We start from the raw sequence: 144179 nt of genomic DNA, 5'->3' as shown, positions 1-144179 counted from the left end.
CCACTGGTACCATTGATACATGCACAAATCCTGCCCACCGGGTCCAAACTCAGAAGCATCTAGCCCTTTGTCGGGACAGGGCTTATTAAAAAAATTCTGTCCCATGCCCCAACAGTGATTAATGCAGTCGGTAATTTACATTACCGCATTGCGAGTTGGGGCATATTTATGACCTAATTAAATGAAAAATGTAGTTGGTGATAAATATGCCCTATGCTCCTTATGGTTTTCTTTATCAAACAAACAAAAATTCTCCCACACCTAATGAATGCCAACCTTCCAGTGCAAGGTAAACACATAACACCAGTCAGCTTTATTGTTTAATTATTGATTCATTATTTATTTATTTGTTTATTATTAATTTTTAATATTTAAACTATTAAAAGCATCCAACTAGAATGTCTAGCTATATATATATATATATATATATATATATATATATATATACATATATATATATAAAACACCAATTGGAAAAACCGCACACATTTCACTTTAATCCATTTCAACCGGGTGCTGCAATTTCATATAGATAAAATATCAGGGTATTCCTTAAGCCAAACAGAAACTTTCCCAGCCAAAAGAAGGAAACCAGCACACCACCAGTTGCAATTTCATAGAAAACTGTATTATAGCATGGCAACATGTCCGGAAGGACATGTAAAGTATCATGCTAATCCTGGCTGGAATATAAAGTTTGCATTTTTGTGACTGTTGCCATGCTATAATACAGTTTTCTATGAAATTGCTACTGGTGGTGTGCTGGTTTCCTTCTTTTGGCTGGGAAAGTTTCTTTTTGGCTTAAGGAATACCCTGATACCCTGATATATATATATATATATATATATATATATATATATATATATCCAGTATATAACAATAATAACTAAAAGAGGAAGCAAGGAAGACAAAGTATGGTAGCACCGAAAGAGCAGCCCCACAATGCAAGATCACCAACTGTATACCCACACCGATCATCTGAGAGTCGAACAGCCATCCCAATATCCACACTCAAGGTGTCCACCTCCCACCCCAATGACACAACAACATGGGGCCCACCTGAACCGGTGGTGCCGATGACCCCAGTAGGGTAGAATCAGTCTAAGACATGTATTGGGGGGGGGGGGGGGGGGAGTACCTCAAGTTCAAAAGACAGATGCTGACTGCAACCGTTCTTTCCTACCACAATAAGCGACACCAAACCACCAACAAAATTTAGAACAAGGGAGAGAGGATAACAACTGACAGAAAATCTCTAAGATGGCTGCCAACAATCATCCTTGAAATGTCCCTGAAACCCCACCCCATAGTCCCTACCTCATAGGCTAACCTCACCCCACTACAAGCCATCCTCATTCAAAATGTTAACCCTTTTCTGCCTGGAGGTATGCGGTCCCAGGCTTGTGTGTTTCATTTACTCTGTGCATATGAAATACACTCCGTCTCCCAAATGTCATTCTAATCAGAGGTGTAAAAAGCAAATATGATTGTCATTATTAATGTCAAATTCAGCCTAAAGGTCAATAAGTAATGCAATGAAAACAGATTTCTGTGCCATAAATGCTAAGAGTAGCAACTTTAGTGAGGACTATTACTATTGGAAAACATTATCTGCAGACTTGCCAACTCTTGGATTGGTTCTAAATGATCATTGGGTTTTGATTAGAGATATACACCAACCACCATGTTTTGGTTTTGAATCTGGATCTCCTTCATGATTTGAATTTGGTTTTGCCCTTGTATGTTTTGGTTTTGGTATTGGATCTGAATTTTTATTTAAAAAAAAAAAAACAGCTAAAATCACATAATTTGGGCCTGTTTTTATTCATACGGTATTATTACCCTCAATGACATTCATTTCCAGTCATTTTCAGTCAACTTTGACCACCTGACAGGTCACAATATTGTTTTCATCCAGTTTAGGCCAAAAGGTTGCACAGAGCTAGCTGGCTGAGTAAGCAGTGAGCAGTACAAACATGTGGTAGTACAACTTCCAACATGGCACATCTAGGAAACAGAGTAGCACTGCAGTGTCAGACAGGATAGCTTTATATAGATAGTTTAATAAACTCTAAAAATGTTTGTAGTCTACACAAGAACACAGTCAGCAATGCTCCAAACAGCGCATAATGCACAGTTTAACAGCCCAATCACTTCAGCGACATGGACTACCGCTTGTGGCTGAAATGATTGATTTGTTTGTCCCCCAATGGGCAGCGGATATTCCTGACAATGATCTCTACATACACAAATTGTCTACACAGGCAAGATGTCATCGCCACCATCATCCAATTCCTCACCCTCATCAGTGTGTACATCATCTTCTTCACACAATATTAATTAGTCCCCTCTGGAATCCACCATTTCAGGTGCCTCTGTATTTTTTTACATAATTGCCAGTAATGGTCCTCCTCATGGAATTTGTAATTAATTTTGATGAACATCGTTTTTCCCCCATTTTGGGGAAGTAACCTCCTACAGTGATCATTGACAAGGTTCCTTGCTGTGTTGAAAACTCTTTCTGAGTATACACTGGAGGGTGGGCAGCATAAGTAAGGCAAAGGCAGTTTGTGCAAGGGCCTCCAAATTTCCTTTTTCTCATGTCAGTATTAAAACAGAATGTCTGATATGCCTATTTGGATGCTATCACTAAAATAATCATCAACCATTCTTTGAAAGGGGACCACATAAGATGGAGTCATAGTAGAGGTGTCACTAATTGTAGGCAATTCATTTAGACCTGACCAGATCTTAAAAGATTGTGTTAACTCATTTGAATCACCACCAGCGGGTCTCTTAGGAAAACTGAGTTATTTTCTGGCAGCCACACTTTCTGGAGAAACTGAAGGAGGAGACGTCGCAGTATCACCTGTTGCTAGAGCTGACAATTGGCTCACAAACAGCTCTTTGCAACTCTTCAGGTTTGTGTCAGTTGGAAAGACACAATGTATGACTTAAACCTAGGATCATGTACAGTCTCCAAAATATAGTGATCCAATTTCAAGATATTGATGACCCTTGGATCCTGGTGAAGTGAAGAAAGGACTTGATCTACAAGTCCGACATAATAGAATCGCTTACTTTCATCTCCTTCTTCAGTTTCTCTAGCTGTTTTTCCAAAAGTCTATTTAGGAGAATTACCTGACTCAAGCTGGCAGTGTCTGAACTCACTTCACAGGTTACATCTTTAAAGGGTCTGAGCACCTTGCTGAAAACAGAGTGTATTCTCCACTGCGCTTGTGTAAGGTACATTTCCCCTCTTCTCCCTATGTCATAGGTTATTGTGTAGCCTTGGATAGCCTTTTGCTGTTACTCCATCCGTGGAAGCATATAAAAGGTGGAATTCCACCTTGTTACTACCTCTTGCTTCAGCTGGTGGCAGGGCAAATTCAACAGTACTTGCATGTGCTTTAATCGTCTACGTGCACTTGCTGAATGGTAAGATTTTTCGGGCCATAGAGGGCATCCTCTACATAGCCCTGTCATTTTAAAAATAAAATTTGTACAGCCAAGTTGATTCTGTGAGCAAAACATGTGACGTGTCGAAATTCACCCAGCTATAATGCTCGAGCAACATTAGTGGCATCGTCAAAAATCACAAATCCCGAGGAGAGTCGAAGCGGGGTAAGCCATTTTGTAAAGATTTCCTTGAGTTTTTCTAAGAGGTTTTCAGCTGTATTAATATTAGTGAAACTGGTGATACAGTTCACAGAGTAGCCTGCCTCTGAATGAGCTGGCATTTAATAGATACTGCTGCTGCTGTTAGTGCTGCGGAAGGCAATACACCCACCCAGTGGACTGTAAAAGTCATGTAATCTTTAGTGTGCCCCTTTCCTTTTGTCCACATTTCCGTGGTTAAGTGGACAGTGGGTACAATGGTATTTCAGAGAACACAAATTCAGGCTGGGAATTGCTTTTCTAGTGAAGTGGAATCGAGAAGGAATTTGGTAGCGGGGACACAGGACCTCCATTAACTCTCTAAAATGCACTGCATGAGTGGCGTATACTGGATGCACATCTAATACCAGCATACTATAGCTGTTAGGCGTCAGTGATCTGCTGTGCAACTGGGTGACTACTGTCATACTTGCGGACTACAGCAACCGCTGCCAGAATCACTGCAGCAAGGATCGAAAAAGAAATCCAAAACCTGCGAGAATCCAATGCCAGCTGAGAACCGAGCATTGGGTCTGGATCCCCTCAGATCTGGGAAGTTTGGGTGAGCTCGGATCTCAGAGATCCGAGTCTGTTCATCTCTAGTTTTGATTTTGATTTTACAAAAACACCAGGTGTTTTGGATTTGGTTTTTGAACTGGGTTAATATAAAAATCAACAAAAATCGATAAAAACAGCTAAAGTCATGCAACTTGAAGTATTTTTTTTTTTTTAAAGGGACAGATAAAATGAATAATGGAAGGCAAAACATATTGTAGTTTCACATTGAAGATCACTGTCATAATTTCTTTGTAGGGCGCTACAATACTCTGGGGGGGAATACAATGCAAGGTATGATAAAAAGTATAAAAGTAAGAACAGAGATTAATGTGGGTCATGCTTTTGTAAGATTACAATCTAGGGATTGAGCGTACAGTGTCAGTTGCAGCAATCATGGTAAATGTACCAGTAATATCATATGCAGCATTTCTGAGAATGGCTGTTGCGGGGATAGAGGAGATTTTAATGAGATAATAAAGAATATGGTTAATTCCACTGATAAAATGATTGGCAAGTATTTGGGCATCAATTTTATTACATCAAAATATAGAGCAGTTGGGAGTAATGTAGATAAGTGATTATGAATAAGTAGCCTGTTTTGTTCCAGAAACATAATTCATAAAGTTCTTAAGAAGTTTGTAAAAATGAGTTCTGCTCTGATTAGATTAAAACATAAAAATGTATGTACAATAACTATATTTAAACCAGAGATTTTTTTTAAAAGAAATTATTTTAGTATCATTGAGACAAATCTTCATATACAGTAAGTATTTGAGGCTTTTTTTATGCCAAATTAATCATATCCTCATGGTCTGATCTATCAGTGCACAAAGTGGAGATACTGTGAAAACAGAAGCTAATGGGATCATTAATTCCTGTAAAGAAATGCATTGTCAGCCATGCATACTCTACTAAACAGGTTCGGTATGAAATACTGCTCGTCGGGATGCTGGCGGTCACATGACCGATACCACTGGCATCCTGACATTGAAGATCCCGACTTCGGAGGTATTTTTACCCTCCTCCCCTTCTCTAACCCTCTGAGGGGCGGCTAGGGCAATCCCTCGGGGGGTGGCGGCTAGGGCTAACCCCCCCTAGAGCCTAACCCTAACCTCCTCCGATACCTTTGCGATGTTGGCTGTCGTTGTTCCAGCACCGGTCTCCCGAGTGGTGTCGGGATTCTTTTGTCGGTCACATGACCGCTGGCAGCTAAGGTAGCGCAATAGCGATTTCGTATGCTGTGCAGTGTCGGCACTGCTGGTTTCCCAATAGCTGTGATGCGGTTGTTCTGCACAATGGGTACTGCAATGTTGTAGACAGCAGTGGCAGGTTTTCCGGATACTATGGTGCGCTACCTTGCGCAACGGTGAACTGGAAGTTGACAAGAACCAGCAAAGTCTTTAATGCCGCTAGGGATAATGGATAGTCCCTCTGGATCACAGGAGGACCTCCAGTGAGTCTGGAGATGCCAGGATGTAGTGGCAGTGATGGTCTTTTAAATCATCCAGGGATTCAGGCAGTGCAGGGGATGGGGGATGGTAACTTGCACTGAGTCTATTACCAGCAGGAGATTCTGGAGTTCACTCCAGGCTGAGAGACACCAAAGCACTGACAGCTTGTTAGTGCTGAGAGCTGGAACTTATACCCAGGGCTTACAGCTGAGTGGATGAGCGGCTCACATGATGCAGAAGTGAATCCGGGTTGGCTCCTGGGGAATCAGCTGACTGGAGACTGTCATGGCGCTGCCCATGGAGGGGAACAGTGGGAACTCTGGCGTGCTGTGGCCTGGACCAACGGCTGCCAGCAGAGAGACGCTGGCGCACAATCATGGATGCCGCAGCGTGCGGTAGGACACAATGGGAACGTGCTTTAACAAGGAATCGTTCCCAGGCTTGCGGTGGAGGTAGACCAAAGCGCAGTTGATTACAGAATACAGCTGCCCAAAGTGTTCATGGTGAGGCAGTGGGTGTAATCTGGAGAAGATGTGTGTGTTACAGGGAGTGATTGCCCTGATTAACCCCCCCTTCCCCCCCGGATATGCCACTGCCATTAAAGATACCCACATGTTAGCACCTGCAGTTTAAACATACATGTCCATTTTTATAGCATTTGTTTTGTTTGAAAAGTATACTTTCACTATTAGGCATCAATAAAACTTTAAAAACTTCACAAGAACAATTAATTGTCTCACTTAAAAAAAAAAAGCATTTACTTAAATAAGCAGACAGAAACATAATACACGGACAGATGGAGATGGGAGCACCAATCAATGTCAGTGACGCATTTTCAAATATCAAAACACAATATTATGATTCTGTTGCTGTTGGTGCATGTCAGCTGATGCATTTACTCTATTCAGAATGCACCTTGAGTCAGCTGACATTAGCAACCTATCAGAGTCTGTATTAATTATGAATTTCCTCTTTGCCTTGGGTCCTGTGTATGTATACAGCATGCCAGCTGCAATGTATTCTGTAATCAAGGGGCTGGGTTGCCATTGGTTACTGCTCCTGATAAAAGACAACCAGCACTCCACAGACCTGCTGGTGATATAACCTGTATGACCTAAATTCCTTGTTTGCAATTCCTATGACCAATGTCCTGTGATCAAGCTGCTGTATTCTTGGACTCTTTCCAAGTGCCCGTTTCATGTTCTTGGGAGCCAATCTGGAAGCCTGGTCAGCAGGTCTTAATGCAAACCTTGCCTTGCCTAGCCATGCCTAGTATCCTGGAACTCTCTCAGTTAAGTGTTTTTGTACTAATGCCTTGTCTCACCAAACCAAGGGGCAGATGTATTAAGCCAGGTGAAGTGATAAATTGGACGGTGATAAAACACCAGCCAGTCATCTCCTAACTGTCATTTTTCAAACCCATTCTGTAACATGTAAGTTAGGAGCTGATTGGCTGGTGCGTTACCACCTTCCACTTTATCACTTCACCAGGCTTAATACATCTGCCCCCAAGTTCCAAAAGGACTTTATTCTAAATTACTCTGGACCAGTACATATGCATTTACTGTAGATTTCACCTGTGCCTGCTGGTATTCCTGACTAATTATGGGTCTGCTGTACTAACTCTGCATTCCTTATTCAGTGGATTCCTGTGCAAATACTTTATTATCCTGCTAATATAAGCTACAAAGGATACTTTCATCACTGTGGACGCTAATTACTATTTACCATATTCATTGTGTCGTGTCGTATCGAAATGCTGCATTCAAGTTCTGGTTGTAGCATCCATTCCATTCTTCACCTGTTTCCTACCTGTGCTTAAGTATTGTGCTGCATTCCAGATCACACATTACTCACTTATGGTCAAGCCTACATCCACAGTCTGCTATCATTACGCTTTGAGAGCTTTGCCACACCTAACAGCAGAATCTTCAAAACTTATAGTATTCCACAGTCAAGTCTCCAGTTGACTGTTACCGTGCCATTCAGCATTTGCCAGCACTTACCACTCCAGACAACTATGGTGCACTCTCCAGCCAATTGAGCTAGAGTTCCCTAACACGCAAGTTGTTTGCAAATGCTGTCATCATCTGCTATTTGTATCTGTCCTTAATCACCCACAACACACAGAATGCAGCTCTCTAAGGTGTATGGGGTATTTTCAATTGACGTCGAAAGCTACCGTCTGTCGAAAAGACGGCAGTTTTCGACTTTTTTTAGGTCAGAAGGGGTTCCAACCTATTCAATTTTTCAACAAGTCGAGGAATTCGACTTGTTGAAAAGCACGTGGATTGGCGGAATAGCTGCTGATCCACGTGCTTGTGTCGAAAATGGGGCCAAAACCGACCATCTCAGTCCGACATAAAAAATGTCAGACTGAGATGTGGGACCCAGAGGAGGAGAGGGGGGGGGAAGCCGCGGGGAGAAGGGGGACAGCCGCGGGCAGACAGGGGAGAGCAGCACTACAGCACAGCGCTGCAGCAGGATGTCTCTCAGCCGCGCCGCTCACGGCAGCGTCCACCCGGCTCCAGCAAGTGAAGTCACGCTTGCTGGAGCCGGGTGGACACTGCCGTGAGGTTGGGTGGCTGTGTGACATCCTCCTCCAGCGCTACTGTAGCGCTGCTCTCCTCCGTCTGCCCGCGGCTGTCCCCGCTGATTTTCCCGCAGCTCCCCCCTCTCCTCCTCTGGGTCCCTCATCTCAATTCGACTTTTTAAAAGTCAAATTGAGATGAGATTGAATAGGGGTTGTCGGAACCATTCCAACAAATGCATGTCAGAATGGATCCGACCCTAACTGAATGTGAATATACCCCTATATGTGTTTCTGTCCTATTTGCAAGTGTTCCCAATTGCATGCGTCCAACCATACTCTACTCAGCCTTCATTAGAACAACCATGAGCCATGATTTATATTGATAATTCATCTAGTTGCAAAGGACAATATAATGGGGACATGGATTAAGATTGAAATGAAGGCAGGTGTGGGTAATAGTTTCATGGGATCTCTTGTGGGTGAAGATAGGTACACACTATACAATCATCTGGCAGATAATCTGCCAGATCTAGCTGGTTGGAATGAAAATCTGGTAATGGATGAGAGCAAATTACAATCTATCATATGTTCCCAAACACTGCAAAACTGTCAAAAACAGTCGTTCATCCAAGTTGTTTAAAGTTGTGTTTAACCAATTTGTATGAACAACAGGTTTTGTTCGTTTTCCAGTTTTTGGGAGCAAATAATAGATTGTAATTTGCTCTCATCCATTACCAGATTTTCATTACAAGCAGCCAGATCTGGCAGATAATTGTATAGTGTGTACCTAGCTTGATTGTCTTAGAGCACAGGTTCTCAAACTCGGTCCTCAGGACCCCACACAGTGCATGTTTTGCAGGTTTCCTCACAGAATCGCAAGTGAAATAATTAGATCCACCTGCGGACCTTTTAAAATGTGTCAGTGAGTAACTAATACACCTGTGCACTTGCTGGGTTACCTGCAAAACATGCACTGTGTGGGGTCCTGAGGACCGAGTTTGAGAACCACTGTCTTAGAGGAAAGGAGACTGCTGAAGGGTGGTGGTAGAAGGAGTGGGAGGAAAGAGAGTTGCTGCTCTAATCTGTCTTAGACATGATTTCATTTCTGTGGAAACATTTTGAATTTATTAGATGAAGAAGGGTACACTAGAAGTATTTATGGGGTTAATCTAATTAGGTACGAGTTGCCGAATGTGAGTTGCCATTTTCTCCACAAATTCACATTGCAATCCACTTAGAAAATCACCCTGAACCAGGCAGAGTAAACTTGCATTTTTCAATTTGCACCTCACTGAGGGTGAGAGCTAGTAGGAAAAAATCATTTTTTTAAAGTCACCTTAAAGTGCCCCAGAAGCATCTTTTTTCCTACTATTTTTAATTTTTTGCATTTTTCTTTTTTTTTTGGGGGGGGGGGAGAAAGTAAACAAAAATGTTTGCTTTTTAGAATTTTTATATAAGTATATTTTTTAAATGCACAAATTAGCCATTTAACACTGTTTAAAAATATCCAGCGCTTTCCTTATGACCACTAACAGCCTTCTGTATGATTGTGCAAACGAAATTGTCACTTACAGTATGGGTCTAGGAAGGTCACCCCAACTTTTTCATGCACTTCTCTCCTATCGCATATGGCAGACATTTCACAACCCCCCCGCGAATTTGGGTGGTCATTCTGAGTTGTTCGCTCGCTAGCTGCTTTTAGCAGCATTGCAAACGCTAGGCCGTCGCCCTCTGAGAGTGTATCTTATCTTAGCAGAATAGCGAACGAAAGATTAGCAGAATTGCTAATAAATAATTCCTTGCAGTTTCTGAGTAGCTCCAGACCTACTCACAGATTGCGATCAGCTCAGTCCGTTTAGTTCCTGGTTTGACGTCACAAACACGCCCTGCGTTCGGCCAGCCACTCCCCCGTTTCTCCAGACACTCCTGCATTTTTACCTGACACGCCTGCGTTTTTTAGCACACTCCCGGAAAACGCTCAGTTACCTCCCAGAAACGCCCCTTTCCTGTCAATCACTCACCGATCAGCAGTGCGACTGAAAAGCGCCGCACGAACACCAGCAAATCTACTAAGTTTTTAGTGAAATAACAGCGCATGCACGCTGCGTACCATGCGCATGCGCATTTAGCTGCAAATCGCGGCATAGCGAAAATCGGCAACGAGTGAACAACTCGGAATGACTACCTTGGTAAACAGGCATTTTTCATTTGATTGGAGAACTCTCGGTTGCGTGCAGTATGAGGTAACAGTGAACTGGAATCAGGTGTGGGAGTGTACAGTTGGAACTGTATGCCAGCAAGGCAGGAAATCCATACTGCCTTATTCCGCAGGACCAACCAGGTGCACTCTGCAAGTAAAGAGAAACAAAGATCAGTTACTACATACTTATGGGCCCTACACACTTGTCAAGCCGCCGCCAAGCTGCCCGACGGCCAATACGGCAGGCAGGCGACCCGGCGGCGGGGGGGGGGGGTAACGGGGGGAGTGAAGTTTCTTCACTACCCCGTCGCCCGGCTCCATAGCCCTGCATGCTAATATGGACGAGATTGTCCATATTGGCCTGCATGCATAAGCGACTGGGCACCAACGATGAACGAGCGTGGGGCCGCACATCATTCATCGTTGCGCATACACACTGAATGATATGAACGAGTTCTCGGTCATTAACAAACAAGAACGTTCATATCGTTCAGTGTTATCTTCCAGTGTGTAGGGCCCAATACGCTAAACAGTCCCACAATAAATTAGCCAAGTCATACCTGATTATTATTATTATTATTATTATTAATAACAACAGTTTCTTATATAGCGCAGTATATTCCATTGTGCTTGACAATTGGAAACAACAGTGATAAACAAATCTGGGTAATAATAACAGACAGATTGCCATCTTACAATCTGTAGGGACATAGGCATTGTTCCCGTACACACAAATATAGATACTATAATGATATGATTACACAGCAATGTTGATCACGGATCAAGAGAAAGTGAAAGTGAAGAAAGAGAAGATATGTGAGGATATGTGTGGACTGTACAGAGGGGATGTAATTGGGTAGCAAAGTTTATGAAGGTCATGTGGGTGGTTCCACCTAATGATGGGTGGGATGAAAAAGTGTTTTCACTTTAGCTTTACCAGATGAATAAAGTACCTTGAAAAGTTGTGAGATACAAGGTCTAGAGAAGTTAAATGAAGATGTAAATACATAAATGTATATCATTAAGTTTTCCAATTTAGCACACATTTTTTCATCAATTTTGCATATGTATCACTACACCTGTGATCAGACTATACACTGAGCTACAGCCGGATGAATGCTTAGAGGGTAGGAATGATAAGGGACACATTACCACAACACACTGACGTTACCAGGGATTATATTACTATGAAGGTGTTGAGTAATTTGACAAGATTAAATTTTAATTTATGGATTATGGGGGTCATTCCGAGTTGATCGTAGCTGTGCTAAATTTAGCACAGCTACGATCATGTTTCCAGACATGCGGGGTGACGACCAGCACAGGGCTAGTCCGCCCCGCATGTCACTGCCGGCTTCCCCCGCACAAATACAAAAGCATTGCACAGAGGCGATGCCTTTGTATCTGTGGAGTAACTCCCGCCCAGCGCAGCTTCTGCAGCTGGCCTGGGAGTTGTGTGTCGCTGCCGCTGGCAGCAGCGGCTGCATGAGACGTCACGCAGCCGCCGTGCCACGCCCCCCCAATGGTCCAGCCACGCCTGCGTTGGCCGGACCGCGCCTACTAAACGGCGGCTTAACTCTGCCATTCAGCCCCCTCCCGCCCAGCGACCGCCCTTGTCTCAGAGGCGATCACTCTGCACAGACTGCCATACGCCGGCGCACTGCGGCGCCGGCGCATGTGCAATTCTGACCCGATCGCTGAGTTGCGACAAACTGCAGCGAGCGATCGGGTCGGAATGACCCCCTATGTTGCTTCGTATTGCCACTGATGACCATCTCATTTTTCATTTCCTATTTTTATGACATAATATTCTTGTACGCATTATATTTTGGATTGGGTTGTTGTGTAAATAGTCCAAAATAATCCTCAAGACATTATTTCCCATTTTTATAAAACGTTATGATATTAAACCAATATAGCATTGAATCATATAAGCAAACTACAATCAGAATATATTAGTACACAAAGGTTTCTAGATATGGCTTGGTATAAAAACGGACAGGTTTAATTAAATGCAGATAGTTTTCTTAGGTTCAGTATAAACAATATTTAAAAGATAAATAAAACAAAATGTACCTTTTTATAGGATGCATTAGGACTTGTAAGAGATAAAGTCTATGGCAGTCCACAAGTTAGTTTGTGACACAGTATATACCCAGGAGTGATATGTGATATTGCTAGCCTGAGAAGATACTTTAAATGGCCGTCTTTAGGCAGAGAGGCCTTTGCAGTGAATATACAATGGACGGTAAGAGTTGCTGAAGCTGGAACCGTTCAAAGCGCTGGTCCGCCTGGAAGGTACTGTACAAAAGTATCCATATGATATTTAGAGGGTTCAAAAGGGGTAATGGCTTAACGCGTTTCGTTTCTTTAATAAATAGTACAATCTTATACCAAGACATATCTAGAATATATTAGAGATGAGCGGGTTCGGTTTTACCCGGATTTACTCGGATTTACCCGAATCTCCTTATTGGCTCACGGACGTCACGTGTTTTGGTTAGCCAATAAGAAAAATCCAGAAAAAAGAACTTGCGATAATTCTGGCGTTAAGAACCGAGTAAATCCAAACCCACTCATCTCTAGAATATATATACAATATTAAAGGTTGCCCTGCGGGGTTTTTTTCACCTACATCGTTTGCCAAGTCTTTGAGTGCCGCCCTCTCCAAGGAAATACATGTTAACAGAGGGGGCAAGCCCTGAAGGGAAGGCACCGGAGCAGTAGTTACGTCAGACCGGAGTGCCGGGGTCCAGTTTGTGATTGTATATATATATATATATATATATATATAAACTCCCAGCTCCGGCACTCATAGGGAACTGCAATTTGCTGTACCTGGTGCCCTCCTCAACGTCAGCCCTCAGGATGCGTGTAATACAATCTCCAATGGCGGCACTCATGTTTTATGAATGAAGACTCAGACCAACAGCTTGGTAGGTAACGTTTCAGTGCTTGGCTGTGCTTTTAAATTGGCTTGATAAAAGCGCAGCCAAGCACTGAAACATTGCCTACCAAGCTGTTATATATAATCATTGGAGATTATATGTATATATATATATATACATACCAAAGAACCCGGCACTCACTGTGGGGAATTCCAATTAAGGGCTCCGGTGCCTTCCATAAGTCCTCAGTAGACCCAAATACAAGTAGCGGTAATGGCGGCACTCCACAGACTTCAAGTAAGTTTAAAACAGCTTGTACTTTATTGCGTCCAATAAAGTACAAGCTGTTTTAAACTTACTTGAAGTCTGTGGAGTGCCGCCATTACCGCTACTTATATATATATATACATATCTTTTGTGTTCTAATATATTCGGATTAAATTTTTCTTATATGATTTGACACTATAATGGGCTAATATTATTATGTTATAAATATATTTTTATTTAGCACTGTTCAATAGAACGGCTGATATATCGACCAGTGTGTACATTAAATTATGTTATGTTTTACAGAGAGTTTAAAATGTGGGGGTGTTTTTGGAAGTTTCATTGCACTGCAATGTCATTAAACATAATTTTTTTTTCTATTATTCCATAATTCTGTTATCTTGTAATGATAAATCAGATGTATCATTCCTGAGAGAGCTTAAAATATGTGGGAGAATTTTCATTTGCTCTATGGAATAATTCCAGTCAAGAACATACTATTTCTTGCTATATTTTTTCAGTTTCTAACAAGTGTTAAAAAAAAGATATTCTCATTCTTTAAGCTGACATTTAGAATGTGTTGGCAGAACACTTTAAAAAGTTATATAAATCATCTTGCATTATCTAGGGCTTCTGCCATCTAGACATCATACCATGCTACAGAATTTTTCAAATTTCACAGGTGACTTGTTGGTATTTTAATCCCTTGTGAGCAGCACATTAACTCTCTAACCCCCTGAATACACTTTCTCGGAAGTTGCAAGTCAAAAATTGTGAATTGCACAGAGAATCAATAGGAGTCAAAAGCTCTTGAAACTTTATTTAGGTTCATTCAGAATAGCAGTTAATGTTTAATAAAATGTGTTCATGTGGCGGGCCAGACAAAACACAACATGAGCAAACAGCTCTATCATGCAGGCATTGGAATTATTGATCCCTGTCCCTGCAGGACTCTGCTATTCAAACAAATTCCAAAATATTGAGCAATTACGATATTTTGATGTCTTGGGCTGACATGCATCTTCTCCCACTCTCGCTAGATGCCCAGTACTATTTTTCTTACAGCGCCCTTATGCATAAATATTCTTTAGTTGCTCACATTTCAGGTGTACACTATGTATGTATGTATGTATGTATGTATGTATGAGTATGTACAGGCTTGGACTGGCCCACAGGGGCACAGGGGAAACCACCGGTGGGCCCTACTGCCCGGGGGCCCACCTTCTGCTCTAAGGATCAGGTTCCAGACTGTGCACTTGAATTATACATTATACATATGTTACCTTATACTGGACTATGGTGTATTTTCTACAGTGCTGTTATTAATCTGTTATTAATCTGGTACATTATCATGCATGCAGCAGCTGAATTTACTGTATATATTTATGAAGGGGCCCAGACGATGCACTCTCTAATGGTTAATCAAACCAATGAGGTAGCAGGCCACACACCCTCTGCAAACTGGCCACACCCCTAACATGGGCCCCTACCACTGCATTCCCCCGGTGGGCCCTACATGCCCCAGTCCGACACTGAGTATGTATATGTGTTTGTTGTCTATGTGGGTATGTATGCAGTATAAATATAGAAAAATGAAGAAAAAGAAATCGCTAGGAAAGGATTCCAGTAGTTATTTAGAAAATGATCAATATGCTGTTTAGTTTTACTCAATAAAGAAGAATATCCACCATAAGTGAGCAGAGGAGTGTTAAACAACATCAATAAATAATTTGAAAGATCCACAATCCATCTGCACATCCAGTGATCCAGTATGTACACCAATAGCGTGACCCATTGGAACAAGGATGGTGGAACTTTCCATTAGCACATCCTCTGAAAACATCAATATTGAGCAATCTGCTATCACAGTTGTCCAGTGTTTATTCTAAGGTGTGTACACACGATGAGATTTTTTCTTTCGATTTTGACTACATAGTCAAAATCGCAGGAAAAGTTAGTGCAGATCGCAAGGTGAAAGTCACCTTGCGATCCCGATTCGATCCCGATGCCCGGCCCCGCCAGGTCGGCATCGCAAGAAAAGATAGACTGTGCAGGCAAGTCAATCCTTGCTAGATGCTAGAGGTGTACTATCTAGTTCATCTCACATGTCAATGACATCTCATATAAGCCAAAATCTCACATAAGCCAAAATCATAAGCACACATAGTCCATATCTCAAGAAAAGTTTTTTGTTAGCAAGTGGGCAAAACCATGTGCACTGCAGGGGAGGCAGATATAACATGTGCAGAGAGAGTTAGATTTGGGTGGGGTGTGTTCAATCTGCAATCTAATTTGAGGTGTAAAAATAAAGCAGCCAGTATTTACCCTGCACAGAAACAAAATAACCCACCCAAATCTAACTCTTTCTGCACATGTTATATCTGCCTCCCCTGCAGTGCACATGGTTTTGTCCAATTGCTAAAAAAATCCTGCTGCGATCAACTTGGAATTACCCCCTATATCATAACACTTCATCACTGCACTACATTCCCCTATCCACTGCACTATACTACAACCCCTACACGCTGAACTACATCACTATGCCCCTATACACTGCACTACATACCCTATATGCTACACTACATCCCTACACTACATCCACTTATATGCTACACCACATCACTGCACTACATGCCCCTATATACTGCAATACATTACTACACTACATACCTTATATCAGGCATGTCCAAACTGCGGCCCTCCAGCTGTTGTGAAACTACATATCCCAGCATGCCCTGACAGTTTTGCTGTCAGAGAATGCTAAAGCTGTGTCAGGGCATGCTGGGATATGTAGTTTCTCAACAGCTAGAGGGACGCAGTTTGGACATGTCTGCCTTATATGATACACTACATCCCTTTATATGCTACACCACATCAGTGTACTACATGCCCCTATATGCTGCAAAATATTACTAAATGACATACCCTATATGGTACACTACATCAATACACTATATCCCCCTATAAGCTACACCAAATCCCCCATATGGGAGGCAAAGTGGAGGTTGTTACTCCTAACTGGGAGCACAGTGCCGATAATAAAGTCTGTCTTTAAACTCACCACAAAGCTGCTGTAGTGATACTCAGTGAGAGTTGGAGGTTGTCCAGGCTCTTAGTTTCCGCTGTCAAGTGGATAGCTAGCAAAGTGTGACTCTGATTTCTGTAACATAGGTGACTGCACCTGTTAACAAGCAAAATCCTGTGTCCTCTCAATGGTGTGTAGCCAGCAGCTTGCTATCGGTTGGTGCTGGGCAGGCATCCGGGATCATAGCCTGCTGAAAAACACAGCCCTGACAGCTCGCTTCTATAGCTTGCACAGTGCACCGCACACTAGTCACAGCACTGCATGGCAAAGAAGAGAGTTTAAGACAGTAGCCGGCATAGGAGAGATCCCAGGTACTGGAGCCCACCTGCACAGCATTGGAGCTAGCTGTGGGTAGGCTGGTGGGTCAGAGACATTGCCCAGGTAGCCAGCTGCTGTCTCACTGGAGCAGCACTGCACTGCCGGTAAAAAAAATTACAAAAAACCCTGCTTCTTTGTAACTCCTCGGTGCCCCCTTAAATCCTGCACCCGGGGCACATGCCCCTTAGTCCCCCCCCCCCTAGTTGCGGCCCTGGCAAAGGACAACTCTTCCGATAAGAGCTGTATTTTGCGATGTCAGGACTTCCAGGTTTTGGCCCTGGGAGTCCCTCTGCTCATGTGAAGGTGCATGTGGAAGCTGGGTGGGGGCTGGAAGGGATCCAATTGTTCTCTTTTTTATTCTAATTTCCTGCAAGCCCAGAGCAGGTAGATCACTGTTTCCCCTCACATACATTAGACTGCACCTGATATCAGTCATACTGCCCCAACATCAGCTGTAAGGTGGTAGGGCTGGTGGAAACATGGTCACACATTGAGGTGCGCAGTGTGATCAGATTTGTGTCTAAAGGGCACATCAGCAGTTGACATTCATTTCCAGTTAATTGTGGTGTACGATGATAACATCATATCGTGGAAACAGGACAGGCGTTCAGTGATCCAACCGGCCAAGCGCATCCACCACCTGCAATGACCCAAACCTGTTTCTGTGTCATGATGCTATCACCGCACACCTCGAAAAGTTGGCAGTTAATTTCAGCTGCTGAGGTTCCCTTTAGTCGCAAAGACCTGATCTAAGCACCTCAATCAAAGATCTGATTTACGCAGACTACTGGCCATAAGAGGAAGCAGTGGTCTACCTGCTCTGGCCTGGTGGGATATTAGAATGAAATAGAGAACATTACACACATAAGAGGTCTTGTTACACGATTCATTGAACCACCCTCGTATATGCCAGTTAGTAAGTTGGGTAGAATTCGCGAATTTTGTGATGTTCAACACCTCTCCAGCCCTCAGGGGTGTTTTAAGAGAGGAGGGGACCCGCGTGCAGCCTCCATCGCAGGTCCCTTCCTCTGAGGCAGCAGTAGACTCTGACCAGAGTCTACTGTGCATGTGCAGGTCTCCGGGAACATGGCGCCCGTGCCTTGTTCCCAGGGACATCTGCAGTGCGCATGCACAAATCACTCGGGAAATGGCTTCGGCGGCCATTTTCCAAGTGATCTGTGCCCAGACAGCAGGGCCTCCGTGCAGGACTCCGGAGAGGAAAGTATATTCTATGGGAGCATTGTGTGCGGTGTGGGCCCCCCCTGGACTCAGGGGCCCATGTGCACCACACACACTGCACCCTTTATAGAAACGTCTATGCCTGCCCTATACAGTATGCTATTCTAGCATTGTACTGAAGAAAGTCTGGACACACTTCCAGCAGCCAGGTATAAACTAGCATTATACAACACTGTTAGATACCATATTGGTTATGCCAAAACTGAAAAGGGGAATAGTTACATTCCCATGTGGTCTTCTCCTGGACCACGGCTAATTTTGACTGAGGTGAGCTGCTCAGACATTGCAAAATATGTTGCTGTAAAAAAATAAAACCAAAAAAACAGCTTTTGTGGATTTACAGTAAGGTGAAGTCAAGGTCGAGACTGATGACGAGAGTTGAGACGGATTCTTCTGATTGCTCACTGAGTCCCGAATGGTGTGGCTAAAAGAACAAAGTTTAGATATAAAAATATTTTTGAGAAAATTGCTGAATTTAAAAGAAACATATTGTCATTAGAGAAATATTGGAATCTATTACAGATGAGGCAAATGAGTATGAAAATAAATGTTGTGCTTTTACTGTGCACATGGTGAATATTATTACTGTACAAATTAATTAAGCCTGTACTATCTGTGCAGTTATGAGCAAGAGTGAAAGGATCCAGTATTATTGTAACACAGCGGGGGTCATTCCGAGTTGATCGCTCGCTGCTGATTTTCGCAGCGCAGCGATCAGGTGAAAAATTGGCATTTCTGTGCATGCGTATGGGCCGCAATGCGCACGCTTGTCGTACCGGTACAAAGCCAGTTGTGGTTGTGCAAAGGTTGTAGTGAAGTTTTCAGTCGCACTGACGGCCGCAAGAAGATTGACAGGAAGGGGGCGTTTCTGGGTGTCAACTGACCGTTTTCAGGGAGTGTTTGCAAAAACACAGGCATGTCTGAAAAAACGCAGGTGTGGCTGGGCGTTCGCTGGGTGGGTGTATGACGTCAAATCCAGACCCGAGTAGGCTGAAGTGATCGCAAGCGCTGAGTAGGTTCAGAGCTACTCTGAAACTGCACAGACTGTTTTTGCAGAGCTCGGCTGCACATGCGTTCGCACTTCTGCTAAGCTAAAATACACTCCACCGTGGGCGGTGGCATAGCGTTGGCACGGCTGCTAAAACTAGCTAGCGAGCGATCAACTCGGAATGACCCCTAGCAACTTATGAGAGTGATGTAATTGGCAGCAAGGGCATAACTACCACAGGTGCAGGGAGTGCAGCTGCTATGGGGCCCAGAGCAGAGAGGGGCCACCTTCCTTGTCAGTTACATGTGTTATTTACATCTTTCACCATTTGGTCATACAAGGGGGACCTTGCAAACTTTTGCCTTGAGGCCTAAAATATAGGGGGTGATTCATACCTGATTGCAGATGTGCTAAATTTAGCACATCTACGATAAGCTCCCCTGACATGTGGGGGGACGCCCAGCACAGGGCTAGTCCACCCCGCATGTCAAGCCCTAACCCGCCGCACAGGTACAAAAGCATCACACAGCGGCCATGCTTTTGTACTTGAAGAGTAGCTCCCAGCTAGCGCAGCTCTTGCACGCTAGCGGGGAGCTACTCGTTTCTGCCCGGGTCGCATCGGCTGCGTATGATGTCACGCAGCCACCGCGGCCCACCCCCCCCTAACAGTCCGGCACGTCTGCGTTGCTCAGACCACGCCCCCTAAATGGCGGCAAAACGCCGCCGGCCCACACCCTCCCGCCCAGCAACCGCCTCTGCCTGTCAATCAGGCAGAGGCAATCGCAGGACTACCACTGCGGCGCCGGTGCATGCGCCATTCAGACCTAATCGCTGCTGTATGAAAAACGCACAGCAGCGGTCAGGTCTGAATTAGCCCCATATTTAGTTATGCCTCTGGAGCTGCTCATTGTAATGTGGAATAGAATGAACTGGAGGGCATTATGTTACATAATATGAACGGGGGACACTGGGAAACCCCCGTTGGGCCCTACTGACTGTGGGCCCTCCTTGTCATCTATGGATCAGGTTCCAGACTGTGCACTTGAATTATACTTTATAAATACGTTACCTTATACTGCACAGGACTATGGTGTATTTTCTACAGTGCCTTTCTGGTACGGTATCATGCATGCATTAACAATATGTAATGTATATATTTATCAAGGGGCCCAGCCGATTCACTCTCTACTGGTTAGGCAAACCAATATGGTAGCTTGACACACCCCCTCTGGTGATCAGCCACACCCCTAAACATGGGCCACTTCGCTGGAGATCAGGGCCGGTTCAAGGGCGCAGAGCGCCCCGGGCAGGAAAGGGGGCGTGGCCTAATACAGGGGGCGTGTTCAGTTACGCCAGCTGTACATTGCTAGCGCCGCTTGAATGCTGAGCGGTGCGCGATGACGTCATCACGCACCGCACAGCAAAAGGTCCTCTCCACGAAGGGAAACTAGACGCTATGCGTCTAGTTCCCTTCGTGGAGAGGACCTTTGCTGTGCGGTGCGCGATGATGTCATCGCGCACCGCTCAGCAAAGTTACTCTCCACGAAGGGAAACTAGACGCATAGCGTCTAGTTCCCTTCACAGGGGACGGCAGCGGGCAGCGGAGGCGGACGGGGGACACAGCGGGCAGCAGTGGCGGATCTTGCCACGGTGCGGCGCCCTCCGGATGGCGCCAGCGCCCTCCGGAAGGCGGCGCCCCGGGCAAAAGTCCTGCTTGCCCGTGGCAATATCCGCTACTGCTGGAGATCTCTGGAATTGCAACAGCAGTCCGTGCGACTTAGAATCAGGCCCAAAATCTAAAGTTACAGGAGAATTTATCAAAGCTCGGAGAGAGATAAGACTGGCAGAGATTAAATAGCCACCAATCAGCTCCTTCCTTACATTTTACAGGCTGTGTTTTAAAGATTACAATTAGGAGCTGATTGGCTGGTACTTTATTTCTCACAATGTTATCCCTCTTCAAGCTTTGGTAAATCTCCCCTTGGCATGAAAGTAATGATTGGACAAATAATAATACATAATTGCAGTTACGCAATTAACTGCAATTATGTAGTTCTTAAAATTATCAAACTGCCTATTAATACAAAGGAACAAGCTAACGTTGTAACAAGTTTTCAACATTTCAAGCCCTACTTTGTATCACATTTTACTTTTGCAATAAACACATTTTTTCTTAAATTTTTATGTCTGAGAATTCAGGCAACATAGATGTTATCACTCATTAATCCAATTACATAATGTGACCTTTCTTGATTCCTTTCCAACATGTTAGAATACATAGTCATCACCTGTTTCTGTCAAACTAAATTAAGAGGAACAGAATAATCTGTCAAGGTTTAACTTCTAAGCAATGCATTCAACAAAGACAATAAACAAATAATTACATGCAAGAACACAAAAGCACGCAACAATACTTTAGACCACAGGTTCTCAAACTCGGTCCTCAGGACCCCACACAGTGCATGTTTTGCAGATCACCTCACAGAATCGCAAGGGAAATAATTAGCTCCACCTGTGGACCTTTTAAAATGGGTCAGTGAGTAATTAATACACCTGTGCACTTGCTGGGTTACCTGCAAAACATGCACTGTGTGGGATCCTGAGGACCGAGTTTGAGAACCCCTGCTTTAGACTATTTGGGTACATACCCAACCAATTCAATAAACTACAAGAATTGCTTTGATATAGCTTCTCAGATTCCCTTGCTATGCTTGCAGCATTTTCCAGAATATAAAAACAACATTCTTGGCCTATAAGACTGCACATATCACTCTAACCAGGACAAAATCTAAAGCTTTTCTGTTATTTATTTATTTATTTATTAACAGTTTCTTATAGCGCAGCAAATTCTGTTGCGCTTTACAATTGGAAATAACAATGATATAACAAAACTGGGAAATAACAAAAAGTCACACAGAGGTGGGAAGGCCCTGCTCGCAAGCTTACAATCTATAGGGAAATAGGCATGGATACACAAGGATAGGTGCTATCTATTGCATAGTTGTCCACCAGATTGCAAAGGTTCTTGGTGGGCTGTATGGTATGGTCACACAGCAATGATGAACCGGGGTCAGGAAGAAGGTAAAGTAAAGAATGAGAAGACATGTGAGGATATGTGTGGACTGTGCAGAGTGGATGCAGTTTGATAGGAAAGTTTATGAAAGTTATGTGGGCGGTTCTGGAATTTGATACGCTTACCTGAAGAGGTGAGTTTTCAGGGAACACTTGAAGGTTTGGAGACTAGGGGAGAGTCTTATTGTGAGGAATTCCACAGAGTGGGAGCAGCCTGCTGAAAGTCCTGCAATCATGAGTGGGAGCGAGTAATGAGTGTGGATGAGAGACACAGAACTTGTGAAGAGCGAAGTGGTCTGGTTGGGAGATATTTTGAGATAAGCGAAGTGATGTACGTTGGTGTAGTTTTGTTAATGGCCTTGTGTGTGAGTAAAAGTATTTTATACTGAATACGGTAGAATACAGGTAACCAATGGAGGGACTGACAGAGTGGATCTGCAGATGATGATCGTCTAGCGAGGAAGATTAGCCTCGCAGCTGCATTCAGAATGGATTGTAGTGGTGAGAGTCTCGTTTTGGAAAGACCAGTTAGGAGACAATTGCAATAATCAATGCGGGAGATAATGAGAGCATGGATTAGAGTTTTAGCAGTGTCATGTGTAAGTAATGGTCGTATTTTGGATATGGTTTTTAGATGCATGTTACATGATTTTGAAACAGACTGAATGAGGGGAACAAAGGACAAATCAGAGTCAAGGATGACACCTAGGCAGATACCTTTTGGTGTATGGTTCATTATCGAGTTTTCAACAGTGATAGAGACATCAGGTTGGTAACTACTATTGGCAGGTAGAAATATAATTAACTCTGTTTTTGAAATTTTAAGTTTGAGGTGGCGAGATCTCATCTAAGATGAAATGGCAGAAAGGCATTCAGTGACACGGCCTAGTACAGATAGAGACACATCAGGGGAGGATAGGTGGATTTGAGTATCATCTGCATACAGATGATACTGAAATCCAAAAGAGCTGATTAGTTTACCAAGAGATGAGGTATAAATTGAGAAAGGCAGAGGACCCAAGACTGAGCCTTGCGGTACTCCAACTGAAAGAGGTAGCGAAGAGGAGGTAGATTCAGAGAAGCGAACACTGAAGGAGCGATTAGATAGGTAGGATAGGAACCAAGAAAGGACTGTGTCTTTAAGACCTAGGAGTTGTAGTGCTTGTATGAGAAGAGAATGGTCAACAGTGTCAAAAGCAGCAGATAGATCTAGAAGAATAAGAAGTGAGTAATGGCCTTTAGACTTCACAGTGACCAAATCATTAACCACTTTTGTCAGTGCTGTCTCTGTGGAGTGTTGGGAATGGAAGCCTAACTGAAGTGGGTCCAATAAGTTGTGTGAGTTAAGAAAGTATGTGAGTCAGGTCTAGGCAAGTCTCTCAAGTATCTTATGCAAAGGAGCTGAGAGATGGGGCGGTAGTTTGAAAGAGAGTTAGGGTCAGAATTTTGTTTTTTCAAAATGGGAGTAATCACTGCACACTTGAACAGTGAAGGAAAAATACCAGTAGAGAGAGAGAGATTACAGATGTTTGTTAGGGTAGGGATGAGCACCGGAGACAGAGCTTTACTTTTATGGTAAAGGATCAAGAGGAGTGGTAGTAGAGAAGCAGGATGAGAAGAGTGATGATACTTCTTTTTCATTTGTGGGATCAAATGAAGAGAGAGTGCCAGAGGGTTCAGGTAAAGAACTGAACCGGTCACTGGCTGACGAAGATCATACCATTTCATCTTGGATCTTATCAATCTTCTCCTTGAAGCAGGAAGCAAGATCTTGTGCCATGATAGTGGCTAGTGGGGTAGGTGAGGGAGGAAGTGATTTAAATGTATTAAAGAGTTGATTGGGGTTAGAAGCTTGATCAGAGATGAGATTTTGGAAATATGTTTGTTTGGCAGTGTCCAGGGCATTTCGATAAGAGTGGTAGACAGTCTTATATGTGTCGCTTGAAATACGAGATTAACGCCACTGATGTTCAAGTTTATGTGTGAGTTTTTGTAATTTTCTTGTTAATTTAGAGTGCTATGGTTGACATCTAGCCCTACGTGGAGTGCGATGGGTAGCTGGAGCCACTTCATCAAGGGCTATTTCTAGAGTCTGGTTCAGGTGTGATACAGCCATCTCAGGAGAGGTGAATGCAGAAATAGGTGAAAGCAGTTGTTGGAGTGAGGTGGAAAGTTCTTGAAGATTAATTGTGTTAATATTTCTGTGGGTTTGAGTAGGATTGAAGGACTTCAGCAACACAGAGTTTGAATTAATGGAGGAGAGCATGCATGTGATAAGGTTGTGATCTGAGAGAAGGAAAGGAGTGTTAGTGAGTTCAGAAACGGAGCATAGTCTGGTGAATACTAGATCAAGGCAGTGGCCTTCCTGATGAGTAGAGGAGTCAGTCCATTGGGAGAGGCCGAGAGAGAAGGTTAGAGAGAGTAGTTTGGAGGCATGAGCAACAGATTTTGGACAATCAATAGCAATATTGAAATCACCAATGATGATGGTGGAGATGTCAGAGGATAGTGAGGGAGCCAGGCAGAAAAATCTTCCATAAATTGTTTTGGATGCCCAGGTGAGCGATAGATAGCTTCAACACGCAGAGAGAAAGGAGAGTAAACCCTGATGGAATGTACTTCAAATTATGTAAATGTGAGTGATGGAACCTGTGGTAGAACAGTTTGGGAAAGTAATAATCCAACTCCACCTTTTTATGGTTATCAGGCCTGGAGGTGTGTATGAAGTGGAGACAACCATGTGACAGTGCTGCAGGGGAGGCTGTGTCTGATTTTGTGAGCCATGTTTCTGTTATAGCCCGCAGATTGAAGTTGTTAGATATGAAGAGGTCATGGATGAGTGTTAATTTGTTACAGAGCATGCATTCCATAAGGCACATTTTAGGGATTTGGAGGGTGATGGAAGACATGTGATGTTTATGAGGTTACCTGGATTTCTATGTTGCTGTGAATCAGGTGAATGTGAGCAATGCAAGTGGTTGGGTCCTGGATTTGGCGAAATGTCACCAGCTATCAGAAGCAGAAGGGATTGTTGGAAGTTTGTGAAAGTTTATTATGGTGAGAGGTTGTAGATGTTATTGTCAATGAATACAGGGAAGTAAAACACTCATGAATGTTAATAATAGGGGAGTGAATAATTGAGGGGGCAACATGTACAGAGGGGTTAGTTGCTGGGAGATTGAATTATGTAATTTTTATGAAAATCCCATGAAGTGCAATGCAGATAATCAATTTGTGGTACATGGTTCGTTTGAGATTAAAGCAAAGTTATCTAGGCTTAGAGTGTAAGTTTTCACTTGTTAAAGTTTAAAGTTCAGATGCCTGTTTACTGGTGTTGTTCCATTCTCCTGTTTTGCAAAGCTGGAATTCTGATTGCAGTTATCCATTTATTTTCATTTTTATTCCAAAAGCATCTGCGGCTGTACTGTATTACTTATCAATTATAACACTCTGGCCACTAGTTGAATTTCAGCAAAAGCAGTAATCGTGCCATACTACTGATCATTGGGCAGACTTCATTAAACCTGGACTGTTAGGGTGCTTTGAGGACGGAGTTTTGGAACAACTGTCTTAAGCAGCGGAGGCTCCTACCTCAGTGGATAAGGGGGCTGCCTCTGTACATACTGCTGGGTACTTCCTCCGTTGTCCCCGTTGCTGGTTGGGTTCAAGCATCTGTACAATGTAGATATGTATGGGTTCTGATTTACTCGGTTCTTAATGCCAAAATGAACGTGAGTTCGGATTTATCCAGATTTTTCTTATTGGCTAACCAAAACACATTTCATTCAATAGCCAATAAGATGACGTTTTGAGATCCTGGTAAATCTGGATGTATCTAGGTAAATCTGGGTAAACCCAGGTAAATCCGAACCCACACATCTCTAGTACAATGTAGTTCACAGATGCCGGGACTGGGCTGTATCAGCTGCAGTCCACAGAAGCCAGTTAAGACTGCCCGAAAGGCAGAGAATGGCTTCCTACAAGAACTCAGCTCTCTGCTAATTGCAGACCGATCTAGCAGTCCCAGAGGGAGGAAACAATGTGACTGCTTGTAGTGTCTATGACTGGCAGGTAGAACTTCCAATTGGAAGTCACTGCCAGTTACAGTGAAGCCAGTGCAGTCTCATGGACTGCATCTGGCTTCACAGACTTTGTGCTGAGTTGGTAGATTTTACCTGGGATCCGGCAATCCTGCAGCCCATAGGCAAAATCCACCAATGGTCTTAAGGTAAAATGTGGCATACACTGGAATCCAACAACCTAACACAGTGTTTCCCTAAATCCAGTCCTAAGGGACCCCTAACCAGAGCCGGCCCTAACCAATATGATGCCCTAGGCAAGATTTTGGCTGGTGCCCCCTAGCACCACCGCTGGTTCTGCCTCTGACCCTGCACCTCTTTCCCAGCACCATTATTATTATTACAGTTTATTTATAGGGCTCCACAAGTGTTTCGCAGCGCCGTACAACGGACAGTACAGGGAGACAAAACTTAACATTACAGTAAATAAATAACAAAAATAGAGTACAGGTAACACAGAGCACCACAATTCTCAAACCATAATACAGCTTAGATGTAAGTAGCAAGGGAGTAATCATCGTACTACTAGGGGCTGGTGGCCATTACTAGCAGGAGAAAAAGCAGGAGAAAGATGGTCGCTGAGTAGGAGAGAGCTACGAGTGAAATGTGTCAAGAAGAGGGCTTTGACAACAAGAGAAAAGAGGGCCCTGCTCTGAAGAGCTAACAATCTAGTGGGAAGGGGCGACAGACAGATGACATGAGGTGCAAGCGGGAGGTAGCCTGATGGCAGGATGTACGCAAAGCAGAGATGTTCACCCCTCACCCATAGCAGTCCTTATTTTGGTTTTCCTACCCCCTGTAATTTAAATAAGAACTGTGCACATTCGGCGCACAGCCCAAAAAGGGGTGTGTTTTTGCTGGCAAGGGCCATGGCCACACAATAGTACCCCCAATTCAAATTACGCCACACAGTACTGCAACTTTATTCACATTATATCATGCAATAGTGTCCCTTATTCACATTACATCACACAGTAGTACCACTTTACCTTATATACATTATTCCTCACAGTAGTGCCCCTCATTCACATTACATCACACTGAATTGCTCCTTATTCACATTACACCATACCATATTGCTCTTTATTCACATTAGACCACACAGTAGCGCCCTCTCTGTACACTACGCCACACAGTAGAGCACCTTATACACATAATGCCACACATTAGTAATGCATTTATACACATAATACCACTCAGTAATGCCCCTTACACATATGACACACATCATTAATGTCCTTATAAACATAATGCGCCTTACACATATGCCAACCCTTATTAATGCCCTTATACACATAATGTCCCTTACACATATGCCGCACATTATTAATGCCCTTATACACATAATGACACACATAATGTCCCTTACACATGTCGCACATTATTAGTGCCCTTATAGACATAATGACACACATAATGTCCCTTACACATATGCCGCACATTATTAATGCCCTTATACACATAATGACACACATAATGTCCCTTACACATGTTGCACATTATTAGTGCCCTTATACACATAATGACACACATAGTGCCCCTTAGACATATGTCACACATTATTAATGCCCTTATGCACATATAGTGCCATTTACACATTTGCTGCACATTATTAATGCATTATACACATGAAACGCATAATGCCCCTTACACATAAGCCGAACACTATTGCACAACCAACCAACCCACTCACACACACACACACACACACACACACACACACACACACACACACACACACCACTCACACTGCCACTAACACTGTGACCTCTGCCTCTGCTTGGATACCGATGCGTCCTCATAAATCTTGCCTCCATGCGCCATGCAGCAGGAGATGCCTGGCGTGAGTCAACTGGCAGCTCTGCTAACATCGTGTGCCTATTTTTGATGAAAATGCATCTTATTTGCACTATTATGTGGCTAGGATGCACAAGCAGTGACTGTGGCTGTATCTGCATACGAAATGCTACACACAGAATATAGGCATGCTGCATATCATTTTAATCAGCAGAAGCTGCTTATGCCCCTAGGCATACCAGATGCCCTAGGCAATTGCCTAGTTTGCCTATACCTATGGCCGGCTCTGCCCCTAACAGTGCATGTTTTACAGATCTCCTAGTTGCTGCACACCAGGTACGTGCGGTGATGTTAATGGCTAGGGAGGCACTGTCTAGTATCACAGCCAGATATACACACACAAAAATGATTACAATAATACAAGTACTGTATGACTATAAAAATTATTAAAATAATACAAAGATGATTGTATTTTATAGAATAAAGCAAAGAGATTATTATAAATTATAAATATCTTCTTTGTATAATTCTAATCATTTTTAGAGTCAAGACTGGTGCAAAGGCATATTTATTGATGGCTGACATATTTGTAATAATCCACAGGTGGAGCTAATTATTTCGAAGGTGATTCTGAGGAGATCAGTAAAACATGCATTGTTAGGGGCTTTGAGAACTGTAGTGGGAGAATTATGACCTAACCATTCAAATGGTGACTATGGATACCGTCCCAGCAGTTAAAAAAAACATTGAAAGTTTAATGATATTAATATGTGTAACACTCAAATAAGTAATTAGACCAATATCAGTAAGCAGGCAAAGGCTTAGGAGGACATGTATAATCAATAGCCTCATTACTAATGTAGTTACAATATTTCTTCCAATTGTTTTTTTTTTTGACTGGAGTTTCCTAGGACTTTCCAACTGGTGAAGATAATGAGAGTGACCACTATTGTGGACCAAAGTATGCTCAAGTGACTGGAAAAATACCATCTATTAGGTGTATAATTATCTTGCAATATGATACAGGTTTAACTGCAGACTGATAGGTGAGTAGTAACTGGTATGGTAAACTGCTTCCACCAAGGAGCAACCAATCTCCAGAAAGAAGAGTGTCACTACTAATCAAGTTTCTTAGGCAATCCTACTTGTAAGTTGTGAAAGAAAGGTCTTGCGTTACATTAGTGTCTTGCAAGTCAACAATTTGTAAAGCAGAAGCAGCATGTAGTAAACATGGTTTCATAATTTGCCTGTTAAGGTATAATGGAGCAGATGTATTAACCTGGAGAAGGCATAAGGAAGTGATAAACCAGTGATATGTGCAAGATGATAAAGGCACCAGCCAATCAGATCCTAACTGTTAATTTACATAAGGGAGCTGATTGGCTGGGGCGTTTATCACCTTGCACATATCACTGGTTTATCACTTCCTTATGGCTTCTTCAAGTTAATACATCTGCCCCATGGTTTCATAATTTGCCTGTTAAGGTATAATGGGGCAGATGTATTAAGCCTGGAGAAGGGATGAAGAAGTGATAAAGCAGTGGTAAGTGCAAGGTGATAACGCACCAGCCAGTCTACTCCTAACTGTCAATTTTCAAATCTGTAACGATTGGCTGATGCGTTATCACTTTGCACTTATCACTGCTTTATCACTTCTGTATCCCTTCTCCAGGTTAATACATCTGCCCCATAGTATCCTTAGCCCAGTGGCATCTCAAAAAGTGCTATCTACCAGATCTCTTATGAAATGGTGTCTTATGGCAATGTGCTTAGACTGACCATTGTTCTGGGTGCTGGGAGACAGGGCAATTGAACCTTTACTGTCACATGCAATGCTGATGGTGTCATCTAAACTAAGGAAACTCAGTGCACACAAAAGTCTCCTTCACCCACAGTGCCTCTTTGGCTGTTTCTGTGAGCACCATGTGCGCATATCATCCTCATTTGATTCCCAATAAGCATCACTTAGGGCTTGTAAGTTCAGACTTTCAGCTTTAAAAACTTATGGTGTGTACACTAGAGATGAGCGGGTTCGGTTTTACTCGGTTTTACTCGGTTCTCAAAACGGCATCTAATTGGCTCACGGATGTCACGTGTTTTGGATAGCCAATAAGATTCGGTTTTGAGAACCGAGTAAAACCGAGTAAAACCGAATCCGCTCATCTCTAGTGTACACACAGTGAGATTCGGGCTAAGCCCGATTCTCACTATGCGACAGGGGCTAGGTCGGCATTGCAAGCACATAATGACTGTGCTTGCGATACTGACTATGTGCGATTTTGGCTAAGTGTCAATTTTGACAATCTCTTCTATAGAGATAGTCAAAATTGACTTGCCTGCACAGTCTATCTAGGCTTGCAATGCCAACCGCACGGGACCGCGCATTGGCATCGAATCGGGATCGCAAGGTGACTTTCACCTTGCGAGCTGCACTAACTTTTCTTACGATTTTGACTATATAGTCAAATTCGTAAGAAAATATCTCACCGTGTGTACACACCATTAGTGTTAAGGAGCTAGTAGCCTTCAAGCATCTAAGAATGTTTCACAGCAGATTATGCTCCTACATACTGTAGGTTGTTTAGAAATTGGCTTATACTGTATGACTAGCATGTGCAATGTCTGGACGTATGCCAACACTTGCATATATTAAAGTTCCAATGACACTTTGATAAGGAACTCTGCTTAGTTCCTCTATCTCTGCCTTTGACATTGGACACAGGTGTGGATTAACAGATCAACAGTCAGAAGATCAAGAGTCAATTGTTTGATACCATTTGGTTGACAGATAAGAGGTCAACAGGGCTTCATAGTAGAACTAAAAAAAGGTAAATAGTACAAAAGGTCCAAAAGGTCAACAAGGTAAAAAAGTTGACATGAACACGGTCAACACAAGATTTTTTGGATTTGTGGGTGTCATTTTGTATGTTTAAATGTATATCACCACCCAAATTAGTAGAAACGTGTAACCTTGTGGGCTCACTTTGCTCACCACGCTTCGGGCAAGGTGGCTCACTTTGCTCACCACGCTTCGGGCAAGGTGGCTCACTTTGCTCACCACGCTTCGGGCAAGGTGGCTCACTTCGCTCTCCACATAGTTACTAAAGGTAATAGATGGTGACATGGATAGTAAATTAAGCAAAAGTTGAAAAAAATTAAAAATCCCAAAACCATATGTGTTGACCATTTTCATGTCGACCTTTCAAACCTGTCGACCTTTTGCACTGTCTACCTTTTACATGTGGACATTTTTACCTGTCAACCTTTTGTCTGTAAAACATATAGTGTCAACCTATTGATTGTTGACCTCTTGACTGTTGATCTGTCATCCACCACCCATTGGACACATAGCGTTGGTTATTTTTGTCCTTTTGTTCATTTGTGTGCTGACAGCATTGCTTCAATGTGTCTTTGTTGGTCAATAATAACAGGCCACACATTCTAATATTGTACAACCATTCTAGTAGTTGGTGTACAGGCCAAAGGTCTTTTAGTTTGAACTTGTCACTTAGCAACAATTTCACTTTGGCTATCTGGCTCTCATTTCCTGCAAACAATAAATCATCCACATACACCGCTTTAATAAGCTTTTTGCCTTCTTCCTGTAGCACAAACAGTGATCAGTTTTAGATAAGACAAAGTAAATTTCTAGCAAATCACTGTCAAGATGTACCAGCGGCGGCCACTTTGCTTTAGACCATACAATGCTTTAACATTGTATTGTTTCGATGGCTACATGTAAAATACTTCTATAGCTCACCATTTAAGGAGGCTGAATCAAAATCCAGTTGGTATATCAGTAAATCATATGCAGTAGAAATAGTAATGGACATATGTAATTTACTGTACCTTACAACAGGCAAGTAGATCTTCCCGTAGTCAATGCCAGATTTCTGGGAGAAACCCTTGGCAACAAGTCAGGCTTTTTAGCAAACAAGACTTCAATCTGTGTTAATTTTTCTTACAGAATACATCTTGTTTTGACTGTTTTGCCGTGACTCGGCCTGTCGACAATGGTCCACGTGCCATTGTTGCCAGAGCTGTTAGCTCTGTATCCACCCTACAGTGTTTTTGTTTTGTATTTGTTTTTTTAAGCAAAAAAAGCTAAAATCATGTAATTTGGGTCTGTTTTTGTCCTTATACTATTATTAACCTCAATCACATTAATTACCAGTCATTTTCAGTCAAGTTTGACCACCTCACAGCTCACAATATAATTCACCAATATTGGTCAAAGGCTGGCTGGCTCAACTAAGCAACAAAGCAGTTGCACAAACACACAACAGTTTAAAAGAATATAGCACATCAATGGATGTGTTCACTTACACCTAGTCTCCCTGCATGTTAAACAGCCTTTCTAGTCATGCCATGCCATGGAGTGCCTTGGTAGTGCCGAGCATCTTTTAATGCAACTTTTTCCATTAAAATGTCCCTTTTTGCAAAAAGAATGCAAATAGGATGTATTAGCATGATTTGCTAATTAAAATATATGGCATGCCTATTTTCTGTTTGCAACTGTGGCTGTATCTACAGTACATATACGAAGTGGTACACTACAGTGTAACATAGCATTTTGTATGCTGATCCAGGTGCGGTTGCACACAGAATATAGGCATGCCGCATATTATTTTAATCAGTAGAGTCTCATTGTGCATATTATTAACTTATCAATGTGAATAAGACACTTTTGCCAACAACAAAAAAAACACTCTGTGCTAATGGAGTTGCACAGGACCTGTCAGCTCACTCACGCCAGGCATCTAACACTGCATGGCTTATTGAGACACATCTGTCTGAAACATTGAAGCACAGTAATGGCAGACAGGATGGCAGTTTAACAAACTATACAACACCATAGAAAGAATGTTTTCATTAATCAAGAAGAGGCCCAAGGGCAGCACATGAAAGGGAGGTGGAGTGGAAGGCAGTCAAAGGATTGATTGATTGATTGATTGATTGAAATTTTGAATGATTATTTATTGACTGATTTAGAAAATTAAATTTAAGATGCGTCCTTGTGAGAGTCAGTAGACTGTTTTGCAGCAACAGAGAAGAGAAAAGGCCGTAAAAGAATACAACGTTAATAGTCAGGGATTCCTGATAATGGTTGAAAGAGAAGCCAAGAAAATTAATGGTTGCACTATAGAGCTGCAAACTCCAAATCAGCCTAACTTACACTAACAAATATTAGAAAGCTCACCTGATAGCCATACTACCCCCTCCTTCCTAATTGGGTACACCTTTAGTACATTTATGAGGTGCACCAGAAGGTCTGAGTATGAGGGATAATACCATGTTTTTTGTCCTAAATCTAGTCCACAGAGAGCTTTTCGACTTATATCTGATCTACAAACTTGCAAGCATTTCTATTGGCTGCAATAAAAGGTGGAAAGACTCCATATTAGGGGGCTCAACAACATACAATAGCGTAAAAAATATACAATACATCCCTTTTGTGGGAATTGTTGCTGATCGCATTTCTTTTTTTTCTTTTCACTAGCTTCTCTTAACCACTCCAGATCATAGGTGAGATGAACATGTGAACAAAAATTAAAAAATGGAAATGTGTAGGAGAGTCTAAACTCTCCTACACATGAAGCTTCACCCCACACTGTGTGTGGGGAAAAAGAAGGGTGCTTATGACATTATCTTGGTCTGACCTTTGTCTTGATAAAGGTCGAACCACGATGAAACACATTGACAAGGAGTGTGAACAGACAATTTTCTTCCCTTTTCCTTTAGAGGTAAGCTATACCTAACTTTTATTGGATGATTTTTTTGTTTTATTATTTTTTTGTATTTTTTATTCATTTTTTGGATTGTATTTTCTTCATGCATTTGTGACTGGTATGTCCCTACTGTTTGGGAATATACATTCTGGACATTGTTTGGAATACATTTTTGCCTTTTACCTACTTCATTGGTGTCTCTTGGACCTTATAATGGGGAGTTGAGGAAGAAGTGTCCCATCTAAAAGGTTTTTACAGATTCACAGACAAAAGATACCTTTATGTGCATTAAATCATCTTTTATACCATGAGTGGTATATGCTCATCTGTTCATGTGACCATTCTGTATGTTAAAGAAACCTTTATATGCCTATCTTGTCCTACACTTAGAGTGAGTGGGGTACACCCTTTGGATACTTACATAAATGAGGCAGTGAGGCTTTATGTGAAATTTTTGCCGCCTGGAGACAAGCGGCTAATAGAAGCTAGTAAAAAGAAGAAAAGGAATGGGGATCAGCAACAATTCCCACAAAAGGAACATATTGTATATTTTTTACACTCTTGTATGTTGTTGAGCTGCCATTTTTGTGGCTGAAGTGCTTGGTTTGTTTGGTCTCCCAGAAAACAAGCTATCAATGGGTTTAAGGAAGCTAACAGTGTTGTTAATAATCTCTACAGTTGGAAGATGTCATTCTCATCCTCATCCTTACCCTCATCAGTGTTAATACCATTATCACATAAATATTAGTTCAACACCACTAAAATCCACCATTACAGAAGTCTCTGTACTTTGATGTAATTGGCGGTAAAGGTCTGTCACGTGGACATTGTAGTTAATTTTTATGAACATCATCTTTTCAACATTCTGGAGGGTGAGCAGCTTAAGTAAAGCTAGTTTGTACAATGGGCTCCAAATTGACTTTTTTTTCTCCCAGAATTCAAAGGAATTGGATGACGTGCTAATTTGTACATGGTCATTAAAATAATCTTCATCCATTCTATTGATGGTTTCTGTATCAGAATAAGTAATGGTAGAGGTGTCAATCAATTGTGGCAATTCTCATAGGCCTGACGACATGTCATAATAATAGTGTTTCACTCTGATGCACTGGGTCTTTTGGAAAAGGTCAGTTTTTCCTGGCAGCAGCTGCAGCAGCACTAATACTGATATGTTGCTCCTGCTCTTCTATCAACTGATCCATGATTGGTTTTGTTTTTGACACCAGCAAAGAAAAGAGTTTTTGCACTTGAGAATTGTTTTGGCATGTATCTGATGGGGGACACCACTGCACACAGAACAGTAATATACAATGCATCACTTGTCTGAACACACACTAAATAAATAAATACATAAATAAATAAATAAACAATACAATTTTTCAATTCAGTTAAAAAAACTGCAGGTACTTTTGTTTTAGACAACAGAACAACAGAAACATTTTTATATAACAAAAAAAAGTCTTTTTGGGGTGCAGCGGCTTCTAACACAGTAGTGAGTATACTATTTTTTGACAAATAATAAACATAAAGTATACCTCAGTGATAGATTTCCTAGGAAAAAAAGGTGCAGGTTCACTTTAATCGCACCCTAAAAGGATGTTATATTTTTTTAAAACCCAGTGCCTAAACACACAAGCAACAGTGCTCCTAGTAATAATGGCACCCTAAAATGACATTACTGTATATGTTTTAAAACGCAGTGCCTGAAAACACGAACAGTGGTCCTAGTAAAAATGGCACCCCAAAATGGCGTTACATTTTATTAAAGTACAGTGCCCGAAGACACAAACCACACAGTGCTCCTAGTAATAGTGGCACCCTTAAATGACGCTATATTTTTTAAAGCACAGTGCCTTACAGTGCAGCACACCCTCTCCCTCTGACCTCCAGTCACAGTGTGTGTGAAATGAATGCCCCAATGCTCCTTTTGACTTTTACACAGTGCAATGCCTCACAGTTCAGCAGCCCTCTCCCTCTGTTCTCGTGTGTGTGTGTGTGCGTGCGTGCATGCATGCGTGCGTGCGTGCGTGCGTGCGTGTGTGTGTGTGTGTGTGTGTGTGTGTGTGTGTGTGTGTAATGATTCAATGGATGTCCGAGTACTTCTATTGGATTTTTTCTTTTATTTTTTTAGCACTCAAGACAGTGTCTGACAGTTATTATGTCTGTGTGTTTGTTTCACCACCAGGGGTCACCAGACATTTTTGGATTGCAGTTCCACTCCCTACCAGAGGAGCTGCTCTTTGGACATTCTTGCATGTGCCTGGTGAGTCATCACTTAATCAGCAAAGTCTGGACACCTGTCATTTGGCTTTTAAAGTCTGCTTGAGGCCAATACACTTTGCTGGTCATTATGTTTCCTGTTCTGATGTAAGGAGGTTGCTGATCTTGAAGCCATCTTTGTTTTACCTGTTTGCCAAACACACTGCAAAGGCCCAGCTGCAGTTATTCTTGGATTCCTGGCCTGTTGGTCTACTTCCTGCAAGGTCTGTCATAGCTTTTCCTTTGATACCTGCATCATTCCTGTCTGTCAGTATCATTATTTGCAAATACTCTGTTTACGGGTTTCCACTAAATTATGCATATATCTGGACAAATCCATTTATCAGCATCACCCTAGTCTGCAAGTATCCTGTGCCTTAGTTTTTGTCATTTCTGCATTTATCTGGACAATCCATTTACCTACATCATCTCAGTCTGCATACATCTTGCAATTTGTTCTCTGCCATACCTGCATATACCTTGACTGTTTACTTACCTGCTTTGCCTCAATTTTGTAAATACTCTGTGTTTTTTGTTTTTATTTCAATAAACACCCTGATTTACCAGCAACCCTTTGTTCTTTTGGATTCCTGATTAACTCTAAGTAAGCATAACAACAGTGCAGCACACCCTCGCCCTCCGATCTCCAGTGTGAAATGCGTCCAATCACGAGTAAAGATGTGAGGTGGACACTTTTTGGGTTTTGATTTGGATCTGGATTCCCAATTGTGTTTTGGATCTGGATTGTTTTGGCCAAAACCACCCTTTCGGGTTTTGGTTTTGGATCTGGATGATTTTTTGGGGGAAAAACACATAAAAACAGCTAAAATCAGAGTTTGGGGGTAATTTTGATCCTACGGTACAGATGGGTCCATCTTGACTAGTTTTCTGCGCCTAATCACAATCACAACATGACTTATTAGCATAAACCCTTCATCTATTGTTCTCAACTGCAATACAATACAGAGTACAATACAGCAGGGGATTAAGTCCGACTGGCCAGTCTCAGTTAATCCTATTACAGGTCAAGATAAATGTGGACCCATCTGTATTATTAACCTCAATATCATTAATTTCCCCTCATGTCCAGTCTATTCTAAACACCTCACAATATTGTTTTTAGGTCAACAGGTTGCACCAAAGTCGCTGGATGACTAAGCTAAGCGACACAAGTGGGCGGCACAAACACGTAGCCCCTCTAAGAGTGGCACTGCAGTGGCAGACAGGATGGCAGTTTTAAAAACTAGGCCCCAAAGAGCACATAATGCAAAGAAAAAAAGAGGTGCACCGAGGTCGCTGAATGACTAAGCTAAGCAACACAAGTGGGCGGCACAAACACCTGGCCCATCTATGAATGGCACTGCAGTGGTAGACAGGATGGCAGTTTTAAAAACTAGGCCCCAAAGAGCATATAATGCAAGAAAAAAAGAGGTGCAAGATGGAATTATCTTGGGCCCTCCCACCCACCCATATGTTGTTTAAACAGGGCATGCACAGTTTAATAAACCCATCATTTCAGCGACAGGTGGTCCCCCTGGAAAAAGTTTGCCAAGTTCTCAGAATCAGAGTTAGCTACAAACATACCACCTCCTTCTTTGATGACTTTTCACATGAGAAGAGGTCAGAGGAAGAGGACAGTGTCAAGAAGGTGATTAAAAGTTAGAGAGGCACACGCAATCAGGAACAACACACAGGTTTTCACCTCCCCTCCTATATTGGTATGGAATAGAAAGGACTTTAACCAAGCAAATATGTAATTATTAATTACCACATTACAGGACAAACTGAAAAACTAGGGGCCAAAGCCTCCAAAATTGTACACCCTTCTTCATGTTCAGGGATTAAGATAATCTCAGATTTAATGCTGGGATGCAAACAAACTAGTGTATACCACAAGATCTAGATTGGATATTTTCCCCTCCACGGAGTCTGGAGACTTATTTTTGAAAATATTGTGGGTTTCTTTTTTTTCCATTTTTTTTTAATGGATTTTATTTACATATTAGTAGCAGATGCCTTATATTTGTTTTTCACAGCTCCCAGTTACACACATGTGAGCATACCTGTGTGTCTTGCTTATTTTATTAATCTTTTATTTTTAAATAAAGCAGCCCCTTAGATGTTTTAGCAGCCTCTCCTGAGACCCCCACAACAGCCCCGGATGGGGCAAGTTGAGTTTGAGTGGGTTCGGTAAAGTACTAAGCATGACTGTCCAGTGAAGTTTTTTGTTATTGAGTCCCTGCCCATGTGGAGCTTACCACTCTACAGTCTAAACTAATTTCATACTATAAATAGGACTGTGGAAGGAAGCAATGCTAACCTGTGTGCCCACAAGCCAGACATGTTCCTGGCTGGAAGCCACCATGAGACTCCATACTGGGCCTTATTCAGTAACTGTTTGTGCCTCACAGGAGCTCCTGGCCCATCTAGTGCTGCAGTGCAATGGAAAGCTGATGCAATGCAAGATCACTGAAACTCTGTTCTTCTAACACCGCAAGGTCTTCCAATAACACTACGCAGCCCTTAGGAAAAGAAGATCTCTGTACAACAAATGCGCATCTTCTTAATAAATAATCCCAAAATGTGGAACATCAATAATAAATCAAAAGTAAGGTTGACTAAATGGAGCCATTCATTTAAGTGGGTCCCTAACATTAAATAATTGAGAAGAACCTCTCTCTAATGCTCTGGAAGAAAATATCACTTTTACCTCTCATTTGCGCTGGATTATGATTCAGTCTCTTCTGAGTCACACTGACTTTGGCCACAAATGTGGTCTCTCCCCAGATTATTTACAGTAAAAACACTTTGTCAAAATAGCCATTTTCTTTTACACCTTTGCGGCTATGTTTTCACAAATCTGTTTGTGATGTTGAAGCTTGTTTCAAATCTGCTCTAGGCTTTCAATTAAACCTAGGATCAAGTACAGCAGCACCCGTGGACTTATACATCATAGGCAGCACCCCTGGAGAATTACACAGCACAGCAGACAGGCAACAGCACCCCTGGACTGGGCAGCACCCCTGGACTCATAGGGCAGAAAAGCAGCACGCCATATAGGGCAGCACCCCTGGAATGATGTGGCTAAGAAAAGATGTGCAGGATGGAATTGTCCTTGGGCCCTCCCACGCACCCTTATGTTGTATAAACAAGACATGCACACTTTAACTAACCAATCATTTCAGCGACAGGGTCTGCCACCCGACTGTGGCTGAAATGATTGGTTGTTTGGGCCCCCACCAAAAAAAAGCAATTAATCTCTTCTTGCACAAACTGGCTTTACGGTGGCAAGATGTTGTCCTCATCCTCAGATCCCGCCCTTCAGTGTTTACATCCTCATCCTCACAGAGAAATAATATTCAAACAAAACCACATCATTTAGGTATCATTGGACTGCTTACGCTATTACCCAAAGTTTCTGAACTTGACAATGACTTATGATGAATGCGCTGCAGGTGACGTATAAGGGAGGATGTTCCTAGGTGGTTAACGTCCTTACCCCTACTTATTATGGATTGACAAAGGCAACAGATGGCTTGACACCTGTTGTCTGGATTTGTGGAGAAATAATTCCACACCGAAGAGGTGGCTTTTTTTGGTATTTTGCCTCGGCATGATAATGGGCTTTTTCATCCCATGGCCAACAACTGTCTCCACTGGTGCCTTATTCAAACAACCCACATCACCATCAGAATCCACATCGTCAACTTCCTCCACAGTGCCAGCTACACCCATACCCTCCTCTTCTTGGTGTACTTCTACAGTGACATCCTCAATCTCAGCAACTGGACTGGCGGTGCTCCTCCCTGCACTTGCAGAAGACGTGCAAATGGTGGTAGGAGCCTTCTCTTCCCATACAGTGTTGTGAAGCTCAGGCCTAGACATCGCAACTGTGGACACTGCCAGCACCCCTGTTTTTTCACAACATCCCTGTAATTTTACAGCATACAAGAAAAGGCCAGTGTACTTTTATTTTCACTGCACCCCTGTATTTTTACAGCATACAGGACCAGTGTACTTTTATTTTAACAGCAGCACCCCTGTATTTTTACAGCATACAGTACCAATGTACTTTTATTTTAACAGCAGCACCCCTGTATTTTTACAGCATTTAAGACCAGTGCACATTGATTTTCACTGCACCCCAGAATTATTACAGCATACAAGACAGGGCCAGTGTGCATTTATTTTAACAACAGCACCCCTGAATTTTTAGAGAATACAAGACAGGGCCAGCACCCCTGTATTTCTCACTGCATACAGGAGGACAGTGCGCCTAACCCCTGTACAACACAGTGGCAGCCAGGACAGCAACACCCATGTACAGCTGCAGCACCCCTAACAGCACATGAAACACCAGTGACAGTCAGGACAGCACACCTAACATCACAGTGATAGGACCGCACCCCTAACAGCACCCCTAGAGAGTACACACTGACCCCACCCAATGCCACCACCCACAGAGAAGACAGAGGTCTATCTCCCTCACTCTCCAAGTCCAGAGTGAAAATGGCAGCAACGTGCGGCTTTTTATATGGAATCCAAAACCCGCGAGAATCCAACAGCGGGATGATGATGTTTTGCCTCGTTCTGGTGTCAGGGTCTGGTGGGAAGTCCCAAACCGGACTCAGAAACTGGCTCGGAATGGGATGTTCGGGGGAAGGGGGGGGGGGGGGGTTGGGTTTGGTTCTCTGAGAAATTAACCCACTCCTCTCTAATCACGAGGGAGGGATTTGTATGCAATCCAAAACAAATGAGATCTGATGCCAGGAAGATGACTTCCGCCTCGTCTTGGGATGCGTACATGGTGGGAAGACCCGAGCCGGGGCTTGGATCGACTCATAACAACTACAGTAAGTTCAGGTGTTTTCCATTTCCATGGAAACCAAGCCTCACATCTCTATTGTGTTTAGACTTTGGTCCCATCACCAAGATATCCTGAACTCACACTAATTATTATACTAATTTTGTTGTTTTCCAAGGAAGTGATGCTCCTATTTACTGTATGTTCCATCTCACAGGCTGTCCTAACACTTATATTTTCACATTTGCATGTTTTCTTCCATCATAATATGCAATAATCATTTTCAATACTTCCACATGGATTACAAGAACATAATAAATGCAACATTTACAACAGTATGTGGATAACTTTCTTGAAGATATGTGTAATTGGTATTAAAACATGATGCTTAATCTGCATGCTATTACTTTACTATCCTTGCTTCTCCAAGCCCAGGAGGCTACACTATAAATATATGAAAGCACAGTTTACCAGTTTTGAACCAAAACACCTCGTCAGGCCCTATACCTCCAAAATAAGGGGGTAATTCAGATCTGATCACTACAGTGCGTTTTAGCACAGCGGGCGATCAGGTCCTAACTGCGCATGCGTATGCACCGCAATAGGCACGCGCATCAAACAACAACAACGGGCATCGCCGGTCAGCGACGGGATGATGGGAAAAATCCGATCGCACAGGCATTCGCAAAGAGATTGACAGGAAAAGGCCATTTGTGGGTGGCAACTGAGCGTTTACAGGGAGTGTCCGGAAAAACTCAGGCGTGCCCAAGCGTTTTCAGGGAGGGTGTCTGACATCAGCTACGGCCCTGTTTTCATCGCACTGGAGGAGTAAGTCCTCGGCTGCGCACAGACTGCACAAAGTGGATTTTCGCAGCTCGGCGTACACATGGGATCGCCCACTTTGCACGGCGAATTTACACTCCCCCTGGGGTCGTGACTATCTGATAGCAGGACAGCAAAATTAGCAGCCCAGCGATCAGATCTGTATTACCCACTAAGACAATGCAACAGCGGTCTAAGCAGCTGTTTCCTTATTAGTTTATCTGCAAGTTGTTTTCAGTTTAGGAGAATTTATTTAGAGAGTTATTGCAGGAAAATTATTACCTCCTTTGGTATTTTTAGAAAAGCCACAGCATAAAAGGATTGACAGTTATTCCAATTACAGTAAAGATTGTACAAACACAGAGTCTGAATTCTTGTAATCTATTCTGATACTTCATACAAGGTTATACATCTACTGTATATTCAACTGCTTCGCTTCCTATATGCCTTTAACAAGTGAGAGCTAAGGCATATATAGTGCACATACATAACGGCTAGCTGAATGTAGATCGGACTGGTTACCTAGTAACAGTTTTGATATTAGAATGCCTTGGTACACTGTTATATTTTTTACTATGAACAATATTGTAGAATAGATTTTACAACAAATATTAGAGTTAAATGGCAAATTTTCACATCAATCAAGTTTTACAACAGAACAGGTAATTTCTTAAGTGATGTGTAAGAGGGGGTGTTCTACGCGGAACACTCAGGTCGCGTTCTGCAGAATTATACACCCAGATGCATATTTATCAACAAATACATAAAAACATAGAATTTGTAGGCAGATAAGAACCACTTGGCACATCTAGCCTGCCCCTTTTTTGACCTTGTTGTTACCTCAAGCCCTATTAGATCCTTAGTTGTTTGTAAGGATATCTTTGTCTTTCCAAAGCATGTTTAAATTGCTCTACCGTTTTAGCCTCTACCACTTCTGCTAGGAGGCTATTCCACTTGATCACTACCCTTTCTGTGAAGTAATTTTTCCTCAAGTTTCCCGTAAACCTATCTCCCTTCAGTGTTAGTGCATGTCCTCATGTTCTAATTAGAGATGAGCGCCTGAAATTTTTCGGGTTTTGTGTTTTGGTTTTGGGTTCGGTTCCGCGGCCGTGTTTTGGGTTCGAACGCGTTTTGGCAAAACCTCACCGAATTTTTTTTGTCGGATTCGGGTGTGTTTTGGATTCGGGTGTTTTTTTCAAAAAACACTAAAAAACAGCTTAAATCATAGAATTTGGGGGTCATTTTGATCCCAAAGTATTATTAACCTCAAAAACCATAATTTACACTCATTTTCAGTCTATTCTGAATACCTCACACCTCACAATATTATTTTTAGTCCTAAAATTTGCACCGAGGTCGCTGTGTGAGTAAGATAAGCGACCCTAGTGGCCGACACAAACACCGGGCCCATCTAGGAGTGGCACTGCAGTGTCACGCAGGATGTCCCTTCCAAAAAACCCTCCCCAAACAGCACATGACGCAAAGAAAAAAAGAGGCGCAATGAGGTAGCTGTGTGAGTAAGATTAGCGACCCTAGTGGCCGACACAAACACCGGGCCCATCTAGGAGTGGCACTGCAGTGTCACGCAGGATGTCCCTTCCAAAAAACCCTCCCCAAACAGCACATGACGCAAAGAAAAAAAGAGGCGCAATGAGGTAGCTGTGTGAGTAAGATTAGCGACCCTAGTGGCCGACACAAACACCGGGCCCATCTAGGAGTGGCACTGCAGTGTCACGCAGGATGTCCCTTCCAAAAAACCCTCCCCAAACAGCACATGACGCAAAGAAAAAAAGAGGCGCAATGAGGTAGCTGTGTGAGTAAGATTAGCGACCCTAGTGGCCGACACAAACACCGGGCCCATCTAGGAGTGGCACTGCAGTGTCACGCAGGATGTCCCTTCCAAAAAACCCTCCCCAAACAGCACATGACGCAAAGAAAAAAAGAGGCGCAATGAGGTAGCTGTGTGAGTAAGATTAGCGACCCTAGTGGCCGACACAAACACCGGGCCCATCTAGGAGTGGCACTGCAGTGTCACGCAGGATGTCCCTTCCAAAAAACCCTCCCCAAACAGCACATGACGCAAAGAAAAAAAGAGGCGCAATGAGGTAGCTGACTGTGTGAGTAAGATTAGCGACCCTAGTGGCCGACACAAACACCGGGCCCATCTAGGAGTGGCACTGCAGTGTCACGCAGGATGTCCCTTCCAAAAAACCCTCCCCAATCAGCACATGATGCAAAGAAAAAGAAAAGAAAAAAGAGGTGCAAGATGGAATTGTCCTTGGGCCCTCCCACCCACCCTTATGTTGTATAAACAAAACAGGACATGCACACTTTAACCAACCCATCATTTCAGTGACAGGGTCTGCCACACGACTGTGACTGATATGACGGGTTGGTTTGGACCCCCCCCCAAAAAGAAGCAATTAATCTCTCCTTGCACAAACTGGCTCTACAGAGGCAAGATGTCCACCTCATCTTCACCCTCCGATATATCACCGTGTACATCCCCCTCCTCACAGATTATCAATTCGTCCCCACTGGAATCCACCATCTCAGCTCCCTGTGTACTTTGTGGAGGCAATTGCTGCTGGTCAATGTCTCCGCGGAGGAATTGATTATAATTCATTTTAATGAACATCATCTTCTCCACATTTTCTGGATGTAACCTCGTACGCCGATTGCTGACAAGGTGAGCGGCGGCACTAAACACTCTTTCGGAGTACACACTTGTGGGAGGGCAACTTAGGTAGAATAAAGCCAGTTTGTGCAAGGGCCTCCAAATTGCCTCTTTTTCCTGCCAGTATAAGTACGGACTGTGTGACGTGCCTACTTGGATGCGGTCACTCATATAATCCTCCACCATTCTATCAATGTTGAGAGAATCATATGCAGTGACAGTAGACGACATGTCCGTAATCGTTGTCAGGTCCTTCAGTCCGGACCAGATGTCAGCATCAGCAGTCGCTCCAGACTGCCCTGCATCACCGCCAGCGGGTGGGCTCGGAATTCTGAGCCTTTTCCTCGCACCCCCAGTTGCGGGAGAATGTGAAGGAGGAGATGTTGACAGGTCGCGTTCCGCTTGACTTGACAATTTTGTCACCAGCAGGTCTTTCAACTAGAGATGAGCGCCTGAAATTTTTCGGGTTTTGTGTTTTGGTTTTGGGTTCGGTTCCGCGGCCGTGTTTTGGGTTCGAACGCGTTTTGGCAAAACCTCACCGAATTTTTTTTGTCGGATTCGGGTGTGTTTTGGATTCGGGTGTTTTTTTCAAAAAACACTAAAAAACAGCTTAAATCATAGAATTTGGGGGTCATTTTGATCCCAAAGTATTATTAACCTCAAAAACCATAATTTACACTCATTTTCAGTCTATTCTGAATACCTCACACCTCACAATATTATTTTTAGTCCTAAAATTTGCACCGAGGTCGCTGTGTGAGTAAGATAAGCGACCCTAGTGGCCGACACAAACACCGGGCCCATCTAGGAGTGGCACTGCAGTGTCACGCAGGATGTCCCTTCCAAAAAACCCTCCCCAAACAGCACATGACGCAAAGAAAAAAAGAGGCGCAATGAGGTAGCTGTGTGAGTAAGATTAGCGACCCTAGTGGCCGACACAAACACCGGGCCCATCTAGGAGTGGCACTGCAGTGTCACGCAGGATGGCCCTTCCAAAAAACCCTCCCCAAACAGCACATGACGCAAAGAAAAAAAGAGGCGCAATGAGGTAGCTGACTGTGTGAGTAAGATTAGCGACCCTAGTGGCCGACACAAACACCGGGCACATCTAGGAGTGGCACTGCAGTGTCACGCAGGATGTCCCTTCCAAAAAACCCTCCCCAAACAGCACATGACGCAAAGAAAAAAAGAGGCGCAATGAGGTAGCTGTGTGAGTAAGATTAGCGACCCTAGTGGCCGACACAAACACCGGGCCCATCTAGGAGTGGCACTGCAGTGTCACGCAGGGTGTCCCTTCCAAAAAACCCACCCCAATCAGCACATGATGCAAAGAAAAAGAAAAGAAAAAAGAGGTGCAAGATGGAATTATCCTTGGGCCCTCCCACCCACCCTTATGTTGTATAAACAAAACAGGACATGCACACTTTAACCAACCCATCATTTCAGTGACAGGGTCTGCCACACGACTGTGACTGATATGACGGGTTGGTTTGGACCCCCCCCAAAAAAGAAGCAATTAATCTCTCCTTGCACAAACTGGCTCTACAGAGGCAAGATGTCCACCTCATCTTCACCCTCCGATATATCACCGTGTACATCCCCCTCCTCACAGATTATCAATTCGTCCCCACTGGAATCCACCATCTCAGCTCCCTGTGTACTTTGTGGAGGCAATTGCTGCTGGTCAATGTCTCCGCGGAGGAATTGATTATAATTCATTTTAATGAACATCATCTTCTCCACATTTTCTGGATGTAACCTCGTACGCCGATTGCTGACAAGGTGAGCGGCGGCACTAAACACTCTTTCGGAGTACACACTTGTGGGAGGGCAACTTAGGTAGAATAAAGCCAGTTTGTGCAAGGGCCTCCAAATTGCCTCTTTTTCCTGCCAGTATAAGTACGGACTGTGTGACGTGCCTACTTGGATGCGGTCACTCATATAATCCTCCACCATTCTATCAATGTTGAGAGAATCATATGCAGTGACAGTAGACGACATGTCCGTAATCGTTGTCAGGTCCTTCAGTCCGGACCAGATGTCAGCATCAGCAGTCGCTCCAGACTGCCCTGCATCACCGCCAGCGGGTGGGCTCGGAATTCTGAGCCTTTTCCTCGCACCCCCAGTTGCGGGAGAATGTGAAGGAGGAGATGTTGACAGGTCGCGTTCCACTTGACTTGACAATTTTGTCACCAGCAGGTCTTTCAACCCCAGCAGACCTGTGTCTGCCGGAAAGAGAGATCCAAGGTAGGCTTTAAATCTAGGATCGAGCACGGTGGCCAAAATGTAGTGCTCTGATTTCAACAGATTGACCACCCGTGAATCCTTGTTAAGCGAATTAAGGGCTGCATCCACAAGTCCCACATGCCTAGCGGAATCGCTCCGTGTTAGCTCCTCCTTCAATGCCTCCAGCTTCTTCTGCAAAAGCCTGATGAGGGGAATGACCTGACTCAGGCTGGCAGTGTCTGAACTGACTTCACGTGTGGCAAGTTCAAAGGGCATCAGAACCTTGCACAACGTTGAAATCATTCTCCACTGCACTTGAGACAGGTGCATTCCACCTACTATATCGTGCTCAATTGTATAGGCTTGAATGGCCTTTTGCTGCTCCTCCAACCTCTGAAGCATATAGAGGGTTGAATTCCACCTCGTTACCACTTCTTGCTTCAGATGATGGCAGGGCAGGTTCAGTAGTTTTTGGTGGTGCTCCAGTTTTCTGTACGTGGTGCCTGTACGCCGAAAGTGTCCCGCAATTCTTCTGGCCACCGACAGCATCTCTTGCACGGCCCTGTCGTTTTTTAAAAAATTCTGCACCACCAAATTCAAGGTATGTGCAAAACATGGGACGTGCTGGAATTGGCCCAGATTTAATGCACACACAATATTGCTGGCGTTGTCCGATGCCACAAATCCACAGGAGAGTCCAATTGGGGTAAGCCATTCCGCGATGATCTTCCTCAGTTGCCGTAAGAGGTTTTCAGCTGTGTGCGTATTCTGGAAAGCGGTGATACAAAGCGTAGCCTGCCTAGGAAAGAGTTGGCGTTTGCGAGATGCTGCTACTGGTGCCGCCGCTGCTGTTCTTGCGGCGGGAGTCCATACATCTACCCAGTGGGCTGTCACAGTCATATAGTCCTGACCCTGCCCTGCTCCACTTGTCCACATGTCCGTGGTTAAGTGGACATTGGGTACAGCTGCATTTTTTAGGACACTGGTGACTCTTTTTCTGAGGTCTGTGTACATTTTCGGTATCGCCTGCCTAGAGAAATGGAACCTAGATGGTATTTGGTACCGGGGACACAGTACCTCCAACAAGTCTCTAGTTGGCTCTGCAGTAATGATGGATACCGGAACCACGTTTCTCACCACCCAGGATGCCAAGGCCTCAGTTATCCGCTTTGCAGTAGGATGACTGCTGTGATATTTCATCTTCCTCGCAAAGGACTGTTGAACAGTCAATTGCTTACTGGAAGTAGTACAAGTGGGCTTACGACTTCCCCTCTGGGATGACCATCGACTCCCAGCGGCAACAACAGCAGCGCCAGCAGCAGTAGGCGTTACACGCAAGGATGCATCGGAGGAATCCCAGGCAGGAGAGGACTCGTCAGAATTGCCAGTGACATGGCCTGCAGGACTATTGGCATTCCTGGGGAAGGAGGAAATTGACACTGAGGGAGTTGGTGGGGTGGTTTGCGTGAGCTTGGTTACAAGAGGAAGGGATTTACTGGTCAGTGGACTGCTTCCGCTGTCACCCAAAGTTTTTGAACTTGTCACTGACTTATTATGAATGCGCTGCAGGTGACGTATAAGGGAGGATGTTCCGAGGTGGTTAACGTCCTTACCCCTACTTATTACAGCTTGACAAAGGGAACACACGGCTTGACACCTGTTGTCCGCATTTGTGGTGAAATACCTCCACACCGAAGAGCTGATTTTTTTGGTATTTTCACCTGGCATGTCAACGGCCATATTCCTCCCACGGACAACAGGTGTCTCCCCGGGTGCCTGACTTAAACAAACCACCTCACCATCAGAATCCTCCTGGTCAATTTCCTCCCCAGCGCCAGCAACACCCATATCCTCCTCATCCTGGTGTACTTCAACACTGACATCTTCAATCTGACTATCAGGAACTGGACTGCGGGTGCTCCTTCCAGCACTTGCAGGGGGCATGCAAATAGTGGAAGGCGCATGCTCTTCACGTCCAGTGTTGGGAAGGTCAGGCATCGCAAACGACACAATTGGACTCTCCTTGTGGATTTGGGATTTCAAAGAACGCACAGTTCTTTGCGGTGCTTTTGCCAGCTTGAGTCTTTTCAGTTTTCTAGCGAGAGGCTGAGTGCTTCCATCCTCATGTGAAGCTGAACCACTAGCCATGAACATAGGCCAGGGCCTCAGCCGTTCCTTGCCACTCCGTGTGGTAAATGGCATATTGGCAAGTTTACGCTTCTCCTCCGACAATTTTATTTTAGGTTTTGGAGTCCTTTTTTTTCTGATATTTGGTGTTTTGGATTTGACATGCTCTGTACTATGACATTGGGCATCGGCCTTGGCAGACGACGTTGCTGGCATTTCATCGTCTCGGCCATGACTAGTGGCAGCAGGTTCAGCACAAGGTGGAAGTGGATCTTGATCTTTCCCTAATTTTGGAACCTCAACTTTTTTGTTCTCCATATTTTATAGGCAGAACTAAAAGGCACCTCAGGTAAACAATGGAGATGGATGGATTGGATACTAGTATACAATTATGGACGGACTGCCACGGTTAGGTGGTATAAAAAAACCACGGTTAGGTGGTATATATTATAATAATAATACAATTATGGATGGACGGACTGCCTGCCGACTGCCGACACAGAGGTAGCCACAGCCGTGAACTACCGCACTGTACACTGGTTGATAAAGAGATAGTAGTATACTCGTAACAATTAGGATGACACTATGACGGTATAAAGAATGAAAAAAAACCCACGGTTAGGTGGTAGGTATATAATAATAAATAATACAATTCTGGTCGGACGGACTGCCTGCCGTGTGCCGACACAGAGGTAGCCACAGCCGTGAACTACCGCACTGTACACTGGTTGATAAAGAGATAGTAGTATACTCGTAACAATTAGGATGACACTATGACGGTATAAAGAATGAAAAAAAAAACCACGGTTAGGTGGTAGGTATATAATAATAAATAATACAATTCTGGTCGGACGGACTGCCTGCCGTGTGCCGACACAGAGGTAGCCACAGCCGTGAACTACCGCACTGTACACTGGTTGATAAAGAGATAGTAGTATACTCGTAACAATTAGGATGACACTATGACGGTATAAAGAATGAAAAAAAAACCACGGTTAGGTGGTAGGTATATAATAATAAATAATACAATTCTGGTCGGACGGACTGCCTGCCGTGTGCCAACACAGAGGTAGCCACAGCCGTGAACTACCGCACTGTACACTGGTTGATAAAGAGATAGTAGTATACTCGTAACAATTAGGATGACACTATGACGGTATAAAGAATGAAAAAAAAACCACGGTTAGGTGGTAGGTATATAATAATAAATAATACAATTCTGGTCGGACGGACTGCCTGCCGTGTGCCGACACAGAGGTAGCCACAGCCGTGAACTACCGCACTGTACACTGGTTGATAAAGAGATAGTAGTATACTCGTAACAATTAGGATGACACTATGACGGTATAAAGAATGAAAAAAAAACCACGGTTAGGTGGTAGGTATATAATAATAAATAATACAATTCTGGTCGGACGGACTGCCTGCCGTGTGCCGACACAGAGGTAGCCACAGCCGTGAACTACCGCACTGTACACTGGTTGATAAAGAGATAGTAGTATACTCGTAACAATTAGGATGACACTATGACGGTATAAAGAATGAAAAAAAAAACCACGGTTAGGTGGTAGGTATATAATAATAAATAATACAATTCTGGTCGGACGGACTGCCTGCCGTGTGCCGACACAGAGGTAGCCACAGCCGTGAACTACCGCACTGTACACTGGTTGATAAAGAGATAGTAGTATACTCGTAACAATTAGGATGACACTATGACGGTATAAAGAATGAAAAAAAAAACCACGGTTAGGTGGTAGGTATATAATAATAAATAATACAATTCTGGTCGGACGGACTGCCTGCCGTGTGCCGACACAGAGGTAGCCACAGCCGTGAACTACCGCACTGTACACTGGTTGATAAAGAGATAGTAGTATACTCGTAACAATTAGGATGACACTATGACGGTATAAAGAATGAAAAAAAAACCACGGTTAGGTGGTAGGTATATAATAATAAATAATACAATTCTGGTCGGACGGACTGCCTGCCGTGTGCCGACACAGAGGTAGCCACAGCCGTGAACTACCGCACTGTACTGTGTCTGCTGCTAATATAGACTGGTTGATATTTAAAGAGATATTAGTAGTATACAACAATACTATACTGGTGGTCAGGCACTGGTCACCACTCCTGCAGCAAAAGTGTGCACTGTTAATTAATATAATTGTACTCCTGGCTCCTGCTAACAACCTGCAGTGCTCCCCAGTCTCCCCCACAATTAATTATAAGCTTTTAATTTATACATTGATGACTGTGCAGCACACTGGGCTGAGCTGAGTGCACACAGACTGAGTCACACTGTGTGACTGACTGTGCTGTGTATCGTTTTTTTTTTCAGGCAGAGAACGGATATAGCAGAGAGAAGTGAACGGATATATTATATTAAATAAAAGTTAACTAGCAACTGCACTGGTCACTGACTGTGGTAAACTAACTCTGTCTGCGACTCTGCACAATCTCTCTCTCTCTATCTAATCTATCTCTATTCTAATGGAGAGGACGCCAGACACGTCCTCTCCCTATCAATCTCAATGCACGAGTGAAAATGGCGGCGACGCGCGGCTCCTTATATAGAATCCGAGTCTCGCGATAGAATCCGAGCCTCGCGAGAATCCGACAGCGTCATGATGACGTTCGGGCGCGCTCGGGTTAACCGAGCAAGGCGGGAAGATCCGAGTCGCTCGGACCCGTGAAAAAAAACATGAAGTTCGGGCGGGTTCGGATTCCGAGGAACCGAACCCGCTCATCTCTACTTTCAACCCCAGCAGACTTGTGTCTGCCGGAAAGAGAGATCCAAGGTAGGCTTTAAATCTAGGATCGAGCACGGTGGCCAAAATGTAGTGCTCTGATTTCAACAGATTGACCACCCGTGAATCCTTGTTAAGCGAATTAAGGGCTGCATCCACAAGTCCCACATGCCTAGCGGAATCGCTCCCTTTTAGCTCCTTCTTCAATGCCTCCAGCTTCTTCTGCAAAAGCCTGATGAGGTGAATGACCTGACTCAGGCTGGCAGTGTCTGAACTGACTTCACGTGTGGCAAGTTCAAAGGGCATCAGAACCTTGCACAACGTTGAAATCATTCTCCACTGCACTTGAGACAGGTGCATTCCACCTCCTATATCGTGCTCAATTGTATAGGCTTGAATGGCCTTTTGCTGCTCCTCCAACCTCTGAAGCATATAGAGGGTTGAATTCCACCTCGTTACCACTTCTTGCTTCAGATGATGGCAGGGCAGGTTCAGTAGTTTTTGGTGGTGCTCCAGTCTTCTGTACGTGGTGCCTGTACGCCGAAAGTGTCCCGCAATTCTTCTGGCCACCGACAGCATCTCTTGCACGCCCCTGTCGTTTTTTAAAAAATTCTGCACCACCAAATTCAAGGTATGTGCAAAACATGGGACGTGCTGGAATTTGCCCATATTTAATGCACACACAATATTGCTGGCGTTGTCCGATGCCACAAATCCACAGGAGAGTCCAATTGGGGTAAGCCATTCCGCGATGATCTTCCTCAGTTGCCGTAAGAGGTTTTCAGCTGTGTGCGTATTCTGGAAAGCGGTGATACAAAGCGTAGCCTGCCTAGGAAAGAGTTGGCGTTTGCGAGATGCTGCTACTGGTGCCGCCGCTGCTGTTCTTGCGGCGGGAGTCCATACATCTACCCAGTGGGCTGTCACAGTCATATAGTCCTGACCCTGCCCTGCTCCACTTGTCCACATGTCCGTGGTTAAGTGGACATTGGGTACAACTGCATTTTTTAGGACACTGGTGAGTCTTTTTCTGACGTCCGTGTACATTCTCGGTATCGCCTGCCTAGAGAAGTGGAACCTAGATGGTATTTGGTAACGGGGGCACACTGCCTCAATAAATTGTCTAGTTCCCTGTGAACTAACGGCGGATACCGGACGCACGTCTAACACCAACATAGTTGTCAAGGCCTCAGTTATCCGCTTTGCAGTAGGATGACTGCTGTGATATTTCATCTTCCTCGCAAAGGACTGTTGAACAGTCAATTGCTTACTGGAAGTAGTACAAGTGGGCTTACGACTTCCCCTCTGGGATGACCATCGACTCCCAGCGGCAACAACAGCAGCGCCAGCAGCAGTAGGCGTTACACGCAAGGATGCATCGGAGGAATCCCAGGCAGGAGAGGACTCGTCAGAATTGCCAGTGACATGGCCTGCAGGACTATTGGCATTCCTGGGGAAGGAGGAAATTGACACTGAGGGAGTTGGTGGGGTGGTTTGCGTGAGCTTGGTTACAAGAGGAAGGGATTTACTGGTCAGTGGACTGCTTCCGCTGTCACCCAAAGTTTTTGAACTTGTCACTGACTTATTATGAATGCGCTGCAGGTGACGTATAAGGGAGGATGTTCCGAGGTGGTTAACGTCCTTACCCCTACTTATTACAGCTTGACAAAGGGAACACACGGCTTGACACCTGTTGTCCGCATTTCTGGTGAAATACCTCCACACCGAAGAGCTGATTTTTTTGGTATTTTCACCTGGCATGTCAACGGCCATATTCCTCCCACGGACAACAGGTGTCTCCCCGGGTGCCTGACTTAAACAAACCACCTCACCATCAGAATCCTCCTGGTCAATTTCCTCCCCAGCGCCAGCAACACCCATATCCTCCTCATCCTGGTGTACTTCAACACTGACATCTTCAATCTGACTATCAGGAACTGGACTGCGGGTGCTCCTTCCAGCACTTGCAGGGGGCGTGCAAATGGTGGAAGGCGCATGCTCTTCACGTCCAGTGTTGGGAAGGTCAGGCATCGCAACCGACACAATTGGACTCTCCTTGTGGATTTGGGATTTCGAAGAATGCACAGTTCTTTGCTGTGCTGCTTTTGCCAGCTTGAGTCTTTTCATTTTTCTAGCGAGAGGCTGAGTGCTTCCATCCTCATGTGAAGCTGAACCACTAGCCATGAACATAGGCCAGGGCCTCAGCCGTTCCTTGCCACTCCGTATGGTAAATGGCATATTGGCAAGTTTACGCTTCTCCTCCGACAATTTTATTTTAGGTTTTGGAGTCCTTTTTTTTTCTGATATTTGGTGTTTTGGATTTGACATGCTCTGTACTATGACATTGGGCATCGGCCTTGGCAGACGACGTTGCTGGCATTTCATCGTCTCGGCCATGACTAGTGGCAGCAGCTTCAGCACGAGGTGGAAGTGGATCTTGATCTTTCCCTAATTTTGGAACCTCAACATTTTTGTTCTCCATATTTTAATAGGCACAACTAAAAGGCACCTCAGGTAAACAATGGAGATGGATACTAGTATACAATTATGGACTGCCTGCCGACTGCAGACACAGAGGTAGCCACAGCCGTGAACTACCGTACTGTACTGTGTCTGCAGCTAATATAGACTGGTTGATAAAGAGAAGATGTCTATGTAACTATGTATGTATAAAGAAGACTGAAAAAAATCCACGGTTAGGTGGTATACAATTATGGACGGACTGCCTGCCGAGTGCAGACACAGAGGTAGCCACAGCCGTGAACTACCGTACTGTACTGTGTCTGCAGCTAATATAGACTGGTTGATAAAGAGAAGATGTCTATGTAACTATGTATGTATAAAGAAGAATGAAAAAAATCCACGGTTAGGTGGTATTACAATTATGGACGGACTGCCTGCCGAGTGCAGAGACACAGAGGTAGCCACAGCCGTGAACTACCGTACTGTGTCTGCTGCGACTGGATGATAAATGATATAAAAAATATATATATATCACTACTGCAGCCGGACAGGTATATATTATATATTATATAATGACGGACCTGCTGGACACTGTCTGTCAGCAGAATGAGTTTTATTTCTATAGAATAAAAAAAAACAAAAACACACAAGTGAAGTCACACGACGAGTGTTTAACTTTTTCAGGCAATCACAATATAAGTATACTACTAACTATACTGGTGGTCAGTGTGGTCAGGTCACTGGTCAGTCACACTGGCAGTGGCACTCCTGCAGCAAAAGTGTGCACTGTTTAATTTTAATATAATATGTACTCCTTGCTCCTGCTATAACCTATAACTGGCACTGCAGTAGTGCTCCCCAGTCTCCCCCACAATTATAAGCTGTGTGAGCTGAGCAGTCAGACAGATATATAATATATATAGATGATGCAGCACACTGGCCTGAGCCTGAGCAGTGCACACAGATATGGTATGTGACTGACTGAGTCACTGTGTGTATCGCTTTTTTTAGGCAGAGAACGGATATATTAAATAAACTGCACTGTGTGTCTGGTGGTCACTCACTATATAATATATTATGTACTCCTGGCTCCTGCTATAACCTATAACTGGCACTGCAGTAGTGCTCCCCAGTCTCCCCCACAATTATAAGCTGTGTGAGCTGAGCAGTCAGACAGATATATATAATATTATATATAGATAATAGATGATGCAGCACACTGGCCTGAGCCTGAGAGTGCACACAGATATGGTATGTGACTGACTGAGTCACTGTGTGTATCGCTTTTTTCAGGCAGAGAACGGATATATTAAATAAACTGCACTGTGTGTCTGGTGGTCACTCACTATATAATATATTATGTACTCCTGGCTCCTGCTATAACCTATAACTGGCACTGCAGTAGTGCTCCCCAGTCTCCCCCACAATTATAAGCTGTGTGAGCTGAGCAGTCAGACAGATATATATTATATATAGATAATAGATGATGCAGCACACTGGCCTGAGCCTGAGCAGTGCACACAGATATGGTATGTGACTGACTGAGTCACTGTGTGTATCGCTTTTTTCAGGCAGAGAACGGATATATTAAATAAACTGCACTGTGTGTCTGGTGGTCACTCACTATATAATATATTATGTACTCCTGGCTCCTGCTATAACCTATAACTGGCACTGCAGTAGTGCTCCCCAGTCTCCCCCACAATTATAAGCTGTGTGAGCTGAGCAGTCAGACAGATATATATAATATTATATATAGATAATAGATGATGCAGCACACTGGCCTGAGCCTGAGCAGTGCACACAGATATGGTATGTGACTGACTGAGTCACTGTGTGTATCGCTTTTTTCAGGCAGAGAACGGATATATTAAATAAACTGCACTGTGTGTCTGGTGGTCACTCACTATATAATATATTATGTACTCCTGGCTCCTGCTATAACCTATAACTGGCACTGCAGTAGTGCTCCCCAGTCTCCCCCACAATTATAAGCTGTGTGAGCTGAGCAGTCAGACAGATATATATAATATTATATATAGATAATAGATGATGCAGCACACTGGCCTGAGCCTGAGCAGTGCACACAGATATGGTATGTGACTGACTGAGTCACTGTGTGTATCGCTTTTTTCAGGCAGAGAACGGATATATTAAATAAACTGCACTGTGTGTCTGGTGGTCACTCACTATATAATATATTATGTACTCCTGGCTCCTGCTATAACCTATAACTGGCACTGCAGTAGTGCTCCCCAGTCTCCCCCACAATTATAAGCTGTGTGAGCTGAGCAGTCAGACAGATATATATAATATTATATATAGATAATAGATGATGCAGCACACTGGCCTGAGCCTGAGCAGTGCACACAGATATGGTATGTGACTGAGTCACTGTGTGCTGTGTATCGCTTTTTTCAGGCAGAGAACGGATTATAAAGTAAACTGCACTGTCCTCACTAGTAAACTCTCTCCACTCAGTCTCTACACTTCTACAGTAACAGTACTCCTCCTAGTCAGCTCCAGTAAATCTCTCTCAGTCTCTTATAATCTAAATGGAGAGGACGCCAGCCACGTCCTCTCCCTATCAATCTCAATGCACGTGTGAAAATGGCGGCGACGCGCGGCTCCTTATATAGAATCCGAGTCTCGCGATAGAATCCGAGCCTCGCGAGAATCCGACAGCGTCATGATGACGTTCGGGCGCGCTCGGGTTAACCGAGCAAGGCGGGAAGATCCGAGTCGCTCGGACCCGTGAAAAAAAACATGAAGTTCTGGCGGGTTCGGATTCAGAGAAACCGAACCCGCTCATCTCTAGTTCTAATACAGGTTGAGTATCCCATATCCAAATATTCCAAAATATAGAATATTCCGAAATACGGACTTCTTTGAGTGAGAGTGAGACAGTGAAACCTTTGTTTTTGATGGTTCAATGTACACAAACTTTGTTTAATACACAAAGTTATTAAAAATATTGTATTATAAGACCTTCAGGCTCTGTGTATAAGGTGTATATGGAACATAAATGAATTGTGTAACTGTAGACACACTTTGTTTAATGCACAAAGTTATAAAAAATATTGGCTAAAATTACCTTCAGGCTGTGTGTATATGGTGTATATGAAACATGAATGTATTCTGTGCTTAGACTTAGGTCCCATCACCATGATATCTCATTATGGTAGGCAATTATTCCAAAATACAGAAAAATCCAATATCCAAAATAGCTCTGGTCCCAAGCATTTTGGATAAGGGATACTCAACCTGTACTTCTCTTCCTTTGAAGAATGTGTCCTTCCTGTACTTTATTAAAACCTGAAAGTTTCTATCCTTTCCCCCCCTTTCCCTTCTCTGCTCCAAACTATACATATTAAGATATTTTAGTCTTTCTGGGTAAGTTTTGTGGTGTAGGCCATGCACCATTTTATTTGCCCTTCTTTGTACAGTCTCTAATGTATTAATATCCTTCTGAATATATGCTCTCCAGAACTGTACACAGTATTCTAGATGAGCCTGTACCAATGACCTATACTATATTGCTGGATTTGAGATATTCTACAACTCTTTCTTTAAGAGTCTTTCCATCGATTTCCCTACTGCTGATGTAAGGGTCGCTGGTTGGTATTTAATATTTGTGGTATTTCTCCTTAAAGTAAGTATCTCCATAAGGCATCTGTGGGGGCTGCAACAGGTATCTCAGTTAGTTGCTGCAATTCCCTTTTTTAAACCACAACTCATCCCTCATAAGTTTATATAGGGATGCCAACTTGACCAAGGTCCTAATAGCTATCTCTATGTTTAGGTGGCACTAGTCATTGCAGCCTATGGGCAGTATTACAACAAAAGTCTCAGGGAGAAGGATCTGTAGGATATCTCTACACAGAGACGGGCCTAACCAATATGATGCCCTAGGCAAGATTTTGGCTGGTGCCCCCTTGCACAGACGCTAGTTCCGCCTCTGACCATGTACCCCTTTCCCAGCACTATCACCCCTCAGCCATAGCAGTCCTCGTTTTGGTGCTCCTACCCCTTATATTTTAAATAGGAACAGTGTGCACATTCAGTACGCAGCCCAAAATAGTGCGTGTTCTTGCTGGGAAGGGGCATGGCCACACAATAATACCCCCAGTTAAAATAACGCCACACAGGACAACTTTATTCACATTATATCATGCAATAGTGTATCTTATTCACGTTACATCACACAGTAGTACCACGGTACTCCTCACAGTAGTGCCCCTTATTCACATTACACCACACCATATTTCTCTTTATTCACATTAGACCACACAGTTGTGCCCTTTCTATTTGTTTTGCTACCAAGTACCGTAGTACACCTTATACACATAATATCGCACAATTGTAAAGCGCAACGGAATTTGCTGCGCTATATAAGAAACTGTTAATAAATTATAAATTAGTAACTCATTTTGTATGCAGATAGAGCCGCAGTCACACACAGAATATAGGCATGCTGCATATCCTCTTAATCAGCAGAAGCTGCTTGTGCCCCTAGGCATTTGCCTAGTTTGCCTATGCCTAGGGCCGGCTCTGTCTCCACAGCATTGTCTACTAGTACATGTGCAGGTCCAGAACCTGGCATCAAAGTGATCACATTATATACTGTATGACTGCCTCTAACACATTGCAGGGACAAAAGTTTTTTGGAGCTCCTGTCCCTGGATATGATCAGTGGCTTATCTTTATCTACAATGGGTGCAGGGTGTGCGGTGCACATGGGCCTCTGGGAACCAGGGGGCCCACACCGCACACCCTGCTCCCGGGGTGTGGCCATTTTCCCAGCAATTTGAGCATGTGCAGATCCAAAATCTCTGGAAAAATGTCTGCATGCCAATTTCCCAGAGACCTACGTATGCAGCGCCAGAGTCTACTAGTGCTCATTTTTGCGCTGCTAGCTAGAGGGGAGAAAGCCAAGATGGAGACCACACATGGGCCCCCTTGTACCTTTAGAAGCTCCTGGATGTGATCTATAGTAAATACCAGTGATCCGTAGTTTCATGTTGCCGAAATAAGCAAAGATAGGAAATTACTGCATAATTATTGGGACCAATAACTGTTAATTAGTAAATAGGCCCCCCTCAGTGTGTTAAATATATATCATGGAGTATTTTAAAAAAATATCACACATCTGAAATAAAATTTAGGACTAGCTATGATCTTCCAGTAATACTGTAGTTAAATATAAATGCACAAAAATGCATCAATACACAGGGCTGATCTAAAGCCATCCAAACTAACAAGACACACCCTAAGCTCTACATCCCAACAGGCATAGGGCAATCAAACTGTCACTACAAAGCATAAGGCCTGGATGTTACTTAGCACACCACATGTTGCAGCATTGTGGTTTAAAAGCCACCATGCTTACATCAGACTTTCCTTGCTCTTATCTTCTACATGTAAGTTCAAATCTCGAGTGAACATCGTCATAATCATCTCAGAATCTCCACCAGGTCCATAAGTTAAGAAATGAATTGTGGACAATTGTGTCTCTATGCCCCTACTACTAAGTGGGTGATAGTAAGACATACAGGGAACTAAGGGGGTAATTCGGCTTTGTTAGCCAACCAACAAAGCACACTAACGAGCAAAACCATGTTGCACTGCAGGTGGGGCAGATGTAACACGTGCAGAGAGATTTAGATATGGGTGGGTTATATTGTATCTGCGCGTGGTAAATACTGGCTGCTTTATTTTTGTACTGCAATTTAGACTTCAGTTTGAACACACCCCACCCAAATCCAACTCTCTCTGCACATGTTACATCTGCCCTATCTGCAGTGCAACACGGTTTTTCCCATTAGTGTGCTTTTTTTTGGTTTGCTAACAAACCTGAATGAAGCCCTAAATATATATAGAAGCAAGTGCTAGAAGGCACATTTTAATCAGTCACATTTTTGCACAGACATATATATCTAAATCAGGCCCTTACATTTTCCCTATAACTACAACTACATTACCTGCACGAATATCCAACCCCAAGATTCACCTCTTCATCATCCTGATAATATCAGAATAATTTATTGCAGTAGGTTTTATGTTATACATGTATGCCAGCCCAATGTAAGGTTATAAGCTTAACGTCAAAGTTTCTGACATTTTATATTTCTATTAGCATTGAAAGAATATTACTGTAAGTCATAGCAGAGAATGAATTATGTATGATTGAAACGATTTTGATTTATTTTTTGAATTCTGTTTGCTCTACATCAATGCATGTATCCCCTTGACACTACTGTATTAGACATTGAAAATCCAATCAATATACAAATAAAAAAATCCTGCATATTATATGTGGTGTGTGAAGAGAAGAACCTACATTTGTTTAATCAAGTCTGATCATACAGAGTTTCTGTGGGTAAAGAACTGCAGAGTAGATGTATATTTCATAGAGAATAGCTGTGATGTATTCAAATCCATTCCCATACTCTATGCATTGACTCATCTCGTGAGGGCACAGAGATAAGCAGGTGTGGAATGGAGAAAATCAGACTTCCCCCAGGCATACTAGTGATTTCCTGATGTTAATAGAGCATCTCAAGCGCTTCTCTGCAGAGTTCATTGACATCTCCTTTCTGTCCTTCAGTATTCCAGTGCTTGGTAGTGTATGCTCTTTCATAAACAGAATGCAAGTCTTTGCTGTTGCCAAATGGCAGCTTATAACACTCATTTGCTGATTTAATGTTAACAGGCATAAACATAATTGCGTCACAATTCTGCAACAAAAAGAACTTATGTGCTCCACAGGATTTCATATTTGGGTGGTCATTCCGAGTTGTTCGCTAGCTGCATTTGTTAGCTGTGCAGCGATGAGGCAAAAAAAGTCACTTCTGCGCATGCGTATGCGGCGCAATGCGCACAGGGCAGGTTCCGTGGCTTCTGGCGCCCTGGGCGGCATTAGGGGCGTGGCTTCATACAGGGGGCGTGGTCAGTTACGCCCCATGTACTGTATTAGAATGTGCGGTGCGCGATGACGTCATCGCGCACCGCACAGCAAAGGTCCTCTCCACGAAGGAAAACTAGACGCACAGTTAAGGTCCTCTCCAGGAAGGGAAACTAGACACGTAGCGTCTAGTTTCCCTTCACAGCGGGCAGCCCACGAAGGGACAGCGGGCCGCGGCAGCGGGGGGCACCACAGCAGCAGCGGATCTTGCCATGGTGCGGCGCCCTCCGGATGGCGCCGGCGCCCTCCGGAAGGCGGCGCCCCGGGCAAAAGTCCTGCTTGCCCGTGGCAAGATCCGCTACTGAATGCGCACTCGCAAAGTAATATTACAATGAACTATGTAGTTTCACACAGGGTCTAGCGACGCTTTTCAGTCGCACTGCTGGCCGCAGAGTGATGACATGAAGTGGGCGTTTCTGGGTGTCAACTGACCATTTTCAGGGAGTGTTCGAAAAAACGCAGGCGTGCCAGGAAAAATGCAGGCATGGCTGGGCGAACGCAGGGCATGTTTGTGACGTCAAAACAGGAACTGAACAGTCTGAAGTCATCGCAAGCGCTGAGTAGGTTTTGAGCTATTCTAAAACTGCACAAAAAAAACTTTAAAGACGCTCTGCGATCCTTTCGTTCGCACTTCTGCTAAGCTAAAATACACTCCCAGTGGGAGGCGGCATAGCGTTTGCACGGCTGCTAAAAACTGCTAGCGAGCGATCAACTCGGAATGACCACCGTGGAGTGGACCTTGCTGATACAAGATCACCAGTACTGCCAGTTGAGCCACAGCAGCTATTGTTAATTCAGGTTCTTACTCTGTTATACAAGGCCATCATGTGTCAACATTCAACCAACTTCCTGGCCAAAGCCAATCCCCTGCAAGCTGGGGGTATTTAAGCCAGGATGTCAACACACTCAGTGCTGGTGTGTCTGACTTTCAACATTGAATTCATGTACAGTAATAAGTGATTCCTCACATACATGTGCAGTTCAGGTTTTTTTGTGCACTTGTGTTGTGGAGCTAGTGCATGGACGTCACCATTTTGGATCTTGTCAGCTGACTCCAGTCAGAGTGCTCCTTGTCTCAGCTGACTCTTGCAGGCAATCTGTGACCTGCAGCTCCTATACAGACCTTTCCTGTTCATTAAGTCACGACCAAAGCAATAAGTCACATTGCTGAATTCCTGTTTCCGGTTTAGCAGCAAATCTGCAATTCCTAGTATAATTTCAGTACTTTCCAAACTCCAGATTATCCTTGTGTTTCAAGTGCATCTTATCAGCTAAAGGTGCATACACATGGTGAGATCCTTGCGATGCCCGATTTTGACTATACAATTTCCCTTGAACTCCATCAGAGCCCAGAAGCACCGATTTTGACTCTCTGTATCTTCCATTTTGGCTATGGGGGTGATTCAGACCTGATTGCTGTTTTATGCGCATGCAAATGGTGTTCGCATCGTTGCGAACACAATGCAAGCGTGCAAATGAACGCCCATAACGCAAGAGTGCACACGCATGTGTAGCAATACACAAAAGGGGTGTTTATAGTTTTGCAACACATGGGTGCGATGCGTTTGCACGGTTGCCAAATGCATCGCTCGTAGTACGGAACCAATCGTACATGTGCATTTCATTCGTTAGCTTGCAAATATTCACACAATGGTTGTTGTTTTTTTCCCATTTCTCAGTCCATTCCTATCTAAAATAATAAAACAATTATCCAAATGAATTGTAATGTGATTGACCAATTAAGTGATCAAACTCTGCAAAATGAGGAGTTTGTCAACCTAATTGTACAATAACATTCAGCAATTAAGGCAACAAATATATCAGTTTAATACATTTGTTGTCCTATTTGCTAAATTCCCTTAAATGTAATAAATTTAAATTCCTGACTGACATACTGTACATTACACAGTTTAGCATATATGCTTCATTATTTGGAAATTGGTAAAATAGGGAGTGATAAAGTAACAAACAATCAGCTCCTAACTGTCACGTCCCAGCCTTAGGTTTTTCATTGTCAGTTAGTAGTCGATTAGCTACTCATTTATCACTCTACATTTTAACAATTTACAAGTGATGATACAATCCATCTGTACATATATGTAATTTACGTTTTACAGAACATAACACACAAAATGTGGATGATAAAGTGTTTGTTTATTTATTTATTTATTTTTTGAAGAAACCCCCCCCCCAAAAATTAACTAATAAATCTTCTGAGCGACATAATGGCCTCCAGGAGGCCACTGCAATGACGCTCCATCCCATCCACCGCTCTCCGCATTTCCTCATTGGGATCTCCAACCGCAGCATCTGTAATGAATTTTTGTAAACAAATCAAAATTAATTTCTCACACTACGCAATATAGAAGCAAGGCACAAAGCACACTTCAACAGCTCACTGGCTAGGTCAGGGATGGTGACCGTTTATCCCTCTAGCTGTTGCTGAAGTATACATACCAGTGTGTCCTGCAATTTGATTAAAATATGGCCATGCTAAAACTGTAGCAAGCCGTGCTGGGATGTGTAGTTCAGCAACATCTGGAGTGCCAAAGGTTCACCATTCCTGGTCTAGGTCCTGGGTCAGCAACCTGCGGCTCTATAGCTGCTGTGGAACTACATATCCAAGCATGTCCTGCCTCAGTGATAGCATGCCTTAATACACAAACTGTGACAGGGAATGCTTAAATGTGCTTCTCCACAGCAGCTACAGGGACACAGTTTGAAAACACATGTTGCTGTATATAAATCTAACAACCACTTACAAATAATATTATTTAACAATTATGCTTACTCTCCACCAATGCCGGCAACTCCTCCTCATCTCCATCTGGGGCCACAGCTGCCCTCTCCCTCGTCTTCAGCAACATAAGAGGGGGTTGGAGCTTGGATGGGGGAAGGTGCTAGAAAGGGGGTGGGAGCTTGGATGGAGGAAGGGTCTTGAAAGGGGGCGGGAGGTTGGATGGGGGAAGGGTCTTGAGAGTGAGTGGGAGGTTGGATGGGGGAAGGGTCTTGAAAGGGGGCGGGAGGTTGGATGGGGGAAGGAGGATCAGATTGTGATAGGTGTGAGAAGTTCAAGGGTGTTTAGAGTTTGAGTGGGGAAGGGTGGTAGAGAGTGGGAGGAGGAGGATGAAGATTGATGGGGGCAGGTGGTTGAGAGTTGGAGGAGGAGGAGGAGGAGGAGGAGGAAGATTGATGTGGGGTGGGTGGTTGAGAGTGGGAGGAGGAGGAGGAGGAGGAAGATTGATGTGGGGTGGGTGGTTGAGAGTGGGAGGAGGAGGAAGATTGTTGGGTTGAGAGGGGAGGAAGATTGTTGGGGGGGAGGAGGGTTGAGAGGGGGAGGAAGATTGATGGTGGAGGGGGGTTGTGAAGGGGAGGAAGATTGATGGTGGAGGGGGGATGAGAGCGGGAGGAAGCTGATGTTGGCAGTCCTGGCCGCTGCTGTGTCTGCCTTTGTGCTCTGCCTAAGGAGATTGAAAAACACAGATATATGTTAGTATTAGTGTTCATGAAAAATTGGAAAGAAGCCTTTTTTTATATTTTAACATTTATTTACTTTATATTTTGTCCTATGGTACCATTGTGTAATCAATCGAATAACATTCTAACCTTTCTTTTTTTTATTAAACACTCATGCAAACACAAATGGTAGTGTGGATTACTCACTTGCACTTATTTGCTGCGCCAGCAAACGGGGCTGATGGCAGCGGAGGTCAGACCACCGCTGCTCAAGCTGGACGATGGTCCTCTTTATGTGGACCCTCGCACGCAGTTTTCTGCGGACCTCCGCACGCTTTGTGGCGTTAGACACAAATGGGCCCGTGCGGCCTACGCGGTGGTCCATTACCGCAGTGAGAAGCCGCAGCTCCCTCATACTGAACGCAGCAGCTCGCATGGTGCCAATGGCGTATTAATTACAGACGCTAATATTTATACTGTGTGCTTACTGTTGATTGGGCGACACCTATGATGGTGTCATATATCTTGATAAACTTTATTGATGTCATTTTATTTTGACAGTGTGGTATTTGTGGACCATTTGCGTATGCATTTGCGACTGGATGCTACTGTCTGCTAAAAATCTCACTGTACCAAAAAAAAAAAACCCTCACCAAATTGTGCTCATCACTCAGCTAACCAATCCAGGATTGTTGAATTAGTGTGTTTATGGGTGTATGTTGAGGCAAAAAAAAAAAAAAAATCATTTTAAAACCGATGAATGCATGTTAAGACATTAACAAATACAATGTTCCATTTTAGTTAAAAAAGCAATTAAAGAAGCACATTAAAACAATTATGATATATACAATATATATGTTAACACAACAACAATACTGAGAATAATTACCGATTTACATGCATATCAAATTCACATTAAGTTATTTAGCAACTCAAAACAGAAACAAATATAATATTTAATCCACAAACTAAAGAAAGATTCATTTGTAGTTTCTAATCTGTAACTACAGTACACACTGTATGTTATACCTTGCAGAAATATCACTATAAATACTCCCATAAACACTTGTCTAAAGTGTTGTTAACAGAAACATACCAGAAATATTGTCTGACTATTCGTGCCCTAAGGGCATGTCCCTGCCGCACCTTAGAACCCCGCCTCAATGTCCGGCCAACCCCAGGCTCCTCCTCCTCTGGGGACAAGCGCCCTCATTCCGAGTTGATCGCTAGCTGCTGTTGCGTAGCGATCAGTTAAAAATATGGCAAGGAGATTGACAGGAAGTGGGAGTTTCTGAGTGTCAACTGACCGTTTTCTGGGCGTGTTTGGGAAAACGCAGGCATGGCCGGGCGTTTGCTGTGTGGGTATCTGACGTCATTACCATGTCACTTGTCGCAGCAATCATCGCGCAGGATAAGTAACTACAGGGCTGGTCTTGTTTTGCACAAAATGTGTTTGCAGGCGCTCTGCTGCACAGGCATTCGCACTCCTGCAAAGCGAAAATACACTCCCCCGTGGGCGGCGACTATGCGTTTGCATGGCTGCTAAAAGTAGCTAGCGAGCGAACAACTCGGAATGAGGGCCAATACCTCATTATCAGGTAGCTCCACATGCCTCCTTACAGCAATATTGTGCAGGATTGCACACAGGACCACAATTTTACTTATCATTTACAGCAAATACATAAGGTCGCCACCAGTGCAGTGGAGCACACGGAAGCGTCCTTTGAGGATGCCAACTGTGCGCTCCACCAGCTGCCTAGTGGCTGTAAGCGTAGAATTAAATGCCATTTGTGGCCCTGGTGTGGGTCTGCTGTATGGAGTCATGAGCCAGGGGGAAAAAACACAATACAATAATAAGTATAAAATTATGTGCAACATCCCAAAAAAACTCATTTACAACATAAGGCCAATCCAACTCACCCAATATCCATGCGTCTTGCCCTTCCAACAGTCTTAATTTTTGCCATATCCCTGATTGCCGAATTACATGGGAATCATGTGCACTTCCAGGGTACCGGGCGTTCAGGGAAAGGATCTGGAGGGATGGGCCACAAACAACCATCACATTCAAAGAGTGGAACATTTCACAGTTCCTAAAGATTTCTTCATTATGTGTTGGCACCACAAGTGGAACATGTGTCTCATCCACAACCGCAATAATGTGTGGGAAGCGACTACCCCCGTCATGGAATTTTTGCTTCAACACAGCTAGGGACCCCACATCCAATGGCATTGTTATGAACTGCTTTACTCGCTTAAGAAAAGCAGTAATTACGCGCCTCAGGATCCTAGAAAATACTGCCTTAGACACACCAACCAGCACTCCCAGGCCACCACATGCTGGCAGGACCCTGAGGCGTGGAAATGTAACACAGCAAGGAATTGTGTCAGTGCTGGTATTGCTGTAGGATGCCGAATTGAGCTCTCTAGATCACTCTCTATTATTGAGAGAGTTTCTAGGATGACATGAGGTGGCAGCCTATAGTGGCGCAACACCTCATCCTTTGACACGGGTACGGAAAATACTAAGCCTTGCACGCCTTCGAGGATGAGGGGCAGGTTGGGGTTGGCTGGCAAGGGCACACAGATATGCTGCCGACACCATCTTAAAAATGAAAAAATTCAGAATGTTAAAACAACATTCAATGTTTTGTTGACACAAATAGCCACAAACAAAATTGGTTTAGTTAAAAAAAAAACCACTTACAGCTGTTGGATAATCCATCTCTAAATGTTGAACACCAGGAGGAAAGGAACATTGTTAGCATATAAAATAATGTATTCAATTTGCTAAACAAAGACAACCACAAAAACACCCCTCAACAAAACAATGTGCATGCATATACTTACAATGAGAATCTATATACTTACCCAAAAAAAGGGGTAAACTGAAAAATTTAAAAAAACTGAATTCCAACAAACTAATAACCACATTTTTAAAAACCTTGAGTTGGCTATAATAAAAATGTACCAAAAATAAATAAATTAGAAACAACACCACACCACACAACACACCTCTGAACATGCACATACTTAACCGCAGATAAACTTCAAAAGGGGAAAAAAAGGCAAAAGGGGGCCAATAAACAGAAAAATGGGGGTCCTTCCCAAAAAAAGAGTAACTAAAAAATATGCTTCCTTGAGAAGGAAATGACAAGAAAAACATAATAAGCACACAAAAATATACTAACACCCCAACACACCAAAAACACCTATGAGCAAGCACATACTTACCCGTTAAGGGGGCGTGACCTCATTAAAATGGGCGTGGCTTTTTTAAGATGGGCGTGGCCTCATCTGATCTCATCAACACGGCCACCACAGGATATTAAAAAAAAAAAAAGTCCTCATTTTACACATTACAGCAGGCACGCTACCCCATTTTACACAGCACGGCAGGCAAGTGTCCCCATTTTACACAGTAAGACAGGCACGTGCCCCCATTTTACACATTGCGGCAGGAAAAAGTGTCCCCATTTTACACAGTACGACAGGCAAATGTCCCCATTTTACACATTGCGGCAGGAAAAAGTGTCCTCATTTTACACAGTACGACAGGCAAGTGTCCCCATTTTACACATTGCGGCAGACAGGTGTCCCCATTTTACACATTGCGGCAGACAGGTGTCCCCATTTTACACATTGCGGCAGACACGTGCCCCTATTTTACACAGTACGCAGGCAAGTGTCCCCATTTTACACACTGCGGCAGACACGTGCCCCCATTTTACACAGTACGCAGGCAAGTGTCCCCATTTTACACACTGCGGCAGACAGGTGTCCCCATTTTACACATTAAGGCAGACAGGTCCCCATTTTACACATTAAGGCAGACAGGTCCCCATTTTACACATTAAGGCAGACAGGTCCCCATTTTACACATTACTGCAGGTGGTGGGGAGGGAGAAAGGGAGAGAGAGGGAGAGGGGCTGACTTACATTTGTAGCGGTTCTCGCCGCTCTTCAGCCTCCTCTCCCTCCTCGTCTGCGCGGCTCCCCCTTCTCCCTCCTCCCGAGTGCCCAGCTCGGGGGGCGGGGTTTTGCGGAATGACGCGTTTGCGTCGTGACGTCACGACGCAATCGCGTCATTCTGCGAAACCCCGCCCCCCGAGCTGGGCACTCGGGAGGAGGGAGAGGGGGGTTTCAAAGTATGAAGAAGTGCCGCGGCGGGCGCCCCGTGCGGTTGCACGGCTCGCCCGCCGCAAGAAACGGCACTCCCTTGAATACTGGAGACCTCACAAACACAAACAAACTGAATCCTCCCAATCCACTCCACATAACCTCCTGCGTACACCCACAAACACAGACTGCATAGAACATGCTTAAATAGTATAAGGCGCCCATAATTTTATTGCGATTGACATAAACACTTCTTTAAGATAGCTTATCACTAAAATAACGACACACTAAAATAACGACACGGACACGGTTAGCTGTAGTTAAAGGTCAGACGATATTTATTGAAACGCTGACCTGTTCTTTAAACTATAATTGTAATTGAATTGATTTTATATTGGAGGATGGCAAAAGGACCAGTCACTACCAAACACCAGCTCCAGTCCCTTGGATGAAATCCAACCACCAAGGAGGGGAGTACCCAAACCCCGCCTCCTCCTTGCATAACCCGCATTGTGCAGGACTCACCACTCTTTTCTCTGGCAAACGTTCGGTTCCCGCAGGGGAACGTCTAAATGTCCAACCGCAAGGTAAGGACACACCTGCCGTCCTTCTAAAGAGGGTGCCCCACAATGACCACTTATGCCCATCTGACCACTGGTTGGTAGCGACTTCCCGCCAATCTGGCTGTCAAGAGCCCACCGATAAAGACAAGATGTAGAGAAAAAAATAAAATATATATATATATATATATATATATATATATATATATATATTCAGGGCGGGCGGGCATTCCAAAATGGCAAGAGGAAGTCCGAGTCACATGACTGCGGCTTATATATTATTCCCAGGCCAACCCCTAAACCCTTGATGGACAGCCCTATAATCCTATAGGAAAAATACCCAAGAACACTGATCTGCCTAGCAACTGCTTAGTCACAAACAACCAATCACAAAAAATTGGGCTCTTATATGGCCTCAGGCTTATGCAGCCTTCAGTTTATCTAAGCAATCAAAGCACATGTACCAATTGCGTATGCATCACCTGTGCTGATTTACACAAAGCATGGATACGCAGTTATAACCCCCCCCCCCCCTTCCCAGATCCATACGCACATGCACCATCATCATAGATCCTGATCCAGTTGCAGAAGAAATTTGAGAAACTAAATGAACAACTCAAAGCAATCTTAAAAAGAAAACGACAACTGGCATTACTAAGAGCACAGCAGCAGACACCTGGCACTGCAGAGGAGGGAGGTGCAGGAGCCAGTAGTGAAGTAACCCCCATCTACTGCCCAACAAACACAACAAGAGGCTGGTGTGAGTTCCTTGGTTGAGGAAGATGTTTGCCAAACTGAGGAAGATTCTGGCCCAACTACCCAAACCCAACAATCAGAGCCACAAAGTGAAGAGGAAGGTGGAGATAGTTCTCAAGCTACTGCATCGCAGGCAACATAAAAAAAGAGAAGACGCCAACCACCATTTAGAAAGAGGGAGTTGGCCATTCTGGTCCCACAAGCCATTGAGAAAATAAATTTTGGAAATAAAAACATGGGTGCTGGGACCAAGGACCGTATCTGGAGGGATATAACTGACTTGGTTAATGCGGCGGGCCCAATTGTCCGCACACCCCAAGAAGTTAGAAGACGTTAAGTACTTACTGTGCAACACTGACAAACACTATTGTATGCATTAACTAAGATGTAAGCACCATTTCCTAAGTCATGTTGCCTATAGCAACCAATACTATTACAGGTGCAGCCTTTGAGAAGGTGAGACATACTGTAAGTGAACCATTCAATATTTGTTTCCTAACTTTAAACATCTATCTAGATGTAAATTAAGTTTTTGGATTTTGGTATGTGTCCAAGTTTTGCAAAGTAATGTATGGTGTGAGTTTTGAGATTGCTTTAGCTAGACAATTGGTGGAATGTGTACAAAAAGTATGCTACAAATGTACTTATGTTTATTTTAATTTCCTTTCACCCAATCACCAAAACATATGTAGTTGGGCTGACTTCAGGTCCCGCCGGAAGCAGAAAAGGTCTGTGCATTGGAACGCTTCTAGGGCAACAGGGGGAGGGCCACTCCCTGAGAGTGTTGAATATACAGACCTGGAGGAGCAAGCGATGGTCTGTGTGTCCTACGAGGAGGTGGCAGGTGTGTCAGAAATGGACACCGACACACCTGCAATGGAATTTCCACATGCCTTGGAAAGTAATATTTTAAATATATATTGACAACTGTTTACTGAATACATTTTTAAACTGTTTTTAAAATGTTTTTTATTTTATTTTTATTTTTCCCTTAGATTTTTCCAAACACAGCACAGGAGGTGCAGCTCACTGAGGCTGAGGAGGGGGAAAATAGTGACTCCTCCATTGTGGGTCATGAAAGTCCAACATCCCAGGCCCACAATGCCCCCCCCTCTCCCCCCCAAAAGTAGTCTCCCAGAGCTTCTGAGAGAGAGTTAGTCATGGAGTAATTAACACAAACTTCCATGACCAGATGCTCCGGGAGGTCCATGAGCTGTCCTCCAGGGTCAGTGACTTGACCTCTAGTGTGCGACAAGGCATGTACGACATCTCCTCCTCTGTCCAAAAAAAAAGGGCAGACTAGATGGGCCAAATGGCTCTTATCTGCCGTCAAATTCTATGTTTCTTTGTTTCTAAGATTGACTTGCCTGCACTATCTATCTAGGCTTGCGATATCAACCCTGCGGCACCACACATTGGGATCGAATCGGTATCGTAAGTGGCATAACACCTTCCGATTTGCACTAACTTTCCTTCTGATTTTGACTACAGTATATAGTCAAAATCAAAAGGATTTATCTCACCGTGTATACACACCTTAAGCCTCAGTATTCCAAACTACTGATCACTCGGCCATATACAATGTTGGGGGGTATGCTTGTCTAGTGCTGTTAAGCCACATAAGTCAGTAAATAGTCTTGGGGCAGATACAGTATAGGTCTCTTGGGATATCCAGGACCATAAGCCCTGCCGTGCAAATGGATGCACTTCTATTATTTATAGCAGAGGTTCTCAAACTCGGTCCTCGGGGGCCCACACAGTGCATGTTTTGCAGGTAACCCAGCAGATGCACAGGTGTATTAATTACTCACTGACACATTTTAAAAGGTCCACAGGTGGAGCTAATTATTTCACTTGTGATTCTGTGAGACTTGCAAAACATGTACTGTGTGGGCCCCCGAGGACCGAGTTTGAGAACCTCTGATTTATAGAATGGAGGTGTCAGAGTATATAACCTCGGACTTTCTAAAAACACACATGGTAGCGTACTGTGACTTAATACAGTGGATCCCAAACTGTGTGCCTAGGCACCCTGGAGTGCCTCGGAGCACTTTCAGGGGTGCCTTGGGCTAGTGTTCCAGGACCAAATCAAATTATTTATGGTCAAACAATAGGCAAAACCAGTGCTAGTAGCTGGCAATCATAAAACATGTGCCCAATCAGAAGCACTGTACACCATCACGTAACTGACCGAAGATGAAAGGTGGGCATCATTTTTTTAAATGTCATATTTTTTTCAAAATGTATCGATAAAAAACTTTTATCCTAGGGGTGGCACGAAAAAAATGCTGATGCTCTAGGGCGTCGTGATTCAAGAAACTTTGGGAGCCACTGACTTAATATGAGAATCCGTCAGGAAACCGGCAGTTTGGGATCCTGACAGTTAGAATACTGACAGCGGGATACCAATAGTATCAGAATACTGATGGATCCTGAAGGTAATGTAAGTACCGGGGTTAGGGTTAGGCCCTAGGGTGAGGGTTAGAGCTTGGCAGTTGGGGGGGGCGGTGTTAGGCTGTGGGAGGGTACAGTTAGGATTAGGTTGCAGGAGGGAACACTTTGGGTTAGGCTGTGGGAGGGGTGGGGATAAATACTTACCTTTATCCATCAGGATTTTGACTGCCGTGATGGAGCTGTCGGCATTCTGACCGTCGGAATAGTGGCTGCCCAGATTTCATACCCAACCCCTTAATATCTCCTATATATTAGACCAGATCTGTGACTCTGTGACTCATTTCCTAACGCTGGGCATGTCTAGGAGCTCTCATTGGGTTAGCGGCAGGTCTATCACATGCAGCCCACAGCTGATTTGGTGAGAAACGCCCTCCCACACAGGTTACATCAAATGGGAGCCTCTGCCCTTTGGCTGCTGTCTGTTCCCTGGACTCCACTCGGCTGCAGAGGGAATCGCCGTCGGGGGGAAGCTGCGGTGCCTGGCCCAGACACAGGAGCCTTTACTGCCTGCTGCAGGTAGCACAAACAAAGGTAAGCAGCTTAGCTGCTTCCAGGAGGAGAAGTAAGCAAAGCATTACCCACCCTACCCCACTCGTAGCACCTCCTGGCCCCCTCCCCCATCTGCACCTGCCCCTCTCCCATCTCAGCACCCCCTCAACTGCTCTCCCCCACCCGCGGCACCCCCGGACCCTCTCCCTCACCCGCGCCTTCCCCGAACCCGCCAATCCCCCAACCACAGCACCTACTAGGTGATTCATCGTGCCCTGTGAGTGCTGTTCACGCCGTCGCAAGGGGCTATGGCCTTTTAGCCATCACACGTCTTTTGTCCGTGTAATATTTAACCACTCACAAAATTATGAATGGAGGTAATACTCCATATAATAAAAATATTGCACGCCCCAAGGGCATGCAAGGGTTAAGGGGGCTTAGCCCCTTGCGACGGTGTGGAAAGCGCCCATAAGGCGCGATGAATCACCTAATATATTGTATGTTTCCATAAATGATTTGCTTTGGTCCATCAAAGTTATACGTTATTGCTGACAGCGGTTTAGAGCCTAAAAATATTTTTTTTTTACTAAACAGCAAGCAATTCAAATCCACCGTCATTCTCAATGTCCATCAGTTTTTGCTTAAAAGTCCCATCAGTTTACTGTGTATTGGCATAAAATGCTCATCAAATGCTCTTATAAAACCATCAGAAACTAGAGATGAGCGGGTCTGGTACTCCGAGAATGGGACCCACCCGAGCTTTACTATCCGAGTCCGGATTCGATCCCAGTTCAGAGTTCCCCACAAGGATTGGATACCAAAATGAGGTAAAACGTCATCATCCCACTGTCAGATTCTTGCAGGGTTTTGGATTCTATAAAGATCACAGTGATCAGCGCCACTTTCCCTCCGGATGTGGAGAGTGCACTGAAAGGACGTATCCGTCTCAGTGCTGGGTGTTGGGCGTGGGGCTAGTGTCTGCTGTAGGGCTGGTGTATCATTCCAGGGGTGCTCTGTCTGTCGTTAAGTGTTGTATCTGACATGGGGTGATCTGTCTATAATCCATATCCATTAAGGGGCTCTGCTCCAGTGTTAAAACCATGTATACTGTGTGTACATCCAGGGGCTGGTGTATCCTAGTGTGTCCTCAGTTTCAGTCCAGGGGTGCTCTGTCTGTCGTTAAGTGGTGAATCAGACCAGGGCTGATCTATCCATCAGAGCTGTAACTAGACTTTGTGCCCTGTGTCAGAGATAGAATTGGAGCCCCTTCCAAACCCCCACCCCACCCAATTTTTCCAATAGGAACATAAGGGCCATGCCTCATGGGGAAGAGGTGTGCCAAGATTGATTCCAGAGAAGAGCCATTGCAATTGAGAAGATCTATCTGCTCTATTTTTGTGTATATATTGTATACTGGAAGGCAAGGCTTCCTTCCTCTGGTATTGGCACCCCTCCCATTTACCCTCAGGTGTTTCAATTAGCTAGGTTCCTGCATTTCAGATCACACATTGATAAGGGCACTATTTAGAGGTAGGTCCTGGATAAAGTTAAATAATGTGATAATATTAGTAATGTTAGGGACTCATGTGATGAAGTCACCTGGTCGCGGTACATGGGCCCGCATATTTGCGCTAATGTGTGTTAAGAACTTTAATTATACTCCATGTGAATTTTGAGGACTTATTTAAATTATTCTTACTATAAGTGTTCTTAGTGCTAGGAGTGTGCATCTGCATCTCTCTTCCCCCAGCATAGTATTAGAAGCCTCAGCATGATAGCACCTCTTGGTGTCTTTAGCAATAGGGTGTGCAGTCCAGCCCCCCCACCATCTTTTTCCTCTCTATTTGTGAATATATTGTACATTGGAAGGCAAGGCTTCCTTCCTCAGGTACTGGCACCCCTCCCATTTACCCTCAGGTGTTTTAATTAGCTAGGTTCCTGCATTCCAGATCACACTTTGATAAGGGCACTATTTAGAAGTAAGTCCTGGATAAATGTATCTAATGTTATAATATTAGGGATGTTAGGGACCCATGTGATGAAGTCAGCTGGTTGCGGTACATGGGCCCGCATATTTGTGCAAATGTGTGCTAAGAACTTCAATTATACCCCATGTGAATTGTGAGGGTTTATTTAAATTATTTTTACTATCAGTGTTCTTAGTGCTAGAAGTGTGCATCTGCATCTCTCTTCCTCCAGCCTAAGTCACTGATTTGCAAGGAAGCGCTGCTGCTATACCATCCCTAGAGGTGGCGTTGTGGTCAGCAGACAAGCTCCTGGGACAGCCACTCATAACTAAAAGGAGGTTGTGAGGTGGAGTGGAGCTCCGACCATTAATAATACGATTCTGAGGGGGAGGAACGGATCACCAGGGGACCGGTCAGCAGGAGGTGTCAACTTTTGGAAAGGTACCTCAGCACCACGACACTTATAGTAGCAACACACACTACTGTTACCATATTTCACTACATCATAACCAAGGATATATAACCAATAGCTGCCAGAAGAGAGCGTTTTATTGAGATACAGTTAAATGTTACATCCACAGGAATATGTCAATAATTGAATTGCCAGAAATATTAACATTAAGTACTACCTTCTGCTTCTGGGACATTTGCATATGGACCTTCAAAAAACAATATTAGCCACCTAATGCAGCAATATAAATGTTAAACCTCTGAAAGAAAGACATTAATTCAGGAAAAGTTAGACAGCTATTTTTACTGATTGCCTTAAGGAGCAATACTAATTAAAAAGCATAGGGCTAAATGCATCATTGCTTGGAAAGTGATAAAATAGAGTGAAAAAGTACCAGACAATCAGGTCCTAACTGCCATGTCACAGGCTGTGTTTGAAAAATGACAGTTATGAGCTGATTGGCTGGGACTTTTTACTCTCCATTTTATCACTTTCCAAGCGATGATGCATCTAGCCCATAGCCTCTACATATACAGAAAAAGAAGGGTCAAGGGGCCTAATCCAGAGTTGATCGCAGCAGCATATTTGTTAGCAGTTGGGCAAAACCATGTGCACTGCAGGGGGGGGGGGGGGCAGATATAACATGTGCAGAGAGAGTTAGATTTGGGTGTGGTGTGTTCATACTGAAATGTAAATTGCAGTGTAAAAATAAAGCAGCCAGTATTTACCCTGCACAGAAACAATATAACCCACCCAAATCTAATGGGCCCTACACACTGGGCAATAATGGTGAAAGATATGAACGATCTCGTTCATTAATGAATGAGATACCGTTCATATCTTTCAGCGTAGAGGCACCAGCGATGAACGATTCACGGCCCCGCGCTCGTTCATCGCTGGTGCCCCGTCGCTTGTGCATGCAGGCCAATATGGGCGATCTCGTCCATATTTGCCTGCACTGCTATAGAGCCGGGTGACGGGGGGAGTGAAGAAACTTCACTTACCCAGTCACTGCCCCCCCCCCCCCCCCCCCCCCGTATCCGCCGTCAGGCAGCTCGGCGGTGGATCACGCAATGTGTAGGGCCCATAACTCTCTCTGCACATGTTATATCTGCCACACCTGCAGTGCACATGGTTTTGACCAACTGCTAACAAATTTGCTGCTGCGATCAACTCCGAATTACCCCCAATTTCTGTGTGTCTGCTACAAGTAGTCCTGCAACCACTAACTACAGCAGTTTCTGTATGACTTTATGATACAACTAGAAAGTACCTCTCTGTAATCACTACTATTTACAGTAGTAAATTGGATAATATTACTAGCATACATCACAATTACTTTACTGTAAGCGCACCACCGCAAGTTTGGCCAATAAAAGTTTAGTACAGTAATATTAAGTACCCCAAAAATTTTCTCAGTATTATTGTAGAATAGAATGTAATACATGCAATATTGTTATTGTTACGACTTTGTTAAGGTTTATGAATCCTGTTAATGTATTGATGACTTAATACATTTGTTGCAATACTGGTTCTTTGGAAGGTGTAACCAATTTTAATAAAATAAGTGTTCCAGCAAAATAAAAATGAATTATTAGTATTTTTTTTTTTTAAACTGTGTGAATATTGGGCCGGGGTTAGATTGCTTTCACCTCTCTGCTAGGGAAGAAAAAGGAAGCACACCTGTTGTGATTAATAGAACCTACCAAAACCAAATGGACACTAAAGTTGCGTGTTACATCAGGAGATAATTGGTTTGTACTTTATTTCTCTCCATGGTTTTAAACATCCTTCCTCTTTGACTATTATAATATGATAAGGTCTGGGCTCTATGGATGAAATCTAGATATTCCATTGATTCTCTGGCCCCATTGTAGGGCACCGGTTACTTGTATGCTCCTTGCTTCTGGCGTTGGTGGAACTACCCTCTTTGTATATACATATGTACTATTTTGATGATTTCTGTATTCTCTCTGTTACTTGCTGTTCGCCTAAATTCCATATGTCGGATTGTATGGTATATTCTTCTTTTTTTTTTTTACGATTGTCCACCTGTGTTTTAGATCTACTGCTACTGATTCCCCTTAAGAAATGCAAAGTGCTCTTTTGTTTTAATGTCTTTATTTGTTTGTTTGTGAAAAATCAATAAAAACATACTTGATTTAAAAAAAAAAATTCTATTTACATAGTTTTCCTATTTCTTTCCGGCAGAATGCCTATGTTAAATTTCATCTCCCTAACATATCGGGAAGTAAGAGAATTCGTGATGAGTCAGTCGGTGAGTGAGGGCTTTCGGAATATGTGTGCGCTATAAAAATAACTGGTAATAAATAAATAAATAAATATGCAGCGTTACTAGGTATTGTTTAGTTTGCAGAGTATTTTTACTATTTATTAAAGTAACTATAATTAAAATATAGCATGTTTGTCAAGGGAAATTTATTACAACATACTTTTGCATATTTACCTTACCTCTACTACCACCACTATTACTAGCATAGGTCCATTGGAGCTCTTTTGAAGCAGCAGCTAAATTTGATAGCACAATAAAAAGAAGCTATAGATCCATGTATGTAAAGTTCTATTTGCATTATTACGCTTTACAGATTGCTTCTGCCTAGAGCTGAAAAATCACTTTACTATATTACAGTACATATGTGCTATTTTCTTTCACCTTTGAACAATGTCATTGTCGTAAGTGCCTCAGTATTTGATTATTTCTCCAGTGAACTATGCTTTTTTTCAATGAGGAATAAAATGACACGATTTCCAATTAGATTTGTTCCTATATCTCATTAAATGCACAATTGCACATGTGATAATAAAGTAGTATTGTATCGGATGCTGTGTATTCTCTATCATCCAGGGAAAATACAGATGTAATGGTTAGAACAGGATCTGATACCACAAGCTCATTTCCATATATTTATATGGAATCCTATAGTTACTTCATCATGCTTTAAACTCTTAAATTGTTTTAAGCTGCAAAGAGCCGAGTCTGGCAAGTGACACAATTATCTCTTCCCAAGCTGCTAGTGCATTGCGAGGGGATGCTGGTTGGAAGCTGCCAGGAGAGGTAGCTCTGGCAGAAAAGCCTGTCAGATGTGACAGCTGCAGGTCGGATTCCTTTTTATGTGGAGGTAGCTGCTCGTGGCTTTTTGAAGTCAAATATCCCACTCTCCATTTCAAATAAATGCTGAAACTCCATCAATGTGCACATTACAGGAGTCTGACAATAGATTACGGCGTATAAAAGAGAGTCACCAGGCAGGAGGTTTTTGGTATGCTGAATTTAAACTGCCTGGACTGGAAAGGTGAGAGAAAAAAGGATGATTGAAAGTTGTGGAGGTTTTTTTGGGAAAAATAGTACTTCAAATAGAAGCGTACTGGTCCAAAAGAAAGACCTATATCTGTGGCAAGAGAACACTCTGTGTGGGATTTATCTCTGCTTTAAACCTAATCTCCAGGATTACAAATCACCATAGAATTGCATCAATTTGTTGGCTACTAAAGTTGTTTCCATTAGAATAACACACACTAGAATTTTAGGAGTGCCTTACAAGTGTAGGACCTATTCTTCAGTGGAGTCTATTAATATTTATTTAATAAATGTTTTTCAATTATTAAAGATAAAATACAAGCCAATACAGTTAATGAAAGGACCTTGAGTATCTATCTATCTATCTATCTACTATATTTATCTACTATATCTATTTATCTATATCAATACCAACGTCGGCATCTTGACTGAGTTATCATACCACTGCCGGTATACTGGAGAGGTAGGTGATATCCCACCGAGCCCACAAGGGGCTTCGTCGTGCTCGCCCCCCTGCCGGCATTCCACCGCTCGGGATGCCGATGTCGGTATACTGACATTCGGCATCCCTTGCGGCGGAATAACATACCAATCCTGAGACATATATATATATATATATATACCGGGAGAGCTAGCAGCGCCACAGATGCAGTATCAAAAATAAAAACACTAGTGCATGGACAATCCTAAAAATACGGTGTTTTTATAAATAATTACTAAAAAAAGCACTCCCTGGGGGTTAGCAGGGCGTCAGCAATTTTACCTCAGGTAGATTAAGGTGCTGGTATAGGCACCTATTGCTAAAGGTTTGTAAAGAAGGGGTGAGGTATTTGGAGTGACCAATGGTGCTTAAAAAAATTTAGTAGGACATGGTTGTTTATATAAATTCCACCAATTTATTAAGTTACAGCACTAGACAGAAAGGAGTATATGCAATTAAAACATTAAAAAATTACTAAAAAAGTGCACACATGAGAAAAAATTTTTTTTTTTTTCAAAAAGATACAGAACATAAAATATGACCATATGAAAAAGATAAAAAATGGAATTAAAAAAGTGGAAAACAGAAGAAAAACAAAACAAGGAATTATATATAAAAAGTACATGCATATAAAAAAAACAAAAAAAAACTTTTTGTCTAAATTTTTTTTTAGAGGATCAATTTTGAAAGAGGAGTAAAAATATCTTAACTTGTAGTAAGTGAGGTAGGATCAAGGCAGCACCCAACGCGTTTCGTCCTATCTGGACTTTATCAAGGGGTATATATATATATATATATATATATATATATATAATATACACACACACACATGGAGCCCTCAACTTTGCCTTTAATATCCAGGGTAGTCGGACTTAATCCTCTGCTGTAATGACTTAATCCCCTGCTATATTGTTCCCTCTTATTGTATTGCAACTGAGAACAATAGATGAAGGGTTTATGCTAATAAACTTGGTGCACCTAGGCGCAGCAGAGAAGCCTAGATGAGCATGGCTCCATCTGTGTGTGTGTATATGTATATATATATATATATATATATATATATATATATATACACACATATTCGAAAACCCTCACTCACTCACTCACTGACTCATCACTAATTCTCTTACTTCCCGATATGTTAGGAAGCTGAAATGTAACATAGATATTCTTCAGGTGGGAAATAGGAAAACTACGTAATTAGAATTTAAAAAAAAACTCCCCTAAGGGGATGAAAAGGGAGTTGGCATAATGATGTCATTACTGATGCGTGGCTTGCGTTGTGTGAACAATAACGCCAAATCGGACAAAAATTTGGATTGCACCTCCAGTGTGTAGAATTAAATAATCACCAAAAATGGTCCCGTCACTTTTTACCGTATCTGCTACGGGTGCTCCTCGGGTAACACCAAGAACCATGGATTCATATTTACTTATATTAAGATGTCTCAAATTTACAGCTCTATAGATTTACCAAATTTTGAACACTCGTTTATAATTACAAATGTGAAAATCAGAAACTCCTGTGTGAAGAAAAAAAAAAAAAAAAAAAATATATATATATATATATATATATATATATATAAGTGAGGAACTCTTTAAATTATATGTGTACAGTAATATATATATATATATATATATATATATATATACACACACACACACAATGTATTTTAAAGAGTTCCTCAACACATTAATTTCTATAATAACCCCCAGAAGAGCGATTTGCGTAAAACATTTTTACAATGCACCTTAATTCTGTAGAACATGTTTGTTTTTTGGCAGCCCTATCTCCATTCCCCAGATGACTTTCTTATGCTCTGTTATCACAGCTCAGTTGCCTGGGGCTGTACTAAAGAACACACATCACCACTATTGACAGTGATAACACTCTCTTTCCTGCTCAGAGTTTGAGTGATGTCTGGGAGCAGAAGGAGCCACACTCCGTGTACAGGGGGACTGAAATGCAAGTTATTCAAATCCAGAACCAGTATCTCTGATGAACACGGCTGGGGATAGGCACTCTATCAGTATTTACTGGCTTAGATTTGTGGATGTGAGGACAGCTAGTAGGGACGTTTCTCAGTTAAGGTGCATACCGCATTACAAGGAATACAAGAAAAACAAATACATGGCACTAATAATAGTATTGCAGTATTCTGTAAATTTATAAAAGTGATTTATGTGATTTTGGTTCCTTATTAGATTTCAGTTAAATCGGCTATGTTTAATCTTGTGGTGTTTCCAAAATGAAATATGACCTCCATCCAAAGAATGTTTATGCCTTCAGAAATATAAACGCTTTGTAATTGAAATGAAGCACTACCGGCCTGGCTTTTGTCTTGTTGTTTCATATAGTTGTATTATAGTTATATCATAGTTGCCTACCCTCCCGCATTCTGCAGGAGACTCCCTGAAATAGTAGCAATCTCCCTGACTCCCTGAATAGTCAATCAATCTCCCTGATTGCACCTTACCCCCATTATGTAGCTGTTACATTCTTGGGGATAAAAAAAGAAATACATTCAAATTGGATCATCAGTGCCACTTCCCTGCTTTGGTTGGTCTGTGTTAAGATCGCTCAGCACACATCTCTCCCGTGAGTACCCCCCTTAACTGTAGGGCTCATTTACATTTGAATGTAAGTCATTTTTATGACACACCTCCCAGATGCAGCAGTACACGCCTGCGCTGGTAGGAGTTACTTTCACAATTTCCCTGAAATGCTTTTTCAAAAGTAGGCAAGTACAGTATGAGTTATATTAATGTGTGAGCAGCAACCGTGCTGGTGGGCAAAACTGGGGCATTTGTAACTGAGGGGCAGATATATTAAGCCTGGTGAAGTGATAAAGTGGAAGGTGATTAAGGACCAGCCAGTTCACTCCTAACTGTCATTTTTAAAACCCAGTCTGTGACATGAAAGTTAAGGGGGGTACTCACGGGAGAGATGTGTGCTGAGCGATCTTAACACAGACCGCTCAGCACACATCTCTCACCCCGCTCAGCACAGCGCGATGTGCTGAGCGAGGGGAAAAGCCGACGGGGGGCCGCTCACTTCACACAACGGTGAAGTGAGCGACCCGCTAGATTGAGCTTGCATGCAGGCTCAATCTAGCATCGGCGATAGCGATGCGCGGGGCCGCGCATCGCTATCGCTGGAGGGCATACACACGGCAGATTCGTGCTTAAAATCTAAGCAATCTAGCAAGATTGCTTAGATTTGAGCACGGATCTCTCCGTGTGTACCCCCCTTTAGGATCTGATTGGCTGATACCTCTTTCACACAGACCAAAATTTCCCGGGAAATTTCTCAGTGTGAAAGGGTTCCGGGACAAAATCCCTGGACTCATGCCACGGCATTTCAACCCTGCAATCAACCAGGGTTGGTCCCGGGATCTTCCCGGGAACCTGGTGAGTGTGAATTGGAGCCGGGTCAATGCGCCCCGGCTCCTGTTCACTCACTATATAGCAGGCGGCGCTTGGAGATCATGTGATCTCTTGCGCCGCCCCTGCTGCATCACCGCTGATGTCAGCAACCAAGCAATATGCCGGGCTGCTGACTGCGGTATGCAACGCGTCTTACCCGGGAATGTCCCTTCATGATCCCGGGACCGTATTCCCGGGTAAGACCCCTGCATTTTTGGTGTGAAAGGGGTATAAATCTGCCCCTGAAAGACTGTACTTATAACTCATCATCAGAAATAGTGGATTCTACCTTTTAGTGGGGGATGCGGTCAAGATCCCGCAGGATGGGATCCCGGCGGTCGGAATACCGACACCGAGATCTCGACATATTCTCCCTCTGTGGGTGTCCACGACACCCATAGAGGGAGAATAAATTAGTGTAGCAAGGCACGCTGCCCAAAGCGAGTCCGCAAGGGGCTGCGTTGCGCTCTGCCCCCTGTCCGGATTGTGCCGGTCGGGATCCCGGTGTCGGTATTCTGACCGCCGGGATCTCGTTCGGCAGGATCTCGTACTGATCCCTTTAGTGGAAGCACTTGCGCCACAGTACTCTTATAATATTGTAAGTATGACTTTTAATTGCATCTAGCCATTGATCATAGACATTATCACAATGAAAAGTAGCCCTGCTATAGCACTGAGCAGTGTTACCGCAGCAGTAATAAGAATAGTAAGCTCATTTACCAGTTTCCTGCTGCTGAAAAATGGGCACAACAAAAACATTTGGGCATGAAGTTTTTTTTTTAAGTTTTGCAAACACAATGAACTGTAATCAAATATAACACAGCTCCAAGCCCCCTCTGATATGTATTGAATGCAGGGACTATTCTAGTGCTCCATATACAATACAGGAAACTTTAGAGTGAGCTCTATACAATAGGCAGAACATTCTGGGGACGTCTTTAAAATACAGAGAGCATTAACGACAACAATACAGACAGCCTCTTATACAATAGCTAGAGCATCCTAGCTGTTGAAGTAGGAGTGGGATACTTTGCATACTCCATATTGGTTCCTACAGGAAGGCTTCCTTCCCTAACCAAGATGGCCACTGAACCTACTACTGTGCATGTTCAGCGTCATCTTGTCTCTGTGTTAGAGCATCACAGTGGAAGTGTCACGGTTGTTGGTACCTGTGGAACCGGAAGAGGTCTAGTACTAGCTGGCTGGAGTCCCGAGGACAGAATAGTGCGGGTTTGATATAGGACTTGCTCATACAGAAGTGGCAGGTTTGGCTAAAGTCTATGGCTGTCCACAGGTGTTGGTACAACTACGAAGAACTAGAACACTGGGGATACCAGTGCAATGGTAGTTGTGTGACACTTGTGGTAGAAACTGATAGCTGGAAGCTGGGATTGAACCAGCAGTACAGAATAGATGGATAACTGGAAGCTGGGATTGAACCAGCAGTACAGGATAGCTGGAAGCTGGGATTCAACCAGCAGTACAGGATAGCTTGAAAGCTGGAATAGAACCAGCAGTACAGGATAGCTTGGAAGCTGGAATAGAACCAGCAGTACAGGATAGCTTGGAAGCTGGGATTGAACCAGCAGTACAGGATAGCTTGGAAGCTGGGATTGAACCAGCAGTACAGGATAGCTGGATAGGATACTCAGTGATGCAAGCTTAAAGATATACTGGAGATTGTATTGACCAGCGGTGCAGGTTTACAGGTATACTGGAGATAGGATAACCAGCGGTGCAGGCTTGCAGATATCCTAGAGATGAGATCACCAGCAGTGCAGGTTTGCAGATAGCCTGGAGATGAGATAACCAGCGGTGCAGATTTGCAGATATACTGGAGATGAGATAACCAGCGATGTAGGTTTGCAGATATCCTGGAGATGAGATCACCAGCAGTGCGGGTTTGCAGATATCCTGGAGATAGGAGTCTGGAAGTGCTGAAGTTGGTAATGCACTGTCTCTTTAAGCAGGAGATTGCAAGAGCTCTCTACAGGCTTGAGGACAAAAGAGCACTGACAGCTTCCCAATGCTTGGAGCTGGAATATATATCCCTTGCTCTCTGGTGATAGGCTGAAGGGATCACATGTAAGGGCAACACTACCTGGTTGGAGAGTTCTCTGCAGAGTCAGCTGATCAGGAAGTAACATGCAGTACTCCAGGCTAGGCTTCAGAGTGGACTGAGGCCTAGCAGGCCGGGAAGGAGCCAAAGCCTAACTATCCAGAAATGGATGCTGTGACTGACACCGTGGGACACAGGATGGACCAGCAAATTGCGGACAGTGCTTTGGACTGCACTGCAGGTCAGTCAGAGTGCGACTAGGAAGCGCTGTAAACCTCCCTTTTGTGACAGGAAGATGGAGCCTTCCAGAAGATGGAGTCTTCCATTTAGCTCTGGGGAAACCCACTACAGAGAAGTTGCCAATACTGCTATACAGTTCCTGGTACCACTTGATTAGGCACTGCTACCCACCACCAGATACAATCACCGGCTGGTGATCTGTATGCCACCCTGTTCTGCCCCACATGACCAGTGGATATAACTGTGAGTACGGCTGTACTGTATCTGCCTTTAATAAACCATACCACTGGTTAAGCATTTGGGCTGTTTGTAGTTCAAGGCATCTGCTGGTGTGTACACTAACTTTGCTATATACCTCTGCCGCCTGTACAGTGCTATGTTTAATAGAGAATTAAAAGCCTGAATTTTACAGCCAAGAAATGTTCCCAAAGGATGCTAAGCGAAGAACAATATGCCGCTGTACCACAAAAGTAATGTTTATTGCACAATCATTTTAGTAGTCTTAACTCAGCTTAATACATGCTGTACAATTGTCTTGTGCATTTAGGGCTTAGCAGTTGAATGTCTATTATGCTATGCATGTATCAATGCTATGCTTCCATTAAGACTGCAATGGGCCATCTGGGGAAAAGTATTTTACATTGTTTCTATTATGCACTTTCTGTGTTTAGCTCTTAACCTCATGTATCAAATATATACAGTATTTCCCTATAGAGCAGTGGTTCTCAAACTCGGTCCTCAGGACCCCACACGGTGCATGTTTTTCAGGTAACCCAGCAAGTGCACAGGTATATTCATTATTCACTGACACATTTTAAAAAGTCCACAGTGGAGCTAATTATTTCACTTGCAATTCTGTGAGGAGACCTGCAAAACATGCACTGTGTGGGCTCCTGTGGACCGAGTTTGAGAACCTGTGCTATAGAGTGTAATCTTGCGATCAGGGCTTTCTTATCTTACTGTCTGCTTGTTGACACCCAGGACTGTTCTGTAAAGGGGAGAACACACAAAGAGACCCGTGCTTAAATTCTAAACAATCTGACTAGATTGCTGGTGTGTCTACCCTGTTACATACCTTTGTGTCATCTGCAAAAAGGCATATACTGGCGCCCAAGATGGCTGCCTCTCCTTTTGTATGCTCCTGATAATCTCCATAAAACAGCTTAAATTCACCACAACTGACCTATGAATCATCATAAATATCCAAGGACTTACCTTTAACTTGTACTACTCTACGCGGACATCTCATCAAAACCAACGGATTGCATTCCTGCGCTGAGATACACACTGGATTGAATCCTGGACTGAATCCTCTGCATATCTCCACTGAGAAATCCTTCAGTTTAGCAGCTGCTGTACTCTGCATTGGACATTACCCAGATAAGGTACTGTGGATTACAACCTATCTTTGGCTACATCCAGCCCCTCACTTAGACATCATCCACCTCTGTTCTCTGAGCAACAAATAACTGACTTATTGCATTAATCTACTAATATCAGTATATTCAGGCTCTGAATTGCTGAAGGCTCACTGTTTCAACTCAGGATCCATTTCCCAGGACATGTTATCACTACCCCCCACACAAGAAATCTACATCAAAGGCCTCTCACACTGAGACTTTTCACACCTACACAGTAGGAACTGGCTTCTAACACCTTTCCAAAGTCTGCCTATCCTAGGATAATTGACTAAATCAGCAGTTATTTTATTTATCACTTGCTTCAAATATACCCAATAGGTTATAGCAATAACTTTGTTCATAAACCCATTATAATTTTGGATCACATACCGAATTGGGGGAAAACAAAACACAAAAAGGAAAAAAAAAAAAAAACCCACTGCTTTCTCTCCCTCTCTCATCATCATCATATGCAGCTCAAACTTATAGTAATCTGTCATTGATGTCCAAATGTATACGTATTGCTCCTGCTTCATTCTTTCACTCCGCCCACCACGTTCTGCAGTTCCTATCACACCATCACAGGCTTCTATTCTCCAATCCCTTGGCATTTTAAAAAGAAAACACAGGCGCATTCGTGGGAAGCGAGCAGGCCGGAAATGTATTTCCCCCGGTAACCATCTACGTCCTTTGCCCACCTGCTCACCCCCATACTCAAAGAACAATCAAATAGAAGTGATACCCAAAAGACGGCCCTATGTTTGGAAGGACAAAACGGTCAACTCTTGCTTTGTGACCCCCATACCCAGAGCTCCTGCAATTAACATAAAGAAAACTGAAGGCCCTCTGGTATGCCCAATCAGGTCAGTTCTTTGTAATGCCAGATCTATAAGAAACAAGACTGCAACAATTGCTGACCTTATTGAATCTGCAGATCTAGCCTTTATTACAGAGACCTGGCTAGATGAAAATGCAGCACCTATATTGGAGGCTGCAGTACCAACAAACTACTCTGTCATCCACAACCCAAGACTGGACCGCAGGGGTGGCGGGGTGGCTATCTGCTTCAAAAAAGAACTTAAACTTAGGGTCCACCCTATTGAAACTACTCGCTCATTCGAGTGCATTGCTGCCCGGAGTTCGACAGGATTAGGTTTCAGAGTACTTCTCATTTACCGTCCACCTGGAGATGGAAAGATATTTCTACAAGAAATTGCAGACACTGTTGCTGGCCTGGTTCTGGAACATCAAAGATGGCTCATCCTCGGGGATTTCAATGCATGGGTGGATGATGAGCTCTCACGCCTTGGCCAAGACCTCCTGTGCACAATGAATGGTCTGGGCTTCACACAGGTCATTCCCTCTGCCACACATAAAAGTGGTCATACTCTTGATCTTTCAGATTGGATTAGAAGTCACTGACCTAAAAATAAACCCAGTAATCTGGTCAGACCACTACTCCCTCTGGTTCTCAGTTGCAACCCCTCAAATAAGATCTCTGCCCGTGGAGTTGACCAGGTATCGTCCAAGGAGGGGTATGACTCCCCAGGCTCTTGCAGCAAATCTGGATCTCTCTGCTATACTGGGTGCCTGTGAAGATCCCTGTTCCCTAGTCCGTTATTATAATAGGGATGTTATGGCTGCAATTGTTTTTATCGCCCCTGTGCGTATAAGACCTCGCAAACCACAACGTCAAGCTCCATGGTTCGACAACAGTGTTAGTGAGCTCAAGAAAAGGGGGCGTAGACTGGAAAGACGATGGAGGAAGACTAACCTAGTGGATGACAAAATAAAACTAATAAAGCATAACGAAGAATATCAATCGACAATCACTCGTAAGAAATCACAGTTCCTGTCAAATGAGATTACAGCAGCAAACAATAGGCCAGCTCAGCTTTTCCGCACAGTGGAGATGCTTTGCAAGCCAGCATGCCTGCAGACTGATGAGACCCTTTCCCAGGCAAGATGCAACGAGTTTGCAAACTTCTTTGCAGATAAAATATCCACCATCCGGATTGGAATCTCCACAGTGCCATCAAAGGAGTGCCAAACTACAAAGCCGGCCAATATAAGCTACCTGCCTTCATGGACCAGCTTTGACCCAGTGGATGTAAAGGACACTGCTGAAATTGCTCGGATTTTGCGTCCCACCACCTGTGGTCTGGACCCAGCCTCAACAAAGCTTCTAATAGGTTGTATGGATATAATTGGTCCTGTCTTTGCAAAAATTGTTCAATGCTCTTTGCAGACAGGCATTTTTCCTGGACCCCTAAAGGAAGCAATTGTTAGACCGCTTCTTAAAAAACCTAATTTAGATCCCGACTGCATGACCAACTACAGACCGGTATCAAACCTTCCTTTCCTAGGAAAGGTTATTGAGAAAGTGGTGGCAAATCAACTGGAAACCCGCCTGACAACCCATGATATTTATGATCCATTTCAATCAGGATTCAGGAGAAGACATAGCACTGAAACAGCCCTGGTGTGTGTGTTAAATGATCTTCTGATGGCAAAAGACAGAGGTGACTGTTCAATATTAATCCTTCTGGATCTCTCGGCAGCATTTGATACCGTGGACCATGGGCTTCTGATTGAGCGACTGATACATTTCTGTGGTTTGGATGGCACAGTCCTAAGCTGGTTCAAATAATTTCTCACAGGCAGGTCACAGAGAGTATCATCTGGATTATACTCATCACCACCAGTGCCATTGCCATGTGGTGTCCCACAAGGTTCTATACTATCCCCCATGCTTTTTGCAGTATACATGCTCCCATTGGGCGAAATAATCAGGCGCCATGGCCTGGTCTACCACTGCTATGCAGATGATACACAATTGTACTTGTCCTTTGCTCCGGACACTGATAACCCAATAGCAACCCTAAATGGCTGTCTAGCTGAACTACAGGAGTGGATGAGCGCCAGCTGGCTACGACTGAACCCGGATAAAACAGAGGTCCTTATAATACGACCGCAACATCAAATGACAGGACTGCAGCATAGCCAACCAACTGGACTTACACTCGGGGATTCAGAATTACAGACCAGTGATCGTGTGCGGAATCTTGGCGTTGTCCTGGATGGTGGCTTGACACTTAAACATCAGATATCAGCCACAATCAAATCCTCATTCTTTCACCTGAGGAACATAGCCAGAATCAAGCACTTAATTCCCTCAGATGATCTGCCAAAAGTCATACATGCATTTGTATCATCTCGATTAGACTACTGTAATGCCCTCTACCTTGGTCTACCAGCAAAAGAATTGCAACGCTTACAGCTGGTGCAAAACACAGCTGCCAGGCTGTTAACCAACCAGCCCCGTTCTAGCCACATAACACCCATCCTCTACTCCCTTCACTGGCTGCCTGTAAGATGTCGAATCATCTTCAAGATTGGCTTACTGAGTTTCAAAGCATTACATGACCAAGGCCCAAGGTACCTGAAACAGCTTCTGACCCCATACTGCCCCACTCGATTACTGCGATCTGTAGATGAAGGACTTTTAGCTGTACCTATAAACTACCGTAATTCATCTGGGGGTCGAGCTTTTAGTCATGCGGCTCCGACTCTATGGAACTCACTTCCCCACACAGTGCGAGAGGCCCCAACTATAGAATCCTTCAAAAGTAGACTCAAGACTTTCCTGTTTACTCAAGCATTTCCATAGTGTCCCTTTTAGTATCTTCGTGCTTCTGTATTTTATGAAAATGTACTTCATTATTTTCTGTATTATATCATGCTATATATCTGTTAAGCGCCTTGAGTCCTATTGGAGAAAGAGCGCTATATAAATAAAATTATTATTATTATTATTATTATTATTATTATACTTTCCCTTTAATGCCATTTGCAATGTCACCAATGAAGATATTAAAAAGCACTGGTCCAAGTACAGATCCCTGGGGTACTCCACTGGTAACATTTCCCTCCTGTGTTGAGGGGTGGGGGGGGGAGTTGGAAGACCCTCTTTCACCTGTTGCTCTAAATGGGCCACACCCCCTAACTTCGGCTCATGCCCTGTAAATAAATGTCACTTTAAAAATACAAGCAGTCTCGTACACTTCGGGCAGCTTACAGGCTGTTACATTTAGCAATGTTTGTTGCCAAAATCACAACGGTATATTTCCTTATAGAAAATATAGAAAGGTTGGTGCCGAAACATAAAAGTGAGTGTTGGGTACAAAGAAGTTGTGATCAGAGAGGCAGGCATGTTTGTGAGATTTCCCCCTATTCACAGACACAATGACCTAACAATATATAAAGGATCCAACTCCATTTTATTGTAAGATGAAACTATTTACAATACAGTGTCATTAAATACCTGTGCTCAGAATAGAAAACATATATCAAACGCTGAGTGTATAGAGTAAGTGCAATAGGGTGCGCTAAATGCGTAAATAACATATATGATATAATTATCTCTTGTGTGCTGAATTCAAAAACAATACTTCCCTTAATACTTCTTATATGCATATGTTCTCCCAACATGACCCTCTCCAGGAGGGACAGAATGCCCTGCTTCTGGACTTCCCTCATACATTAAGAGGGAAGTCCAGAAGCAGGGCATTCTGTCCCTCCTGGAGAGGGTCATGTTGGGAGAACATATGCATATAAGAAGTATTAAGGGAAGTATTGTTTTTGAATTCAGCACACAAGAGATAATTATATCATATATGTTATTTACGCATTTAGCGCACCCTATTGCACTTACTCTATACACTCACCATTTCACATCGGTATAAGGGAATACCATTGGTGCAAGGGGGTAGCTGCTTTTGCCATTGGCGCCACATTCGCTCTCTATCCCTTCTCTATACCATATATCAAACCCTGTTCAGTGAGTCCAACCTTAGAATAAAAAACAAACAGCAATGTAGTGTCATAACTGCTGATCATCATCCTGATAATCATTTACCTCAACCTCTACGGGTCACTGTCAATACCACTATGTGAATTTTTCACTCTTTACATTAACACACCTGTATATGTCCACTAACCCTTACTGGGATATTCAATTATCCCGACAGCAAGTCGGGTGTAATGTATCACCGCCAGGGGCTATCTAATTAGCCCAGATAAGCCGTGCCACATGCCACGGCTTACCGGGGATTTTGTTTCACCTGCCTCCTGCAGGCGAAGCAAAATCCCCGATGACAGCCCTGTTTTCATCCGAAACCGGGGCCATTTCACCCGAAAACACACAGGTTTCACTGAACCTGTGTGTTTATGGGTGTAAATGCACTTGTAAATTGCCCGACTGCAGCACCCAAAGAAACATCAGGGGGGCTTTACTCCCGATGTCTCTTCGGGGCAAATTGAATATCCTACTACTCCTTACACTGCCACACCTGTGGCTTCTCCAATAACCACCACACTCTCTCTGTCCAGTACAGTAAGTCTCCTCACTTCTATTTACACTTCTGATGAGCAGAACCCCAATCTACTCTCCCTACCCAAGTCTCCTATACTGAAGGTGGACCCCTCTCACTGGTCCCCCCACCACCTCCTCAGGGTCAGCCCACCTGAATCCCAGCTAATACAGTAGCTACTTGTCTAACTCTCTCTGTGAGAATATGGCTCATTTTTCTCACTATGGGTTCCTGTCTCCTCTACTCCCCCATATACTCATCCTACTCTATGTGAGAGCACGACTACCTCCATCTCTCACTATTGGAACCAATACCTGATAAAATCCCCTGTACCAAGCTACAGCTGGTTCCACTATCTACTTTATCACATTCCTCTTCTCCTTGAGGATTTAAATCACTGGTCAAGTCACTAATCCTCACCCAGTACCACAGAGGGAGTTTTGTTAGTATGGGATTGCACACCCAATTTGACCATAGTTTCACCTATCTCTTCGCCCATGTCTCTGTCCAACAATGATATGTCTCATTTACCTCTGCAGGATACATATTGTTTCCCGGCAACCGGGATGCCGACTATCATAATCCCAACAGCATCCCAGAATTAAAAATATCGACAGCAGGTAAAAAAGTACCCTAACTCTGATCCCTCCCACCCCTAACCCACCTTTACTGCGGACCACCCCCCTCCGCAGCCTAAACCTAACCTTCCCTGGAGGGGTACCTAACCTTAACCCACCCTCCCTGCAGCCTAACCCTAACCCTCCCTGCCCCGCAGCTTAACCCTAACCCTCCCTGCCCCGCAGCTTAACCCAAACCTTCCCTGGGGGGTGCCTAACCCTAACCCCCTGCCCGTAGCCTTACTCTAAACACCCCAGGGTGCAGCCTAACCTTAACCCTCCCCCCACAGCCTAAACCTATCCCCCCCCCCTGCTGCTTACCAGTGGAGACTTGCGGTGCTTCTTCATTCGGGATTCTGGCACCGGCATTGTTATGCATGTCGGGTTGCCGGTGTCGGCATCCCATTCAGTTTTGGGATGCCGGCAATGGTATTTTGACTGCCGGTATCTTGAATGCATCCCATCTCTGGTATTAGTCCTCATTGCCTAGGAAGTAATGATGAAACTAATACCTATCTCAGCAGTTCCTCCACAATGTAACCCGCCCCCCTTTTACACTTTAGTACCATGTTAGGATGTGGGCTACAAGTTTACCATAAGGGGCTAGCTACCTACAGTGCCTCCACCCAAGTATATGTTTTCAGCTATGTACTAATAGGCCCTACTTGGGAAAACCTACTGGTACATTAGTAAATGACTGTAGTAACCCCTAACCGATATATTACACTGAAGTGTGTAATGCATATGTCACCACTTACACCATTTGACGAAAAGTTATTAGATTAAATTATATTACAGCAGTACGTCTTCCTCCTTCGTGTTATATAAAATGGAAGATACAGTCGCTTTCAGACACACATACAGATGGAGCCACACTCACTGAGCATGGCTACATTGCAGGCAGGGTCGCCCGGCGTGCCCTGGCGCGCCTGCGCCTAGGCATGACACTGAGCGCACAGAGATGCTCCCATTCACTTTAAATGGAGCCCGTGCGCGTCTACGATGCACTCGCATCCCATTTCTGCATGGGAGTCAGCCTCGCCGGGCGCACTCAGTCACAGATGGAGCCAGGATTAGCCTGGCTCCATCTGTAATAGCATAACAGTGTTACCGTTACTATATTACATAGGAACATAACATTTAGTCTTCCCCTGCCGCTTGCTGACACTGATGCTTATAGACCTTACATAACACACAGAGTTATTTCAAGAAATTACATGTACTTTTCAGGAAGGACAAGGACCATAAGTCCCAATGAAAGCGGGGCGATCGGGATCCCGGCGCCCAGCATACCGGTGCCGGGATTCTGACCGCTGGCATGCTGGCAGCGGGGCGAGCGCAAATGAGCCCCTTGTGGGCTCACCGTGCTCGCCACGTTGCGCTTGCCGAGCTATTTATTCTCCCTCCAGGCGGGCTGTGGACTCCCAAGAGGGAGAATTGTTGTCGGTATGCCGGGTTTCAGGATTCCGGCGCCGGTATACTGAGCGCTGGGATACCAACAGCCGGCATACTAAATACCACCCTATATATATATAGAGAGAATGAGATTCCAGCAATAATCATGTAGTGTAAAGAGCCCCATACACTACTGCGACATGTCGGACCCTCATGTCGCAGGCGATCAGCTCGGCAGCCTCCCAGGCATCAGGATCACATAAGATACACTGTATGCTGTCCTTTTGCATACTATGTATCTTGTGCGATTCCAGCCATGCCTGCGGGGTCCGACATATCACGAGTGCAGCACAATCAGTCTAGGGGATCCGATCTGATGCTCACGGGAATGCACATCGGATCGGATGTAAAACACATCCAAAATGCCCGGTTTCATCCGATATATCGGCCCGAATGGCCGAAATCGGATTAAATCAGGCATGATCGTTCTAGTGTATGGGGCCCTTAACACTTTCTGCCACAGCTGCGTGCCTGTCACTTCTGCTCAGGCAGCCAGCACCAGCACCCATCCTGGCACCACTCTCCGACCACTCACTGTCAGGGCCAGTTTACAGCTCTACTGCAGTAGCACTATGAGTGGGAGGTAATCATAGTAGCTCTGCAGACTGGCAGCTGTGGCTGCGGCCTTGCTTCCCTGCTCCCTCTCTGGCTTCACCCCCCATGCCTGGCCACCTGCATACATCTTGGATGTTTACAGCTATGACAGGGGGGTCAGCGCTCAAGGAAGGGCACTCCAGACTGGCTGTCACAGTGGCAGAACTAGAGTGGGTGGGCCCAGGTGCAACAATATGCTCTGCCCCCCCCCCCCTTTCCACACACATACAACTAATTCCTACCAGGGGCTGTTGCTGCAGCAGTGCAAGGCTGCAAGCAAACGGCTGACTCACAGGCACATAGGGAATCAATGATATGCACCTGCTGCTGCTCCTCCTTCCCATTATGACAGTGGGCGCCAGGGACGGCCACGAGATCTTGGTGTGATGCTGTCAGATCCCCGGCGCCCAAACACTGAGAGAGAGAAGAAGCCAAGGGGCGGGGCGGAATATAAAAGGAAAGGGGGAGGAACCGACTTAGCTGCCCTTTCTCTCTTTCCTGATTGACAGCTTGCAGCAGAGGAACACTACAATGTGGGATGTCTGGAGGAGGAGGCGCTGGAGAGAGCGATGGGAGGGAGATCATTCCCTCCTCACAGCAGCAGCCAGTGAGACCTGTAAGTCAGTACAAGTGAGGGACAGCCCCTTCTTCCTCTGCGTCCGGGACCCCTCCTCCCTCTCCAGCTGGGCTGCCGCAGTGAGTCAGCCCGGCGCTGCTGACTGCGTTGTGACTTGCGTGTGGACAGGCGTGTAGCTGGCGGCCGCGGCGGCAATATACAATGAGTCATTGTGACTCATTGAAATGCCAGTGGCTGTGGGCCCCTTCAGTGCGGCGGGGCCCCAGTGCAATGCACTGGCTGCACTGCCGGAAGTTCCGCCCCTGGGCTGTCAGCACTGCTGACAGCTATTATATACCCTGCCGTGAGGTAAGGCTCCACCCACTGGCAATAACCCCATCTCACTCTGGTGATAAGCCCCGCCTACTGGCAATCACCCCATCTCACTCTGGGTGATTGACAGCTAGGGGGCGGGATATGAGGCTTCAGAGTCCTGTTTTCCCTGTAGCCATACAGTATTTCAACACATAAGTGCAGCTATATTGACTAAATCAACTATATAACATATGTCTTCTGTCAGTCAAGTAAAAATATATATACACAAATTTGATTAATTGATTTATTGATTATACATATTCTTCTACCTCACACTCTACCACCTTAACCCTTAATCAGGGTTACAGGTAAAAAGAGGTAATGACTGTGAATGTCTAAGAAAAGCCATAATGCATGGAAAGACTACCTACGTGTCTTATGTAGAGTTCTTGCCAGTGTTAGACTGGAGCATGAAGGGCCCACTGGGATAATGCTGCTGTAGGGGCCCATGCCTAAAGGTGTAGCCAGGTTCCAGTGGGGGCGTGGCCAGCCACCACAGAGGTTTGGTTAACCATTACATGTTCTGTGCCCCTTGGTAAATATATAATAAAACAAATTATTGTGAAGTATAATGTAACATGTATAATGCATAATTCCAGTGCACTAGGATAGTCTGGAACTTGATCCCTAGAGGAGGAAGAGGGCCCACAGGCAGTAGGGCCCACCGGTGGTTTCCCCTGTTCCCCTGTGGGCCAGTTCGACCCTGGTCCTTGCACTGGGAAGTCTTGACAATGTACTGTCTCCAGGGCTGTAACTAGGCAATGTGATAGTAACACAGAGCACAGGGCACAGGAGCATCCTTTGGACACTCCAGACATGCACCTAGCAGCCTGTACATCCTCCAGAACATTCTGAGTCTGCTCCAGTCAGTGCTGCTCTTCCCAGCAAACAGCAGCCGCTCCCCCTCTGCATGATGTCATGCACTCAGGGGGCGTGGCTGGCACAGGGTGCAATATAGCCCTGTTACAGCACTGCTTTTCTCTTACTGCCCCCTACAATTCTTCCCAATGATGATTAAGAAGAAGCATTGGAAATAAATGCTAAAGAATACATTTCTTATAGTTCAACAAGCTTGTCAGGACATGGGGGATAAAATGTATATTTAGTGGGAGCAGAAGATAAAGGTTGTCATTATTAGGATACAGAAGAGATAGGCTTTGGCTTGCCCACGCCGATTCTTTTTTCAGACTACATTCCAAACAATGGGGCAGATGTATTAAGCCTGGAGAAGGGATAAAGAAATGATAAAGCAGTGATAAGTGCAAGGTGATAACGCACCAGCCAGTCAGCTCCTAAGGGATCTATTCATGAAGCAGTGAAAAGTGAGGAGAAGTGAGCCAGTGGAGAAGTTGCCCATGACAACCAATCGGTATTAAAGTAACATTTTTAATTTGCATACTGTACAATTGTACGGAGCAGCTGATTGGTTGCCATGGGGCAACTTCTCCACAGGCTCACTTCTCCACACTTTTCACTGCTTCATTAATAGACCCCTTACTGTCATTTTTCAAATCCGTAATGATTGGCTGGTGCGTTATCACCTTGCACTTATCACTTCTTTATCCCTTCTCCAGGTTAATACATCTGCCCTAATGTAACAAAAGAGAAAAAAAATCACAGGATAAAAAAGGCTGCACATACCTGTACACTGTTCTCAGTAGCGGATCTTGCCACGGGCAAGCAGGACTTTTGCCCGCGGCGCCGGTGACATCCGGAGGGCGCCGGTGACATCCGGAGGGCGCCGGCGACATCCGGAGGGCGCCGCACCATGGCAAGATCCGCTGCTGCTGTGGTGCCCCCTGCTGCCGTGGCCCGCTGTCCGTTGTGAAGGGAAACTAGACGCTACGCGTCTAATTTCCCTTCCTGGAGAGGACCTTCACTGTAATGATGTGCGGTGCGCGTTGACGTCATCGCGCACCGCACAGCAAAGGTCCTTTCCACGAAGGGAACTAGACGCTTAGCGTCTAGTTTACCTTCGTGGAGAGGACCTTTGCTGTGCGGTGCGCGATGACGTCATCGCGCACCGCACATCCTACAACAGTACAGGGGGCGTAACTGACCACGCCCCCTGTATGAAGCCACGCCCCCTAATGCCGCCCGGGGCGCCAGAAGCCCCGGAACCGGCCCTGACTGTTCTTGATGCATATCCACTTTTTTAAATATTTTAAATGATGAGGAGTATATTTGACACTTCAAGCAATCGCTCTAGGCTTATTCCTACAGTTTGTCTCCTAGGCACCATAAATTACATTTACTGGATGAAGAAAGTATGACTAAGATCTGAGACCTTTGTACCCCCAGCCCAGGGCTGCCTTTAGAAATTGTGGGGCCCGGAACTGACAAATTGAACAGGGCCCCTCCCTTCCCCAAAAAAAGATTCTGCGGCACTTCTCCAACCCTATGTGATGTCCTAAATTGTGACATTACATATAGGTGGAGTGTTGCGGTCCTACAGGAATGGTTCACAGAGAGATGATGCACAGGGAAGGCTTGTTTTAAGAAGACATCCCTGCGCGTCAGCCTGCTGTTGACTCACAGACTGGTGCAGCTCTCCAGGTATTGGGAATAGGAGCCGAGGTGGGCCCCTCTCTCTCTAAGGGCCCGGGATATCAGTCCCCCTCTGATGGCTGCTGTGCACCCACCCTGTGTATATAGGGGGTCATTCGGAGTTGATTGCTTGCTATTTTTTGCAGCGCTGCGAACAGATAGTCGCCGCCTATAGGGGAGTGTATTTTAGCTTTGCAAGTGTGCAATCGTATGTGCAGCTGAGCTGTACAAAAACATTTTGTGCAGTTTCTGAGTAGCTCTGAACTTACTCAGAAGCTGGGATCACTTCAGCCAGTCTGGGGCCGGAATTGACGTCAGACACCCGCCCTGCAAACACTCCCAGAAAACGGTCAGTTGACACCCATAAACGCCTTCTTCCTGTCAATCTCCTTGCGATTTGGCTGTGCGAATGGATTTTTCATAAAATCCATCGCTCAGCAACGATCCGCTTTGTACGCGTACACATGCACAGTTCTGACCAGATCGCAGCACAGCGAAAAATCCTAGCATGCGATCCGGTCGGAATGACCCCCATAGTTCTGTAGTGTGTGTGTGTGTGTTTGTGTGTGTGTGTGTGTGTGTGTGTGTGAGAGTGTGTGCAAAGTGAACACAAACAAGAAGGTCACTGTTAGATTCCTCCAGTTTCTTACAATAAATCTGCTACAACTGTTTCTGAATTGAGTGGTGAAATGTGCCTCTAGAGAGTTCCTATTAACTTTTCTTGAGGAATCTGAAAGTAAAGTCAGTCCTTAATTGTAATGTGAAGGGTGCACCCCCAGCTCTCCTTCTATTACCTGAATTGTGACAGCAGTGAAACGATTCAGTTAAGACATTTTTTGCCAGCTAGATTATTTACTGCTCATTTGGCCTCAAGGTTTCTCCTTGGATGTGTCCTCAGTTGCCATTCTCTCTTTTCCATCTCTCTGACATTTTCTCCTTCATGGTTTCCAGCTATTCCCGAATCACTAAGGTAGTTTAAATTCTGTCTAAAATACCAGCTCCCTCAGGCAAACAATCTGTGCCCGGACTGTTAAATGGGCCCCAACGTCCTATATCTTTGTCATTATTATGACCATAAAAGTCCATTCCAATAGGTCACGGGAAGAGATTTGAAATGCTGTAAAGTTATAGGTGAACCAAATTTAATGTTTGAGTTGTGTTAGAAAAAAATCACTCATAGAAAATCTTCATTCGAATACCCCAACTAGTATTGATTATGCTTTCTTTCTCTTTCTTTCTTTCTTTCTTTCTTTCTTTCTTTCTTTCTTTCTTTCTTTCTTTCTCTCTTTCTTTCTTTCTTTCTCTTTCTTTCTCTTTCTTTCTCTTTCTTTCTTTCTTTCTTTCTTTCTCTTTCTTTCTCTTTCTTTCTCTCTTTCTCACCAGTTTTGTTGCATTTCGCACAATGTAGCACAGAGGTGGAAATAAAACATGCCTATGTTTTTAGGGTGCTGCAATAGTTGAGGAACATTTTGTGCATTCTAGAGCCAATTCAAAGATGTATGCAAATCGGGTGCAATTACTCCCATACTGCATGCAGAGAACTTATGCGGCTATGCAGAGTTTTTCTCATCAGAGTAACCACACTGCCCCCCTTGGCTTCATAGCTGACATCATTATCAATGCACACTTGCATTGACCCCGTCCTTTATGTTAAAGATGAATCTGAAAACTACAGATGAGCGGGTTCGGTTCTCAGAGAACCAAACCGTACCAAACTTCACGCTCTGAACCCGGTTCCGAGTCTGGCTCGGGTTTTCCCACCTGTCTCGGAAACCCGAACGAGGCAAAACGTCATCATCCCGCTGTTGGATTCTCGCAGGATTTGGATTCCATATAAGGAGCCGCGCGTCCCCTCCATGTTTCACTCCGGCATTGGAGAGTGCACAGAGAGGACGTGTCTCCGTTCTCTCAGTGTCCTCAGTGTCCGTGGCTTGTACTGAATCTGTCCAGTCACAGTGGTTGTGTCCTCTGCTGCCATCTGTCCAGTGCTGCTGTATAGGGTGCTCTATTGTGCTGCATCAGTTCAGTGGTGGTGTGTTGTGCTGCATCAGTCCAGTCACAGTGTTGGTGTCCTCTGCTGCAATATGTCCAGTGCTGCTGTTTAATAAGTCCCTTAGAGTGTGGCTGTGTTGTCCTGCATCAGACCAGTGGTAGTGTCCTGGCCATCAGTCATTCCAATGACCAGGCAGTCACCGTGGTATACGCTGCTGCTATATGTCCACTGCTGCCGTATAATAATAATAATAACAAGTCTCTTACAGTGTTGCTGTGTTGTGCTGCATCAGACCAGTGGGAGTGTCCTGGCCATCAGCCATCAGTCATTCCTGTGCTGCATATTGTGTTATATAACTCCAAAAAAATAATGGAGAACAAAAATTTGGAGGATAAAATAGGGAAAGATCAAGAATCACTTCCCCCTCGTGCTTAAGCTGCTGCCACTAGCCATGACATAGACAATGAAATGCCATCAACGTCATCAGCCAAGGCCGATGCCCAATGTCATAGTAGAGGGCATGTAAAATCCAAAAAGCCAAAGTTCAGTAAAAAGACCCAAGAAAAGAAATTTAAATGGTTTGAGGAGAAACGTAAACTTGCCAATATGCCATTTACTACATGGAGTGGCAAGGAACGGCTGAGGCCCTGGCCTATGTTCATGACTAGTGGTTCAGCTTCACATGACGATGGAAGCCCTCATCCTCCCGCTAGAAAAATTAAAAGAGTTAAGCTGGAAAAAGCACAGTAAAGAACTGTGCGTTCTGAGATGGTATCACAAATCCCCAAGGAGAGTCCAAGTGTGTCGGCGGTTGCGATGCCTGACCTTCCCAACACTGGATGGGAAGAGATGGCTCCTTCCACCATTTGCACGCCCCCTGCAAGTGCTGGAAGGAGCACCCACAGTCCAGTTCCTGATATTGAAATTGAAGATGTCACTGTTGAAGTACACCAGGATGAGGAGGAAGTTGACGATGAGGATTCTGATGGTGATGTGGTTTGTTTAAGTCAGGCACCGGGGGAGACACCTGTTGTCCGTGGGGTGAAGAAGCCCATTGTGATGCCTGGGCAAAATACCAAAAAAGCCAACTCTTCGGTGTGGAATTATTTCTCCACAAATCTGGACAACAGGTGTCAAGCCATCTGTTGCCTCTGTCAATCTGTAATAAGTAGGGGTAAGCAGAGCCGTCTTAACAGCGGTGTAGGCCCCTGGGCACAGCAATTCACCGGGCCCCCTACCCATGCTCCAGTGGTAGGGGTGGGAGGAGCTATCAGCAGCAGTTTTGATGTCCGGCTGGCGGTAGGGGTGTTCTATCTTCTGCTCAGCATGTAGGACCTGAAGCAGTAATTTCTGCTAATTACTCCTTTACTGCACAGATGGGGCTAAACTGTAGAAGGGGCATTGGGCTGAATGAAGAAGCCCTAGTACATGACTTCCAGGGTGGTAGGGGGTGTTTAATAAATAGGGGAGGGGTGGCTAGTGAAGTGGGCTTAATACGGTGGGAGGGCAGCTTGCTTGACTGCAGATATCTCAATTCCTGAAAATATATTTCTTAGCTTTGAATGGGATAAAAAACTAGAGAGTCCCACCTATCAGAAGGTTCTGGGAACTTGGGGATCAGAATTCAGGAGACAGAGCAATCCACCGACGAAAATCTAAAACTGCATATTAGGCATATGGAGCTGGAGCAGGGACCAGCTGCTTGAAGGCTGATATCTCTGGTTCTGGGCATAGTAGAAACAAGCTGCCAGTGTCCACTAAAAGGGGAGAATCCCAGCTTGTGGCTTATAACCTTAGAAATACTCTAAGTCAGAAAGAACCCGAAATATCTGGTTGGGAAGAGCAATTAACAGGCTTGGATGGGGACCACTGCTTTCAAGTCGAATATCTCTGGTTCCCCAGGACCGATTTTAAAAAATCTGGTACCCCTGGAAAGAGGGGACCCTCAGCTATCAGCCTAGGGCCCTTATTCTCTTGGGGCCATTGGGCAAGAGCCCATTGAGCCCATACGAAAAGACGGCCCTGGGGGTAAGGATGTTAACCACCTAGGAACATCCTCCCTTATACGTCACCTGCAGCGCATTCATCATAAGTCAGTGTCAAGTTGTGAAACTTTGAGTAAGAGCGTAAGTAGTCCACTGACACCTAAAACCCTGCTTCCTCTTGTACCCAAGCTCCTGCAAGCCACACCTCCAACTCCCTCAATGTCAACTTTCTCATCAGTTAGGAACGTAAGTAGTCCTGCAGGCCATGTCACTGTTAAGACTGATGAGTCCTCTCCTAACCGGGATTCCTCCGGAGGATTCTTGAGTGGTACGCCTGCTGTTGCTGACGCTGTTGTTGCTGCTGGGAGTCGATTGTCATCCCAGAGGGGAAGTCAGGGACCACTTGTACTACTTCCAGTAAGCAACTGACTGTCCAACAGTCCTTTGTGAGGAAGATGAAATATGACAGCAGTCATCCTGTTGCAAAGTGGATAACTGAGGCCTTGACACTTATGTTGGTGTTAGACGTGCGTCCGGTATCCGCCATTAGTTCAGTGGGATTTAGACAATTGATGGAGGTATTTTGTCCCCGGTACCAAATCCCATCTAGGTTCCACTTCATTAGGCAGGCGATACCGAGAATGTACAAAGACGTCAGAAAAAAAAGTCACCAGTGTCCTACAAAATGCGGTTGTATCCAGTGTCCACTTAACCACGGACATGTGGACAAGTGGAACAGGGCAGACTAACGACTATATGACTGTGACAGCCCACTGGGTAGGTGTATGGCCTCCCGCAGCAACAACAGCAGCGGCATCTTGCAAACACCAACTCATTCCTAGGCAGGCTACGCTATGTATCACAGCTTTCCGTAAGAGGCACACAGCTGACAACCTCTTACGAAAACTGAGGGACATCATCGCAGAATGGCTTACCCCAATTAGACTCTCCTGGGGATTCGGACAACGCCACCAATATTGGCCCTCATTCCAAGTTGTTCGCTCGCTAGCTGCTTTAAGCAGCTTTGCACACGCTAAGCCGCCGCCTACTGGGAGTGAATCTTAGCTTTGCAGAATTTGCGAACGAAAGATTTGCAGAATTGCAAAAAGAAATTTCTTTGCAGTTTCTGAGTAGCTCGAGACTTACTCTGCCACTGCGATCAGTTCAGTCAGTTTCGTTCCTGGTTTGACGTCACAAACACACCCAGCGTACGCCCAGAGACTCCCCCGTTTCTCCAGACACTCCCGCGTTTTTCCAAGAAACGGCAGCGTTTTTTCGCACACACCCATAAAACGGCCAGTTACCGCCCAGAAACACCCACTTCCTGTCAATCTCACTCCGATCACCAGAACGAAGAAATTTAATTGTTAAGCCGTGAGTAAACTACCAAACTTTTTTGCAAATTAACTTGGCGCAGACGCACTGCGAACATTGCGCATGCGCAGTTTGCGACTAATCGCTCCATTGCGAAAAAAACTAACGAGCGAACAACTCGGAATGAGGGCCATTGTGCGTGCATTACATCTGTGCAAATTCCAGCACATACAATTTATTTGGTGGTGCAGAATTTTTGGAAAAATGACAGGGGTGTAGAGGAGATGCTGTCGGTGGCCTGGAAAATTGCAGGCCACTTTCGACATTCAGCCACCGCGTGCCGAAGACTGGAGTGACAGCAAACACTCCTGAACCTGTCCTGCCATCAACTGAAGCAAGAGGTGGCAACGAAGTAGAATTCAACACTCTATATGCTTCAGAGGATGGAGGAGCAGGAAAAGGCCATTAAAGCCTATACATCCACCTACAATATAGGCAAAGGAGGGGGAATGCACCTGACTCAAGTGCAGTGGAGAATGATTTCTGTCTTGTGCAAGGTTCTGCAACCCTTCGAACTTGCCACACGTGAAGTCAGTTCAGACACTGCCAGCTTGAGTCAGGTCATTCCCCTCATCAGGCTTTTGCAGAAGCAGCTGGAGAAATTGAAGGAGGAGCTAAGACAGAGTGATTCCGCAAAGTATGTGGGACTTGTGGATGGAGCCCTTCATTCGCTTTGCTAGGATTCAAGGGTGGTCAATCTGTTGAAATCAAAGCACTACATTTTGGTCACCGTGCTTGATCCTAGGTTTAAAGCCTACATTGTATCTCTCTTTCTGGCAGACACAAGTCTGCAAAGGAGCAAAGACCTGCTGGTGAGTAAATTGTCATCTCAAGCGGAATGTGACCCGTCAACAGCTCCTCCTTCAATTTCTCCCGCCACTGGGGCTGCAAGGAAAAGGATACGATTTCCTAGCCCACCCGCTGGCGGTGATGCAGGGCAGTCAGGAGCGAGTGCTGACATCTGGTCCAGACTGAAGGACCTGACAACGATTACTGACATGTCTACTTTCACTGTATATGAATGTGTCACCATTGAAAGAATGGTGGAGGATTATATGAGTGACCGCATCCAAGTAGGCATGTCAGACAGTCCATATGTATACTGGTAGGAAAAAGAGGTAATTTAGATGCCCTTGAACAAACTGGCTTTATTTTACCTAAGTTGCCCCCCTTCCAGTGTGTACTTCGAAAGAGTGTTTAGTGTAGCCGGTAACCTTGTCAGCGATCGGCGTAGGAGGTTACTTCCACAAAATGTGGAGACGATGATGTTCATCAAAATGAATTATAAATTTCTCCGGGAAGACCTTTACCAGCAATTGCCTCCAGAAAGTACAGAGGTACCTGTGATGGTGGATTACGGTGGGGACAAATTAATACTCTGAGGAGGAGGATGTACACAGTGAAAGGGGTGAGGAATCGGAGGATGAGGATGAGGTCGACATGTTGCCTCTGTAGAGCCAGTTTGTGCAAGGAGAGATTGATTGCTTCTTTTTTTGGTGGGGGCCCAAACAAACCAGTCATTTCAGCCACAGTCGTGTGGCAGACCCTGTCGCTGAAATTATTGGTTTGTTAAAGTGTGCATGTCCTGTTTATGCAACATAAGGGTGGGTGGGAGGGCCCAAGGACAATTCCATCTTGCACCTCTTTTTCTTCTTATCATCATGTGCTGTTTGGGGACTATTTTTTATTTTTTTAAAGTGCCATCCTGTCTGACACTTCTGTATATGTCCAGTGGTACTGCCATTTAATTCCAGTGATTTGGACGTATAATTCCAGTGATTTTGCCATTTAATTCCAGTGATTTTGCCATTTAATTCCAGTGATTTGGACGGTATAATTCCAGTGATTTGGACGTATAATTCCAGTGATTTTGCCATTTAATTCCAGTGATTTGGATGTATAATTCCAGTGATTTGGACGTATAATTCCAGTGGCAATTGTTTGTGTCACTTGACTTAGTCATACAGCTACCTCATTGCACCTCTTCGACATCTTTGCATGAGGTGCTGTTTGGGGCCTAGTTTTTGAAAAGTGCCATCCTGTCTGACACTGCCGTATGAGTCTAGGGGTACTGCTGTCTTAGTCCTGGGGTACTGCCGTACAGGTCCACCAATTGCAGATTTTTTTTTAAATGACAGGGGCGTGCTGGAGATGCTATCAGTGGACCGAACAATTGCGGCCCACTCTCGACATTCAGCCACTGCGTGACACTACTAGATGGGCCAGGTGGTTGTGTCGCTTAGCTTAGTCATACAGCAACCTCGCTGCACCTTTTTTTCTTCTTTGCATAATGTGCTGTTTGGGGCCTTTTTTTGATATCTGCCCTCCTGTCTGCCACTGCAGTCAGGGGCGGATTGGGAACAAAAAGCGGCCCTGGAAAAATTTGTACTAGTGGCCCCACATGGGCAGCACCAGAGGTGTAAGGTCTAGCCGTGGGGCATGGCAGCAGCACCCTCCCCCCAAGACTTTCCAGATAGTGAGCATGTCCAGCATGAAGGGGGAAGTTAAAAAGAAATAAAATTAAATATTATGAGCACATTATATGATACACCTTTAGAATTTAGTAAACTATATAATTCTTTCGAAATATATATTTTCTTGCTTCTTACACCAACCGTATCCCAATCACTATTCACTCAATCTTATATGTCAGCCAAGCAGGCAGACAGAGCATACACTAGATCATCTGCAATCACAGGATAAGTGGCAAAGTCATTTTCATATATGCAAATTATTTAGCATCTTATTCATTATGTCTATAAAAAGGACCATGTGTCCTCAAACAAAACAGGCCCCACGGGTGCATCGGCCCACCGGGAATCTTCCCTGTGAACCCTATGGCCAATCCGCCTCTGGCTGCAGTGCCACTCCTAGATGGGCCAATTGTTTGTGTCGCTTGGTTTAATCATACTGCTACCTCATTGCACCTCTTCTACATCTCTGCATGAGGTGCTGTTTGGGGCCTAGTTTTTGAAAAGTGCCATCCTGCCTGACACTGCAGTGCCACTCCTAGATGGGCCAGGTGTTTGTGCCGCACACTTGTGTCGCTTAGCTTCGCCATCCAGCTACCTAATTGCACCTCTTTTTCTTCTTTGCATCATGTGCTGTTTGGGGACTAGTTTTTGATTAGTGCCATCTTGTCTGCCACTGCAGTGCCACTCCAAGAGGGTCTAGTATGGTATGCCGGCGGCCGTGCTCCCGGCGACCAGCATACCGGCGAAGGGAGCCCGACTGCCGGCATACCGACAGTTTGGCGAACGCAAATGAGCCCCTTGCGGGCACGGTGGCGCGCTACGCTATTTATTCTCCCTCCAGGGGGGTCGTGGACCCCCACGAGGGAGAAAATATGTCGGTATGCCAGCTGTCGGGATTCCGGCGCCGGTATACTGTGCGCCAGTATCCCGACAGTCGGCAACCTGAAGACCACCCCTCCTAGATGGGCCAGGTGTTTGTGCCGTACACTTGTGTCACTTAGCTTAGTCATACAGCCACCTCTGCGCAACTTTCAGGCCTAAGAACAATATTGTGAGGTGTGAGATGTACAGAATAGACTGGAAATGAGTGGAAATGAATGTTATTGAGGTTAATAATACCGTAGGAGCAAAATTACCCCCAAATTCTGTGATTTTAGCTATTTTTATGTTTTTTTTCAAAAATCATCCAGATCCAAAAACCAAAACCAAAACACGAAAGGGTGGTTTTGGCAAAACCAAGCCAAAACCAAAACACGAAAGTGTAATTAGAACCAAAACACAAAACACGAAAAGTGCCAGCCGACCATCTCTACTGAAAACAGGCATAATTATGTGTACGCACAGCTCTGCATAACCCGCAGTTCTATCATGCACTACCCGGGCCCCCGTTAAGCTGCTGAAAGTCCAACTCATGGAGCAGCTGAGCTAAAGTTTGCAGAGAGTGAGATGTGTAATATTAGCCAGCAGCAGGCTTGATCCTGTCCCCTCTCTCTCCCTCTATATACTACGGCACCCCCTCTCTGCACACCAGTCAGTATGTACTCAGTGCCCTGCCTCACCCAGGTAAGTGATTGCATGACTATTGGCACATACATGTACCTAATGAAAGGGTCTGGTGCTGTGTGTCCTGTGCATTGTGCAGGAGGAACTTCCTGCATGTGTCTGGAGGGGGGGATACTGACTGCCCAGTAGAGTGCCAGGCAGCTCTGCTCTCATCTTTGCTCCCTATTGTCGACTGTGAATTTATATAGACTATAGATGCATCCAGCATACTTCACACTGTACATGTACATACAAATACGGTGTGACATGTAGGCTACACACATACACAGGGCAGGATGTACTAATGCTATAATGCAGTCAAAACTGTCGGGCTTAGACCACATTTCCCATATGCATTACCTATAGAAGTCTATGGGCTTCTTTTCGCAGAAATCTCTGGAGAGGGATTATTTGTATCCCTCGTTCTGCTCACGTGTTGGCCAACTGTCATATACCCGGAAGTCCTAACTTTGTAGGGACAGCTGTTAGAGGAAGAGCTGCCCTGTGCTTAAGTAATAATGCATAGGTTATTAACAAATGCTAGTAAGCATACAATAAGAGGTGGGGTGTACATGAAATATCTCATTTACAGTGGCTACTAGTACCTATATCAGCTTCTAATCTGCAAAAAAATGGAATAAGAAATACGGAAATTAAAATTAAAAATGTGACAACTAAAAAAAAACAACAACATTGTAAAAGGGAGGAGTTGGAGCCGGAAAGGGGAGGTGCCAGGATAGGAAAGAGGAGTCAGTATACGTAACTAAACCACCTCCCCTAAAAGAAAAGTCTACATCCGCCCTGTCCCAAAAGTGGTAGCCGCTGTATGCCTATGTCGGCATTTTCTGACAAGAGTGATCATGCAATCTGTCTCCTGTAGCCTCTGAAGTTTCAACTGTACGCATGCGCAGTGTCAGATATTGTGGAGGAGCCTTTCAGAAACACAAAAGGGTCCTCCAATTTGTTGGGAAGTATTTCAAAGGAGCAGCAATTAAGAAACTGACAGTTGATATTAATTGTGCTGCAAAATGAATTCAATTTTTTAGACCCTTCCATGATTATTAATATAGGGCCCTATATCGGTTTTCATTCAAATTTTACTATGCAAAAAAGAAACATACAAAATCCCAGTGGGTTCATACATTTTTATGTGGGTTTTTGTATTTGTAGTGAACGACTACAATCACTGAGCTCTAACTGCATCTCTTATGTATGGACAAACCACATCACAAGTTTACACAACTTTTGCTGGGTGCACACTTGAACAATATATAATTCGTTCGAGCGACAAACAATATATTGTTAGCTCATGGACAGGTGTGTACACCCAACATTGGGGGTCATTCCGAGTTGTTCGCTCGTTAGTTTTTTTCGCAACGGAGCGATTAGTCGCAAACTCCGCATGCGCAATGTTTGCAGTGCGCCTGCGCCAAGTAAATTAGCACAAAAATGTGTTATTTTACTCACGGCCTAACAAAGTTTTTTCTTCGTTCTGGTGATCGTAGTGTGATTGACAGGAAGTGGGTGTTTCTGGGCGGAAACTGTCCGTTTTATGGGAGTGTGCAATAACACGCTGGCGTTTGTGGGAAAAACGCGGGCGTGGCTGGAGAAACGGTGGAGTGTCTGGGCGAACGCTGGGGGTGTTTGTGACGTCAAACCAGGAACGAAACTGACTGAACTGATCGCAGTGTAGGAGTAAGTCTCGAGCTACTCAGAAACTGCAAAGAAGTGTCTATTCGCAATTCTGCTAATCTTTCGTTCGCACTTCTGCTAAGCTAAGATACACTCCCAGAGGGCGGCGGCTTAGCGTGTGCAATGCTGCTAAAAGCAGCTAGCGAGCGAACAACTCGGAATGAGGGCCATTGTTCACAGACATATCAGGTCAGCTCTGCAGTACAGCTAATGCCAATATATCTTGGATCTATGGTGGTCATTCCGAGTTGATCGCTAGCTAGCATATTTTAGCAGCCGTGCAAACGCTATGCCGCCGCCCACTGGGAGTGTATTTTAGCTTAGCAGAAGTGCGAACGAAAGAATCGCAGAGCGGCTACAAAGTTTTTTTTGTGCAGTTTCAGAGTAGCTCAAAACCTACTCAGCGCTTGCGATCACTTCAGCCTATTCATTTCATGTTTTGACGTCACAAACACGCCCTGCGTTCGGCCAGCCACGCCTGCGTTTTTCCTGGCACGCCTGTGTTTTTTCGACCACTCCCTGAAACACGGTCAGTTGACACCCAGAAACGCCCACTTCATGTCAATCACTCAGCGGCCAGCAGTGCCACTGAAATGCTTCGCTAGATCCTGTGTGAAACTACATCGTTTGTTGTAATAGTACGACGCGCGTGCACATTGCGCGGCATACGCATGCGCAGAACTGCCAGTTTTTTGCCTCATCCCTGCACAGCGAACGAATGCAGCTAGCGAACAACGCGGAATGACCACCTATATCGGCATGTGGGTTGGGTATGGATGACCGGTGTTTGGTTATCCCGATGTTTACAATGCTGGCCGGGGTGAGGTGAGCATAATGAAGCCCCTTGCGAGCTCTCTACGCTCACCACGCTGCAGGCTCAGTGGCACTTGCCACAGTTACTATTCCCACCCGCGCTGCAGGCTCAGTGGCACTTGCCACAGTTACTATTCCCACCACTGAGTCCCTGGTAGTCAGCATGGGATTCTGAGGGGGTGGGATGTTGGTGTCGATATTGTGATAGGCGGTCTCCTGACCACCGGTCACATAACTTCATCCCCAGGATGTATAGTTGTGTGAATTGTCAACCCGACGACCGTCCTATATGCCACTGGCAGGGACCACCCAGTGAAGTGTGGTGAGGTGAGGCCGGTGAGGCAGAGCCTTTCCTGTCATACTAGCAAATACACCAAAGTTTTGCCTTCACAAAGTATATGAAAAATATAAAGTATATAATAAAAATATCTTTTTGTATTAGTAATCATTAGTGATGTGCCCCGGAAATTTTTCGGGTTTTGGTTTTGGATTCGGTTCCGCGGCCGTGTTTTGGATTCGGACGCGTTTTGGCAAAACCGCCCTGAAATTTTTTTGTCTGATTCGGGTGTGTTTTGGATTCGGATGTTTTTTTTTTTTTTAAACCCTCAAAAACAGCTTAAATCATAGAATTTGGGGGTCATTTTGATCCCATAGTATTATTAACATCAATAACCATAATTTCCACTCATTTCCAGTCTATTCTGAACACCTCACAATATTATTTTTAGTCCTAAAATTTGCACCGAGGTCGCTGTATGACTAAGCTAAGCGACCCAAGTGGCCGGCACAAACACCTGGCCCATCTAGGAGTGGCACTGCAGTGTCAGACAGGATGGCACTTTAAAAAATAGTCCCGAAACAGCACATGATGCAAAGAAAAAAAAAGAGGTGCACCAAGGTCACTGGATGGCTAAGATAAGCGACCCAAGTGGCCGGCCTCCCTCCACATTTTTGTTCTCCATCTTTTAATGTGTGGAATTATATGCCAATAATATATCAATAGCAATGGCCTACTGTACCGTACTGCTATATATATATATATATATATATATATATATATATATATATGTATACTGGTGGTCAGCAAAATTCTGCACTGTCCTCCTACTATATACTGCGCACAACTAAATGCAGCACAGATATGGATAGTATACTTGATGACACAGAGGTAGAGCAATGGACTACTGTACCGTACTGCTATATAGATACTGGTGGTCAGCAAAATTCTGCACTGTCCTCCTACTATATACTGCGCACAACTACAATGCTGCACAGATATGGAAAGTATACTTGACGACACAGAGGTAGAGCAGTGGACTACTTTACCGTACTGCTATATATATACTGGTGGTCAGCAAAATTCTGCACTGTCCTCCTACTATATACTGCGCACAACTACAATGCAGCACAGACATGGATAGTATACTTGACAACACAGAGGTAGAGCAATGGACTATTGTACTGTACTGCTATATATATTTACTGGTGGTCAGCAAAATTCTGCACTGTCCTCCTACTATATACTGCGCACAACTACAATGCAGCACAGATATGGATAGTATACTTGACGACACAGAGGTAGAGCAATGGCTTACTGTACCGTACTGCTATATATATATACTGGTGGTCAGCAAAATTCTGCACTGTCCTCCTACTATATACTGCGCACAACTTCAATGCAGCACAGATATGGAACATTTTCAGGCAGAGAACGTAGATATTTGCAGCACACTGAGCACAGATATTTGCAGCACACTGAGCACAGATATTTGCAGCACACTGAACACAGAAACTGAGAGAACGCAGCCACGTCCTCTTGCTATCATCTCCAATGCATGAGTGAAAATGGCGGCGACGCGCGGCTCCTTATATAGAATACGAATCTCGCGAGAATCCGACAGCGGGATGATGACGTTCGGGGGCGTTCTGGTTAACTGAGCAAGGCGGGAAGATTCGAGTCTGCCTCGGAACCGTGTAAAATGGGTGAAGTTCGGGGGGGTTCGGATCTCGAGGAACCGTACCCTCTCATCTCTAATAAAAATATATTTTTGTATTAGTAATCATTGTTATAGTGAAAACTCAGGAGTAAAAAATCTATGTCAGTTAAGGCAGTACCTCCCCTGCCTACCTTTTCCACACATCTCTAACCAAAACTAACCAAATTTCCAGCAGTATATACTGCTGCACCTGTGTATAATGCCCACATATATATACTGCTGCACCTGTGTATAATGCCCACATGTATATACTGCTGCACCTGTGTATAATGCCCACATGTATATACTGCTGCACCTGTGTATAATGCCCACATAAACCCTTGGGCTTTTATATTGTGTGTAAGTCTGGCTCTGGTACTAGCCATTGCCTCCTGAGCCATTTACCATCACCGCACGTCCCTGGACCCACCGATAAAGACGTGTATGCTTACCAAATCTCTGTTGGAAGATCCGAGGATCTGTCGGCATGTCCATCTGTACCCAGCCTTAAGGCTAGAACACACTAGCCGATCCCCGCCGACACAGATATTGGCGGCAGTGGGGACCTGGTTGGGGGCCAGCATCGGCAAGTGCATACACACTTGTCGATGCGGCCGGGACAGGCAGCGACGGCGGTGGGAACGGCGGCAGGATGGCTGTCGTTAACGAGGACCTCCCTTGTCTGTATATGTTCAGATGAGGGAGGGGGTCATTAACGATGCACGGGAGCACGCATCGCTAATGACATTGAATGTACACACTGGAGGAGATTGTGAAAGATCTCGCTCAGATCGACCATTCTGAGTGAGATCTTTCAAAATCTCGTCTAGTGCGTGTGTATGGGGCTTAAGGTTTCAGCTTAATCCATGATTGATAAATATGGTAATACTATTCTGCATTTGGTAATCCTTTCCCATCAGGGTGAATTTAAATGCACCCTTTGATTTCTGTAAATAACTGCCACCTTTTACCAGGGACGTGCAGTCAGGGGAGGCAGTGCCTCCCCTGTCACTAATGATTAAAATAATATAAAGAAGATACATAAGACACATATTCTGTGTCATATGTATCTTCTTAATATTATTCTAATAAATTTAGACTATGAAATTACTTTGGGAGGCACTCATAACAAGTGCCTCCCGTACACAGTGATAACGGGGATGCAGCGGGGGGCGGGGCCTAACACTGGGCTTTAAAAGCCCATTAGAAAGAAAGGGGACAGCGGCACTTATATAAGTGCCTCGCTGACAGCCTGGGATGGGCTTTCAGGCATGACAGCTGTGATTGGACAGCGGATCCAATGGTGGATCCGCTGGTCCAATCACCCAGGGGCGGTGGGAGAAGCGGAGGCGGGACCCGTCAGTTAGTGTGAGCTGTCCCGAGTCACTACGGTAAAGCAGCGGCGGCCCCGGGAAGCCCGGAACAGGGGAGTATGTGGCAGCGGTGGCCAGCATTCTCCAGTCTAGTTCCTGCTCCTCCACCCTCCCAGCTAGCAGCAGAAGCAGCGTCTCAGGTGAGAGAGGGGGGTCAGCTGGATGGGCTGCACTGGCGTGCGCACGGGACACACACACACACACACACGTTTACAACACATTACCGCAGTCCTGTCACCACCCTCCAAGTGTCCAGCTTAATTTAAATCATGTGTAACTCTTCTCACCAAGAACATTGGAGTGTGTGGATCCGCACAGGGCTGCAGTAACAGTTTCCTGATAGCGGCATCACACACACACACCTGTCCCGATGTGAGGGCTCTGTCCGGCCTGTGTCAAGTGTCAAAACCATTTGAGAACTCAGACCCTATTACATAACCCCCATGATGATCAAATGCTTGCATTATATTTGGAGTGCATTTAGGGGCCTATTCACCAAGTATCCAACTCACTGCGGGGGAAACTTATCACCGGAGCAATTCAGCATTGCTTCGGTGTAGAGACAGCTGCTACGAAAAGCAGCTATCCCCGCAATCTGTAATACTGCTACTTCTGTAGCAGCGTTATTTACCCATCCTCGTCGCCAACTTCTGCGCTAGTGCTTGGATCCCTCTTGGCATCCCCAAAACTCTTTACCATAGGAAGAGAGGGGCTCTGGGAATAAACGCCATCTTAAGATGGTGTTTATTGTCACAGGCAAACTCCGAAAACTTTAAAGCTGGGCATACACTAAAAGCATTTTGTGGCATAATGTGAATTGCGGCTCATACTGTGTGGCGTAACGTGAATTTCGGCTCATACTACGTGGCGTAACGTGAATTTCGGCTCATACTGTGTGGCGTAATGTGAATTTGGCTCATACTGTGTATCGTAATGTGAATTTTGTTTCATACCACGTGGCGTAATGTGAATTTCGGCTCATACTGTGTGTGGTAATGTGAATTTTGGTACATACTGTATGGCGTAATGTGAATTCGGCTCATACTGTGTGGGGTAATGTGAATTTCGGCTCATACTGTGTGGGGTAATGTGAATTTCGGCTCATACTGTGTGTGGTAATGTGAATTTTGGTTCATACTGTGTGGAGTAATGTGAATTTTGTCTCATACAGTGTGGTGTAATGTGAATTTCGGCTCATACTGTGTGTGGTAATGTGAATTTTGGTTCATACTGTATGGCGTAATGTGAATTCGGCTCATACTGTGTGGGGTAATGTGAATTTGGCTCATACAGTGTGGTGTAATGTGAATTTCGGCTCATACTGTGTAGCGTAATGTGAATTTTGTTTCATACCGTGTGGCGTAATGTGAATTTTGGCTCATACTGTGTGGCGTAATGTGAATTGCGGCTCATACTGTGTAGTGTAATGTGAATTTCGGCTCATACTGTGTGGCGTAATGTGAATTTCGACTCATACTGTGTGGCGTAATGTGAATTTCGGCTCATACCGCGTGCTGTAATCAAAATCACGGTGTAGGTGCTGGGGGTTGCAACGGGTGGGGAGTGTATGGGGGGCAGGGGGAGGGGAATGCATATGCACGTAGGCCCATCACTCGCTAGTTCTGCCACTGGGTCAGGAATAGGTTGGGAAAGTGCAAGCAGCGATAGGGTGCAGCGGCAGCTAGGACTCAGGGTTATGCCGTAGCAGACAGTCCGTACCAGCCGGTGGTCGCACCAATATGTTTAATTTTTTTCCCTGGGGTGTATTATATCTACTTGTAATATTAGGAACTAGGGACAAATTAGATTAAGCCATGTGATTTTACTGAGAGAATGTAAAACAGTGCAAGACATGTCCCTGGGTGGTGCTAGACACGCACAAAAGACAGTGCTAGACACGCCTCTCTGGCAGAGCACCCCCTAATAAAATTAGCTGCGCACACCTACGATGGGCTGGGGAGGTGCAAAAATGGACTAAGATCTGATGTGTGTGTGTGTATATATATATATATATATATATATATATATATATATATATTTTTTTTCACATTTTATTATGCCTCCCCAGCCAAAGACCTCACCGCACGTCACTGCCTTTTACATATTTAATGTAGAAAATGGCATTACAAACGTACATTCAGTGAAAACATGAGGAAGATTACATAGGGTTCACTGAGCACAGCCAGAATGGTTGTGTCTACAGTATGTTGCCTTCATGCTAAGGACCTGGACGTGACAAAACGAGTGGGCAGGAGAGAACTTCCGCCCTTACAGCACCTAAATGTCTTCTTCGTTCTCCGTTCGTTTTTGGGGATTTTTTTTTTATGCAGCATTGGACGCTCGCCACGCTTCGGGCTCGGTGTCTCGCTTTGCTTGCCACACTTTACTATTCCAAATAGATTGTGACATGGACCCAGGGGGTTATGGGAAAGGTAATCTAGATGCTACCCAGCCAGAATGTCTGGTACATTGATTGTGAAAGTGTAAAACTTTAATAAGACTGAACAAAGTATATGACAGACACAGACCTCTGTGGTACTAGAGATGAGTGCCTGAAATTTTTCGGGTTTTGTGTTTTGGTTTTGGGTTCGGTTCCGCGGCCGTGTTTTGGGTTCGAACGCGTTTTGGCAAAACCTCACCGAATTTTTTTTGTCGGATTCGGGTGTGTTTTGGATTCGGGTGTTTTTTTCAAAAAACACTAAAAAACAGCTTAAATCATAGAATTTGGGGGTCATTTTGATCCCAAAGTATTATTAACCTCAAAAACCATAATTTACACTCATTTTCAGTCTATTCTGAATACCTCACACCTCACAATATTATTTTTAGTCCAAAAATTTGCACCGAGGTCGCTGTGTGAGTAAGATAAGCGACCCTAGTGGCCGACACAAACACCGGGCCCATCTAGGAGTGGCACTGCAGTGTCACGCAGGATGTCCCTTCCAAAAAACCCTCCCCAAACAGCACATGACGCAAAGAAAAAAAGAGGCGCAATGAGGTAGCTGTGTGAGTAAGATTAGCGACCCTAGTGGCCGACACAAACACCGGGCCCATCTAGGAGTGGCACTGCAGTGTCACGCAGGATGGCCCTTCCAAAAAACCCTCCCCAAACAGCACATGACGCAAAGAAAAAAAGAGGCGCAATGAGGTAGCTGTGTGAGTAAGATTAGCGACCCTAGTGGCCGACACAAACACCGGGCCCATCTAGGAGTGGCACTGCAGTGTCACGCAGGATGTCCCTTCCAAAAAACCCTCCCCAAACAGCACATGACGCAAAGAAAAAAAGAGGCGCAATGAGGTAGCTGACTGTGTGAGTAAGATTAGCGACCCTAGTGGCCGACACAAACACCGGGCCCATCTAGGAGTGGCACTGCAGTGTCACGCAGGATGTCCCTTCCAAAAAACCCTCCCCAATCAGCACATGATGCAAAGAAAAAGAAAAGAAAAAAGAGGTGCAAGATGGAATTGTCCTTGGGCCCTCCCACCCACCCTTATGTTGTATAAACAAAACAGGACATGCACACTTTAACCAACCCATCATTTCAGTGACAGGGTCTGCCACACGACTGTGACTGATATGACGGGTTGGTTTGGACCCCCCCCAAAAAAGAAGCAATTAATCTCTCCTTGCACAAACTGGCTCTACAGAGGCAAGATGTCCACCTCATCTTCACCCTCCGATATATCACCGTGTACATCCCCCTCCTCACAGATTATCAATTCGTCCCCACTGGAATCCACCATCTCAGCTCCCTGTGTACTTTGTGGAGGCAATTGCTGCTGGTCAATGTCTCCGCGGAGGAATTGATTATAATTCATTTTAATGAACATCATCTTCTCCACATTTTCTGGATGTAACCTCGTACGCCGATTGCTGACAAGGTGAGCGGCGGCACTAAACACTCTTTCGGAGTACACACTTGTGGGAGGGCAACTTAGGTAGAATAAAGCCAGTTTGTGCAAGGGCCTCCAAATTGCCTCTTTTTCCTGCCAGTATAAGTACGGACTGTGTGACGTGCCTACTTGGATGCGGTCACTCATATAATCCTCCACCATTCTATCAATGTTGAGAGAATCATATGCAGTGACAGTAGACGACATGTCCGTAATCGTTGTCAGGTCCTTCAGTCCGGACCAGATGTCAGCATCAGCAGTCGCTCCAGACTGCCCTGCATCACCGCCAGCGGGTGGGCTCGGAATTCTGAGCCTTTTCCTCGCACCCCCAGTTGCGGGAGAATGTGAAGGAGGAGATGTTGACAGGTCGCGTTCCGCTTGACTTGACAATTTTGTCACCAGCAGGTCTTTCAACCCCAGCAGACCTGTGTCTGCCGGAAAGAGAGATCCAAGGTAGGCTTTAAATCTAGGATCGAGCACGGTGGCCAAAATGTAGTGCTCTGATTTCAACAGATTGACCACCCGTGAATCCTTGTTAAGCGAATTAAGGGCTGCATCCACAAGTCCCACATGCCTAGCGGAATCGCTCCCTTTTAGCTCCTTCTTCAATGCCTCCAGCTTCTTCTGCAAAAGCCTGATGAGGGGAATGACCTGACTCAGGCTGGCAGTGTCTGAACTGACTTCACGTGTGGCAAGTTCAAAGGGCATCAGAACCTTGCACAACGTTGAAATCATTCTCCACTGCACTTGAGACAGGTGCATTCCACCTACTATATCGTGCTCAATTGTATAGGCTTGAATGGCCTTTTGCTGCTCCTCCAACCTCTGAAGCATATAGAGGGTTGAATTCCACCTCGTTACCACTTCTTGCTTCAGATGATGGCAGGGCAGGTTCAGTAGTTTTTGGTGGTGCTCCAGTCTTCTGTACGTGGTGCCTGTACGCCGAAAGTGTCCCGCAATTTTTCTGGCCACCGACAGCATCTCTTGCACGCCCCTGTCGTTTTTAAAAAAATTCTGCACCACCAAATTCAAGGTATGTGCAAAACATGGGACGTGCTGGAATTTGCCCATATTTAATGCACACACAATATTGCTGGCGTTGTCCGATGCCACAAATCCACAGGAGAGTCCAATTGGGGTAAGCCATTCCGCGATGATCTTCCTCAGTTGCCGTAAGAGGTTTTCAGCTGTGTGCGTATTCTGGAAAGCGGTGATACAAAGCGTAGCCTGCCTAGGAAAGAGTTGGCGTTTGCGAGATGCTGCTACTGGTGCCGCCGCTGCTGTTCTTGCGGCGGGAGTCCATACATCTACCCAGTGGGCTGTCACAGTCATATAGTCCTGACCCTGCCCTGCTCCACTTGTCCACATGTCCGTGGTTAAGTGGACATTGGGTACAACTGCATTTTTTAGGACACTGGTGAGTCTTTTTCTGACGTCCGTGTACATTCTCGGTATCGCCTGCCTAGAGAAGTGGAACCTAGATGGTATTTGGTAACGGGGGCACACTGCCTCAATAAATTGTCTAGTTCCCTGTGAACTAACGGCGGATACCGGACGCACGTCTAACACCAACATAGTTGTCAAGGACTCAGTTATCCGCTTTGCAGTAGGATGACTGCTGTGATATTTCATCTTCCTCGCAAAGGACTGTTGAACAGTCAATTGCTTACTGGAAGTAGTACAAGTGGGCTTACGACTTCCCCTCTGGGATGACCATCGACTCCCAGCGGCAACAACAGCAGCGCCAGCAGCAGTAGGCGTTACACGCAAGGATGCATCGGAGGAATCCCAGGCAGGAGAGGACTCGTCAGAATTGCCAGTGACATGGCCTGCAGGACTATTGGCATTCCTGGGGAAGGAGGAAATTGACACTGAGGGAGTTGGTGGGGTGGTTTGCGTGAGCTTGGTTACAAGAGGAAGGGATTTACTGGTCAGTGGACTGCTTCCGCTGTCACCCAAAGTTTTTGAACTTGTCACTGACTTATTATGAATGCGCTGCAGGTGACGTATAAGGGAGGATGTTCCGAGGTGGTTAACGTCCTTACCCCTACTTATTACAGCTTGACAAAGGGAACACACGGCTTGACACCTGTTGTCCGCATTTCTGGTGAAATACCTCCACACCGAAGAGCTGATTTTTTTGGTATTTTCACCTGGCATGTCAACGGCCATATTCCTCCCACGGACAACAGGTGTCTCCCCGGGTGCCTGACTTAAACAAACCACCTCACCATCAGAATCCTCCTGGTCAATTTCCTCCCCAGCGCCAGCAACACCCATATCCTCCTCATCCTGGTGTACTTCAACACTGACATCTTCAATCTGACTATCAGGAACTGGACTGCGGGTGCTCCTTCCAGCACTTGCAGGGGGCGTGCAAATGGTGGAAGGCGCATGCTCTTCACGTCCAGTGTTGGGAAGGTCAGGCATCGCAACCGACACAATTGGACTCTCCTTGTGGATTTGGGATTTCAAAGAACGCACAGTTCTTTGCGGTGCTTTTGCCAGCTTGAGTCTTTTCAGTTTTCTAGCGAGAGGCTGAGTGCTTCCATCCTCATGTGAAGCTGAACCACTAGCCATGAACATAGGCCAGGGCCTCAGCCGTTCCTTGCCACTCCGTGTGGTAAATGGCATATTGGCAAGTTTACGCTTCTCCTCCGACAATTTTATTTTAGGTTTTGGAGTCCTTTTTTTACTGATATTTGGTGTTTTGGTTTTGACATGCTCTGTACTATGCCATTGGGCATCGGCCTTGGCAGACGACGTTGCTGGCATTTCATCGTCTCGGCCATGACTAGTGGCAGCAGCTTCAGCACGAGGTGGAAGTGGATCTTGATCTTTCCCTAATTTTGGAACCTCAACATTTTTGTTCTCCATATTTTAATAGGCACAACTAAAAGGCACCTCAGGTAAACAATGGAGATGGATGGATTGGATACTAGTATACAATTATGGACGGGCTGCCGAGTGCCGACACAGAGGTAGCCACAGCCGTGAACTACCGCACTGTACTGTGTCTGCTGCTAATATATAGACTGGTTGATAAAGAGATAGTATACTCGTAACTAGTATGTATGTATAAAGAAAGAAAAAAAAACCACGGTTAGGTGGTATATACAATTATGGACGGGCTGCCGAGTGCCGACACAGAGGTAGCCACAGCCGTGAACTACCGCACTGTACTGTGTCTGCTGCTAATATATAGACTGGTTGATAAAGAGATAGTATACTCGTAACTAGTATGTATGTATAAAGAAAGAAAAAAAAACCACGGTTAGGTGGTATATACAATTATGGACGGGCTGCCGAGTGCCGACACAGAGGTAGCCACAGCCGTGAACTACCGCACTGTACTGTGTCTGCTGCTAATATATAGACTGGTTGATAAAGAGATAGTATACTCGTAACTAGTATGTATGTATAAAGAAAGAAAAAAAAACCACGGTTAGGTGGTATATACAATTATGGACGGGCTGCCGAGTGCCGACACAGAGGTAGCCACAGCCGTGAACTACCGCACTGTACTGTGTCTGCTGCTAATATATAGACTGGTTGATAAAGAGATAGTATACTCGTAACTAGTATGTATGTATAAAGAAAGAAAAAAAAACCACGGTTAGGTGGTATATACAATTATGGACGGGCTGCCGAGTGCCGACACAGAGGTAGCCACAGCCGTGAACTACCGCACTGTACTGTGTCTGCTGCTAATATATAGACTGGGTGATAAAGAGATAGTATACTCGTAACTAGTATGTATGTATGTATAAAGAAAGAAAAAAAAACCACGGTTAGGTGGTATACACAATTATGGACGGGCTGCCGAGTGCCGACACAGAGGTAGCCACAGCCGTGAACTACCGCACTGTACTGTGTCTGCTGCTAATATATAGACTGGTTGATAAAGAGATAGTATACTCGTAACTAGTATGTATGTATAAAGAAAGAAAAAAAAACCACGGTTAGGTGGTATATACAATTATGGACGGGCTGCCGAGTGCCGACACAGAGGTAGCCACAGCCGTGAACTACCGCACTGTACTGTGTCTGCTGCTAATATATAGACTGGTTGATAAAGAGATAGTATACTCGTAACTAGTATGTATGTATAAAGAAAGAAAAAAAAACCACGGTTAGGTGGTATATACAATTATGGACGGGCTGCCGAGTGCCGACACAGAGGTAGCCACAGCCGTGAACTACCGCACTGTACTGTGTCTGCTGCTAATATAGACTGGTTGATAAAGAGATAGTATACTCGTAACTAGTATGTATGTATAAAGAAAGAAAAAAAAACCACGGTTAGGTGGTATATACAATTATGGACGGGCTGCCGAGTGCCGACACAGAGGTAGCCACAGCCGTAAACTACCGCACTGTACTGTGTCTGCTGCTAATATAGACTGGTTGATAAAGAGATAGTATACTACTAATATTATATATACTGGTGGTCAGGTCACTGGTCACTAGTCACACTGGCAGTGGCACTCCTGCAGCAAAAGTGTGCACTGTTTTAATATAATATTATGTACTCCTGGCTCCTGCTATAACCTATAACTGGCACTGCAGTAGTGCTCCCCAGTCTCCCCCACAATTATAAGCTGTGTGAGCTGAGCAGTCAGACAGATATATAATATATATAGATGATGCAGCACACTGGCCTGAGCCTGAGCAGTGCACACAGATATGGTATGTGACTGACTGAGTCACTGTGTGTATCGCTTTTTTCAGGCAGAGAACGGATATATTAAATAAACTGCACTGTGTGTCTGGTGGTCACTCACTATATAATATATTATGTACTCCTGGCTCCTGCTATAACCTATAACTGGCACTGCAGTAGTGCTCCCCAGTCTCCCCCACAATTATAAGCTGTGTGAGCTGAGCAGTCAGACAGATAATCAGATATATATAATATTATATATATAGATAATAGATGATGCAGCACACTGGCCTGAGCCTGAGCAGTGCACACAGATATGGTATGTGACTGAGTCACTGTGTGCTGTGTATCGCTTTTTTCAGGCAGAGAACGGATTATAAATAAAACTGGTGGTCACTATCAGCAAAACTCTGCACTGTACTGAGTACTCCTAATGCTCCCCAAAATTAGTAAATCAAGTGTCTCTCTAATCTATTCTAAACGGAGAGGACGCCAGCCACGTCCTCTCCCTATCAATCTCAATGCACGTGTGAAAATGGCGGCGACGCGCGGCTCCTTATATAGAATCCGAGTCTCGCGATAGAATCCGAGCCTCGCGAGAATCCGACAGCGTCATGATGACGTTCGGGCGCGCTCGGGTTAACCGAGCAAGGCGGGAAGATCCGAGTCGCTCGGACCCGTGAAAAAAAACATGAAGTTCGTGCGGGTTCGGATTCAGAGAAACCGAACCCGCTCATCTCTATGTGGTACATTTTCGTCTTTTATTCATGCGTCTGTTTCTGCCTGCCACGGGGGGAGCAAGGGTGGACCTATTACCCTGACCAGGGGAATACACTGCAGATCCCTTGTGAGGATGCAACATTTACTAAGCTACACAGACAAACAGAATTTGGTCCATGCAACGTGTGATGAGGGAAATGCTGCTATCACTGCTTGCATCCTACGTGCCCTGTTTATAAATGAAGGGATTTGCTTGACTGTGGGGGAAGGTAATGCAGACTGAATTGACTCAGAAAAAGAAAGAGATATTTGTACTGCCACTTACAAACACATAATCTTCTGTAGGTATCTCTATAGTGTGATGTACTATAGTGTCTGCTTCACTAGCATTGCAATGTTTGGATTGCTAACATGAAATACCAAAATGCATGAGAATATAAAAATAGTAAAAGATAAAATGTAATATTTTGTACATGTAAATGATTGCAAAACGCCATCCAACCACAAAAAATGTTAATTACTAACATGACGCGGTCACACGCGCAGGGCCCGTCTTGCGCATGCGCCCACATATTCTACAGGAACCCCGCAATAAATGCGAGTGCCTCTGCCTGTCAATCAGGCAGGAGGGGGGAGGCGACGGTGAAACGGAGGCGTAGTAGCGGCGCGAACGGGGGGGGGGGGGGTGTAACGTGGCGTGATCAGGGTGGCTGCGATAAAAAGATGTCGGCAGGCCTCCTGCAGTCGCAGCCCGGCTTTGCCGGCAGGAGGTTTACCTACTTTTGCGTGGTCTCAGAGGGGGGCCGGCAGTTAGATGGCATGCTGGGCGGCCCCCAGCATGCGATCAAAAGGATTGCAAAGTCTAGTAATAAGCAGAATTTGCAATCCTTACTGAATGAGGTCCTTTATCTGCAGTTTTGCCAAGCCTGAAAAATCCGCCTCTGCCTGTCAATCAGGCAGAGGCGATCGCAGGGCTAAGACAGCCGTCGGCTGTCTGGCATGCGCCGGCGCACTGCGGAGCCGGCGCATGCACATTTCAGATCTGATCGCTGCTGTGTGAAAATGCACAGCAGCGTACAGGACTGAATTAGCCCCAGTGTGCAATTGAGTCATTTATTTATGGAGTTTTCTTTATTGGAGCAAGTCCAATTAAGAACTTGGACTATAACGTATCTTGACAGTTTAAAATCGTTTCAATTTAAAGAACAATAAATCAAGAATGAAGAAAATATGTATCTATTTTTAACTTTACAAAGTGGTGTACAAGAGTTTTGGAGAGTCTTTTATTCAATTAAAGTTTTTTTTTTTAATTGTGTAGTCTGTTTATCCTCTTTTAATATAATTAGCAGTGGTCTTACAGACATTTTGTATTATACGTGGAACACTGAAGGTCCCTGGCTTGTCAATTAGCCTGACACCCGCAGCATAGTGTAGGGCTGGAAGCAAGCAGAAGAGAGGCATGATTGTGGTATTCGAGTGTGTATCAGGTTACCGGCGGCCGGGATCCCAGTGGTCAGCATCCCGATGCTGGGATCCTGGTCTCAGAATTGTGGTGGGGAGATGCAGTGCAGCAAACCCGCACTCGCCACAGGTTATATTCCCACTCTACAGATGGTTCCACATTTATCTTGACTTCTTTGCTGCGTCTAGGCACACCATGATTTATTAACATAAGCCCTTCATCTATTGTTCTCAGCTGCAATACAATACAGAGAACAATACATCAGGGGGTTAAGTCATTACAGCAGGGGATTAAGTCTGACTGACCTGGCTCACTTAATCATATTAAAGGCCAAGATAAAGATGGCTCCATCTATGTGTGGGAGTAGTCCCTGTTGGTCGGCATGCTGACTGTCAGGGGTAGTGAGGGGCCGGGATGTAGGTGGAGGTGTTGTGACTTGCGGTCACATAACTACACCCCGTGGTATACCCAGTGCCAGATTAAGGTCCACATAGGCCTGGAGCTGAAATTTATGAAGGGCCTATTGTGTGCCACCACAGGGCATGTGATCAGCGCTGCAGAGAAGTTCTCCCTGTGTGGGCAGTGTGGTGTGGTGGTATATTACATCACTACAATACAGTACTTCCCCACATTACAGATCTTCACTATACTACATCTCTGCACTATAATCACTCCTACATTACATCTCTGCACTATGGGCCTAATTCAGACATCATCACTGTTGTGCGAAATCGCACAGCGGCCGATTATCAAACGACTGCGCATGTGTACGGATCACAATGCGCAGACGCGAGGCCAAACTGCAAAAAATAAGATTTTACTTACCGATAAATCTATTTCTCGGAGTCCGTAGTGGATGCTGGGGTTCCTGAAAGGACCATGGGGAATAGCGGCTCCGCAGGAGACAGGGCACAAAAAGTAAAGCTTTTTCCGATCAGGTGGTGTGCACTGGCTCCTCCCCCTATGACCCTCCTCCAGACTCCAGTTAGGTACTGTGCCCGGACGAGCGTACACAATAAGGGAGGATTTTGAATCCCGGTTAAGACTCATACCAGCCACACCAATCACACCGTACAACTTGTGATCTAAACCCAGTTAACAGTATGATAACAGCGGAGCCTCTGAAAGATGGCTTCCTACAACAATAACCCGAATTAGTTAACAATAACTATGTACAATTTATGCAGATAATCCGCACTTGGGATGGGCGCCCAGCATCCACTACGGACTCCGAGAAATAGATTTATCGGTAAGTAAAATCTTATTTTCTCTATCGTCCTAGTGGATGCTGGGGTTCCTGAAAGGACCATGGGGATTATACCAAAGCTCCCAAACGGGCGGGAGAGTGCGGATGACTCTGCAGCACCGAATGAGAGAACTCCAGGTCCTCCTTAGCCAGAGTATCAAATTTGTAAAATTTTACAAACGTGTTCTCCCCTGACCACGTAGCTGCTCGGCAAAGTTGTAATGCCGAGACCCCTCGGGCAGCCGCCCAAGATGAGCCCACCTTCCTTGTGGAGTGGGCCTTTACAGATTTAGGCTGTGGCAGGCCTGCCACAGAATGTGCCAGTTGGATTGTGCTACAGATCCAACGAGCAATCGTCTGCTTAGACGCAGGAGCACCCATCTTGTTGGGTGCATACAATATAAACAACGAGTCAGATTTTCTGACTCCAGCTGTTCTTGCAATATATATTTTTAATGCTCTGACAACGTCCAGTAACTTGGAGTCCTCCAAGTCACTTGTAGCCGCAGGCACTACAATAGGCTGGTTCAGATGAAATGCTGACACCACCTTAGGGAGAAAATGCGGACGAGTCCGCAGTTCTGCCCTGTCCGAATGGAAAATCAGATATGGGCTTTTGTAAGATAAAGCTGCCAATTCTGACACTCTCCTGGCAGAAGCCAGGGCTAGAAGCATGGTCACTTTCCAAGTGAGATATTTCAAATCCACCTTATTTAGTGGTTCAAACCAATGAGATTTTAGAAAATCCAAAACTACATTGAGATCCCACGGTGCCACTGGAGGCACCACAGGGGGCTGTATATGCAGCACTCCCTTAACAAAGGTCTGGACTTCAGGGACTGAAGCCAATTCTTTTTGAAAGAAAATCGACAGGGCCGAAATTTGAACCTTAATAGATCCCAATTTGAGACCCATAGACAATCCTGATTGCAGGAAATGTAGGAATCGACCCAGTTGAAATTCCTCCGTCGGAGCACTCCGATCTTCGCACCACGCAACATATTTTCTCCAAATTCGGTGATAATGTTGCACGGTTACTTCTTTCCTTGCTTTAATCAAAGTAGGAATGACTTCTTCCGGCATGCCTTTTTCCATTAGGATCCGGCGTTCAACCGCCATGCCGTCAAACGCAGCCGCGGTAAGTCTTGAAACAGACAGGGACCCTGCTGAAGCAAGTCCCTCCTTAGAGGTAGAGGCCACGGATCTTCCGTGATCATCTCTTGAAGTTCCGGGTACCAAGTCCTTCTTGGCCAATCCGGAACCACTAGTATCGTTCTTACGCCTCTTTGCCGTATAATTCTCAATACTTTTGGTATGAGAGGCAGAGGAGGAAACACATACACCGACTGGTACACCCAAGGCGTTACCAGCGCGTCCACAGCTATTGCCTGCGGATCTCTTGACCTGGCGCAATATCTGTCCAGTTTTTTGTTGAGGCGAGACGCCATCATGTCCACCATTGGTCTTTCCCAACGGGTTACCAGCATGTGGAAGACTTCTGGATGAAGTCCCCACTCTCCCGGGTGAAGATCGTGTCTGCTGAGGAAGTCTGCTTCCCAGTTGTCCACTCCCGGGATGAACACTGCTGACAGTGCTATCACATGATTCTCTGCCCAGCGAAGAATCCTTGCAGCTTCTGCCATTGCACTCCTGCTTCTTGTGCCGCCCTGTCTGTTCACATGGGCGACTGCCGTGATGTTGTCCGACTGGATCAACACCGGTTTTCCCTGAAGCAGAGGTTCTGCCTGGCTTAGAGCATTGTATATTGCTCTTAGTTCCAGAATGTTTATGTGAAGAGACGTTTCCAGGCTTGTCCATACTCCCTGGAAGTTTCTTCCTTGTGTGACTGCTCCCCAGCCTCTCAGGCTGGCGTCCGTGGTCACCAGGATCCAATCCTGTATGCCGAATCTGCGGCCCTCCAATAGATGAGGACTCTGCAACCACCACAGAAGAGACACCCTTGTCCTTGGAGACAGGGTTATCCGTAGGTGCATCTGAAGATGCGACCCTGACCATTTGTCCAACAGATCCCTTTGGAAAATTCTTGCGTGGAATCTGCCGAATGGAATTGCTTCGTAAGAAGCCACCATTTTTCCCAGGACTCTTGTGCATTGATGTACAGACACCTTTCCTGGTTTTAGGAGGTTCCTGACAAGCTCGGATAACTCCTTGGCTTTTTCCTCCGGGAGAAAAACCTTTTTCTGAACCGTGTCCAGAATCATCCCTAGGAACAGCAGACGAGTTGTCGGCATTAACTGGGATTTTGGAATATTCAGAATCCACCCGTGCTGTTTTAGCACTTCTTGAGACAGTGCTAATCCCATCTCTAGCTGTTCTCTGGACCTCGCCCTTATTAGGAGATCGTCCAAGTATGGGATAATTAATACGCCTTTTCTTCGAAGAAGAATCATCATCTCGGCCATTACCTTTGTAAAGATCCGAGGTGCCGTGGACAATCCGAACGGCAGCGTCTGAAACTGATAGTGACAGTTTTGTACAACGAACCTGAGGTACCCCTGGTGTGAGGGGTAAATTGGAACGTGGAGATACGCATCCTTGATGTCCAAGGATACCATAAAGTCCCCCTCTTCCAGGTTCGCTATCACTGCTCTGAGTGACTCCATTTTGAACTTGAACTTCTTTATGTACAGGTTCAAGGACTTCAGATTTAGAATAGGCCTTACCGAGCCATCCGGCTTCGGTACCACAAAAAGAGTGGAATAATACCCCTTCCCTTGTTGTAGAAGAGGTACCTTGACTATCACCTGCTGAGAGTACAGCTTGTGAATGGCTTCCAAAACCGTCTCCCTTTCGGAGGGGGACGTTGGTAAAGCAGACTTCAGGAAACGGCGAGGTGGATCCGTCTCTAATTCCAACCTGTACCCTTGAGATATTATCTGCAGGATCCAGGGATCTACCTGCGAGTGAGCCCACTGCGCGCTGTAATTTTTGAGACGACCGCCCACCGTCCCCGAGTCCGCTTGAGAAGCCCCAGCGTCATGCTGAGGCTTTTGTAGAAGCCGGGGAGGGCTTCTGTTCCTGGGAAGGAGCTGCGTGTTGCTGTCTCTTCCCTCGACCTTTGCCTCGTGGCAGATATGAATAGCCCTTTGCTCTCTTATTTTTAAAGGAACGAAAGGGCTGCGGTTGAAAAGTCGGTGCCTTTTTCTGTTGGGGAGTGACTTGAGGTAGAAAGGTGGATTTCCCGGCTGTAGCCGTGGCCACCAAATCTGATAGACCGACTCCAAATAACTCCTCCCCTTTATACGGCAAAACTTCCATATGCCGTTTTGAATCCGCATCGCCTGTCCACTGTCGCGTCCATAAAGCTCTTCTGGCCGAAATGGACATAGCACTTACCCGTGATGCCAGTGTGCAGATATCCCTCTGTGCATCACGCATATAAAGAAATGCATCCTTTATTTGTTCTAACGACAGTAAAATATTGTCCCTGTCCAGGGTATCAATATTTTCAATCAGGGACTCTGACCAAACTACCCCAGCACTGCCCATCCAGGCAGTCGCTACAGCTGGTCGTAGTATAACACCTGCATGTGTGTATATACTTTTTTGGATATTTTCCATCCTCCTATCTGATGGATCTTTAAGTGCGGCCGTCTCAGGAGAGGGTAACGCCACTTGTTTAGATAAGCGTGTTAGCGCCTTGTCCACCCTAGGAGGTGTTTCCCAGCGCTCCCTAACCTCTGGCGGGAAAGGGTATAATGCCAATAATTTCTTTGAAATTATCAGCTTTTTATCAGGGGCAACCCACGCTTCATTACACACGTCATTTAATTCTTCTGATTCAGGAAAAACTATAGGTAGTTTTTTCATACCCCACATAATACCCTGTTTAGTGGTACCTGTAGTATCAGCTAAATGTAACGCCTCCTTCATTGCCAAAATCATATAACGTGTGGCCCTACTGGAAAATACGGTTGATTCGTCACCGTCACCACTGGAGTCATCGCCTGTGTCTGGGTCTGTGTCGACCGACTGAGGCAAAGGGCGTTTCACAGCCCCTGACGGTGTTTGAGTCGCCTGGACAGGCACTAATTGATTGTCCGGCCGCCTCATGTCGTCAAACGACTGCTTTAGCGTGTTGACACTATCCCGTAGTTCCATAAATAAAGGCATCCATTCCGGTGTCGACTCCCTGGGGGGTGACATCCTCATATTTGGCAATTGCTCCGCCTCCACACCAATATCGTCCTCATACATGTCGACACACACGTACCGACACACAGCAGACACACAGGGAATGCTCCTAACGAAGACAGGACCCACTAGCCCTTTGGGGAGACAGAGGGAGAGTTTGCCAGCACACACCAAAAGCGCTATATATATATCAGGGATAGCCTTATAATAAGTGCTCCCTTATAGCTGCTTTGTTATATCAAAATATCGCCATAAATGTGCCCCCCCCTCTCTGTTTTACCCTGTTTCTGTAGTGCAGTGCAGGGGAGAGACCTGGGAGCCGTCCTGACCAGCGGAGCTGTGAGAGGAAATGGCGCCGTGTGCTGAGGAGATAGGCCCCGCCCCTTTTCTGGCGGGCTCGTCTCCCGCTATTTAGTGAATCCAGGCAGGGGTTAAATATCTCCATATAGCCTCTAGGGCTATATGTGAGGTATTTTTAGCCTTTATAGGTAATCATTTTGCCTCCCAGGGCGCCCCCCCCCCAGCGCCCTGCACCCTCAGTGACTGCCGTGTGAAGTGTGCTGAGAGGAAAATGGCGCACAGCTGCAGTGCTGTGCGCTACCTTTTGAAGACTGCAGGAGTCTTCAGCCGCCGATTCTGGACCTCTTCTGACTTCAGCATCTGCAAGGGGGCCGGCGGCGTGGCTCCGGTGACCATCCAGGCTGTACCTGTGATCGTCCCTCTGGAGCTTGATGTCCAGTAGCCAAGAAGCCAATCCATCCTGCACGCAGGTGAGTTGACTCCTTCTCCCCTCAGTCCCTCGCTGCAGTGATCCTGTTGCCAGCAGGAATCACTGTAAAATAAAAAACCTAGCTAAACTTTTTCTAAGCAGCTCTTTATGAGAGCCACCTAGATTGCACCCTTCTCGGCCGGGCACAAAAATCTAACTGGAGTCTGGAGGAGGGTCATAGGGGGAGGAGCCAGTGCACACCACCTGATCGGAAAAAGCTTTACTTTTTGTGCCCTGTCTCCTGCGGAGCCGCTATTCCCCATGGTCCTTTCAGGAACCCCAGCATCCACTAGGACGATAGAGAAAAATTCTGCTAGGAGTACGCAGGCTGATTGAAAGGAAGTGGAGATTTGGATGTGGTAACTGGCCGTTTTCTGGGAGTGTCAGGAAAAACACAGGCGTTCCCAAGCGTTGTCAGGGCGGGTGTGTGACGTCAGCTCCGGCTCAATCAGCCTGTTTCTATCGCAGTGTAGGAGTAAGTCCTGGGCTACGCACAGACTGGAAAAACATTAGATGGTGAGTGAGTTGTGAACAGATTTGCTGCAGGCCGGCATTTACAAAACTTTTAGCATGGCGTACGCAGACTTCTATGGTGCGGATTTTCACTCTGTCTGCCAGCGACTATCTGATCGCAAACTTCTGCAAATTCACAGAGGTGCGATCAGGTCTGAATTAGGCCCTATATCCCTGCAATACATCACTATGCTACTTTCCTGCACTATATCTACCACCCCAAACTACCTCACCACACTAAATCACTATGCTACTTTCCTGCACTATATCTACCACCCCAAACTACCTCACCACACTACATCACTATGCTACTTTCCTGCACTATATCTACCACCCCAAACTACCTCACCACACTACATCACTATGCTACTTTCCTGCACTATATCTACCACCCCAAACTACCTCACCACACTACATCACTATGCTACTTCCCTGCACTATATCTACCACCCCAAACTACCTCACCACACTACATCACTATGCTACTTTCCTGCACTATATCTACCACCCCAAACTACCTCACCACACTACATCACTATGCTACTTTCCTGCACTATATCTACCACCCCAAACTACCTCACCACACTACATCACTATGCTACTTTCCTGCACTATATCTACCACCCCAAACTACCTCACCACACTACATCACTATGCTACTTTCCTGCACTATATCTACCACCCCAAACTACCTCACCACACTACATCACTATGCTACTTTCCTGCACTATATCTACCACCCCAAACTACCTCACCACACTACATCACTATGCTACTTTCCTGCACTATATCTACCACCCCAAACTACCTCACCACACTACATCACTATGCTACTTTCCTGCACTATATCTACCACCCCAAACTACCTCACCACACTACATCACTATGCTACTTCCCTGCACTATATCTACCACCCCAAACTACCTCACCACACTACATCACTATGCTACTTTCCTGCACTATATCTACCACCCCAAACTACCTCACCACACTACATCACTATGCTACTTCCCTGCACTATATCTACCACCCCAAACTACCTCACCACACTACATCACTATGCTACTTTCCTGCACTATATCTACCACCCCAAACTACCTCACCACACTACATCACTATGCTACTTTCCTGCACTATATCTACCACCCCAAACTACCTCACCACACTACATCACTATGCTACTTTCCTGCACTATATCTACCACCCCAAACTACCTCACCACACTACATCACTATGCTACTTTCCTGCACTATATCTACCACCCCAAACTACCTCACCACACTACATCACTATGCTACTTTCCTGCACTATATCTACCACCCCAAACTACCTCCCCACACTACATCACTATGAAACCTCCCCACGCTATATCACTGCACAACATACCTGCACTATATCACTTCGCTACCTCCCCACACTACATTCCAGCACTAAACATAACCAAACTTCCTCCCATCACTACATCACTGTAACCTACTTACACTACATCCCTGCACTATATCCCTGAACTACCTCCCCCACTACATCTCAGCACTATACCACTATGCTACTACAGCAGCGAACAGGTCTGAACTGCGTATGCGCCAGCGCCGCAGTGCACCGGCGCATGAAAGACAGCCCATGGCTGTCTTAGCTCTGCGATCGCCTCTGACTGGTTGACAGGCAGAGGTGGTTGCTAGGCGGGCCGCCGGCGTTTGGCCGCCGTTTAGAGGGTGCGGTCCGGGCAACGCAGGTGTGGCCAGACCGTTGGGGCTGCGGGCTATGGCAGCTGCGTGACATCACACGCAGCCGGCGTGACCCTCACAGCGACGAGTAGCTCCCTGCCAGCGCGCAGGAGCTGCATTGGTGGGGAGCCACTCTTCAAGTACAAAAGCATAACCGCTGTGCGATGCTTTTGTACTTCTGCGACGGGGTAGAGCCTGTGCTAAATTTAGCACATCTATGATCAGGTCTGAATTAGCCCCAACATCTCTGCATCATATAACTGCACTACCTCCTCACACTACATCTCAACACTACAGTATATCACTGCTCTACCTTCCAACTATATCACTGCACTAACACCCCACACTACATCACTACGCTACCTCCCCACACTACACCTCACCACTATACTACACTTCCTCCCCACACTACATACTATGCTACCTTACCACACAACTCCTCAGCACTATGGGGGTCATTCCGACCCGTTCGCATGCAGCGGTTTATCGCTGCAGTGCGAACGGGTACGGAATGTGCATGCGCGGGGGCTGCAGTGCGTGTGCGCGACATTGCCAGGCGACAAGGGTCGACGGGTTACGTCAAGAAGTACGAACAAATCGGTCGCAGAGCCAACCGCAAGAAAATTGACAGGAAGAAGGCGATCCTGGGCGGCACCGAAGCGTTTCCAGCCGTTTTTGGGGAGTGGATTTGAAAATGCAGGCGTGTCCAGAAGAACGGAGGGCGGATGTTTGAGCCGGGACCTGCATAGCTGAGATCGTCGCACAGGGTAAGTATGTCCAGGGCTGGTCTAGTTTTACTAATACATTTTTTAGCATAGCAGGGCTGCACAAGCGATCGCACCCCTGCTAAGCTACAATACACTCCCCCATAGGCGTGGACTAGTTGATCGCAGCAGCAGAAAAAAGTTGCTGGCTGCAATCAACTCGGAATGACCACCTATATCTCTGCACTACATCAGTACACTGTCTCCCTCACATTGTATAATTGCACTACCTCACCACAACACATCACTATACACAACACTGAACTGCCTCCCACACTACATTTTTATTTTTATCTTTGCTCTGGTCTTTGCATGCAGAGTAGCTCTGGAGGATCCAGAGTAGTCCCTTCCATCCTCATCCTCAGGCTGACCCCTTCTTACCCCCTACGCTGCGCTGCCTGGACTGCATCACTAAAAGTTTTAGAGTGATGCAGTCCTGGCAGCTCAGCATAGGGAGTAAGAAGGGGTCGGCCTGAGGATGAGGATGGCAGGGACTACTCTGGATGTCTGCTTACTCACTACAATGCATCAGCCCATGGGTGGCTGAATTAGGCATGTGCACATGCCTATTCTCAGTGCCCAATCTGTACCTCCCTCCTGGACCCGGACCATTGATGACTGTCACTCTGTGCCCATGTAAATCCCCAACCATAAAAACATTGCTCTGTACCTGCTGGATACCGTGTGGGGTACAGCGCAGAATACATTGGGACACAGTTAAAAATTAAGTGAGTTACAGTGTGAGATACGCAGTGCGGATCAGATACAGTGCAGGTTACAGTGCGGATCAGATACAGTGCAGGTTACAGTGCGGATCAGATACAGTGCAGGTTACAGTGCGGATCAGATACATTGCAGGTTACAGTGCGGTTCAGATACAGTGCAGGTTACAGTGCGGATCAGATACAGTGCAGGTTACAGTGCGGATCAGATACATTGCAGGTTACAGTGCGGTTCAGATACAGTGCAGGTTACAGTGCGGCTCAGATACAGTGCAGGTTACAGTGCGGATCAGATACAGTGCAGGTTACAGTGCGGGACGGATACAGTGCAGGTTACAGTGCGGATCAGATACAGTGCAGGTTACAGTGCGGGACGGATACAGTGCAGGTTACAGTGCGGATCAGATACAGTGCAGGTTACAGTGCGGGACGGATACAGTGCAGGTTACAGTGCGGATCAGATACAGTGCAGGTTACAGTGCGGATCAGATACAGTGCAGGTTACAGTGCGGATCAGATACATTGCAGGTTACAGTGCGGTTCAGATACAGTGCAGGTTACAGTGCGGATCAGATACAGTGCAGGTTACAGTGCGGATCAGATACAGTGCAGGTTACAGTGCGGGACGGATACAGTGCAGGTTACAGTGCGGATCAGATACAGTGCAGGTTACAGTGCGGGACGGATACAGTGCAGGTTACAGTGCGGATCAGATACAGTGCAGGTTACAGTGCGGGACGGATACATTGCAGGTTACAGTGCGGATCAGATACAGTGCAGGTTACAGTGCGGATCAGATACAGTGCAGGTTACAGTGCGGATCAGATACAGTGCAGGTTACAGTGCGGATCAGATACAGTGCAGGTTACAGTGCGGATCAGATACAGTGCAGGTTACAGTGCGGATCAGATACAGTGCAGGTTACAGTGCGGGACGGATACAGTGCAGGTTACAGTGCGGATCAGATACCGTGCAGGTTACAGTGCGGATCAGATACAGTGCAGGTTACAGTGCGGATCAGATACAGTGCAGGTTACAGTGCGGATCAGATACAGTGCAGGTTACAGTGCGGGACAGATACAGTGCAGGTTACAGTGCGGGACGGATACAGTGCAGGTTACAGTGCGGATCAGATACAGTGCAGGTTACAGTGCGGATCAGATACAGTGCAGGTTACAGTGCGGATCAGATATATTGCAGGTTACAGTGCGGTTCAGATACAGTGCAGGTTACAGTGCGGATCAGATACAGTGCAGGTTACAGTGCGGATCAGATACAGTGCAGGTTACAGTGCGGGACGGATACAGTGCAGGTTACAGTGCGGATCAGATACAGTGCAGGTTACAGTGCGGGACGGATACAGTGCAGGTTACAGTGCGGATCAGATACAGTGCAGGTTACAGTGCGGATCAGATACAGTGCAGGTTACAGTGCGGATCAGATACAGTGCAGGTTACAGTGCGGGACGGATACAGTGCAGGTTACAGTGCGGATCAGATACAGTGCAGGTTACAGTGCGGGACGGATACAGTGCAGGTTACAGTGCGGATCAGATACAGTGCAGGTTACAGTGCGGATCAGATACAGTGCAGGTTACAGTGCGGATCAGATACAGTGCAGGTTACAGTGCGGATCAGATACAGTGCAGGTTACAGTGCGGATCAGATACATTGCAGGTTACAGTGCGGTTCAGATACAGTGCAGGTTACAGTGCGGATCAGATACAGTGCAGGTTACAGTGCGGATCAGATACAGTGCAGGTTACAGTGCGGGACGGATACAGTGCAGGTTACAGTGCGGATCAGATACAGTGCAGGTTACAGTGCGGGACGGATACAGTGCAGGTTACAGTGCGGATCAGATACAGTGCAGGTTACAGTGCGGGACAGATACAGTGCAGGTTACAGTGCGGGACGGATACAGTGCAGGTTACAGTGCGGATCAGATACCGTGCAGGTTACAGTGCGGATCAGATACAGTGCAGGTTACAGTGCGGATCAGATACATTGCAGGTTACAGTGCGGATCAGATACAGTGCAGGTTACAGTGCGGATCAGATACAGTGCAGGTTACAGTGCGGGACAGATACAGTGCAGGTTACAGTGCGGGACGGATACAGTGCAGGTTACAGTGCGGATCAGATACCGTGCAGGTTACAGTGCGGATCAGATACAGTGCAGGTTACAGTGCGGATCAGATACATTGCAGGTTACAGTGCGGATCAGATACAGTGCAGGTTACAGTGCGGATCAGATACAGTGCAGGTTACAGTGCGGATCAGATACAGTGCAGGTTACAGTGCGGGACGGATACAGTGCAGGTTACAGTGCGGATCAGATACAGTGCAGGTTACAGTGCGGGACAGATACAGTGCAGGTTACAGTGCGGGACGGATACAGTGCAGGTTACAGTGCGGATCAGATACAGTGCAGGTTACAGTGCGGATCAGATACAGTGCAGGTTACAGTGCGGGACGGATACAGTGCAGGTTACAGTGCGGATCAGATACCGTGCAGGTTACAGTGCGGGACAGATACAGTGCAGGTTACAGTGCGGGACGGATACAGTGCAGTCAGATACAGTGCAGGTTACAGTGCGGGACAGATACAGTGCAGGTTACAGTGCGGGACAGATACAGTACAGGTTACAGTTCGGGACGGATACAGTGCAGGTTACAGTGCGGGACGGATACAGTGCAGGTTACAGTGCGGGACGGATACAGTGCAGGTTACAGTGTGGGATGGCTACAGTGCAGTCAGATACAGGTGCTGTGTGGGCCACAAGGGAGGTAGTATGTGGCAGTATAAGAGTGTATGTACCATGAGGTGCTGTGTGGGGCACAGGGAGGCAATATATAGGGCTGTGAGGAGAGTAAACAGTAAGACATCACCTGTCAGGCACATGTGCAGCACAGAGAAATGGGCAATACCCATAAGGGCACCTCTCTAACCTTGGGGAAGTTCACCTCCCTGTGGGGGTTCTTAGCTGGTCAAACTGGCTCGGTCCCGCATCAGGTAGAGGAAGAATATTACTACACAGAAAGCGCTGCCGAGCACCGTGATCTGCCGGCTCAGCTTCATGGTCCTCGTCAGCACCAGCACAGCTCTGCTGACGCTGCAGTTCGGGTCACACCAACAACCTCTCCCCCTGCCGCCGCCACAGCCCAAATCACACCAACAACCTCTCCCCCTGCCGCAGCCCAAGTCACACCGACAAGCTCTCCCCCTGCCGCCGCCGCAGCCCAAGTCACACCAACAAGCTCTCCCCCTGCCGCCGCCACAGCCCAAGTCACACCGACAAGCTCTCCCCCTGCCGCCGCCGCAGCCCAAGTCACACCAACAAGCTCTCCCCCTGCCGCCGCCGCAGCCCAAATCACACCAACAACCTCTCCCCCTGCCGCCGCCGCAGCCCAAATCACACCAACAACCTCACCCCCTGCCGCTGCCCAAGTCACACCGACAAGCTCTCCCCCTGCCTAGGCTGCAGCCCGGGTCACACCAACAAGCTCTCCCCTGATGTGCACATAGTCACACCTGATTTAAATTGGAGAGTAGTGCAGTGTGCGCTGGTGTAGTAGAGAGGGGAGGATATAGGTCTAAGGCGGCCATTGGATGAGACCGCTGCGGGCAGTGAGAGACGCTGAGAATGGTTACTGGCTGCATAGCACGTCCTGCAAGACCACCTCATTTTTAAAAATGGGGTCACAAAACGCCTGTAGCGCATATTTTGCAATTACTGAATCTCTCACATGTCATGCTTGCCATTCCTTCTAATCTCTCACATACAGTATCTTTCTTTACTTACTTCTTTTCTAACATACCTTAATCTCATTCCTTACCTTTATATTCCATCTTTACTTTCCCTCCCATGTAACTTTTCTCTCCTACCTTTTTCATGCCTCAGTACAGGGTGTCATGAGAGCTGTAGTGCCGAGTGCTGGCCCCGCCCCCTGCACGATGTCATGCAGAGGGCGGGGCTTGCAGTATGAGGAAGTGCTGCACACACAGCCCAGCCACCGAGCACCAGCAGCCAGCAGCCTGCAGATTCTCTGATACTGGCTGCGCGGGGTGCCGTTATCAAATGCTGCCTGATCGGAGCTAAACTCCGATCCTGGCAGCCGGCCCACTGGAGGGGTGAGTACAGGCCACTGTGGGGACAAAGTAATGCAGCCAGTGTTTTTTTCCTGTCAACACTGGCTGCATTGCAGGGGATCCTGTGGGCCTATTTTCAATGGGGGGCCTGGAGCTGCAGCTCCATCCGCCCCATTGTTAATCCGGCCCTGGGTATACCCCACCCTGATAGTCAGAAACTGCCTGTGGCTGGTGGCCATACTGCACTGTGGCCTTTATTCAGCTTGAAATAGCAATTTTCTCAATCCTGCTGAAAATCGCATGTGAAGAGCCGCCCTGAAAGGAAAAAAATGCCCACCGATGCAATCACATAATTGCAATGCAAATGCAGAAATCGAGTACCAGCGATCCTTCGACACTGACCCAGGGCTACTCAGAATAATGAGAATGCAGTCGCACCAGCGTCATGTTTTTAGTCGCAATACATTGCAACTGACGTCAGATACACGTCTCAAAAACGTCCATGATCCACCTGCGTTTTTCCAACCATTCCCCACAAATAGCATGTTAACACCCACGAATGATCACTTCCTGCCAATCAAATTGTGTTTGCAATTTTGCCACTGGGCACGCGCAATTCATTCGCAGCACATGCATAGTCTGCCGATAATTGCCCGATTTGCAATTTTGCAACTGAAGCTGAATAATGCCCTGTGGTCAATAATACTGCAAAACACAGTACAAGGAGAAGCAGATATCAGATTTGCTTAATTGAGGGGGAGAAGATCGATGCAGTGTCAGGTGTCCTATCCCAGAAGATCACCAGCATCCAACTAGGAGCAACCAGCATGAAGGAGAAGGTGATGATCAAGAGGAACATGCTGGTGAGTGGCTTCTGGAGCAGGGCAAGGAGGCACAGGGATACTTCACACCCCTCCTGTGGGCAATTTACCCACCTGACATGGGAGGAAGCAAATAATGCCCAAAAAGAATTTCTGCAGAGATTCTGCAACATTTTAATGTGTTATTGACAGGAATCTGGATTATGTTGTTCCCAAAGTTGCTTCTGATGTCTTAGAAGTAGTGGAATTGTGGAGGTTGTTTATAGGACTTCTGCATACATGAAGACTTACACATACAGGAAGCTGAATAGAAGGATGAAGTGACTGTAGTTTGATTTGCTCTACGATATGAAGGAACTTGAGTTAGTGGATTCAGGGGGTCATTCCGAGTTGTTCGCTCGTTATTTTTTTCTCGCAACGGAGCGATTAGTCGCTAATGCGCATGCGCAATGTCCGCAGTGCGACTGCGCCAAGTAAATTTGCTATGCAGTTAGGTATTTTACTCACGGCATTACGAGGTTTTTTCTTCGTTCTGGTGATCGTAATGTGATTGACAGGAAGTGGATGTTTCTGGGCGGAAATTGGCCGTTTTATGGGAGTGTGTGAAAAAACGCTACAGTTTCTGGGAAAAACGCGGGAGTGGCTGGAGAAATGAAGGAGTGTCTGGGCGAACGCTGGGTGTGTTTGTGACGTCAAACCAGGAACGACAAGCACTGAACTGATCGCACTGGCAGAGTAAGTCTCGAGCTACTCAGAAACTGCACAGAGAAGTCTTTTCGCAATATTGCGAATCTTTCGTTCGCAATTTTACTATGCTAAGATTCACTCCCAGTAGGCGGCGGCTTAGCGTGTGCAAAGCTGCTAAAAGCAGCTTGCGAGCGAACAACTCGGAATGACCCCCTCAGTGTGGAGCAGGATTTGCTAATAGTCTGACTCCACTAGAGCTGTATTACTTGAACCAGGCTGTGGCTGGTGGCAAGGACGAACTAGTTGGTACTGGTGACTTAAGCCGGCTGTACTTGTTGACAAATACAAATTGGCTGAATCCTAAGAGACTTAGGGGGTAATTCAGACCTGATCGTAGCAGCAAATTTGTTAGCAGTTGGGAAAAACCATGTGCACTGCAGGGGGAGGGGGGGGGGGCAGAGAGAGTTAGATGTGGGTGGGGTGTCTTCAGGCTGAATTCTAAATTGCAGTGTCAAAATAAAGCAGACAGTATTTACCCTGCTCAGAAACAAAATAACCCACCCACATCTAACTCTATCTGCAAATGTTATATCTGCCCCCCCCCCCCCTCCCACCCTGCAGTGCACATGATTTTGCACAACTGCTAACAAATTTGCTGCTACCGTCAGGTCTGAATTACCCCCTTAGTCTGGCTGGTACAGGAGACGGATTGAATTGGCTGGAGCTGGAAGTCTTTGCCAGGCAGGACCTGCAGATGATCTGGACTCACTGGAACCGGAGAGAGATTTCACCAGGCTGGACCTGGAAATGTAGTGGACCGACTGGAACTGGAGAGACTTTGCAGAGAATGATGCCTGCGTTATACTAGCTCTGCCAGTGGTGTAGATCCAGTGCCCAGTAACGTAGCAGGAAGTGACATTGTCAGGCGCCAGACTCCTGTCTGGAAGCCCTTTTTATACCTTTTCTTGAAGTGCCATTGATGGAGCGGAGCATGTAACATGCGGGAGACCTGCAATTTGTTAGACCGAGCAGCTGACCCATGGGAGGATGACCGGAGCTGGCGGGAGACAGCCACGTATGATACTGACTAGCCAAGAGCAACAGCTGCCAGAGGAGCAGCCTGCCAGAGTGACCGAGCCTCCAGACCCAATCCACAGCTAGAGAGAGTATTGGGCAGGTAATCACATGGTCAGCTTCCACCAGATCATGACAGTTATTTTATGGTGGGCACCACTTCCCTGTGGTTTCCACCCTGGACAGCACCAAGTATGGCACCAGCTAGTGATAATCATCAGAAATAGCTCAAGTAATCATAAACAGTGACTAGGAAAGGGATTATGGATTATCTCTATGGATATGGACAGTTTCGTTTTCACCAGTGGTTTTAGATGTTGGTCATTAGGTTATACAATAGTGACGCTGCTGGCCCATAAGAGTTTTTTTCTTCTGTGATAAACAGGTTAATATATTTCCATTTATTGCAGTATATAGTCAGTGTTGGTATAAAAGTATTCCCCCAGTGGCCTGTTTATCACATCAGACTAGTCTATCTCTTCTCAGAAATGATGGAAAGAGCAATTGATTTATTTTTAAACAGCAAGGTATCTGCAAATTACTGCATATTTAGAATGGTCACTGGAGCCCACTGTACAAGTTGTATAAGCTATTAACTATAGAAGTAATAAAGACTATCTCCATAACAGAGCTTACACTGGTGTTACTGGCCTTCAGCACACAAGAGGTTTCTGTATTTCCAAGGTGTTTAAATATACTCGTTTCCAGTGCATAGCTATACACTATATATTATAATCATAAAGCCCAAATGGGCATATATACAATACCAAGAGAGCTGAGTGTGGGCTAGACCATGCACTGTCTGGCGCTACTGTAGTCACAAATGGCCATTTCACCAGTGGGTGGCGTGGTCACTGTGTGCTGCCTATTTGATCTAATTATATCTAACAAACTACCTCTCTGATTAAGCTTTTTACTTGCGGTACATTCTAAATAAAACTAATGTATCTGCTGACTCAAACGTCTAAGTTTTTCCAAACATCTATATGAATTATCTGCTATTGCAAACACTCTCTGCCACGTAGCCAGTTTCCCCACGCACCCTTGGAAATAAGAGTACTTATCGTTTGTCAGCAAAAGCTTACTTTTGCATTAGAACATTGTTGATAAACACTTTAACAATCTTATACTTTATACTTTTGTCAGTTGGTGTATCATACATACCTATCAGCTTATGCATCATTAATATCTAAGTCCCAGCTATTTTTTGAGTTTTCATTATGAATACACTTAAATACAGTTTCGCTCACAGAGATTTATGATTTCTTTATTATAAGTTTTTCTTCTGACTTGTGACTTATAGGTATCTCATTACTACTATCTCCAGCAACCTCATCAGTTCCAATACATGCGCAAATATATGCGCATTGTGAATAAATTGACATTTTGGTTTGTATACATTCACAGTTCCCCTGTGCCATAACTAAGCAGACTATTACTCTGCCCTCACTCTTGAGATCAACCGCACCTTATCTCTCTCATCCACTGTCCGCTATAACATTATAAGACAGTGGACAGCAGAAGTGGGGGTACCTTTACCTATTTATCTGTCACTAAACCATTCAAGTACTCTCTCATCCATTGCCAGACAATTAGCTCTCTGCAATGCATTTGTAATAGACGCACTGTGCAAAACTCATTGGACAGTAGAATACTCCCTTTGGTATTTATGCCATAAACCACACTCTCATTTGTTCAACAGGACCAATACTGCCATACTTCACTGGCTACATCCAATCTCGTTCGATCTTGCAAGCAAAGCAGTGATAGGCCCGATCAGTACTTGGATGGGAGTCCACCTTGGACTATCAGGTGCTGTAAATATATCTTGAATAGAAACAAAAAGCAGATGTGGTGGAGCAACCTATGACCAATACCAGTATCCTACAAACTCTATCTCTCTCCAAATAGTTTGGCACAGGGCTCATATAGTCAGAAACTGACAAATTTTCACCTTAGAAACACCATAAGAATTCAGGGGGACTTTACCGCTCTCCAATATTCCCAATCCTTTTTCCCCTGTGGAGAAATCTGAGTCTTACATCTACCTATAACTTACAAGTAGAAGTGGTACGAAGAGGTAGAACTACAAGCAGGATATTTATTATTGTTACCAAGAGAGCGATCACCAAATAGCACACTATGATCAAAAAACATTTACGTCTTGACTCTAAACGAATTGTGCTCTTTAAATTATAGCTATCAATGATATCTTAGTTTTCACCTGAGGTGCACTCGTATTTATGTGACACAACAAAGGGTTGAGTTTGGTGTCAAATGATAGGATATTAGGGGTCATTCCGAGTTGTTCGCTCGTTGCCAATTTTCGCAACGGAGTGATTAATGCGCTAAGTATTTTAGCACAAAACTTAGTAGATTTATTCACGTCCGAACGAAGAATTTTCATCGTTGAAGTGATTGGAGTGTGATTGACAGGAAGTGGGTGTTTCTGGGCGGAAACTGACCGTTTTCTGGGAGTGTGCGAAAAACGCAGGTGTGCCAGGATAAAACGCGGGAGTGTCTGGAGAAACGAGGGAGTGGCTGGCCGAACGCAGGGCATTTGTGACGTCAAACCAGGAACGAAACGGGCTGAGCTGATCGCAGTGTAGGAGTAAGTCTCGTGCTACTCAGATACTGCTAAGAATTATTTATTCGCAATTCTGCTAATCTTTAGTACGCTATTCTGCTAAGCTAAGATACACTCCCAGAGGGCAGCGGCCTAGCGTGTGCAATGCTGCTAAAAGCAGCTAGCGAGCGAACAACTCAGAATGACCCCCATTGAAACCAAGATACAGACACTGATAAACTTTATTCCCCCTTAGGTGAAAATCTTTGTTACAACAGTCTGTGTGAAAACTATTTTATGCAAATTATGAATAGAAGTTAAATTTTTATATATTTCTGTTGTCCAAGTGTGCCCCAACACAGAGTCTTCTCTTTCCCCTATTGTTATATATACTGTTGACTCCTGGAGCACCACCAACACAAGATATTCGAGATACCCTCCATATGGTTGGTTCTTTTCAGAGTTACCTAAAAAGTGTAATCTCTGAGTCTACAGTCTTGTGCGTCGCCATACCCCATTTAGCTCTTACAGATTTACTGGCGCCAGAAGTCTGAGCAGCCTGGCCAGCCTGAGTAACCTGAGGGTCTTCAGACGCACCAGTGGATCACAGAAGTCAATGGTAATGGTGGTGGGTGCTGTTGCAATTTGCATAAGACGCTGTCTTTTCATTTTGTTGATGACTGTAGCTCTTGTCAGTTTGGGAAGATATCTATCTCAAAAGAACCAGAATATGAATCCACTAACACAAGGTGCCCTTTCCTCTTTCATTCAAAGAGATCTGCAGCAATGATGGACCAAGGGAGGAAAAGCGGTTCATTGGCATGATGGGTGTGTAAAGCATTGCAGGGGGCCCATCCAAAGACAATAAATGTCAGCAGTCATAAAGGGCAAAAACAGGACATCCTTAGCCCACCGCATAGTGCCCGTGGTGGGACTGCTGAGCATGGAAGCCTTGAAGGGCATTGATCAGGCAAGATCCAGCTTAAAACCCTCTGATGATGTCCTCTGAGATGGCCAACATACGGGACTCTGACCTAGCCCTAGTCAGGGTTTAACTGCAAGTTGATTTAATGGATTCTTTGGAGGCACATGTCATGTTCTTCCATGGTACAACCCCAAGTGAGGATGTCCTCCACAATAAACTCATAAGGGTATCCATCGAAGAGATGCTTTATGTAATGTTGGAATACTTCACTGCCAGGGCCTAAGCTGTAGGGCATAGAGAGGAAGGTGTACCTGCCCACAGGTGTCATGACCGTGAGCATGGATGATTCCTTGTCTTATGTGATCTGCTAGAATCAACATTTGGCATCCTGAGTGGTAAATATCTTTGCATGTGGCATAACAGCTATTAATGGCTCCACAGTCCTTAGGGAGTGATTCAGTCTCATCAGAGCTTTGTTCTGATGCACTGGGATCAATACAGATGAGAACCAGCCTT

At 45.1% G+C, this 144179-nt stretch overlaps 1 long non-coding RNA gene across 2 annotated transcripts; it reads right to left on the bottom strand.

Moving 5' to 3' along the window:
• Window positions 1–63144: 63144 nt before the first annotated feature.
• LOC134980512 (uncharacterized) lies at window positions 63145–137420 on the bottom strand. 2 transcript variants are annotated; one of them, XR_010190421.1, is made up of 3 exons: window positions 137338–137420; window positions 63745–64414; window positions 63145–63263 (listed from the first exon to the last, which is right to left on the bottom strand). It is a non-coding gene; the product is annotated as an uncharacterized LOC134980512 (long non-coding RNA). The 2 variants fall into 2 exon arrangements; XR_010190420.1 differs by lacking the exon at window positions 137338–137420 and adding an exon at window positions 66330–66520.
• Between the last annotated feature and the right edge of the window lie 6759 nt (window positions 137421–144179).

The sequence above is a fragment of the Pseudophryne corroboree genome, chromosome 12 (assembly GCF_028390025.1).
Source record: "Pseudophryne corroboree isolate aPseCor3 chromosome 12, aPseCor3.hap2, whole genome shotgun sequence".
NCBI classification, from domain to species: Eukaryota; Metazoa; Chordata; class Amphibia; order Anura; family Myobatrachidae; genus Pseudophryne; species Pseudophryne corroboree.
The sequence above is the reverse complement of the archived record's forward strand: the minus strand, read 5'-3'. Positions and strand labels throughout refer to the sequence as shown.